Here is a 144,179-nt window from a genome sequence, read left to right on the forward strand (position 1 = left end):
TAAAAATACATCTGGAAAGATACAAAATTTATGCCGTGGAGAGGATGTTTATAGTATTAATGGTTTTAGTGATTTTTTAACGAGTCTCTGATGAACCTATTTTTCTCAAGCTTTTCTTTGGGAGGCAGCTCATTAACATGCAGTGTAATTGCTGCAAGTTTTGTTTTTCTTGCTGTGCTTTAAAAATCCTGAGCGTTTTGGGATAATTTTTGAGCCATTTGTGATATTTGTGTCATCACAGCCCTGTTTCATGACTCAGTATCGCACCAAGGTCCTGGTACAGCTCAGGGCTCACCCAGAGATGGTGACAAGCATGCAGCTCCTCTTCCCACGGACCTCAGGGGACATTTGTTCATCCACTCCATTTAAATGGGTGCTGGTCTCTCTTTGGAGAGCCCCCCAGGAATTGATGTGCTGGGGAGGAGAGGCCAAGGGCTCTGCAGCTTCTCCTGTCACAGGTACCATCTCTATACTCAAGTGCCCACCAGGAGCTCAGCCTGGGTCACACAGACGATGCCAAGTGCCTTTTTTGTCTTTGGTTGATTTTTATTTATCAATAAAACAATACTACAAAACATGGGAAACATCTGCATTAAATACAGACCTGCTGATACTGTGCCAGTTTTTAACCTGCTGTATTTACAGAGCTCTCCCCACAGACACCTCGGCAGCAGTAGCGCGGGGGCGGAGGCAGCACCAGTTCCCGGCTCTCGGCAGCAGCAACGGGAGAGAACAGTCGAGCGAGAAGTGAGTATCCGATGCTCTCTGCCCTCACCTGACACCATCCTGTTGTCCCAGTTCCCTGCAGCAGGTTTCCTCTTTGCCCTGCCTCGGGACAGAGGGGAGAGGCTGGAGGATGCAGGGTTTTGCGTCCCAGGCACTGCTATCCCACCCACATCCTGCCTGACAGTGGAGGGATCTTCTCTCCTGGATACCTCCGAACAAGCTGCTGAGCTCCTTGTTTGCTCTGGTTTTGGGGCACAACAATAATTTAGTCCCATTCCTGTCAAGCCCGGAATGACCTGCAGGGTCTCACCTCTCCTGCCTGAGCATCGTGCCAGGTGGGAATCGCCCAGGTCAGGGAGCAGAAGGGGTGACAGAGGGACTGCCCACAGCCTTCCCCACCCCACACCTCCTCCACAGACACCAGGCGTGGGGACAGCTTGTCATTTTGGGGGGTTGGGGATTACCTCTGGGGAGGGGTGGCCTCTCCCCTGAAAGGGCTGTGGAAAGCAATGAGTTTGCTCTTCCCACCCCGACTCACCCTTGTGGCTTACGCCAGCACTCAGCATGGAGCAAGCCCAGTTCTAGCCTAGTGCTGCCCACTCTGCTCCCAGGCCAGAACAACTGTAACTCCAGCAGCAAGAAAAAGAAATGTACATATATGTGTGTGTGTGTGTATATATATATATATATTTCTATATATAAGCTCCTTTAATTATATAGTTGTAAGGCAGATTAAAATCATTTTCTGGTATCACCTGGTATCAAAGGGAATCTCTCCTGTTTTCCATGCACATCATCCAGTGTTGCGCAGGGGAGGTAATTAAATCCTCAGTAATTATTGTGCAGGTGTTCTAACCCGAACACCCACTACTCTTTCACATCTGCCCTGACATGAAAAGAAGACAAGACAGTGTTCAAAAGTGCTCAGAATAGCAAAATTCAGCTTTCTGCCTCAGAATGAGTGTGGGAAGCAGCAGAGGTGAGCTGCTTCTCAGAACTGAGGAGTGTCCTGCTGGAGAGAAGACCTGCCACCCATACTGGGAGTCTCAGCTGCTCCCCGTGTGTTCTCCTGTATGGAGAGATGGATCGTGAGAGACAAGCCCAGCGAGGGGTAACAGGGCTGCAGACCCCTGGATTTGCTCAGGAACAGCAGCAGAACTGTCTCCTCGGTTCACCCTGCCCTCTCCCCCAGCTCCTTGGCTCCAGGCAAGGGGTGGCTAATCTGGGAGAAGCTCATCTGAGAGCTGTAAGGGTGGTTTAGGGACACTGGCCCTGCTGTAGGTGTGGCCCCGAGGCAGAAGGCAGGTGCCTCCTACAGAGTTCTCTGCCAGGATAGGGATTGTGCCAGGATCACCTGGCTCATGGTGCTGCCAGCACTGGGCTGGTGCTGCAGGTACGCCCGACGAGCAGCCGCCTCACCATCTGAGGAGACACAGCTTCCAACACACTTCGCCTTCCATATGCTTGTGCAGACACTGCAACATCCAAATCCCTGCTACAGGGAAGTACCATATGGGGGAAATGCTGCAAAGATGGATCTTTCACCTTCTCCCAGAAGGGGTCATTGGAAAGGGCTTCCTCTCAACCACAGCCAAGTACCACAGATTAAAAATAATAATAAAACCAATCATCCCTGGATCCTCAGCTCCACAAGTGAGCCATCATCTGGTTTTCTGGCTTTTTCAGCCCCAGCTTGCCTACAGCAATGCTTCCCAATTCCATCCATGCAGGTATGACTGGGAGCGTTGGGAGCTGGGCCACCCACGTGGCAGTGGCAGCAGGACAGAGCCCTGATTGCTCCCAGAGAGCTGTGCTGAAGGGAGGAAGATCATGGAATCACAGCGTGGCCTGGGTGGGAAGGGACCTTAAAGCCCATCTTGTTCTACCCCCTGCCAGGGGAAGGCAGGAACACTTTCCACTAGACCAGGCTGCTCCAATCCCCATCCAACCTGGCCTTGAACACTTCCAGGGATGGGCCAAGATACAGCAATAACCCCAAATTGTGAATCTGCTGCTCCAAGAACAGCCATGCTGGGGCAGAACAGCTCCTTCCCACCACCTTTTCCCCTTTTATCTTTGCAGCAGCTACTGCAGGAAGGTGAAGCCTTCACTGCTGGACACCATTCCCCAGGGACCTGCCTGGGATGGATGACTGGGGGCCAACTCTGGAAAAGGCCACAGCTGGCTACCTCTCCATGTCCCAGAAAGATATCCTGCCTTTCCCCCTGTATCTTTCTCCTCTTGTCATGCCCTGCACCTTCTCCACTTGTAACTCAGCTGCTGGCTGGGATGAAGCCATCCCTTGCCAAGATGTCTTTAAAATGACAAAGGATAAAGTATTTTTGGATACCCTCTGGCAGGTAACCCCTAATGCAGCAATGGCTTATCCAGCTGCTGGGGCCAGGACTTTCAAGTCACAGCATCACAAAATCTCTGTGCGAGACAGGGAGGGAGAAGAACTTTCCCCTGTGACCACTGAACTGCTATTTTCAGACCAACCCAGAAATAAATGAGGAAAAATACCCATCACTTTCACAGGAGAATAATGCCCAGCTGGGAGGGAGGGAAGTGGTCACAAGGCCTGATGCTAAATCCCCATGGGCAAGAAAGCCTGGATGGATCTCTGGATGTATTCCTGCGTGTGTATGTGACAGTTGAAGGATACCAACTTATTTATTCTTGTCTGTGCTCTTACAGTGTATATTCACTGCTTTATTTGAATGGCAAGACACAAATTGGCTGCAGTTTTCAGTCGCCCAGCGTCCTGACACCGGTGCTGTGCTCCCCCCATGCAGGGTCTGACACCCACCCTGCACATGGAGCAGCTCTTCACTCATCATCCCCTGAGCCAAAGGCCAGCTCTGCTTCCAGCAGCAATGCCAGAGCAGAAGGCAGCAGCAACACCTTCACTTCCCACCTCCCAGCCTCTAAAAATGGCATTTTTAGCGCTTGTACCACAGCGACCCAGAAGGTGCCATTGCATGAATGACCCCACACAGGTCACAGCTGTGACTTCATTTTTTCCAAGATCTCTCTTTTTCCTGGTGTTCTTTGCACCAGGGAAATACAGCAGGCTAAAAGCTACAAGATTTTTTTTTTTTTACATACCACAGTAGAAACAGTTACCGAGTTATATTTGTCAGAGTCACAGTAGTTTATGCATATTTGCTATTCACAGACTGCAGAATATTGCCAATAACCTCACTGGTGGGGACTGACAACATGGATACATGCATTCAGGTGAGACCATTAGCAAGGATGTCTATACTGTATTAAGCACATTCATTTTTTTTAAACACCTTCCAGTAAAATCGATTCCTTTAAATTTGTAGTTAAAACTTTTTTTTTTTTTCCACAATTACGCACAAAAGAACCTGTAAACAGTTTGACATTACACTTATGTACAAGTGAACCACGTTGGAAAGTCGAGAGGTAATTCAGTGGGTGCCACTTAATCTACATCAATGTGCAACAGACTGACTCAGCCTCAGCGAAGTCATTAAGTGCTGTATGAGGTCCGAAAATGTAACGTAAGCAAGGCCCCGAGAGATCACAACATCACCAAACCCCCTCTACACCCCGTGTTGGCTGGGACAATATTGCACTGGCAGCACCTGCTCTTTTGTACAACCCCAAATGACTGGGGGGGAACTGGTCCAGCCACCTCCCTGGGGCTGGGGATGGCCAGAGGGGACCACAAAGGGGCCCCAGGGAGGACATCATCCCCCTCAACTCCAACGCCCACCCGTTCAGCCAGCTGGGCCCTGCCACCCTCCTGCTTCACCTCAGTAAGTTTTGTCTGTGTAACTCTGAATTCTGCTTTTTTGTGTTTGCTTTAGCATTGCTATAGTTTAAAATCTGCAATATCCTATTTATAAACGGATTTTTTAGCTAAGTGACATCGATGCCAAGAAAAATAAAGAATGTCTTTTTATAATATAAATAATTTAAAAGTGCTTTTTCTTTTTTTTTTTTTCTGTCCTTTTACTATTAATCTACAAAACCCCGTTGGGGCATAAACTATCCATAAGACTGGACAATTATTTTGTACCATGATACACATGGGGCCTTGTGCATAAAGTACTCTGAAAGTCCATACTCGCCGTGGTAGGAAGGGCTTTGGGAAGGGTAAGGAGCTGGAAAGTTTCCTCCAGCCTTCCTAGGGCTGGGAGAACAGATTGGAACATAGCTGAAGGGCTTGGTTACATGATGGCCATTGCCAATAAACTCCAACCTTGTCTTCTCCTTCAGCCCTCAATTTGAAAATGAAATTAATAAATGGACCACCAAACTAGAATTAAAACACTAAAATGTTCTCCAGAGCACTGTGAAGCCTCTGGACAGTGTGTGCAGATGGTAAAATAATTTGGTCCCCGTGGGTCTGTGTAAACTGACACATTCTCCCTGTGTCTCCCCCTGATGCTCTGAGTCCTGCTCAGGTGTCTCGAGGTGTTTGGGCACATAACAAAACCCTTGGAAACTGGGAATTCTGCCCAGGAGAGGTGGAAGCTGTCATGGGCACCAGTGCAGGTGGGATGTGGGTGGCTGTGACAGGAGCTGTGTCACCCACCCCATGGCCCATAGGGGCAGGGGTTGCTCACCACATTCCCTCCCCAGTGCCCTAAGCTAAGCTTAAGTAAGACCAGGCCATGATATTTACAGACTGGCTGTGCCACACCATCCCCAAATGACTGGACCTGTGCCACACAAGCAATGTACATGGATGTGTATGTTCTTACTCATCCTCACTGGGGCAGGTGCCCATTTTTCTTGAGAAAAGTTGTTTTAGGGGAGTCTCAGTCCCACTGAAGTCAATGTAAGTTTTTCAGTTAGTTTCAACAGAACTTATATTTGGTCTTCATTATGTGTGGAAAGTAGCTCAAAGTCCAGTTTGCCCCCCAGATATTTTAGAAAGAATAAAGTACTCTGTGAACTGAGTTTAATTTTGGATTGCTACCAAAACTGTCCTAGGGAGAGACATGGGTTCTCTCACTGAAACAAAGTAGAATTGAGTAGAATATACTTTAGAGCCCAAAACCCATCTGCCTTTCTGGCAATCTCATTCCAGTTTCCTTTTTTCCTCTGAAATACCTTGTCTCCATTCTTCCCTTCATGGCCCCATTTCCCAGCACAGCCTCAGGGAAAAGCCCTGGTAGGAGGAAGGTTCTGGACACACCGAGCATGGGCCACATTCCTCTCCTCCTATTTGCCATAGGCTTTGAGGTACCACTTTGACACCCACCTATTGCAGGGATTTCCTGTCCCTGGGAACAGTGAGAGGTCCCACCCCTGAGGGGATGGGGAACAACCTTTCCAAGAAGGCATTGGCACCTTTCTTTCATCCCTAGGAGTGTGATTATAACTATCCAACTACATGGAAGTATATATAGTTTTGTGTCTCTATATGTCCATGGCACTATTTTTAGGAACAGGTCTTCCAGAATTACTGTCACCCTCCTGCCACCATCCTGGTGCCTGCAGAAGGTTTGATTGCTCTTTCCTGACCCACTGCCACACACAGCTGAACTATGGGGCCACCATGGAGCAGCATTTTTAATTCCCCTGGTCCCTGTCTCTACCTGCCCATGGTTTTTCCACACCATTGCTGGATGCTCCCATCCCCTGCCCCTGCCCAGTGGTGGCAGAATGAGGTGCCCCAAATGTGGCTTTTTGAGGGGGTGCCATGGAACAGTGGTGGTGCAGAGAGAGCAGTGAGTGAGGATGGAGAAAAGGGGAGCTCTGGGCAGCATCCACACAGCTCTGACTCTGTTGGGGAGGAGTGACAGCCCCCCACCACCACCCAGGCCTCCTGTGTTCCACCTACAGCCCACCAGTCACTATGAGCAGCACAAAACCTGGCAGTACAGCCCCAGCTCTGTACAAGCCACTCATAAAACAACCATACATGTAGTTAGACCAGAACAAGACCCCTTAGTAGCACAGCAGAACACACACAAACATACACACACACACAAGCCCCACGTCTGGGCACTGCCTTCCTCCAGCCCCATCTCAAATTGGGTTTCCCAGCAGGTTTGGCCTGCTTGTGATTACTGAAGTTTAAGACCTTTATTTCTGTAGCACTGGAGAGTAATAACCATTTCATCTCAAACTGGAGACATGAAGGCCACATAAATCAAGCCCACTCAGGCGCATTTCATTTGGTCTAATTTTTCCACAGTTATTAATCACTGAGCAATCCTGTGTCCCCAGAACATCAGCCTGGGAACACACACACACACACACACATCCAATGCCTGTTCTTCCACTCTGGCACACGCAGTTTATAGCCCAAATATTTGTGATATTAAAGAGAGACTTGGAAAGATCTGGATTGAAAGGACAAGATTTTAGCTCCAGTCTGCTGCCGAGGAACAAGGGGACCTGTTCCCAACCCCATTCTCTGCTGGAAATCCAGAGGAGAGCCCTAGCTGTTCTTCATTTTTTCTTGCTTGGTGCCAGAGCAGGAGGGTAAGGTGTGGGAAATGTTTAGCAGGAAAAGAAAAATGTTATAAACTAACCACAACACAACTAAGCAGGGCCAAATGTATGGATCTTGTGTAAAACATTAGTTTCTGCTGGAAAATGTGCCTTTTGAGCCTGTAAGTGGAAGGTAGCACAACAGCCAGGCCTGAACTCCAGCATGAGGGAATGTCCTAAAACCTGAACTCGTTCTAAAGCACAGTTCTGGGAAGCTCTGAGTTTCCTCACTGAGTATTTCCCAGCCCAGAGCCTCTCATTCCCAATCCTTGGTACCAACACGGCATGCCAGCTGTAAGGAATGGCACCTTCTTCATGTACAATCTCCAGAGGTGATGACCAGCTGCTACATCCAAGCCCTGTTCTGCCCCAACCTGGAGATGTATTGCTGGGAGGGTTTCCCCCTCCCCACAGCCGGCTCAGGCTTATGGATCCCTCTGGACAAGTATTGCTTCCTATTGTTGCTGGTAAAATGTGCATCCTCACCAAAACACACCTGTGTGCTTGTGAAGACCTCACAGTTCTCTGTCAAACCCCTCTGTCCCAGCTGGGCATGATGGAACCCCACAGGAACCAAGCTTCCATCTTGCTGGAACTGCATGAGGATCACAGAGAGAACCAGTGCAGATGGGACAGCATCATCTCCCACAGCAACCTCTGGAATTTAGTAGGTGGGAAGCCCTCGAACCTGCAGGATGCTAAATGAGTCAAAATCCAAGTACTCTGTGCTACCAGCACTGTCATTGTCTGTAGTTTTTTCTATATATATAAAATCTTCTTTCTGTGCCTTTAGAAAACGAAAAATTTATCCCAAATCCTCCAGCTGGGTTGTTCCCAGATGTGGCCAACACAGGATAGCTGGAGCAATTAAGTTTTCCATCACTCTCCATGGCTTCCCTCCTTGGCAGCCTGAGCCCCCAGAGCTGAGCCCCCCCGGCGCTCCCCTGCTCCCTGTTTGGTTGATCCCATGCTTTTGCCACCTGCCAACCCCCTGACACTCTCTGATCTGTGCTGCCATGCTCTGGCCTTACCTGGCCTTGGCACTTCTGCACCCCATAGACCCACCTGCACCCTTTCCCTGTGGGTCAGTGCAGGACCAGCCTTTCCCATGGCTCGGGGGGTGACACGGCACACACGGTGCAGTTTGCTGGCTGTCCCACCATGGGATCCGTGGGATGGAACGCAGGTACCTCCTGGGGTTGTACTTTCTCTTGGCACACACCTACTCTCTCCTCCAACAGTGGATCCCCACGCACAAAGCACCATGGGGCTGGTTGGGTGGGTGATTTCTGTGGGTGCTTCTGTGCCAGATGGGATACAGTGCCCTCTGTCCCTGCCAGCTGGGATAGACACCCCTGGCACTCGTGCCTGGCATCCACAAAAACCAGCACAGCCACTCCACACACAGCCGTGGAACCAGCCCTACAGCTTTCCAGCTGGGATCAGCACACCTTTAACCCACTGACACTGGGGAGCCTTGAGGAACACAAGAGGTGTGGGGAGGACACAGAGGGACAAGATCATCCAAAACAAATGGGAGTATTTGCTGATGGTAACAAAGAACCACAGACTGCACCCTGGTCTCCACTGAAACGCATTTACAGTGTCTCAGAGAAGGGGTAAAGACAGGGAGAGGGAGCAGGGGAGAGACAGTGAGATGGACTTCTACTGTTCAGCCCTCAAAGACCTGGAGAAGAAACTGAACATCCACAGACGGCTAAAAAATGCGCTTTTCTGAGAAAGTGCAGTTATGAGGAGAGAGCCAGAAAATCTTTAAGCAATATATATTGATATATATATATAGATATATATATATACATATATATATACACAGAGATATATATACACACATATATATATGCACATATATATATATACACATGCTTAAACTGCCACGGCAGAGCTCGGGGCTTCGCAGTGTGCACCTCCCTCCAAACAGATGTGCTCCGAGGAGGACACAGAGGGCACGGAGCTCACATCCCCCTGACCTGCCTGTTCCCAGGCCACGCTCCCACGGCACTGGCAGCTGCATGCAACCATCCCTTGGCATGGGTCTGGTTGTGCCCTTAAGGTTTTCAGCTTGTGTAAGACTCCGAGTTTACAAACGAAAGCGTTTGTCATTGTGCTTCCAGGACTGCAAAAAATATCGTTACCCTACGACTAGAAATGTTAAGGTGAAAGAGGCAAATTAGGCAGTACTAGAGATGGATTTTGGTTTCGGTGACCTAACAAATAATTATTATTGGGAATTATTTTTGTATCACTTAGGATCTGTCTCTAATGTAACAAGGTCATGTGCTCTCCCCACCCTGAGCCTAAAGGTGGTACTTCCGCAGCAGTTCAGATTGCCAGGGGTGTTTCCTCTCGGGAAACCGGTCTGGGATTTTGATTTTGAGGAAATCCTGGATACATTTTTCCAGCTCCTCCTCAATGGAGAGCTTCTCCTTCACTTGTTTTTTCTTGCTGGAGTTGGACTCCCGGGAGCCAGAGGTGAGAGTCCGGAGCAGGTCGCTCTTCCTGCGGATCTCGGACTGCTGCAGCAGCTGCACAGGGCCCTTCTTGGCCGGCCGGTCCAGAGTCTGTATGTTGGTCTGGCGCGTGACGGGGCCGCAGATGACGGTCTCCTGGGGGGAGCTGGCCTCCGACTGGCTGTCGCAGCTGGACGTCGACAGCTCGTTGCAGGATGTGCCGCTCTCTCCCTCCTTGTCGCCTTTGCCGTTCTTGCAGCAGCAGTCGCAGTGGGATGAGGACCACCGGGAGGGCTCCCCTGCAAGAGGAACAGAGAGTGCCTGGGGTGACCAACAGCTCCAGACCCCCACCCACACTCAGGACAGGCTGCTCAGCCTTGCTGGCACCACGGGGGCCAGGATGGACACAGGCAGCCAGTGCCACAGGAACCCTTGCAGGGAACTTCCCTGAACGTCACCACAAACTGCCAGCAAACCCTCCACCCAGTCTCAATCAGGAGCTGATTCCTATTAACCCTGGAACTCCTCCATCCATTCCACTGGCATGTGCTGCTCAGGTCCCTGCAATATCCAATGGGGGTCCGAAAATTTTCCAAGATCCTCAGTGAGAAATCTCCACTCAAGGATCTATGTTTAACCTGAGTGAGGGACCACAGCTGGAGCACCCAATTTCTCCAGACACCATTTCTTCTCTGAGGCTCAATTGCTGAGCCAGCTGGGGCTGCCAGATGGTGCAGCCAGCATCACCAGCCTCTGTCCTTGTGGGCATCAAACCCCAGCATCCCCTTACCCTCCCCAAACCCGATGCTGTGGGTGTCCCACCTGCCCCTGAGCAGTCTCCCCACGCACGAGGGCCTGGTCACGCACAGACCAGAGGCTTTGAGGAAACACAGTCCTCATTTGCATGACCTCGGTGATGGAACCACAGGACAGTAACTATTTCCTGATTCATGCGGTGGAGGGATGGAATTTTTGTTTTTCAGCTGGAATCCTGCCCAGCCGCAGTAATCCGTGACAAAGGGGAGAGCTGGCACTGCTAACAACTGCTCCCTGACCACACCGCAGTCATCACGGAGATAAATGTCATTTGGAAGCATCCATCTTCCCACTAAAATGGAATTACCATTCCCAGCTCATGCAGAGTAGTAACATCATCCAAACCGAGAGAAAGCATCATTAAGCTTTGCAACATCAGAGCAGCACTGCAGCCCCAGGTCTCATCTGTGACCCAGAGTCCCACTGCAGCTCCTTCCCCAGAGTCACACCCCAGGGTTGAGGGGTCTCTTACAGCTGGACAAGGAGCAGGGGACAGGGTGGTCTGGTCAGAGCCACAACACTGCCCTGGGATTTGCAGCAGTGTGACACACAGTGTGACACACAGTGCCAGGGTCACGGCCCTGCCAGGGCTCCAGTGGAGCAGCAGGAGGTGAGGCCAACGGGGAATCCTCCTCACACCACAGGCTGAGGGGACAGTTTGGTGTCACCATTCCAGACACAGACCCTCACCAGAAAATGGGGGGAAAAAAGAAAAAATAAAACGGCCAATTTGCAGCTCCTGAGCCCAAGGATTAGAGCCTGGAGTAAGGGCCCTGTGAGCTCATGGTGGTTACAAAGCCACTGACAGTCACTGCCCTGTTCTTCTGTGTCTCCATCTTTTCTCAGCTGAGAACACAGAGCACGTAATTTACAGGAACAGGTAGAAAAACAAAGTCACCAAGCCTCCTCATCTCCTCCTTCCTCTTCCTTGTCAATGATGAAGGAGTCTCTCGGTCTGTGAGCTGTGGGGCTACATCTAATTTACAGACTCGCTTCAATTCTGTCCTGTATCTTGTTTTAAAACAGTCAATAATGGCTAAATTGAAGATTTTTATCATTTGCTGGGCTTGGACAAAGGCACCATGTTCTGAGCCCGTGTAAAACCCTGATCACGTGTGCTCTGAGAACACTTCCAGGAGCTGTGTGGATTCCAGCTCCTTATTGCAGCTGACATTCCAGCTCTGTGAGGATTTTTCTGATGGCTGCTCCCTGTGAGGGCTGGCTCCAGAGCTCTGCCCTTCCCAAACACAGAGTGAGTGATTCCAGCGAGCAGCCACTACTGCTTGGAAGGCAAAATCAATCAGGTGGAAGCAGTGAGCGTTTTTGTGGCCAGCCCTGGAGAGCAGGTTGGTGTGGGAAGGGAGAGTCTCCATCCCAGCAGTTCCTGCTCACCCCCTGTGAGCACTTTTGCTCTTCTCACCTGTAAATCAGTGATTTTCCCCGTGTCGCCTCTGTGCATTTAGGGACAACAGTGAATCCTAACAGAGGAAACATATTTGACAAGCAGCAGTGCTGCCACCAGCTCTTTCCAACATATTTTCCCTCTGAGCACTGTCTCCCTCCTTCCCGGTGAACAGCAGGACCAAGCTCATGGCAGCACCGTGGGGAATGCTTGCCTGCCCCAACACCAGAGTGACTTGTTCCTGTTGCCCTCGCTGCTGACCCCTCACACCAAACTGAATGAAGTCTGAGAAACAGTGAAAAATGAGCTGAGAGGGAGAAGGTTATTGCTCAGGTCAGTTCCCATTAGCACCGTGTAACCTCCTCCCACCTCCCACCGCCGGCTCTGAGCGTGGCACTTCTCGTGCCCTCCTAACAGCTTCCAAGCCAATTCATAGGGACATTCAGCCAAACCACATCTACATCCCACAGCAGAGGGACAGTCCATGAAACCCAAAGGGCTGCGCTCACCCAGCCAAGGAACAGAGGTCCAAAACACGCCTTAAGTGCCCAAACTGCCCAAATCAATCATCAACCCCTGAACATCCGCCCCTGCAGCGGCACAGGACACTGCTATGATCATCCAGTGAAAGTCTGTAAGTCTGCCCTCATGTTCAGCACGTGCTCAGATCACAGACATGCTTCTCCCAGCTGTAACTTCATGTCTGTCATACAATCCCAGAATGATTTGGGTTGGAAGGGACCTTAAAGCTCATCTCATTCCAACCCCCTGCTCTGGGCAGGGATACCTTCCACTATACCTGGCCTTGAACACTTCCAGGGAGGGGGCAGCCACAGCTTCCATGGGCTGTGGGGAAGAAGGGACTCAGCCACCTGTGTCCTGGCCAGGGGTTGGTGGCTTGGGCAGAGGGACCCACCAGCTGCCATCAGGCAAAACTACAGTATAAACTTCATTATCACAAAACAAGGCTTTTATAAGTCAATTAAGACCTAATAGATGCTAATTTCAGTTAATGAATATTCACCAACTCTGGGCATACCACAGGTGAGCCCGGAGGCAGAAACTCATCTATTCATGAGGCAGAACTGCAGAACCCAGGCGAGATGTGGTACTGGGAACAGCCACGGGGTTTGGAGATGCTCCCTGGGCAGAGGCCTCCCCTGGCACCAATGCTCAGTGAGTTGGCCTGGGCCAGCTGGTGGGGAAGGGGCTCATGGGACAGAAAGATCTCCAGACCACTGGGAAATGTGAAAGCTCAGCTAAGCTGCTGGTGCCGCAGGGAGAGCTCCAGCCAGGGAGATCTTTCTGCACCCTGAACTGCTCCTCCACTCTGAGAAAACCACGGGGTAGAGGAGAACAGGTTTCTTTTTGTTAACCACCAACTCCCCACACTGGGCCACCCTCTCACACTGCCCAGCAGGAGCCTTTTGATTAGAGGAAAACTGCTGCCAGGGTCACTTTTTTCCTTTGGGCAACATTTTGCCATGAAATAAATGGTTTTGCTGGAGCCCCAGGAATAATCTCAGTGCCACAGGTGGGAGATTTCACTGAGTTTGAGTCTGGGTCAGCAGAAAACATTTGTTCCCTATGGTAAGGCATTAGTGTTCAGTGTGCAGGGGATGTGCATCTCCTGAGCTGGGGGATTTGCACAGCTCCCAACAGTGTATATCTAACCAGCTCTCCTCACCCCAGATTTAAGTGCTTTCAGAGTGACAGACAGAACCAAAAGGAGAAAAAGAACTATTTCTCTGTGTTTAGCAGCAAGAGGGAAGCACCTGCAGCAGCATTCACCCTGCAGGACCCAGGGCTGGGCAACGAGGGGTGCTGAGCCTGAGCTCGGCCATGACTCTGGTGCAAATCAAGCATCGTGCTCATTTAACCATCGAATTCATTAATTAATGTCTAAATGCTATGAGATTCTTAGATAAAAGTGGCTAATTAATTCTGGCCTGGCTTTCCTGCTTTCCTCCCTGATCTCAGCACATTTCTCTCCCAGTGCCCTAATTATAATTATTATTATTAGAAGCTTCTGAAGCAGCAGTAAAGCCTCTGATGTATAATTGACACACAAACCATCAGCCACCCCGTTTTCCCCTTCTCTCCCTCCTTCCCAACAAACACACTGCAAGGAAGGAATGGGAAATCTCCAGTGGTTGGCTGCTGTAAGAAAACAGAGGAGCAGAGAGGAGTGGGATATAAACCAAGATTAGCACAGGACCTTAAAACCAAAGTCAACAAAGAGTTTTATGGTGAGGGATGGCACAGACCCTACCCCAACCGAGTCCAGCTCAGACATGGAGGTGTTTAAATTTGGAAGTGCTGATCCTGGCATGAACAGCCCAATGCAGATGGTCCTGGGGGTCTCAGGGCAGGGGTCCCCCATCCCCACCCCTCTGCCCCCCTGTCCCCCAGTGGTTACCACTGAAGAGCAGAGGGGCTGCAGAAAAACTTGAGGTGTCTGAAAGTGCCCCAAAGCCTAGTTCCACAGCAGGCTGGAACATCTCCCCCCGCCCCCTCCACTCCAAGAGACTTTAAGAAGGAGGTTTTTGAGTTAATTCACCCAGAAAAAGGCTAACAGGGAATTTCTTACTATTCAAATATAAATACCACCTGTAGGTGACTCCCAACCAAGTCCTGTTTGACCAAGTAGCTGCACGCAGGTCTGAGTCTGGCCCCACCCTCAGCCTCTCCCTGTCCCCAACATTGAATACCCCCAGATTTAATACCAAACAAATTATCCAGCTGCTGTACTGGATAGAAATCATCCCCCACAGCTCTCCAGGCCCACCTGGGAGCACAGTGGGAGCACAGCCACACATGTGACACCTCTGACAGGCACAGGAGGAAGGGTTGAATACTTCTTGGGCATTTTTTCACTGGTAAATGCTGCTGTCTTGAAATATTCTAAAGGAGCACAGTGACTGTGATGACATTTGCACTGGGAACGTGCTCAGCCAGATCATGACAACACCTCCTTGCATTTTGACATCCATGTTATAACTTTAATATCACACCATATATAGTTAATTTTCTGTTATAATGCTTCAGACCTATAGAAGTACAATGTTGTGATATTTCAGAACAAGTGTTACAAATTACCATTTTACAGGAAATTTCAAAATTTTTATTTTTTTGCCTACTGAATTTGGACTGGAAGGCCCTTGGTGTGAGATAACATGCCAGGGGATGGGAACTGTGCTCTCACATGACTCTGACCTCACAGGCAGATGGCCTCATTCTCAGAACTATACTTCTTTTATTCAGTTTCTCCAGTTTTCAAAGCCCTTTTTCCTGAAGTCTGTGGCCTGTTCCAGGAACAGTGTCACACCATCCCAGGAGTGTCCAGCAGGAGTCATGGCTGGGAAGGGACAATGTTCCCAGGCAGGGCACAGAGCTAGGTACTGTCTGATGCCTGGCTTTGAGGCAGGCAGAGATATTTTCTGTGTCCAGACACTCACTACCTCCATGTGTGTGGCTGTACCAACCTCCCAGTCTGTGACCATCACTTAAGCATCATTAATCCAATCTGGTCTACTTACGTTGTCCTTTCACCTTTTATTCTTCTTCCAGCTTCTTCTGCTTTAGGGCTTTGATGTTGGTTTTGATTTTTAATTTCTGTTTCATATTCCTTTTCTCCTTCCTTATCCCATGACTTTTACCTCTCCCCTGTCCTGGGGCTTTGCTGTATCCTCCACACTAATCTCTTCTCTTGGGGCTATTGCAACACCTGATTTCCATTTGGGTTGTAATTAACCACACTGCCCAGGCAGGACCTTTGGCAGGTGGGAACAGGGTGATCCCCAACCTGTGGGGACACCTCCTGACCAGCTCTCCATCTCACTGGGGTCCCATCACCTGTGTGTATGAGGGGCTGATGCCCTCGCCTCTGAGCTCACCTTTGTCTTCAACCTTGTGAAGCCAGTGTTCACCTTTCAACACCAAAAAATGAAGTGTGGAAGCTTTTAAAAATGTCACCCGTTGTTCACATGGCAAATCAAAACTGGATTGCCTCTGGGGCCCAGGATAAGGGAACGTTGGTGAGGTGACAATTTGATTTAGATCACGCACTCATGCGAGCCCAACGCCTCCGACAGGTTTGCATCCATGCAGGAATTAAAGGTGTTGTGATTGATGAGAGACCAAGCTCTAATTGCTGTTTTAATAAATACATTCTGACGTGGTAATCGAGCCAGATTTATCAGAAGAAAATGTCCCTGTCTAAATAAAATTACCAAGGTAAAGCTGAGGAACAATGACAAATGCCAGGCAGTAACAGGCTCCAGGATCCACACTGGCAGCAGAGTGGACACACTGTGGGTTTATTTGTATTTAGAATCAAGTATCTTCAGTAAAATTTCAGTGAGAAAAAAACAGGGAAGTACTTGGTAGTAATGTCATTGGTTTGAACCCTCCCATATGTTCAAAGCCAGGACTGGGGGGAGGAAGGGAACCAGGGAAGGAAGGGAATCCACAGGTGTTTCAGCCCCCTTAGAAAGCTCATACAGTTTTTACTCTTCTTGGGGAAGCTGTGGTGCTTGAGCTGCTTCCCGTAGATTCCTGGTTCCTTCCTAGCCCAGTCTACAAATTTCAATTTTCTATTTCAAACCTTTTTCCATTTATATATTCTGAACTTACCAACTCAATATAAACCCCAGAATTGTTCTTGTTCACCCACGATCTCTCTTTTGTATGCAAAGAGGATTTCAGCCAGTCCCCAGCAGCACAGGCACTTCCATCAGGAGCCCAGCACATTGTCATTTTACCAACACTCCTGCAATCTTTCCTAAAAAACTCAGTTCAGGAAATGAACTTCTGTAAGAGTATCAAATTTGTTTGGAAATAAAAATAAGTTCCCCAAATGGTGGAGAAAAATAAGAGACCTGGTGTTAAAATACCAGAAGGCATTTTAAATGAGCCAAAATATTTATATATGGCTCTTTCTCAAAGTAACATGTGATGAAGTTAAAATTTGGAGCGGAAAGAGAAGCCTGAAGTGTGAACAGCAGTGTGGTGAGAAACGGAAAGCACTGGGAGAAACTGGTCAACATGGTCATGGATGTTGTCAGACTTTCTGAAAGCTGTGGTGTACCCCATGTCATACAGATGACTCCTTGCACTTCATAACAGAAGATTTTTAGAGCAGAAAACTCCTTCCATGGTCAATTTATTCTTTTGGGTATCATTTTGCTGCGTAATTTTTGACTCTACTGGCGTCCCCTGTGCTGCCTCACCTGGAGACCCAGCCTGGACCTGGGCTACTCATCGCTTGTCTAAAAGTGTCCTGAGAGGACCCTTCAGCCTCAGGTGTCTCCCACCAGGGCAGGCAGGTGGTGGCAGTGGCTGCAGGAGCAGCCTGGCCTTGCCCGCATCCTTCCCAGAGGATGTGGTGGCTGTCCTGCTCTGCACCCTCCAACCAGCACAACACATGAAGGAGACAGCCTAGAGGGGCTCCAGGCAGTCTCCTCAGCAGGTCTGATGGAGCCTGTGCAGATTTTCGGGTTGGGGGGCAGCAGGAGACCCCATGGCTCAGCACATCTCACCCTTAAGTGACTCACTGCCGTGTTCAGGAAACTGTTCTGCCTCTCACTGTGAAGATGTGCAGTGATACCTCAGCAAGTATCTCCATCATTAATTCAGGTCATCTGTCAACTTTTAATTGTTTCTGATTATGGTCTCTTCAAATCAATCCTTTTTTTAAAGCTCTTTATCAGCCTGGCTGTAGCCGTGTGCTTAACCAAATCCTTCTCTGTGAGCACTGAAACCACTCTGGCCTGCATAGCCCAGACTTATCTGCACAGCCCAGATCTACCTACACAATCCAGACCTATTTGCACAGTCCAGATTCATCTGCACAACCCAGATCTGCCTTCCTGTCTTTTAGTTCTCATCCACTAAGGAAATCTTTGGCCAGGCTGAAGCAGGGGCAGGGCTGAGCAATGCTCTTCCAATTCTCACTGGTATTTTTCATTGATGGTTTAGCAAGGACTTTGACTGAAGAAGAACAGTAAAATGACCAGCTTGGTTTGTAGGAAAGGCTGGAGAGATCTGAGCATTCAGCATTCCAATATAAGTAGTAATTCAAGCAGTAATTCAGTACTGCTTCCTTGCTTTGTGCTCCCCTTTCCCAGTACTCTGACTAGAAACAATATTTGGCCATCAGGACAGAGACATTTAAGTGTATTTTCCTCTGGGAAAATGACATTGATATGAGAACCTGACACCCAAGTTTTCTTCCACTCACAGTGTTTGTGCTTTCTGTCCTGCCATCTCCAGCTCTTGTAAGTTTAGCACACAGAGAATTAATAGCTGCCACTACTGGCACCTTCCTTCTTCAAGTCCAGTCTTGCTCCCTCAAATTTAAGACTCTTCTGAATATTTTTTGATTTATTAATGATGTATTATCTTAATACAGTACCTTATCTTAATACAGCCTTTCCTTTTATCTTTTGTTACTTAAAATTTATGCTCAAGAACTTGAAAGTGAAGTTTGATGGAATTAAACCACTCTGGGCTAAGGAGCAAGGGCTTTCCTTGTCCTCTCTGGACAATTCTCAGGAGTGACCCATGGCATGGGCAAAGAGCTGCACCCAGAGGCATGAAACCCTCAGGTCATACAGCAAACTGACAGCCAGAATCCAGGGAAGTGATGCAGGCTGATCAAGGATTGAAGCCCCACTGCTGTTTTGTACTGACGTATTCATGATATTTATTAAGAAAGAAATTCCAATCATCCTTTAATTAAAGCACAGGTACAACCAAATTAGTCTGAATAATCAGAAAACACGTCTCTTCATAGAGTCCTAATTTTGGCATTACCCACATGAGCATTGCTGAAGGCTCCTTGCCTGCAAGAGCCAAGAAATCCAGCACGAGATGAGATGAGTGTCAGCAAAGCATGAACACCCGAACACAAAGCCATATATATATATATAAATAGATTAATAGAATAATAGAATGACAGAATCACACCTCTGCCACAGGTAGGGACACCTTCCACTAGACCATGTTGCTCCAAGCCCCATCCAACCTGGCCTTGGACACTTCCAGGGATGGGGAGTCCACAAAGTCTCTGGGCAATATATAGGTATTTCCATATCTATAAGTAAATCCCCAATTTACATTAAACTTGAGCCCTGTTTTGGACACCTGTTTTAATTACAAAAGCCAAAGTGTGGATGGTTCCTGCTTCTATAAGATCTGTATTTTAAACTGCTGACAGATGGTTGTGCTAATGTGGGAGCCACAATTTTTGAATTTTTGAAAATTAGAGCTCATGAACTCAAAAATGCTCTGGAGATCCGAAGTCATCATGTCAGCCTATGTTGTTCCAATTAATTGCAATCAATTGCTAATTGAGAGCTATTTTAAGACTTGTCATTACTCTGAACATAATGTAGAATAAATTGCGTGTTCCCCTTTACCCCCACCACAAATGACATCAATGCAAAGAAATCTCAGGAAACGGAGTGAAAAAGAGTAACAGGAACCTGATACCTGATCACCTTCTGCCTCTTTGGCAGGTACAACAAAACCAGGAGCTGTAGATTTAGAAAAGTAAGAAATAAGGGCTGAGACAAGGAATCTCAGGGACTTCCTGGGGCTTCACCTCTAAAACCTGCCAAAACAGCAGCTCTGATATTACTCATATTTTAACAAGCTGGAAGTAGATGATCTTTAAGATCCAACCCAAGCCTTTCTCTGATTCTGTGATTCTCTGATCCTATGATATACCCCTGGTGACAGGAAACACTGTTTGGAATGGGTTTATTGGGGAGAGCAGTTGGTTTGGCTTTAGCTTGACTGGCTTTACAGCAACGGCCCCAAATCCTGACAGAGCTACATTGACATAAAAATCAAATGACCTAAATAACTGTACAGCATTAGGCAACAGGCTGGATGCTTCTTGCAAAGCTGGTGGAGCAGGCAAATCCAACAGGGATAGAACTCTCAGAGGCACAAGGCACTGATGAGACCAGCACTCAAAGACAACGAGTCTGTCACTCAACGTCGACGCTCAGACGCGCACCAGCTTGACAAGCTATTTCATGATGTCAAGTAGAAAAATCCCCAGGCAGAGAGCTAACTAATTCTTAAATGAGGAGTTTCTGCTAACAGCGCCGATTTCAACCAACAGCTAAGATATTTTTTAAATCCATCTACAGTTCTGCTGTCTTTTCATGGCATTTTACTGTGGTTACAGTCAGAGCAAACCCAGCCCTCCTTTTAAAAGACCCAACTTCGACTTTTTTCTCCTGATTATTTAATCATATATTCTCTTCCCGTTTATTTCCCACCTGGTCCTCATACATAAATATATCCTATATATGAATCTATCTCTCCTTGGATCCTGTCAGTGGCCTCTGTGTGCAATTATCCTTGCCATCATCACATGGACAAATTCACCTCTTTCACCTCTCATTTGTTCTGTTCTTGCAGTCGCTCCAGTTTCTTCCCTCTCATCTTTTACTCTCAGTATCAAGTGATTTGCTATTCTTGGAGTATCCTCCCCTTGTCTCTTTGTCTCTGCTCCAGTGCTGTTCCCAAAAGTCACCCTTCCCAGGAGGAGTTCACAGGGGCTCCTCAGTCAACTCTCCTCTGGGCTCTGCAGTCCAGTTCTTTGGGTTTCCAACTTCTTGTCTGTCTGCTTTACCAGTCCTTTCCCTTCACTTCCCACATTCACAGCAGGGGGGGTTGTAATGCTATAAACCAATAATTAAGCTGTGTAACTGGGCTATAAATCAATAATTAAGCTGTCTAAAAGGCAGGAAGTTGTTATAATGCACAACTGAAGTGACGCTACTGAAAAGGGGGGGTGGTGGGAGGAGATTCTTTGAATTTAAACTCAAGATTACTAAAGGTGAGTTAATACAGCCCTGCAGCTCACCCTTACAGCTCATGGCTGAGCAGCCTCCCAGGGAGGAGAGGAGAGGATCAGCTGCCAGCCCCTGCTGTCTCCTGGGAAAGGAACCCCCAAGAAGGGGTCTCCAGCCTCTCCCCATGCTGGCAAAGCTCAATGCTCATGTTGGATGCCATGTGAAGGGTGGGAGCTGGAGGAAACCAGCTCTTCCATGGTGGCTCCTCTAGCTCTTCCAGCAGTACCCAAGGACCTGGAGGGGAGTTGCTCCTATTCAGACCAGCTGAAGCCGCTTGTGAAGCACCACTGAGAACTCCTGCACAGGCAATGGAGACGCTGCAGGAGCAGCCTGGAGTCATCAGCCCACAATGAGTTTATTAGTGGCATTTCTTCTCTGCCTCGTTTAGCCCCGTGTGCTGTGTTGTCCCCCAGGCCTTGCTGGCAGCGGCAGAGCTGAGAGGAACAGCTGCTTTCTGGATGGGGAACAGTGACATGATGAATGTTGTTATTACGGCAGGAGATGGACCATGGCTGGTGCACCTGGACCAGGCACAGTGAGAGGGGTGAGAGCAGCAAAGCAGCCAGAGATGGTTCTGCTGAGAGATCCAGCTGAAAAAGTTTCTTATGAAAACAATTACTTTGGAAAACACTTTCCTTTTTCCTGCTTAAAGCCCTTACTGATCTCCTAATTAGGAGGTTGTAGTGAGGTGGGGGTCAGCCTCTTCCCACAGGCAAAGAGAGATAGGACAAGAGGAAACAGCCTCAAGTTGCACCAGGGAAGGTGGCATTTTACCCTGACAATGAGCACTAACAAACAACTCAGGTTCTTTGTTGCAGCCCTGCATTTGCACTAGTCCTGAACCAGCTGCATCCTTCATAAACACATTCTGAGGAAGAGCTCTGTGTGGCACTGGCAGACCCAGCAATGGATCATGGTGCAGGACAGCAGTGCCAGCCCAGAGCTGTGACACAGAGTGGTGTGTGTGGGGTGGTGGCTCATCATCCACCCAGACTGCTCATCCTCACCAGCTCCTGCTCCCACCAGCATGAGAGAACACTGCAGCTCCATGGAAAACCAGAGAGTGAGGGGCTGTGGGGTAAGGAAGCTGTGAGAAGCTGATGATTTTTAATTATCTGAAGCGTGACCAAGAGAGTTGTTGCCAGCAGAAAGGAGGGATGGTCCGACCCCACAGCAGGAGCATGGATGGTGTTGGCATTTTGCATCAGGGCCATCACATTTGTGGGACTATCAGATATCCCTTTCCATAGGGGCAGATGCTCATTTTTTATGAGCTATTTAAGACACTCTCTCTGGAAGTTTTCTTATTTTTTCCCTGTCTGAACCTCATAAACTGGGCTTCTGCTCTACAGAGATAAATTTGATTTATGTGAGAAACATTTCCAGGCACAGTGGGCTTTGCCTTAAACCCTGTATCTCGTTGTTCAGTGTTGCTGTGGCTTAGCTTGGTTTATTTTCTATCCTCTAAGTGGTGAATTGAACTTTCAGAAATGAATGGTTTGGTTTATCTGATTTAGCATCTAGAGCAAAGCACTTTTGCATCAAATAAATGCAGGCAGTGGGAGACCCTCCAGACACTACTTTATTCCAAACATTTTCAGCACCGGTTTCAAGAGCAATTAAGTTACCCATGCCTGGGCAATCCTAAATGCTCTGAGATCACAAGCTTTTCCCTTCCATGGAGGGTTTTGAAGGGGTGGGGATGGTGCTGAATTGTGGCAGGGACAGCCCCACTGTGGCTGGGCTCATCATCCGTTGCACGCAAGGCTCTGGAGGGCACCAGCTCTGAGTGCTCTCATCTTGTGTAGCATCAATGAAACAAACATCTCGTTCTATTTTTGCAATGTATAAAAAGAATAAAAGTAGAAACCAGCCAAAGTCCAATGTGCCCCATCACTTCCAACTTCAGAAAAGGTGCTGTGGGAAAAGGGACGAGCAATTCCAGAAAATGAATCAGAACATTGATGAAGAGGCTCCACGGGAATAAATCCAAGTGAAGTCTGGGATGAATGACATTTAGAGATGGAAAACACAGCACAGCATCCACGCTCAGTGACAGAGGTGATGTGTGGAACACACCAGACCAGATACAATTCTCTCTGTGAAGTGAGGGGGAGGTGGTCACAGAGAGGCAGGTGGGGCTGTGGGGTCCTGGGCTGCCTTGGGACCACCCGACCAACCCTGCAGCAGTGCCATCCCTCTGTACCAAACAGCAGCAGTTACACACATGTCCTGTGGGAAGGGTTTTCTACAAGGTACTGAAAGACTTTTCCCTAATGAGTCCAAAGGATAACTTGACTTTTTCAAGGTGGGCAGACTGTGTTGCCCCTCTGGGGCCTGTCTGGTCCTATCCAGCACTGGGTTGGAGAGGTTTGGGGAAAATAAACTAAACTGGTTTGAGTTAACTAACCTCCAGCTCTGCCTTGCAGTTACAGAAGAAAAAAATAATTTTTTTCCCTGCTAAATCTGACAGATTATTTGATTTTTTTTTCCCATATTTTTCTAAAGGAGAATGCAAAACTCTGTAGGGATATTAGAGGTTCCTATTTAACTTCTCTGGAGGACTGCAGTAAATCTCAATGATTATGAGCTCAGCACAACTGTGGTATTCACAGGCAGTCTCAGAGCATTACAGATGTATTCAAAATCATAATAATGGAAGGAGTTTTCTACATGCTGTAATGTGGGAATGCATCAAACATGGAAAAATTGGACTAACTGTCCTTTGACCTAGAAGAAATGCTGAAAATTTAAGTAAGCTCTCAGCTATGTACAGACGTGATCCTAATCCCTCTGGAAATAATGTGAGCATTTCTGCTGACTGGAAAAGACTTCAAAAGAGCCCACCAGCTGCAGCTGCAGCCTCGTGCTCCTCACCTCACACACACTTCATTGCTTCAGAAATCACCACGTCTCACAGCTACCCCAGAGCTAATGAGGCAGATTGTGAAGGCTGGCTGAATCTAAAGAAAACTTCAGAGGGAAAAAAAATATATATACAGGGTTAATTTGAGGGTTGGTGTGTCAGGCTTCCCCAGCTGGAGTAGCAATTCCTCTTCAGTACAGCACAGAGTACTGATGGAGCAGGAACAGGTCATGGGGACCACTGACCTGGCTCTGGCCACTTGGGCAACCCCTCTATTGGCACAATGTGACCTGTGAGTGTTGCAGAGGAAGCCTCCATCTGCAGGAGACAGGACATGGGCAGGAATACATGACACCAACAGGAATAAACAACGGTCAGTTCATCCCCATGGCGCTGAAGCCATGGGATGGAGGTTCCAGAGCAGCTCTGGAAGAGCAGCCAGGGTTGCCTCCATCTGCCTGAAGTGGTGGAGCTGAGAAGTAACTGAACATCTCATTTGTGTTTTCCTGATTTCTGTTCCTCTTTTTCTGTTTCATCAGAAGGACTTGTAATGCATTTCTGGAGTGACTGAACGCAGAGGTTCCATCACTTTCTAGACAGATGAGGCACACAGCCAAGGGTGGCAGACATGGGAGCCCTTGCCCTGGCAGTCTGCACACTCTGGCTCCAGCCCCACCAACCCCATGAGATGCCACCTGCAAAGTCATTCAGGAAGAATTTCGGAAAGAATTTCTTCCCAGAAAGGGTTGTCAGGCATTGGAAGGGGCTGCCCAGGGAGGTGGTGGAGTCCCCATCCCTGGAGGTGTTCAAGGAATGACTGGACACAGCACTCAGTGCTCTGGTCTGGTTGAAGAGGCAGTGATGGGTCACAGGTTGGATTTGATGATCCTGGAGGTCTTTTCCAACCTGAATGATTCTGTGATTCACACACATAAAATTAAAAGTAATTACAAAATTTGTGGCCGACATCTAATAACATCCAAGGAATAAGCTGACCTCCCAAAGGCCTTTCCCTGCTACTCACAGTGAAGACGTCACACGGGGGCCAGGCCATGTCCCAGCCTAGCTTCTCCAGGAAGGACTCTCAGCTCCCTGCCCATATACCTCTGTGCTGCTGCAGCCCTTACACAACAAAAGCCTCCCGAGGAACCAGTGCAGTTTTAGGGAAGCTGAGTGTTCAGCTGCTGTAATCACTCTAATTACTTGAGACGTTTCCTTTCTCCCTTCCCTCCTGCACCCTCCTGGGCCCTTTTGCCTTCAAATCAGCTACAGAAACAAAGTAATTTGATCAAGGAAGAGGCTTATTAACGCATCAGGGAGCTCAGCAGCCCAAGAAAACAGAACCCAACAAGGTCCTTCCTCCCCACGTCCTGACAGACTGAGTGCCCTCAGCATGGCACAGGGGTTTCTCTGGTGGGGAGGGGGAGGAAACCTCAGCAGCCCGTAATTTAAAAGACCCCCCTCAGTCCTTTCCATTTCAACTCAATTCCCAGCCATAAGGAAATGGTCTAGAACTCGTTTTTGGTAGTTATTTTCTTTTGCATCCAGCACTGATGCTGACACAGGCACCAGGCTGCTCAGGTCTCACCTGTTGCTTTATTTCAGCTTTATCTGATGAAAATGAAATGCTGCAGCCCAGTTCTGTTGCTCAGGAAAGATAAACTGCAGTCTAAATGCATGCGTGACCTGCTGGTCAAGATGTTTGTTTTAGTGTTTTATGGTCATTATTTATTGACCAGCTGTGAGATCCAAATCTAGTCCTCCGAGCTCTCTAAGCTGGGCTGGAGCTCACAGGAGCTCAGACACGGACACGGTGCAGTCGTGGGGGTGCAGGGTCTGCCCCCCTCTCTGTGAACTGCAGCAGCCTCATTTCAGCATCACTGCTCAGGTGAGAGAGTCTAAATGTTTCAGGTTCAGCTCAATACCTGATTGTGTGAGAAGAGCTTCTGCTTACATCACTCTCAGCTTCCTGAGAGCTGCTCAGGGCTGAGTCACCACGGGGCTCCCTCCTGACCTGTCCCTGGTGGCTCTGCATCTTTATAAAGCTGCTTTCAGGCAGCCTGAATCCAGCCAAAAGTACATCCTGCTTCCTCGGGGAGCTGATATTCCTAACATCTTTGCTGCCCAGCCACAAGAAGAAGCTGCAGATCCAGTGAGTAGTTCCTAATGGGAGCTGTTGGACCTGAATTAATGTGGAATATACTGCACACACATCACAGTGCCACACTCAAGGCTCATCCCAGCTGACAGCCAGACAGGGCTTGTGCTCAGGAGGGGCAGGAGGGTCCCAGTGCAGCAGGAGTGGTGCAGAGTGGTCCTAGGACTGGGGGAACAGGAATAGCAGCAGACCCCTGTGGGAAGCCAGGACTGATCCATCGGGGTGCAGTAGGTACAGCCGAAAGGAAAAAGGAGGGAGCAGTTCAGCAGCTTTGTGCCAGGAGGAAGCCCCTTTTCCACCTGAGAAGGCTCTGGCTCCCAGGGTCTGGGATTCTCATGGCTGAGTGCTCAGCTTAGCAGGATTTATCCACTCTCTGGGGCTTAATATTATACAACACTCTCAAAGTTCAACCTACTGCCTTCAAAAAATAAAACAAACTCTTATTCAACGTGGGAGATTAATCTGTAACACAAAATATTTAATTAATCCAGTGAAATTTCATTTCATGGGTACTTGCATTTGTGCTGTGATAAGCAGTAGCTGAAGATCAGTGATTCACCAAGTACTGCCGACGACAAAGGAGTCGTTCGTCTACATCGCAGTCAAGCATAGCAAATATCCAAGTAGTATTTTGGCATGGTCTGTAATGTTTGCTGTATTAGTCCTGTACATGAATAATTTACAGCTAAAGGTCTGTCTCGTTGCCATCACCAAATCAAAAGCCATTTGCTCTAGTTATGATATCACAGTGACAGCTTGGCTCAGACTGTTTCCACAGTGCCAGCCTATGGATTTCACTGAGTTTAATGGATTTCTCTTACGTATTAAGCAAAAATAAAATTAAAGGAAGCATTACCAGTATCTGGAACAGAAGCTCATGTTTGGTTACAGTTCAATCATGGTTCAACGACCAAAGGATGAGCTGAACTGAGACACCTCATCACTGTGAGAGCAGCCCTGGGCTATCCCATCGTCCCAGCAGAGCTGCTGGGACTGGGGTCACCCTGTGGTGGGCAGTGGGTGCTTGGGAGGGCTCGGGCAAGGGCACAGAGAGGAGCAGTGTCGGGGAGAAACCCGGGACCCTGCCAGCCCACTGGACAGAGCAGGGAGCTGTTCCACCAAGGCACATGCTGCCTCTGGCCATGCTCCCACTTATTGCAGGGAGTTTGTCATTGGGAAAGTATCACAAATCCCAAACCAGTGGAGTCAGATCCTCATTTACACATTAAGCCTTTTTATATCTCTCTTGCTGCATACGAGTGCCATAAAACAAGCAGCAATGTGATTTACTTGCGTTTCAAGGCCCCTTTACAGAGCCAAAATGATTTATGGGGCCCCCGTGCACATGACCAAGAGGCCCTTAATATTTAACAGCTGTAAAAATCCTGCACGAATGCTGCACATTCCCAAGGCAGCTCTGGCCCACAAACAGATTAAGGTAACTCTGCATACACTGCGCCTGGTCAAATATTAATCATTGAATAATTTATCCTGTGAATTTATTTTGTTTTAAAAAAATCATTCAACAGATAAATTTGCCCGCTCCAGTGCAAATACATATTTATGATATGGTTATTGGTCTAATGTATGTTTTCTGGTATCCTCATTTCAGGATATATATATAATAGGAATCAAATCCATCCCTAGGAAAAGGAAGGGCGGAGAGCCCAGCAGAAGTTTTCTATGCAGGGCTACGCTTGGCTGAACGGCACTGCCTGCACCAGGGAGCTCTGGAAATGAGCACTTGCAGTCTCTTTAAATATTGATGGCTTGGCTGGAACTGTTACAAAAGCACTGGGGAGAGCACTGGGGCTGATGGAAAAGCCCCAACACGTGGAGCAGAGCACGCAGGAATCCCGGCAGGGCTGGCTGGTACGTGCTGTCCTCAGCACTCGCCAGCCCCCCCCTAAATGAGCCCCTGCACATCTGAGCCCCAGAAGATCTGAGCCCCTGTCTTCCAGCACACCCCAGCTCCACTCCAGAGTGCACAAAACAGTGATGTGGAAGTTAGAATAGGGAACAGGTACCCACAGAGGTAGCTAAAGGTATTTGTTTCCCAGCATCTTCCAGGCTCTCAGGAGGGTAGGGATCTGATGGCACAAGGCACAGCCAGCCCTGGCCCTGGGGAGCCCCTCAGGGGAACCCCTCAGCCTGGCCAGGGTTCATAGCTCCACGGGGGCCAGGCCAGGTCTCATTCAAAGACATCCAGCCAACATGTTCCCATCACACAGCCTGATGACTCCCAGGATTTTAGGGGAGCAGTGCTCACACCAGAATTGCACTGCTGCCTTCCCAAGCCCTCACTTGGGACCCCCCCCTTAAAACATTTTGATGGTGAACTGAAGGAAAAGCTGTGAGGTTTTGGCACTCATTAACATCCTGGGAAGAGCAGAGTCAGCTTGGAGTCTGTGCTGGAGAGTGAGTCTACAAGATCCTGTAGCACATCTGAAATGTCACGTAGATGAGCCCAAAGGGACCAGTGCTTAGGCTTTTGCTGGAAACAGCTTGTGCAGGCAGCTAAAAGCAGATAATGCCTGCACTGTGAGACACACACTGCCATGGGAGTCTGAAAGCACAAATCCAGGGGCCTTTTAGGGACAGAAAATTCATAGGGGAAGCAAGTCCTGAGCTCAGGCTGGGCTTCCAGCTCCCTGAATCCCAGCACTGCCCCACTGCCTTACAATCATTACCTGTGGAGTCCTGCTCTACAATTGTAAAGTGTACACAAAAGGGAATTAAAGAAGGCAACACGACGGACACTGCTTGATTAACCTCAGCCAGGTGTTGAATTCAGATCATCAGAAGTTCCACACTAACAAGTGAGAGCTGGGCTGGGGCATTTCTGAGCCCTCCTGCAGCCCATCGCTCGAAGGCTTTCACCAGAGACTCCAGCTTGGGCACTAGGGGCATGCACCGTGGGGCAGGTCAGCTCACCCAGCAAAAGAATGGCTAAGGAGCTTGGCCAGCAGGATGGGCAGGTCAGTTATTCCACCTGTTCCCCACCATGGAGAGGCACCGGCATCATCAGAAATACCCTGATTCATGTGTTGGGTGTAGAGCAGTCACTTAATGACCCTAAAATGGCACATCCACCATGTGCACTGTGAATACACCACTAGAACAGCTGAGGGGAGGTATTTCTAGCACCTCCCTTGTCAGCTCACTGCGTCACAGCTGCAGCTCCTGCCCAGCTACGGGTTGTGTGGGATACAAAAACTCTGTCAAATACATCAAACTGGAAAAGCAGGACCGAGGCCTTAACCAGGACTGACACCTCAGCCAGGACTGACACCTTAACCAGCACTGCCACAGTGATTCTTGCATCCCCTGCATCCAATTCAGCCCCTACATCCCCTTCAGTCCCTGTTTTCATCCCAGAAGCCAAGGACAAATCCAGCAACCATCTGAATGCATCAGCATATCTGAGTTCCCCGCCTGCTCTGAGCCAGCCAGCGCTGCCACTCCGGATCGATTGCCTGAAAACCCCTGTCTGAATCCTGACAACTCCTCTGTGTGCCTCCAGACAGGATCGGATCCATAGCCAAGGGCAACCTGGCTTTGTTTTAAAAGTTTTAAAAGTTGCCTCTGATTTTTAAATCAGAGCAATTGATTATTGAATCAAAGCCCCCAGACCCTGTTGGCTCAGCTGTCCTGCTCTCCCCATGACAGGCTGCAGCAGGATGTTCCCTGTTCTTTGGGGCCTGATCCCTCATTCCCCTTACCTCCACACTGCTTCTGGGCACTGCCCCTCACACCTGCAGGTCACCTCAGGTCCTCCCTCAGCCCCTGTCCCCCAGCACATCCTGTTTTGCAGCCCTCAGTAGCACTGCCCAGCATGAGCACTTCATCCATGCTCAAACTGAACAAAACCCAGCACAAACAGCTTACCCTTGCTCCCATGGCACAAAAACTCCCACAGTAATAGTTAGGATTTTCATTTCTTCATTATGAGGTAGTTGTTGGTTGGCAACATTGAGATTTTCACTTGGAACAAGATTTTTCTCTCTCAGGTTCACCCTACACTCATCAGACCTTCTCTAAAATCCCCCAGTGACCCTTCACACAGGAGCCGAATCACCAGGCAGTGGTGTCATTCTGCAGGAATGGGAGATTTCAGCCACGCTCCAGAGGGATCAGAGAGGTCCCTCATCAGAGCAAAACATACCCTGGAAGTGGGTCCCAACTCCTCACTAGCAGCCTGAGCTGCTTTGGAATTTAGATCAGTTGAGATTTGAGCTGTGAGCATTGGACTCCTCCTCGTGCTTCCTCATGTGCCACACACAGCTCAGGTGAGACTCTGCTCAACCCCTCTCTAAAAAGCCCAGATAGCAGGAGCTGGACTTCCAGCTACAAAGAAAGAAGTTTAAATTTCTGGTAAACTGAGAGTGATCCTCCATCACAGCAACGAGCCTGACATTCTTTTAGGAGAATATAAACTTAATTTTAAAACATCTGGGAAATTCCATTAAGCGATTTATCCTGTAACTGATGAAACTGCAATTTACTTCAAAGCCCCAACCAGCATTAGAGCCAGTCTCGTGAGCTCAACAGTACAATATTTGACACTGAAAATTACTGTAATAGCAAATAGTGTCGGTCTCCAATTAGCCTGATGTGGTAGATCTCGGTACTGGCGAGCAGCGACCAACACTCTGGGACGGGCATGCTCAGCTCACCACAAAGTGCCTTTAAGTGCAGTGAGAGGAGTGACACAAGCCCAGTCAGGGGGTCCCAGGTGAACCAGCACCATCCTGCTCCATCCCAGCCAGCTCTCACCCCTCCACAACCTTCTCCTCAGAGCAAAGAACTAAATATAGCGACCCGTCACCTGCAGCCTCTCCCCTCTGCACTCTCCTCTGCAGCATCACAGGCAGCCAGAGGATTGTGCTGGGATTAAGGTTGGGTAAAGAACCCACTGTGCTGCAGGAGCTGCTCTGTGCTGCCAGCCCAGCTACAGCCCCAGGCAAGTCCTGGGCTCCAGGGAATCCAGGGCAGGAGAAACCTCCATGTCCAGCCAGCACGTGCCTAATTACTGTCCAACTGCCTCTTGCAGTAACTGGTGACTAAGATCCTTACTGATCTAATTAGCAGCAAGAGAAGAAAATTCTGCTTTTTTTGTTGGGGATTTTTGTTTCTGTTTTTAAAGGGCTGTTGGCTGGTTCCAGGTCCCAGCTGGAGCTCTGATAGCTCCATGCTGGCATTTGGGCAGCTGGTCCCAGAGCCCAACATCCAGATCCATCACAGGCAGGTGCCCTGGGCAGAGCTCAGCACCACACACAGCACAGGGCTGGGCAGAGCACACAGGATGTGCCCAAACAGGACAGTCCTGAGTTAGGACTGTGAGAGCCAGTTCCTCCCCCAGAAACTGCCTTAGTGAACAGCCTTGGTCCCAGTTTCAGGTTATAACTGAGCTGGATGGAACTAGAGGAGACCCAAGGATTTACACCCACCCTATGTTTCCTCCCGTTATCCTCAAACAATGCTGGGGCTGCTCCAATATACACACTCCCTGCCCCGGTTACACCACCCCCCCAGCAATCCTGGTGTGCACAGAGCAGGAAGGAAGCAGCAAGGGGATCTGCTCCCGCCCTGTGCTCTGCCATAGGGATTCACGTCCAGCAAGGAATGCTAAATGGGCAAAACATACCACTGCCTGGAAATGTTTAGTTTGAAAAAAAAAAGGATGAATGGAGGAGGGAAGGAAGAAGAAATATGTTGGTATATGGTGTTTGTTTATCTTCTGAAAGGAAACAAAGACTTCCCGGGACTGAATAGCTCAATTAAGCGCTTGCTGGAGTGACAGATTTACTGCTTGCTCAACAAATACATCTCAGACCAGAAGCAGAAACAGAATGAGAGAATTAACAGAGAGATCAGGAGAGCCTCAGATAACCCAGGACAGGATCCACCACCCTGCACAGGCTCTGGGAGCTCCTACAGAGTCGAGTCAGATGATTTGTTCTGCAGCTCTGCATCCCTGGGAAGGAAGAATAGCCCTGAGGAGAGAGACAGCTCCGCAGCCCCTGCTCACCTGGCAATTCCCAATGAACCCTCACAGCCCTGCATAGGGGATCCACCACAGCGGGATTTCAGCCAAGGCTTGTTCTATCAGGTTAAAGGTTCACCTCCAGCTGCTCTCCTGGAGACATTTTCCTAAAAACAATGACAAAGCAATTACTTCCTGGTTTCTTTTTCATTGATTACTCCTTACTCATGGGCTGGGGATGGGGCTGTCATCAAGCACACAGTGCTGAGCACCTGCCAAAACGCTGGGAGAGATGATGAGTCCTTGTCTCTCTAGTCACACGTGGGGCAGAGCCCAGCCCTGCAGTTACACCTTCATGAATACTCAGGTAGTAATTTAAACGTCAAAAATCAGATGCAATCCTTCAGTTCAATAGGAAGCACTGGACTGTGTGTCCCTCCAGGAGCAGCAAGGAGTGCATTTTTTATTATGGGGACTCTGCTGAACAATGATCCGCTCCATTGAGGTGGGTTTTGATGAAACCAGACAGAGGATCACCTGCGTGAGTTAAGGTGAAGCTGTTCCCAGCCAGGCTCTCTGGCAGGCAGGTTTTGTTTCCAATCAGTAGCAGTGGCAGGAATTCAAGATTTGCAGGTGCCCAGATAGAAGCTCAAACCCTCCTGTTACCAAACCTCCCTGCAATTATGGCAGACAAATCCCTATCCCTCCCTCAGCACCCAGACTGAGAGGATTCGTGGGTTTTCCATTTCAGGCAGATTTTGAAAGGCACAAAAGCCCGTTGTGTGTGAAACTCCCGGTGATAATCAATGACAGTTGGGTCCTCATCAATCATTATGTACTCAGAAATCTTCACTTTTGTGATTAACATATTGTTTCTTTGGCTCTCCTCTTGATTAACAGGAATCACAGAGAAACACTCACACATCCTATCATTACTGGCTCAGGGAGCTCTGCAATTACAGATTTTAATTAATATCCTGGTTCATTTCAGGGAAACTCGGTTTAAGTCTACTTTTTTGAAGACCAAATAGCAGCCATGGCATGGATTGAGAGCTTTCCTCCCACAGCCTGGGGAAAGGGCAAATGAGAAAGAACATCACTCGGGAAAACTTTTTTTTCTTTTTTTCTAAAACCTCTTTTCTTTTCCAAACAAAATTTCTGATTTTAACCCAAGCCAAGTAGTGATCTATTTCTCTCACCCACATTGCAAAAGGCTCTTTTTGTGCAGCAGAGCAAACCTCTATTTGCAGTTTTTGGAGAGGTCACTATGACAACTCCCCAAGGTCATTCTTCCAAGACATCTTGAGTAAACCACAGCCTGACCATCACACCATGTTTTAATCTGGTTTTCAGTTATATGGCACATGGGTCACATAATCACCGAATTGCTGAAGTTGGAAAAGACCTCCAAGATCATCGACTCCAACCTGTGACCAATCCCCACCTTGTCAACCAGACCAGAGCACGGAGTGCCACGTCCAGTCATTCCTGGAACACCTCCAGGGATGGTGACTCCACCAAAAAGTGTATCTGCATGGATTCAGGACCTGGTCTGGGCCTTGACCAAATGTGGTGTGGCATTAACCTGGCTGCAGGTGAGTGTCTCTTATGTGGGTTTTAAAGCTGAGCCTGGCCAGGACTGGGTGATGCCACAGCTCCCATACCTGAAAGGACCTCCGTCTTGCACCATTCCCTTTTTTTCTTATACTTTCTCTTCACTCTTGACAGTTGACTTTTCAGCCTGTTCCTTTGCTGATGGCAGAGGGGTGCTGTGGCCAGGAGCTCTGCCCACAGCTGTCCCCCCACCTGGGTTGCTCCCAGGGCTCTCAAGGGGTGCCTGCAGCCATCACCCAGCACAGAATCCTCCTCTGAGCCACATGATACAGCTCAGCTGTTCTTCAACCTCCTCAATATTCTGATTGCACCCGGATGCCATGAAAGGAACAATCACACAGTTCGCACCGAAGTGCGAATCACAAATAGGAATTTTTCTGCAATAAAAAATCAAATGGTGCTGGAATGTGCTTTGGAAGAGGGTCACACAGGCAGAAGTAAGACAAGATGGGAACTATTTTATTTTTAAAATAGGAGAACATTTCTGTGGGGAAATACATCATGCTTTCAGTCTTGAAATGTCTTTTTTTTTTTTTTTTTTTTGCCACATCTTCCTAATGAAAAATGATGAACAGCCTCATCTCTGCGCAGCCTCCTGGCTGTACAGGTGACAATGACCTGGCACCCATTGCCAAGTTCCAAACTGAGGGTTGTCAGTGCTTTGGATCTCATTTGTCCTGCTGGAAAGTATGAATCATGGAAGTCACACTTTAGGCATTCCTGAGATTTGGAGAAAGAATTTTATCCTAAACGAGAAATAAGTCAAGCAGCCACTGAAGTGAAGTGACTTGATATGAGGATCCACTTTACCATATCCTGCAGGCATTTCCCCTAACTATATGCCTTTGCCTTGGAAAACAGTCAGGAGCTGAGGGCAGGACCCCCCACCTCTCTGGGGGCAGCTGCTGCTCTTCTTCCCCTCAGTATTCCAGGGTGGCCAGGGCAGAGGTGCCTCTTCCCCCCCTGAACCCTCCCTAGGTGCCAGGCCTGCTCCCCTCAGTGCCAGCTACAGCCGGTGGCATCCCTATAAACACTGGATGTGCCACCCAAAACCATAGTGAAAAAGCCAAGAGCAATTACTTAACTGCTTTGATCTGTGCTCTGGTGAGATCCATGGAGCATAATTACATTCTTGCTTTAAAAAGAGTGAAGAAGAAAAAAGGCTTTATTTTGATGTTTTAGTGTTTGCTTCACAGCAATATGTGCTTAAAGGGAACTATGGTAATTTATCTTTCCAATGCCTGTTTTCTACAACTGAAAAAACAGGAATAGCTTCTGTACATTTGCATCTCATTTTTAGCTCAAGCTTCTCAACAAGGATTCAGCCAAATGAATCGGCGCAGTTTGCACCGACAGCAGCTCAAGGAAGTAAAACCTCTAGGGATGCAGACAAAAACAGGCATTAAAATCGGGATCTGCTCTTCCGTGGGGAAAGGAATTCAGCACTTGTAGCAGGATCTGAAGTTCACTGAACTCCTTCCATCAGCTCCTCAGGCTCTGGATGGCTCCCAAAGATCCAGTGATCGACTGTGGCTGAACCTGCTGGGGCCAAATTCATCTCGAGACTCGAGACCATTCTCTCCGTGGCAGAGGAGGTGAGCACAAGCCCTTTGATGGCCCTGTGGCATCCCCACTCCCACCAGGGCTCCAGGGAGAGCGGAGGGCAGGCACCACTGAGGGGGTCTGGGAGCAGCCAAGCTCCCCCAAGCCCCCGGGTTTATTCAGAGTGGCTCCTTCAAAGTTCCTCCTGAGAGCATGCAAAAGCTTCAATTCACTCCGGAAAAAGTGAGGAATATTGGCCAGCTGCACTTTTTACGGGGAAGTTATGAACGCTGATCTTGGAGAGCTGGAAAACACGTACTAGTTTTGCATAACAATTAACTTTTATGTTTTTCAAGAGCGCTGTTCCCTTTGCTGTCTCGGCACTCCGCGCCAAACGCCCTCCCCGTCTCAACCACCGAAGCTCCGCTGCCTCCAGCCACGGTGATTTCCCCAAACTGAGGTTTTACTCTCTGTTTTAACCCTGCCTTTGTCTGAAGGTCACCCAGGCTCCGAGGGAGAGGTTTCAGGCGTGGGGAGGACTCGGCTGGCTCTAATCCCTGGCTCCCAGGGAAGCAGAGGCCGTTAATGCAGCGCTTTCAAACCCTTCCCGGAGCCCACTTTATCTGAAAGTGCAGCAGTCGGAGAGGCTGAAAGCAGATGTGGGGCTGATCCAGGCACTGTGGGAGCCCAACAGACCAGTTTAATTAGTAAGACTGAACCGAGATAGAAGCTTTCATCTTTTGATACAGCAAAGAGGACAGAGGAGCAGGGAACGATCTAAAAGGTGCCCATTGCCCCGGGCTGGCTTTCACTGGGCACTGCTCCCTTTGTTGCTCAGTCCTTTTGGTCTGGTGAATTCAGTCAGTCACAATGGATTGCTTATTGCATTTGAAAGAGTGGGAGGAAAAACTACTCCCAGAAACACGCCTGCAGTCAGAGTAGAGAAGTTGGAGCAGCTCCCGGCTCTCTACTGCTTTTTTCAATCAAAGGTGTTCAAAACTGTCACCTGGGACAGCCTGGCCAGTGAGGCTGTGAGTGACAGCCACAGTCAGGCGAAAAGTCATCCCCACGGGTTTTATTCCAGGACAAAACAGCAACAGGCATCATGCTAAGAGTCTCCATTCGCCACCTGGATATCTGGGGCACAGATGGTTTTCCTCCAGCATGGAGCCTCTCTGTAACCCACTGCAGCAACACTCGGGTCCCAGCTGGTACTGACAGGGTCAGGCTCTTATTGTCATTTTACAAAGCACATGTAAAGTCAGCAGTTTCTGAGCTCTTGACAGCAAAGCCTGAGTACTTTGCAGGGCATCATCACCACAGCATCTCCAAAAACCCACATGGAAACAACAAGTTCACCACTGGGATCTGGACTGGCCCCAGTGCCTGGCTGGGAGCACCAGGCTGGTCTGGCTCATTGGGCTGCTGGCCCTGGTCACCTGGGAATACAGGGAGGTGTCACAGCAGGATTCCCCCTCCAGACCATTGCAGATCATAGAATCATAGAATGGTTTGGGTTGGAAGGGACCTTACAGCTCACCTTGTTTCAACCCTGTGCCATAGGTAGGGACACCTTCCATTAGACCAGGCTGCTCCAAGCCCTGTCCAATCTGGACTTGAAAAGATGCATGTAAAGCTTTCCTTGCTTTCCTTGCAGACCCCTCACACTCAGAACAACTTCATCAATTTTACATTGTTGTACAACATCAAATCTAGGGCACATTCCAGGAGATGATTGGGAATGCTCATGACATTTCCAGTGAATCCAGGACATGCAGAAACTGTGTGTTGGCATCACCCCCAGCTCACCCTCCTGCAGGTGGAATTTTGCCATTTAGTTGAACAGAAAGGTAAAACAACACAAGCATTTAGTTTTACTAAGAAAAACTTCAGACAGGAAAAGAATAAATCTGTTTTCTTTGGGATCGTCTTGTTTTTTTCTCCAGACAAGATGAGGCAAGTGACACAAGCAGCTATAAATGATTCTTTTCCAACAGCACCTGTATGGCCATTTTTATCTGAGACAGAGGAAGAAGAAGCCTCAGACACACAGTATTTTCAGTGGAATATCTCAGGAGCACTTTGAGCTAGAAATGACTACACCAGCTCCCCTCTAGCAACAGACTGCTTTCTGATTCACAGAATGCAAATGCAGATGCTGTTCTTGGCACTTAACCAAATTATTGCACAACACATTTGTTTCTAGAGGAGCAGCGTTTAATACAGCAGCAATAAAAGGGAAAATAATACCTGCCATCACCTGCATTTGCCTGGGTTTGTTATTTCTGCATATGACACAGTGAAGATCCTAAACTGACAGCAACCATCAGCCCTGGAGACATCTCGGGCTGCCTGTCCTGGTAATAATGAACAGGGAGGAAAAGTAACAAGAATTTCTATGATGTCCAAGCCTTCAGCACCAGGGTCATCCTAGGGGTCACTTTGTAGGGTGGGGTCACACAACACAAGCCCTGCCTGGCTCCTGCAGTTCAGCCGGGAGGTAGAATGGTTAAATTAAAAGAAATGTTATCAGAGCCACGGATTCAGAGTCTCTCCCACTTCAAAATATTTGGCTCAGGATCAAGAGAAAGACAATTAATCTGCATTAACAACACAAGAGCGGTTCTCTGGGATTCAGTTCTGACATATATTACAAATATGGGTTTTGAATCAAGGTTGGCTGCACCAGTTGAGTCACAACCCCGTGCCCAGAGCTACCCAGAGGGACCCAGGATGGTGGCAGGGAGCCCTCCCATGTGGCTTTCTGCAGACCAGGAACATCTACTGCTGCCAAATAAAGAGAATTAGGAGAAAAAAAAAATTCCACATTTTCTCTCTGCCAGAATGACTCCAAAAAGAACCAGAACACACTTGAAAACATGGAACTGTAAGTGAGGGTCAATATCTTGCCCCTCAATAACAAGGAAGGAGAGATGCTGTCTTTTTTCCTGACATTTTCTCTCTCTGTTCCCACTTGGTTCTGCTGATGTGGTTCTCTGTGCCCCCAAAAAGGTGGGGAGCACCCAGAAACCTGCCTGAGGTAGCCCAGACCCTACTGCACCCCTTGCAGTGACCCAGCAGGCTCAGGAGGGTGAAAACATCTTCACAAAGCTGAAACTCCTGCCTCCAGAAAGCCTAGGGCAAATGCTCCTACATCCCTTTACACTTCCAACCAGTTGAGTGGATCAGGTTTTAAATGCAAGGGTCACCCTAATTAAGCTGTAACATTTCCCTGCTTGAAACGAGCCCATTTCTCCCTCCAGGTTTCATCAACAGCCTCCATCTGCAACCACGTTCCCTGTAAAATGCCATTGGAACACCAGGGATTACTGACATGCCAACTCCTCACACAAATTGCATCTTATCAAAGAGGCATTGAAGTACATAATACAATTAATCAAAGAACAGTTTTCTGGTGGCAGAGCCAGTGTTTTACATCCACCACTGAATTTACAGTCGAAGACTGAACACCGTCAGTGAGCACTGATCTGATACATGTCCCTCCTTGGGGCCTTTTTTTCCTCCCTCCTTGGGGCCTTTTCTTCCTCCCTCCTTCTTCTTTCAGCTCAAGCCACAGATTAATGTCATGGCTAGGCTTTGCAAATGAAGATTTGGGAACAGACTAACGTATGGTTGGAGTTAACAACAGGTTAATGACTCCTACAGAGATGGGCAGGATCCCTGTCAGCAACCACAGCCACACTAGCACATCAAAACCAGCTCCTGCTTCCCAGTACAGGCAGGAGACAGAGCAGTGTGGTCCATACACTGGATTTCATCATCTCTCTCATAAATCACAGAATCATTTAGGTTGGAAAAGACCCCCAAGATCATCAAGTCCAGACTTTGGCTGATCACCACCTAGTCAGCTAGACCAAAGCACTGAGTGCCACGTCCAGTTGCTTCTTGAACACCCTAAACACCCTAAACATCCTGAACATCTTAAACACATCAGGGTGAGAGAGAACAGAGCAGTGCACAGGACACATCCTCAAATGGCACCAGCAGATGAGGTTCTTCAAAACCACTTACATGATATAACATGCATTTTATGCCTATTATATATAGACACATGAATATGTATCTGCAGAACATGCAGATATTTTGCATTGCTGAAGACTGAAGACCATTTGGTGCTTGTGTTCACTAAATCAACCTGACCTGTTGAATCACTGAATCAATTCATCTTTTGAATCCTGTTTCACAACCAGGACCTTGGGAACTGGATGCACCTCATTTCAGGTGACAATGACAGCAGCTCCCTGGCCTGAGGACTTGCTGGCACCTCAGTGTAATCACAGCTCTACTCATACAACTCAGGATGGGCAGCCTCACCTTCCACATTTTACTGTTGGTTAATTATAAACATAACATCTAGATTTTTATCTGTTTATCCAGATTTCTGTACATACAACAACCTTATTTACCCAGGCAGGGTGGTGTGGGCACCAGTAAGCAAATATTTGATGAGCATTATCTGAATCTTAAATGTTATTCCTAATAAAAATGTCAGCTTGAAAAATCAATTAAGTCCCATGGAACCAGATTCACAGCAGAGATGAATCGGTTTATTTCTGGGAAAGTCAATGAAGTTAAACTAATTTACACAGCTGCTAACGCCACCCTTACTCCTGAACAACAATAAATAGTCTGTGCTTCCCTCTATTTAAGCAAAAACACATTACTTGTTTAAAAAGAAAAAGCTTTGCTGAAATAGATAATGAGCTTTTGGCCTAGAAGAGATTCTGCCTTATTTTTCACCCCAACAAGCCAAAACTGCTTTTTGCATTCTTTGCCTTATCTAATATCAGCTGCACCCACAGAGTCATTATGGCTGGAAAAGACCTTTAAGATTGCCAAGCCCAACTGTCAATACAGCCTCAGCATATTCACCACTAAACCATGTCCTCAAGTGCCACCCCCACATGTTTTTTGAACACTTCCAGGGATGATGACTCTGCCACTGCCCTGGGAAGACTGTGCCAGGGATAGACAATCCTTTCCATGAAGAAATCTTTCCTAATATCCAATCTAAACCTCCCCTGGCACAACTTGAGGCCCTTTCCTCTCATCCTGTCACTTTATCAAGATGTCTCCTTTTTTAAACCAATTTGTGGGGTCTGAGATAGGAGCCTGAGCCAGGCCTGTGGTGGGTTTGCCACTCAGGGTTCTGCCAGGAAAGAGTCTGACAAAACTACTTGTCACTAATTAAATCTAACTAAACCTCCCAAATTTTATGGCCCCATGAGAACTCCCACACGAGTATTTCGTGCCAATTTTATGAGCCCGAATTACAGACACTGACAACGTGATTTAGGAGGACGTGGTAAATACTCCCTGCTCCTGAGGAGTGGTGCAGAGCCTGGCAGAAGGCATTTATTGAAGAGAAATCACAGGGCCCAGGCTCACTCTGGGTCAGTCCCCTGTTTGTCAATAGATGTTGGATGGAACAGAAACAAATGCTGACAAACACCCTTGTGGGGCACAAGCCCACTGCTACACCCACCCCAACTGCCATATCAACCCAATTCACCATCTCCTGAGATGTATTTTCTTACTGCTGTCAATATTGTACAGAAATGGGGATGTACTGTACCATAAATATTTAATTACAGGTAGCTAATGAAAACACTGAAGTTAATCAAAACCTCAATGTAACGTGCACAAATACAGCAAGGGACCTTTTTACATGTAAATGAAAAAATAAGATAGCAAATACTCTGGGTAAAACTTTTAATGCTGCTTAACTAAATTCATTCAGGTTAATTAAATCCTTTACAAATCATTATTTGTTTAGTGTTTGTTATAGAACACATCACAAAGCACGTCCCCCACTGCTCTGTATCCAGCAATTACACAGCCTTTTCCATGACTGTTTTGTCTCTTATATTGGATTTGGTTGAGCCTTCCTAAGCAAAATAGAGTTTAAGTGTTTCCACGTCTCCCCCAGAAGCTGAGATACTGACCTTGGCCTAAAAGAGAAAGAGCAAAAGTCAAAAAGGAAAAGTACAGAAGTACAAAAATTTAAGTTCAGTGAGAAACTGAAGTGGTTTTCCAGGGAATCTGCTCTTCCCATGGGGCTGCCACAGCCAGGCATCACTGTGGCCAAGAGTGGCTGTGACATGTAACATTCCTGCATTTGGAAAACCTGATAAACAAGGGATTTAGAGGTATAAAATGAGCAGAGAAAATTCCATGTTTCAGCACATGGAAAAGTCTCTAACAGACACTCTTCCCTGTGAATAGCCAATAAAATTACTTGCATCTGCCTCGGAGCCATCAGTATTTTTGCCCCAGAAGTATTTCCCTTGCACTTTCCCCACCATTAACAAAACTGGTTTTCTTCCTCCAAAATGTTTTTCTCCCAACGGCATTTTCTTTAAAATTTAAATTTATCTCAACAGCTGTGGAAATTCACAATATTTGCTAACTAGAAGATCCCAGAATAAATTAAATATAAACCACAATGACACTGATTTATCCAGTTCTAGCAATGCAGTATCAGGGCCAGGAGGGAGCCTTGGGTGTCCCCTGTTGCGTCTGTCCTGCATCCATGAAAGGTTCATCACCATAATTTTAAGAGACATAAGAAACTGGATTATTTTATTTCACAGTTGGGAAGTTCAGCATGGGTCTAATTGTGAGAAAGAGTAATTAGGCATTTGCAGAGAAGTCTAGAGGGGGATGGAGATGAGGAATTTATCATACTCCTCACACCTAGACATCACCTCTGCTAGGGAAACAGGAACTTATAAACTGAGTTTCAATTCTTCAGTGGGCTACAGTACAGGTTAATGACGACTCATGACATGAGGTGCTACATATTATTTGTGATCTTTAAACTACTTAAAATCATTTCTTGAACTCTGTTTTTATTGCATGTGCCACTATGGTTTAGTTGACAAGGTGGTGTTTGGTCAAAGGTTGGATCTTGGAGGTCTTTTCCAGCCTCAGAGATTCTGTGATTCTATTCTATCACAATATTGAAGTGATTATAAACGCACAGAACCAGAATAATTAGCACATCATTATTAATAAAATGGGGTCATCAAATAAAAGATACAAGATAATTGTATTACATAACCCCACAGCTGGAAAGGCACAGAAAATACATGGGAAATCAGTTAAGCCCAAGGAGTGATTAGGCTGACTGGGACTGCGATGATGTAATTGCAGTAAAACAAAGCAAACATCCCTGTCCTTCCTTGGTGGCAGCGGGAAAGTCGCTGTCTGTAATTGGACTCTGCCAGGGAAGGAGCAGCCCCTAATCCCTGCTGTCCTGTGTCTGGCATAACCCACTGCTCTCCCAGCCCATCGTGCACCAAATGCACCTGGAAAATGAATTGATGAGGACATTAATAATTACCAGCTTCTCAGCAAATTCCCTGAATACGCAATTATTTCACCCCGAAACGCTCCTGAGCAATCAAAGACAAGATGGAGAACAAAGCATTTAGCAAAAAATTGTGTAATCGAATAATTATTTATACTGTAATTGGCACTGAAAAAAATGTGCGTGGAGGGCGAGACAGGCAGCGCGATAACTCCAGCGCTGCAGAGACCAGCAGCCACACGAGCCTGACTGCAGCCACCCCCCAGGGTCGCTCAGCCCCCTCCCACACCATCCCGCCTCCTCACAGCCTGTGCCCACATCCCATTTGTTTTGCTCATTAGTGAGCAGCCAAGCGGAGCCAGCGGGAGCCGGGCTGGGATCAGCAGCGCCAGGCAGAAAGGATTGCTGCTATCTTAGGATATGCTTCACTGGAGCCTCTTCAGAAAGGGAACTTCACCAAACAAGAAGATAAATCACTCTAGAATGCAGGAGTGACGGGTGGATGGATATTCCCTGCATCCCTCGCAGGGCAGTGCCCACCTGAGAGCAGCCCCCGGGGAGCGGGCGGGCACTGCCCGCTGCCCATGGACACGAGGCTGATTTGAGTCAATGGAGAATTCAGCCCCTAAACTGCACTAAATGACTTGGAGCATCCAAAAGCATTATATTTCTGGTGTGCATTGAAACAGAAGCACTAAACCTGAAGCCCCAATGTTGCAGCTCTCCTGGGAGAGCAGGAGTACAGCCCTGCCATGACGGCTCGCCTTGGATCAGGGAGAAAAAGAAGAAAAGGAGGGAAGAGTTTTTTAGCAATCAGGTTTGCATCTGCGTTTCCTCCATCTCACACAGGTTGTTGCACTGTCATCTCCTGTCGCCTCACCAAGCCAGGGTTTCCAGAGAACTCACAGGCTCATGGCCACATCACTCTCACACAGCCTCCCTCTCCCAGTTCCTCAGCTCCTGGTTCTTGGTGCTCAAATGTTTGTAAATGGACTGTCTTGGTTTTATTCCAAAAAGAACTTGGAGTCAAAGCAAACCAGGACTTCAGAGGCCTTGGGCAATGCTGATGGGAAGTGACTCAGAGCCCTGGCAGCAGAGAGCACAGTGCTGGTGGGGGGGTCTGACCACCCAAATCCAGCTTGATGCAGCTTTTAAAGTACTTGTGATTTTACCTGCACAAGTGTAAATCCATATCAACACTTCTGTGGATACGAGCAAACCCCTCTCTGCAACAGAACAGGTGGGTGTGGATGAAAGCAATGAATGGCTGCAGGCCACAAACACAATAACAGCTCTTCCTAAAAGGCAGCTTTTATCGGGTTTTGGTGGCCCGTAGAGCCACTTGTGCAACTCCTCCTTTCCCCCAGCTTCCTGATCCAGCCACTCCCCTGCTCACAACATGGTCCCAGCAGCACATGCAGCCTTGGGTGCTGCTTGTCGTTCCCTGTCACTCCAGCCCGTCTCACATGTTCTTTTTTTGTGGTGAAAAGAGAAATGAAGTGGAGCCAGTAGGTGCAGACCAACCCTCAATCTTCTCTTCTTTCCCTAAAAAGAGCTTTTTTTTCCCCCCATAAGCGGGAAGGTATCAGCTCCCATAAAATGGAAACACTAAAAGGCTGGTGGAAATTGGGAGATATACGACTGCAGACACGCTGGAAATGTCTTCATGTGCAGAACTGCAGCGTCTTAAGCACCTGGTCCAGGAGTCAGATAAATCACAGGCTGAAAGATGAGCTCAGGGAAGTGACTTTATGGAGGCAAGGCAGGCAGAGGAGATGGCCCATGTCAGGCAGAGGAGATGGCACACCAAGGGCAGAAGAGATGGTCCATAAGGCTTAGGGCACAGGGGATGTAAGGAGTGTGGGAAGAGCAGCATAATAACACATCCCTCATCCTGCAGCAAAGACTGCCGAGCAGAGCCCAGAATCCCATTATGTGCACATACCTGCATTATGCTGGGATGGATTACACTTGACGAAGTGCATTTCTACATCTCTTCAGCTCCTTTCAGCCTTGACACACAACTCCCAGCATTACCATCATCCACGATGCTTCCCATGGGCAACATATTGCTCTTATCATTCATGCTTTGCACTGATGCCACAAGCAGGAACAAGAAGGAAATCACCCCATTTAAACAGAAAATAAGTTTAAGAAAATCTATTCTCATTTTAGGGCTAGATCATCACTGCTCTGTGAACCAAGTTCGTGTGTGTAATTATGGCAGCTATAAACATCAGTGCAGTAACCACACATGGTAACAAGCTCTTCTGCCCAGAGGGGCAGCTCTGGGCATGGTAGTGGGACAGTCAGGGATTGAGGACTCAGTCATGGGCTCAGAACCCACAGGGACCTTGTGAACGTGCCAGGCACACGTGTGTGAGCATCACACTGTGCCTGTGTAACCCTCCATTCGGGTCAGATCTGTCTCTCAGTGGCCCAGATCTGAATCTGAAATCATTCCCCTTGAAAGTTTTAGTGTAATTTATCCAGAATCTGGTCCTAGATCTGGAAAGGCCATTCCTACCACCAGCCAGCTCAGCCCCACTGACAGCCAAGGGCCTTCCCCAGGATCCAGCACTACGTACAAACACAAGCATTGGTGCAAAGGTGGATGCAGGCTCAGGGCTCAGAAACATTTCACTCCCCTGTTCCTCAGATCATCTGTTCCACTCTTTTCCCCATGCTATACCTGTGCTTGCACACGTCTCCTCACTTGTGACATCAGTTACCCTGGACCATTTGTTTTGAACCATATGTATGAGTGCGTGCTAAAATAGCTTATTTTTCACTATCATTACTGTCCTGTTTCAGAGGAATGTATTCATATAGATATAATAGTTATTAAAATTATTATTCCATTTTAAATCTTATTCATAATCCAGGTCTAGAAGAGGATTGGTGTCAGGGAGGCGAATGGAGGGCAGCACACCCTTCCATCTGCTGGCACCAGGGCAAGATGCTCCACTGGAAACTGCTGAAGCAACTGATTCGTGGGACTGAGGGAAAAGGCAGCCCCCATATGGTGGAACTGGAGCTGGTTGCAAACACCAATTGCTATTTCTGGGTGTGACTCTGCAACACCACCGTGGTACCAGTCTCTGCTCTATGAGCTCGACTGTCAGTGCTTGCCTGGCACCACATTCCCAGGGCCAGTGTCAGATCAGGGCACAGGGATGGCAGGACTCACAGCACACCTGGCCCCTGTCGGGGTCATGCTTAAAGGTACCAAAAAGCATGAGGAGGGGGCTGAGGAGCTTCATGCAAAAAGCAAGCCTCAAATTTAAGGGGCATTATTTCGAACCTATTGATGTCCTCAAGGCCTTTTTAAGCATAAGAGCTACTGTGCTGCTTGTGGCCTTTCCAGAACACCAGCTAACAGGCATTGATTTTTGGGTTTAGATCCATTTGCCCTGAACACTTGCTTGGGTTAGAAATGCAAATAAAAACAAAAGTGAAAGGGAAGACAGTTCCGTGGCTGCTAAATAGGGGACGTGTTCACCTTCCTTGTATTGAGCTGGGCTCGTCTGAGATGTTGTGTCTGAACCGAGTTGTAACACAACACCCACAGTCACTCCTTGGGGACACCAGGCCAGGGACCACATCCCAGGGCTGCCCCAGCCCAGGTGAGGCAAGGTACATGCACTGCTGTTCCCACCACAGTGCCCAATCCCTGGGGAACCCAGGGACCCCGAGTCCATGAAATGCACATTAACCCGTCACAGCCGGGACTTGCTGTCCTGTCCCACACTGTCTCTCAGGAAGCAAAGGGACTGAAAAAAAACTCAGAATCGTCCAGGTTGGGAAAAACCTCTAAGATTACTGAGTCCAACCTGTGACCCATTCCCACCTTGTCAACCAGACCAAAGCACTGAGTGCCATGTCCAGTCGTTCCTTGAACACCTCTAGGGATGGGGACTCCACCACCTCCCTGGGCTGCTCCTTCCAGTGTCTGACAACTCTTTCCATGAAGAAATTTTTCCTGATGTCCAACCTATCCAATAGCTCCATAAAGCCCAGAAGCAGAGAAAACACACTTGCACCAGCTCAGCATCATCCCTTAACATGTTCACTGTTTACAGTCAGAGGTAACAGTGCTACAACAGGAGATTTCTTCATATCAGACATCCCCCACTGCCACACTTCCTCCCCCAACAGCCAAGAGGGAATGGTGGGAAATCAAGATCTGGTGACTGATACTGCAGGTCCTGTCCAGGCACGAAGCTGTGGGAGCTGAGGCAAAGGGAAGACACAAATACCGTAATTGGAAGGTGCCAGGGAGCTGTCAGCACTATCAGCAGAAAGGCAATTACTATTTGAAAATTAATCTTTTTTTTTTTTTTGTTACCCTATTGTTATTCCCTTTTTAATGTCAGAATGAGCAAAACAGGAGATTACTTTGTGATGTTTTCCCTTAAGGGGAAACACAGTTTTAATGGAAATAAGCACTGAGCTGGCAGCACCCACCCTGACCAAGGGAAAGGCATCCCATACCAACTCGGTGATCAGGCTGAAGCCCTCCACTCAAATTCCTGTGCCACCTCTTATGGTTTTATCATTTCCCAATACAAATCCACTTCTCCATTGCTCCCAGACTGGCCACCCACAAGCCCACTGTCCAGGGAACAATATCCCCATCACCCCACACACCTCTCATCTGTTTCTCCACTGTCCCTGCTTTCCCCAAGGTCATTAAAAGCTCAGCTTACAGATGGTGTCTCAAGTGTGAGATGTTCTTTCTTTCACTTCCACCCAAATCCAGTCTGAGTCCTGGCTCCCACACACTGCTGGAGCCTCTCTCCACCCCCCAGGTGCCCACAGGAGAGGATGCACATCTGTCAGCCCTTCCAACACAGGGATTCAGACTGCTTCTCTCCTCCAAACAAAATCCCTTCTGCAGCCCCAGCCCATCCTTTAGAGAATGCTCTCCAACAGCTTTGTTAGCTTTCTGTGCAGTTCTCAAACTGTCTTGTTTGTCTTTGCTTCTCATTTGTTTTTGCGTAATTTCATCCCCCAAAACATCTTTAATTAACAGTTGTGTGTTGATGACTCATAGGTGCACCTTTCAGCTTCAGGCACATCCCCTTCAGTTCAAATCTCAAATTCCACCCTCCCAGCCCTGTGGAGGTCTGGGGACACCAAAGAGATCCCTCTCTCTTTCCAGGTTCACCACACACTTCTTTCCATCACTGGGGTCAACACCTTGATCATACAAATAACTCAGCCTCATAGCTGGGATCATCCTCAGCTTGGATGTCCTGACTACATCCACACCTTGCAAGTTCTTTAGCCCAAGGATTGAAGATACTGTCTCTCTCCTATTTCCATGTCAACAAAATCCCAGGTCCATAATTGTGAAATTCTTCTCTCTGGCTGTTTCACCTTCCTGCCGTTCACGTGATGCCAGAAGATTCTGGGAAACGTCACACCCCCAGGTATCACCTCAGTGTCTGCTTGCAAACCCTTTCTCTACCCTCCTCTTCCTCACAACCATAAGCTGGTGCCTTACCTCCCTCCCCTCTTCTGAAACAAGGTTTGTGGTTATCACAGAATCCGAGACTGGCTTGGGTTGGAAGGAACCTTAAAGCTTGTCTCATTCCACCCCCCTGCTATGGGCAGGGATGCCTTCCACTGCACCAGGTTGCTCCAAGCCCTGTCCAATCTGGCTTTGGACAGTGTCAGGGATGGATATGGTTGTCTCCCTGGAGACCCTTGAAGGAAGGAAGAGTGACCTCTCCAAGGCTTCTGGGGAACAGCCTCTTATCTTGGCACCTAAAGCAGTGACCCAAGCCCACATTCACCCCTGTGAGTACCAGCCTGCCAGCCTTCAGGAGTCTGGCTCTGGGGATCATCAGCCAAGTTATCTGATAATTCTTGCTGTCACTATTCATAGGGAGCAATGGAGAGAAGTTACAGGCTCCAAGGCAACTCACGACTCAAAAAATTTTGTGTGGAGGTGGTGGGGGTGGTTTGAATTCACATTTATCGCATGCAAGTAAAAGGAAAACTAAGCTTTGGCTTCTTTAGCAAATCATACACTCAAGGACCAGCATCCAAAACCAAATAGAATAAAATATGTTCTTGATGCAGCAGAGAAGGCTGTTACAGAGGGAAAAGATGCCAGAAAACACAGGAGATGATAAGCTGCACTGGCTGGCTGAGGAGACCAAAAAGGAGAAGGAAGGAAAACTGAGAATGGCAAAAGAGATTAATGAATGATGCCTATTTCTTGTAAAAATAAATAAATTTTAAAAAAAAAATCATCACTTTCAACACTTGGTGCTGTAAACAGGCTCAGGAACACACCAGATGCCTTTTCCTGCACTGCCCCCCCCTCAGCAGGAGCCTGCAGCCCCCCGGGACCAGCAATGCCATGAACAAACGGTGGGAGAACAGATTGCCTGGTGCCAGTCTTCACCTCTCTCCAAGACGGAAACAATCAGGGACATTTGATTATTAGGGTGAGAAAACCATTAATGATGTGTTGATGAACACAAAGTTAATTTTCTGATACATTTCCTACAAACTGTTTCTTTAGGAATTCTCCTCGGAGCCCAGAAAGCAGCTTGAAAGAGATACTGTTAAATATTGACTGCTGCTCTGGGATCATTATGGAAAATGTGTTTGGGTAGTGTTTTTCAGGGCACACCAAGGGGGCTGGGCAATTTCTATCAGGAGAAACGCATTTTCTACCCCAGGAGGGAGGAGGGGGAAGTGCGACACACTAAACTGGTCACTGTTTGTTTGTTGTTGGGTTTTTCCTCCCTCAGAGCTCTCCAATAAAGCCCAAGGGCAGCAGTTTCCTAAGCTGGGCCAAGCTGAGAGTGGAAATTCAATGGCAAAATGGAAATATCTTTCACTGCACCACAGGGAAAAGCAAGAGTAAAGCAATTGGGAGGGGGAATGGACACGGGAGGGGTGGCCTTGGAACCAAAAAGGTCACAGGAAGAGGGGAGGAAGGAACAAAAAGAACCCAGCAGGGTATGCAGGAGTAGTATCCAGGTGAGCAGCCACTGCCTGGATTTCCAGGATCCTGCATGGCACTAGGAAAGCCCTCGGCTGCCACAGCCCCGTGTGGAGGCACCGGGGCACTGGTTCGCGCTCACTGCATCACTCCACAGCAAACGAGCATGACTGAGCACATGGAATGGCTAATGCTTCAGCAGCACTTAAAAAAGAGCATTAGAAACGTAGTCTGAGAGGATAAGAAATTGAATTTTAAGCCCATAAAGCGGCACCCGGCCGTATCCGTGACGGAGCCTCCGCAGCACGCGGAGCTGTGCCCATTCCCAGCTGCTCTGTGTGGGTGGGTGCAGGTGGCTGGTGATGCTCAAGAGAGGGTGCTGGGCTATTTCAGTGCCAGCACCCCAAAAGGTGACTGTTTCTAGGAATTTCTACACATTCCCAGTATCAAAAAACATTTCCAGTGTTGATACAGAATTCGGGGGTCTGAGCAGGGAGAGCAGAGCTAAGCCAGGCACTTGCAGTGGGAAGCAGATGTTCTCCACATGGATCCAAGCACCCACAGAAGAGGGTACTTTGCATTTTTGTTTCCTTCTGAATGAGAAAGCACCAACTTAGCAACAAAATGCATGGACAAATAGCTCAAGCATAACGTGGTTTTCCACTATAATTTGTACTGTACACTGCAGCTAACGTGCATTATGCTGAGGGATTGCCGATTCACTGATTTTCCAGGCTTCTTAAGCCCATAATAAAGAGCACATGTCAGGGATTTCATTGCCCGCAGGCAGTGGCAGAAGCTATTCTTCCTGGCTGGCTAATACAGTAAAAGCCACAGTTCTGCACTTGTGCAGTACATGTCACTGGGAAATACAGATCTGCGCAGTAAACGACGGCCCGCGGGGTTGAGTTCATCAGCTCAAACCCAGCAGCACGGAGAGAATGGCTCAATCCATCAGGTTATGGGAGATTGGTGCTGTCAGGCTCCTTGGTCCAGCTGTGGAGGAAGGGAGGGACCTGTCTCCATCACTCCCAAATCTCCTGCCCGAGGAGAGGCACCATCTACCCATGAGGGTGAGAAGCGGCAGAAGTTGATACCTGGCTCCTTTCCCACAGCTCTGCTGCCCCTCCTTGTCCAGCTACCCTGGGGTCAACCCACCTCCACACCAACCAGATGAAGTCACTTTGGTTTCACACATGAGAAACTCTGGACTGCTCTGCACACACTATAACGTCTTTCAGGCATTGGAAGGGGCTGTCCCACAGGTGGTGGAGTCCCCATCCCTGGAGGTGTTCAAGGAACGACTGGACGTGGCACTCAGTGCTCTGGTCTGGTTGACAAGGTGGGGATCAGTCACAGGTTGGACTCGATAATCTTGGAGGTCTTTTCCAACCTTAACGGCTCTGTGATTGCCTTTTCCCTGCCCACTCACACACAAAATTAATTTTCTGTCATTTACAGTTCATGATTTGATTTTCAGTTTTCTCCAAGACAGAAACGTTTACAATCAGGGTGGGGCAGAGAAGAGTAACACATGAACATCACCAGATGAAATGCTTCCCATTCTTTCCATTTTTCAAACACTGGTGGATACCAGCTAAAGGACAGCTTGTCCTTGTGCGTCATTCACATTTACTAGAGTGTGGCATTTATTTTCATGTAACAAACACTATAAGGAGAAGGGGTAATGACTAAATTAATTTTGTACTTTGGATTCAGTTTTACTTACAAGAGCATCTAACAACATGATATTTTGTTTTTTTAAATAATCATACTTTAAAAATGGAAAAAACCTCACTTTTTGCTTTAAAAATTAAAATTCACTGATGATACATTCTCAGCAGTAAAACAGCTTAATTTTGCTCATCATCATCAAGAAGCATGTGAGTGACAGAGTCAAGTTAAAAAGCCCTGATTAGCACATGAAATGACATAAAAGATCCAAACAAAAGCAGAGCTTCAGATCCCTCAAATACCCCAAACAAATGAAATGTTGGTGTTGGCAAAGTTTGTTTATGGGATCTCCAACTCATGAGAAAAAAGAATCCCCCTTTCTCTTGGAGATGCCTCAGATGTGGATATCAGCCAGCAATTAAAACCTGATATAACAAATTGAGAAAGGAGTGATCCTGCACTGTCCCCTCTCCCTTCAGCCTGTCTAGAGCTGATAATGCAAATAATTCTGTTTGTTTGTGAATAAACAGCTCAGGAGTCAACATGGATCTGTTCCTAGTGAAGACAGTTTGTGTGCCATGACCGCTGCTCCTGAAAGCATCTGTGAAACTTCCATGTTTAGTAAATCCATGCTGAAAGGTGGCTCATGTCAGGCATGTGTCAGCCTGTGCAATACCCACAGCATACAGCCCAGTAAGGGACAGTGCCCTCTACTCCATGGTCAGGCTGGCCCTGTCCCATGGCAGCCCCCAGCCCACACACTCAGAGCTCTAAGCCCACACTACAGGCAGTGTTTTCCCCAGGTACATTGCTCCTATATTCCTGGTACACCTCAATGTCATCAGTGTCTTCCAAACAACACTGTCTTATTTTTAAGATGCAATATTTTCAGATGACACAACCATATTCCAAATTGACAGTCTAAGGACTGAGAGAAACCATGAAAAAAAAATCCCCAATAAACACAAAAATCCTTCCCCTGCCTTGGTGAACAGCACTTTGCAGTCACTCCACCTGTGTCACACTGAGTGCTCCAAGTCCCTGATTTCTGAAAGCCAAGCCTAAGAGGAAGCAGCCAAATAAATTCAGAGAGAGGGAAAAAAAGAGAAAGAGTGGTAGAAAAGCACCTTTTGCTCCTCTTGAGTCTTTCTGCAGGAACTTCACAAGCACAGCAGAGCAAAAGCAAAAGAGTTTCATTCAGATTTAAAGAAAGTTAGAGCCTGTTGTTCCTAATGGATTATCATACTTTAAAATAAACCAGATCAGATGTGTTCAGCTGAGCTGCCTCCCCTGACATCCTGAGCTTTTAGAGCTGGCCTCAGCACACATCCAGTAAAACTCCATGAAATAACTACCAGCAATTTGGCTGGGGGTATAACTTTAACCTCAGACTGCATAATCTGAGGAAAAATTCGAAATCTAGCTATGGCTTCTTACTTATTAAAGGAATTTTAACAGTCTGTGCTGCTGCTTCACATGCTCCAACTTGCATCTCCTGGATATTGATGAGTCCAAACCTGCATTGGCAGAGCTCCAGTGCTCTGCCTTGGCTCCTCACGGATTTTCACATTGGTGACATCCAAACTGGACAAAGAGAGGACGTGGTGGCATCAGAGATGCTTTACAATAAATGCCAGCTGGGCTTAGTCATTCCACCAGTCCAGATCCACGTCAGGAGCTTTGTCTCACAAAGACACGTCTGACCCCGTGGCATTCCCATGGTGGGACAGGAGAGCTCACTGACCCTGGAACCCCTTCTTGCCACTCCTGCTCCCCAAAAAGTCAAAGCAGCCCCATGCAGAGCTGCCTCCAGTGTGCTGCTAAAAAGACCACTACATTTATGGAGACATAGAATGTGGTCCCATTTTAATTTCAGCATGTGGATCAAGTAATTGTTTGGATTTTAATATTGAGTCTACTTTTCACTGATTTGCATTTAAATGTGTTGTCAAAGAACTTCCAGAAGTCTTTAATAAGAAGGCCAATTTGCATTTTAATGTGCACTTAAAGAATTTGAAGAAGTCTTTTCATGTGAGCAGTGTTATCTGAGTAACATTTGCATTGGAGGGGGAACGAGAGCTGCAAGTACAAGTCTAACAAAACTACTTTTTTGAGATAGCCCAGCCTTGTTGGACTTTGTTTAGAGAAAAAAGAAAAAGTCTTACTGAAGATGTGGTTTAAAGGCAGAGCTGGGAAGGCAGTGGAAATTCTCGGGAAGGAGTGGGGATGGCTGAGGAGGAGATCACAGGGTGGGGCAGGGGAGCCCTCACTGGGACCAAGTGCACAAAGGGGAAGCCTGAGCCTGGGGGCAGAGACCTGCAGAGGGACCATTAGCTCTGCAGGACTGTTTGCTGGAGCTTTATAAATAATTCAGCTGGATAATGATGTCTCACTTGCACTGCCCTGCAAGGTAAGGAACCAGCAACTTGTTTTCTACAACAAAAGTGAAGCCAGAGGAAGCATGATTTCCTCCCTGTTCTCCTCGATAAAATGGATGTTTCAACCTCCTCATGACTCTCCCTGTCTCTTTAGAGCATGTTGCAGTACCTGAGCTGTACCACTCATTTATGCTTTCAGGTCACAGGGTAACCCTTCTCTCCTCAATCCAGTGCCACTTACATCCACCAGATTGATAGGACATCGAGAGATTGGGTAGTTTCTGAGAAACAGAAATAGAACAAGTCTGCTCAAAAGCTAAAACCAAAGATGAGCTAAAATGAAAAAAGGAAGAGAAGAACCCTCCCAAACCCCAACCCTGCCCAGTCGAACAGGAACACCCCCTGGAGGAACAGCCCAAAAGTGTCCCCTCACCATCGCTGTCCCTCCTCTGTGAAGGGACAGGGACAGCACAGGCCAGGTCCTGCAGCCTTTGACAGAGAACTGCAGCTGCCCACCAGGTCTGAAGGCCCAGCTGGTGGCTGCACAGTTGTCCTGACATCCATCAGTACAACACCAGCACGGGTCTTCATTAAGTTAATCATTACCAGCAGCCTGGGTTTAAGCACTAGAGAAAGAATCCATGTTTCTGATTATGAGCTCTATCCCACAGTCATTCCTAAGTGGAGCAAAACTCTGAGCTGATATGAAAACAAGCTCTTTCTTCCACCTGTAATAGCAACAAAGAAATGGCTCCTTTAGCTTGGGCTTTCTCATGGAGCATTTGTAAGTGCCTGCAGGTTATCTTAACAGAAAATTAAATTTCTACACTGCTCAAGTTTTTTATGTTCTCATCTAAGCATCAAATGCATTCAATCTTCAGAATAACACAGCTGATCATATAGTTAAATAATAAAGTAATAAAACTTAAACTCAGTAGAATCACAGAATATTCTGAGTTGGAAGGGCCTCGCAAGGATCATCCAAGTCCAACTCCTGGCTCTGCACAGGACAACCACAAAAATGGATGTTATGCGTTTCCAGATTGTGAAAACAGACACCTGATCTAGTCTCTGCAAAAAATTCTCAAGTTAGGTTTATCTTTAAAACAAACCATGTCAAAAATCCATGCATTAATACCCACAGCAGCTGAGAAGCATACATTCCCACTAAGAGTAGAGTTCCAGTCTTACCTTTACCCCAGCACAACCTCACCAGTGCTCTGTCCCTTTCCCAGCTCTCCCCCCACAGATAGAGGGCCTTGACTCCAACCCACAGCTAAAATAAATAAATAGTGATAAATAGAAAGAGTTGGGCTACAGAGGTAGTAAGACCTGTTTCCAACAAATAGATGAAGACAGGCTCATCACTAGCAACAAGTGGAGGAACTTAGAGACAATCAGAAGGTTAAAATCAGCTCCTTTAGGCCCCAGAAGCTCCTTGCAGCTCTGACAGCACCAGTGGGACACAGGAGCTTTGTCCTGCTGCTAAACAAATGCATGGCTGAGCCATTCATCAAAAATAAATGACTTGGGGAAAGATATTTATTTTTAGAAGATGAATCCTTCCCTGACGAGGCTCTGTTCAGTTCACATAACTTCACTATACCCAGTGACTTGGGTTGTTTCCCTGTCTCCTCGGTGGCTGCTGGCACTGAGAGGCACTGCTGCCACCCCCTGCCCCTGTCACCACCAGTGCTGTGAGGGAGAACTTCTGAGCTGGGAGAGGAACTGCAGAGCTCGGGTTCAACCTCTGCACCCTCTCTCCCAGCCCAAGCTGGGACAACAGTCCTATCCTGTGCTCAACAGAGATAGCTCTAATTAAAAAAAGGTTGGCAAAGACCTCCAAGATCATCAAGCCCAATGTTTGATAAATGTCTATATATATGTATATAAATGTATACTCACATCTATACACTGCTCTCAACCACGGCCACCCTCCCTGCAGAGCTCTCCCCAGGCAGCTTTGCAGACTGGCCGATATTCCACAGTGCAATCCAAAGTTTAAAAACTGCAATTAACCAAGTGGAGACATATGCAAGGAGGCAGCACAATAATTAGTGAAAAGCAAACCGGGTACTTCAGAGTTTCCATTCCATAACACATAATTGGTACATAAGTGAGGGTGTTTGTTTACATGGTGCGGGGTCACCTACTGCTGTCACTGAACAAAGCTGTCACTGGTTTAGATGGAATAGGTTCCTGCTCCATAAGCCAATTATTTTCTCACCAGAGACCAGAGCATCAATAAAAATGAACAAATAAGCCCGTTCTGATCAGCTGAAATATTGGTTATGTGGGACTTTAATCATATTCTTTATTGCAATAAACATAAACAGAGTTATCACGTCCGCATGGGCACTGACAGCTCCTGGGGTGTTCCTGAGCCTGCCCTGAGCTGAGGTTTGTCCCCATCCAGCAGCCTGGGGGGCTGAGGGGGGGTGATGTCAGTACCAGGGGTTGCAGGAAACACCTGTAAGTTACACCTGGGCACCAGGTTACCAGCGAGAGCTTTTCCATCATGTCAAAGACAACACAGCTGCTTCCCAAGGCCCCAGCGTTTCAAGCCCAGGTTCCTGCTCTTCTCGGATTTGTCCTGGTCAACCAGCCAGGAGGGAAGGGCTGTCACCCCTGTGATGGGGCATATGGCTCACTACTGACAAGAAAAACACACACAGCTATCAGGCAGGAGTGGGCCTGTGTTGTTCTAAAGATCTGCTAATCCTGTTTCAGAGCCAGCGAAGCATTCTTAGGGGAGTACACTGGATGGTCTTTAACATCCATTAATGAGTTGTGGAGGAGAAAACACAGTGACAAGACAGGTTTTGCATCATCCTGTATTTAACCAGCAGGCCCAAGCACAAGGAGACCTTCCCTTGTTGTAGAGCTGGTTCTGTTTCTGGTGGATTTGGGAGGATCACAATAATACACATGTTATTTGGGATATTGTTGTCAGGGTGTGCAATACACACCAAATGAACCTTCAGCTATGAACGTTGAAAACAAGGTAAAGGTCTCACTGAAATAATTTTAATCATGCTGGTGGATGGACTCAGCAATCCTGATCCTGCCATCACAGACAGGTTCATCCATTTTTACTCAGGACCTTGTGGTTAATACACGTCAGCTCCAAGGGCCGATGAGCAAGGACTCATCACATGGATTCAGCCTCCTTTGGGGACATATGGGACGTGTCCCTGTCCTGCAGAAGGGGCCTGTTTTGTATGAGCTTATATCCAGGTGGACGTGTTCAGAACAGTTCAGTAAAGATGTGACTCCTGTACAACCAAACAGCTTTTGGCAAACTGTGTCATTATGGATTTATCAAACCTGACGTGTCTCTCCGGAGTGGCCGTGTCACAGCACTGGGTGAGCACAGGGGAGGATGGACCAGACTGTGACAGGCAGAAACACAGACAAGCACTTCAGCGCACACACAGACATCCCTGGTTTGCATTTTCAGCTGGGAGTAGAAGATTTAGATTAAAAATGCAGCGTCTCCTGCCTCCTGCAAGCCCTGGCTCTCACATGACCCTGCCAGGGAAAGGGGGAATGAGCACAGGAATGTGTAGGTCAGGGAACCCCCTTCCAGCACTAACCTCCCACCCTGGTCCCATCGAGGGGACAGGGTGGGAACAGCCTTTCTTGAAAGGCTTTTGGAATATCCCTGACTTGGGTCTTATTTCTGCATTTGGGCCAAGAGCATGGCAGAAAAGGGATCACCAAGCTCTGGCCATGCCCACTGCGCACATCAGCAGGAACAAATACAGACCAATGCCTCATAACCTTACACAAAGCCTTTTTGAAGGAAATATAATTTTCCCCACAAAATATTCTTTAAGGTTTAACTTAATCTGTTCTCTTCAGTCACTGCATCCCTTGGGAATAAGCACATTAAACCAGTGATGATCTGTACAAGCAAAGAAAGGCATTACAGTGCCATTATCAATACAAACCAATTTAAAATCCTTCCAATATTTGGAGAAGAGCTACAGCACAGTTGCAAACAAAATCTCTGATCACTTTTTCAAACAATATTTAATCTGTCCTACAGCCATCGCCTGTAGAAGTTGTGTCTGCATAGAAAAAATAGTGTGGAACTGAGGTCGTCAGCAAATGCTTTCTAGCTAATATTTTACTTATTATTCCATTTACCCAGGTGATGGTTCATGTCACCAAACAGCACGGTGGACACTTGGAACATGACATTGGAACTCAGGCTTGAGTTTTTTGGCAGACGTACTGACACTGATTTCAGGCCTGGTTTGATTTCAAGCCATCGAGATGTAGATGCAGCGACATGTGGGAAGAGCTGCGTGGGTTGATAATCCCATGGACATGACTGGCAGGGAGCGGGCAGGAGGGTGGTGGGTGTGTGGAGGGGATGTGGGACATGGTTAGAGAGGATGGAGCAGCCTATGCCAGGTTGTACTAGGCTGTGCCAGCTCTAGAACAGTTTACCCATGGAGAGAAAAGCAGGGAGCAACAGCCCCACATGGCAGAGCGGTCACCCACGCTCAATCCTACAGGGATGTGTCATGTGGGGACCATCCCCAGCACTCCCAGAAGGGAAAAGGAACAGTGTAAAGCTGTAACCTGCTCCCTGCAGCCAGGATCCAGTCAGCAGCACACAGACCAAGGCCCCATCAGCTTGGGGATCTCCACTGGGGATGGAGAAACAGGATCATCACTGCAGTGAACTCTGGGGGCGGAGAGTGACCCCTTTCTATCCCACAGATCGGGGGGCTGTGGGTTTCAAACACAGTGTAAAGTGCAAGAAGTTAATATTTCAGAGCTCTATAATCCCCTCCTTCAGAAGCAGCAAGACAAACTTTTAAATATTTATACTTGTGAGGGAGAAGGTGGCAGCGGGGATGGGAGCACCGTGTGTTCCTGTCATTGCCGCACTCCACCAGGTAAACAGAGTCAAAACACACTGCCAAAAGCGAGGAGGCAGCTGCCAGGATGTGATGGAGTCAGTTGCTCTCCTATACGGTGTTGTAATGTTTTCCCATGAAATATTCATTGCTCATCCCCACTCACCCCGTCCCCATTAGTACTTCAGCAGAGCAGCGGCGCTGCCTCCCCTCGGCAGCACGGTGCCTGCCCTTCCTGGGTACTCTGAGGGAAACCAAATTAGCTCAAACACCTCTGGCTATGGCACAGGCATCTCGGTCAATGTCATCTTATCTGGGATAATTACGGAAAATACTAATTATCGGAAATAGGTGGCAGTGTGATTTTTTGCGCTCCAAGGGATCCCAGAAGCCCTTTCTGCATCAGCATGGCTGCCCCAACAAGAGGGGACGTGCCAGCCTTGTGGGGATGGGACATCTCACAGCCTTTGGAGATGCGGTCCAGCATCCCTGAGCCTCCCTGCAGCTCTCAGTCAGCCCCACTGCACCCTCCAGAACCTTTGCATCCTCCACCACTTTCCGAAAAAGCAGAAAAAATTGCAAGCAAGGGACCCGGGTGGGGGTCTGGGGCTCAGGAGTCCCTGGGTGCCAGGTCCCTGCCTCTCTCCCCTCAATGCTGCACTTCCAGACCCACTACATTTGAAGGATGGGAACAGTCTTCTAAACCACCGTGGGCTTCAGCAGGGAGATTTGTGATTTGTACATTTGCATGCGAGAGGAATGAGTAATGGCAGCAGGCACGAGGGAGGAATAAATGAACCTGATTATACCCACACCTGCACTGCTGCCTTTGCCCTTGTGCCATATGTTTGCATCGTCTTTCGTGGAACCCTCCCCTGCAGCTGGTACTCCAGGACATACATGTGAAATGCATCAAGGACAGGAACAGACTAAGATTAATTTTTGCTGGCCCGGCCACTTGATCACAGTCAGACCTCAGCAATACATTCCCTTGTTAGGAGTAAGCTGGGCAGACACTTACTCAATGGTTTAACCCTTGGGAAATGTTGTTTTCCCCAAATCTACAGATCTCAAACACCTACAACTTGTTTCAAATGCAGGAAGCTCTGGGACTCTCCTGCTTTTTGGATCAGGCTCTAAATTCAACACCAACACTAGCTGGCACAAGGTTCCCCCTGACCAGCTGCACACAGCAAACATCCCTGCAGGAGGCAGCTCCATGTGCCACATCAAACCTCACCCCTCTGAGAAGGTACCACCAACTGCAGCCCTGGCAGAGACAGAGCCAAAGCAGAACCAGGGTTGGCACACGGGGGATGCTCACAGGTCCCTCCCCTGAGCGTGTGATGTGGGGCAGGAGGAACAGAAGGAACACGTGCACAGGTGCTTTGTGTGAAACACTGGTGTCTCTGCAGGAAAATTAGTGCTTTGTAGTGGGTGTAAAATATTCAGGTGGACATTAATAATTTGTAGCAGTAAATGTATTTTCTTTCTATAAAAGATTAATTAAGATTATGAATTATGACAAAAATATTACCCCATGTTTCACAACAGGATTAGATAATCAGATCCTTATGGTATAAAACTGGGGTCAACCTGGATTTATTCCAACGCAACCAAGACCAGAATCCTGCCTGGCCATCATTATTCCCATCAGGTGTACAAGTCCTGTGACAGGATTCAGAGTCACAGGAGGTTTGGGAACAAGTGGCTGCCTCCCCATGAGCCTGGTGCAGGACTTGCTCACCCTGGGCACAGGGACAGTTTTCCCAGAGGAGGTTGGACTGAGCACATGGGACAATTTTCCCAGAGGAGGCTGGACTGAGCTGATGGCACCAGCTCTTCTGCAAAGCTCAGGTCTGCAACCCCACACCTCTCAAGGAGAACAGCAACAGGCCTGAGGGGAAATAAAAGGATCGCTGGGAAGGAAATTAAATATACACAGAGAGGAGTTTTAGGCAGAAATAGGGCTGTTTCAATCTAGCAGTCCATGAAAAAGAGATTCTGAGAAGACTTGCACATGTGCACAGACACACAGAAACACACACATGCACAGGGAAAGAAGAAATGACAAGCAGAGCAGTAACAATAGTCAAAGTGTAATTCGTTCTTAACCTGTTCAAAATAAAAATAACTGGTGTACAAGTTCACTTCTTGGACCATCTGCATCTCATAAGCATAAGTTAAAATCCTGACACCATCTGTTCCATTGAAATTTTAATACTGCACCAATATGCCAAATCACAATCCTGCAGCAAGGACAGCAGCCCCCTCACTTCTCAACCAACCTGCTGGGCTCTAATGAGAGGGGAAGAAACTGGAGTGAGCTTATTGCCAAATGAACCAGGGGCTTCTGCTCCTGGGGTTGGAGAAGCAGGCCCAGGCCATCAGCATCACCCCAGGAGCCCTCACAGCCCCAACAGGAATTTGGGTGGGACATCCGAAGACTAAAATATAAACAGAAAAAAAATCCTTTGGGTTCTCAACAAGAGCACCCTTTTCCATCCTCCAGAGCCAACAGCCCCATGAAGCCCTTCCAGAGGAGAGATCCATCACTGCTGCAATGAGAGTCAAGTGCCCTGTGTTGGCCACAGAGATGGCTGTGACTGTCTGGTCCTTCTGCACCTCTGCCAGGCACCAGCTATGGGCACCTCCTGACTTCTGTTTGTGACAATAAACAGACACTCAGACCCCAGCTAAACCCACAATGGTTGATAGAGTGAATTCAGGGATAAGCTTGGATTCAATGGTAAAAAAAAATGTCTTGTGAAGTGTCTAAAAAAACCTACCTTGCTAAATTAGCCTAGAAAGATTTATCCCATCTTTTAATTAATCATTACTAGAGAGGCTGTTGAAAATCTTTGCATATTTTTTATTGGTCCTAGTGGGAAAAAATCCATTTTAAAATGGAAATTAATATAATATCTGCACAGCCTTCTTCAGTGATTTCTTTTTGCTTAGCAATATTGTAGAGTTACAAACCATACATCATGTCCTGTGCTGCTCAGAATCAATTTCTCCGAGGAAGAAAACCAGAAATGTGTTCCCTTACCACTGCAGGATATGAAGTGAATGAAGCCGAGGGAGGGGAGGAAGGCAAAACACAGTCAAGCAAGTAAATCTTACAGACGTAGCACATATCCATTTTTTCCTGATCAATGGAACTATGTAGGCATGTTCACAAAATTTAATTAAGTTCTGTTCCCCAAGAAATCTATGTGCAATGTTTCCCTGCAATTATTTATTTACTATCTGTCATGTAGCTTTTAGCTTTCCTCCAGAGAATGATGGGTTTCCACTGCATTTCCATCAGCAGGAGCACAGCAGAGACTGCTTCCAAACGGTTTGGGGGAAGGTTTGCTCTTCCCTCGCTGTCTGTAGGTTGACTGTCTCCTCCTCCAAAAAAAAAATCTATTAATGTCTTAACCATGCTTAAGTATCACAGAATCATAGAACCATAGAATGGTTGGTGTTGGAAGGGACCTTAAAGCTCCTCTTGTTCCACCATCCTGCCATGGGCAGGGACACCTTCCACTAGCCCAGGTTGCTCCAAGACCCATCCAACTTGGCCTTGGACACTTCCAGGAACGGGGCAGCCACAGCTTCTCTGGGCAACCTGTGCCAGGGCCTCACCACCCTCACAGCCAAGAATTTTTTTTCTAATATCTAATCTAAACCTACTCTCTTGTCCTGTCCCCCCAGACTCTTGTAAATAGTCTCTATCTTTCTTGTAGGCTCCCTTCAGGTACTGGAAGGCCACAATTAGGTGACCCCAAAGCCTTCTTTTCTCCAGGCTGGAATTATGATGGTGTTTGAACCAAAGCCATGAGCAAAAGCTGGAAAAACAATTTTCAAGCGAACCAAAAGCTGTTCTGCTGCCAGCAGCCATGGATGCTGGGAGAGCTGGGGCTTTTGCCTGCTCACATCCAGACTTGGTTTGATCCCAAGTCTGTTGTTGTTGGATTGTGACTACACAAACTCAAACCCTGTGCTATTTGGGCACAGCACTACATGCAACAGCCAGTCACAGGGATGGGAACCGTCCCATGGAAGGGAACAGCCCAGTCCGAGCCAGGTCTGAATCCCTCGGTTTATCTGTTGGAACAGGGAGAGGTGGGCAAATCTGTCATCCTGCCCACGTGAGCAGCGCCTGGCTGCCAACATGCCACCTGCCTTGTTCCAGCCTGATTGGGGACATGTGGGCTGCTGGTAGAGAGGAAGGGATGCAATTATTGAGAGTTTCAAATGGATCATCTCCAGTCCTTTGAATTTCAGCACAGGAAAGGTTTTCAAACTTTTTAAACCCAGAAAACTTGTATAAAGTGAACACTGGTGCTTCCTAGCTACAAGTCAAATATTTTGAAGATTTTGAAATGGAAGTAAATTAGAGCAGGGTTTGATCCTCCCCATCAGTGACCTCCACTAGGTCTGGGATGTGGGGTTCTCCTCAGCACTGGAGATGTCACTGAGTTGTGGAAGTTCTTCCCACAGACCAAACTTCAACGAACTTTTTAATTCCTCTGCAAGAAATGGTGCCTCTTGACTTCTGCCCTCTCTTACAGGACTTTAAAACAGCAGATTCTTTAATGATGTCTTTACCAGTGAAAGCATTTTTATCAACGTCCTTATTTAAATATTCTTTCTCTATGCAAGGTAAGGCATAGCAGCTTTCTATCTGCAGACTCTGCACGGAGGGAAGGGAATGATTTAATCCTCATGTAATATAAGTGCATTGACTTGAGAGAATAGAGGGTTTATTCTCTTGAATGCTCACAAATGAATGAAATCAAGAATACCTAGAAACTGCTCTTCTCCCAGCTAGAAAACAGAAGGTTTATGTCTTGGTAATTGTGGCTTCATGAGGGAAAGTGAAGGTACCCTTGGGCTGCACGTGGTTTGGGTTATAAACAGTGACCAAGGGAATGAGAGAATTTATACAAGCCACGGGTACAAAACCTCTCTAACTACAAGTCTGTGGTTCAAGACATGATGGTAGGGTTAGAGAAAGTCATTCCATTCAGTCCTGGCAGGAATGGCAGAGAGATAACTCGGTCAGGGAAGAGCAGGCTATAAAATGTCACAGTCAAACTCACAAAACAAAATGAGTCCAACTTCCAAAAGTCAGCAACATGTTTCCAACAGTGACCTCTCAAGGAAGCACAGCTGTACTTAAATAAAATACATTAAATATATTCTCTGTGTCACGCAATGGGATATCTTCTATGGTAACCCTTCCTAATTAGCCAGTCCCCACAGGAGTACACACTGCCAGGGTAAGCAGCAGCACAGCTGCAGAAATGCTTGGCCAGATCTGCAGCTTCTGAAGCTGGTGCAGCTCTGCTGGGCTCAGCTTCTGTCCTTAGCCTGAGCTCTTCCTAGCTACTCTTCTGCCTATAAATATAACATTAACAATAAAGGTAATAAATAATGTAATAAATAGCATTATTTATGCATAAAAATTATGTTATCACTGACCACGATTGGGCCATTAATTCAGAAACAGAATTCCCTCTGTAATTCTGCAGGAGGACAGTGGTAATTTTTTTTCTCCCACAATTATGCTGCAACATCAAACCAAAGCAAAAAGCACCAGGCAATCTCTTGAGGACCAGCTCCCTGCACTGACTGATGATCATCTATCTACCAGGAGAGTAAACCAAAGAAAATCAAAGCCAACATACTTTTAAAACAATCAGCAACTCCACAAATTCCTCCCTATTGATTTTGGCATGTTAGAACAGGGAGATTTGAGATCTTTGGTGAAGCATCTCAATGTTTTCAGAGGCCCCAGGTTTCTGGTCTGGTGCCTAAGCTCACTTTCCATATGACAACACACCAAGGCAAAGGCACTGTGAGGGAAAATTCTGTTCCAATTGAACGTTATGGACCCAGGTGGTATATTTAGTGTAACTGGTGGTCAAAAATCACAGTTTTGTAGGAGCATGCAAAGAGTAAATTTGCAAGAAGCCATGTTCACCTCCCTGTCTCAGGATCCCCTTCTGCGATCCCTCTGGGGATCCTTCATGGAACCAGTGTTGGACTTGCCCACACTACCAGTGAAAACTCTGAGCTGAGAAAAACCCGGTGAAATTCCCTTCATAGGAGCACAAACACTTTTCCAAGCTCTTCTCTGTTTTTTGCTCACTCAAGCTTTGCTCAGAGTTTTTGGCTTTGAGAATATTTAAAGTGCAAAATTCAGTCAAAATCAGCATGTTCCACTGGGTTCTATTTCAGCCTGATTTAATTCCGCTGTAAAAATACACTCTGATTCAGTTTGATGGAAATTCAATCTGAAGTCTTGAAATAAGTCTCCTCGAAAATATGCAGAGAGAGAGAGTTTTTTTTTTAAATTTAGTTCTCAGGCCCTGTCCAAAGCCTAAAGCTCGGAGAGCAGCACCCAGCAGTTGCCAGCTGCAGTCCCAGCTCAGAGCGAGGATAAGAATGTCTCTTGGGCTGCTGCTCCCTCCAAACCAGTTTTACTCTTCTAGGAACACAAATTAAAGTTCAGGTTCATTTTCCTGCTTGGAATTAAATGTTTGGGGATGTTGTAGTCACTTTCCAACATACTCCAGAGCCCTGTGATGAAGCACAGCTGAGGAGATTTTCACAGGTAGAGTTAAAGGTTCTTTTAGAATCACAGAATATCCTGAGTTGGAAGGGATCCACCAAGATCATCAAAATCCAACTTCTGGCCATGCAGAGGACAATCTCAAGAATCTCACCATGTCCCAGAAATGAAGGAATTGTAAGCAAAAAAAAGAAAGGAAACATCTCCAAAAAACCCCCCACAAAATCAGGCAAGTCCCTTTTACAGAACTGCTCGGAACATCCACAATGAAACAATTTCCATTAAATACGGTGCATTATCAAAGCCTACGAGTTTTGCTGACACACAGGATAACCTAAAAAATTTGTGGCAGGACTTATGTGTGTCAGATCATCTCAGAGAAAGAAAACTGAGAGACATGAGTGATTTAAAGGAGAAATCTAAAGCTGCTGGATCCAACCTGCTGCTGCTGTGACGCAGCCCCGGTGCCGAGTGGCATCACAGCAGCAGGATTTTCAGGATGGTTTGCAAACCAGGATGGCCACAGTTCTCACTGTATTTTTTGGTAGAGGAATTATTTAGCTACCTTAGCAGCTAATCAATGAACTCCTAGAAATCATTAATCACTTTGTTAGTAGATCCAGAGGCAGTGCTGGAAAACCCGTAACGCTAGTGATGTATGAACTAGCTCGTGGACTGAAAGGACATGAATGAGAGTCGATACAGAGGGGTCACCAGGAGCACACTCCAATTGACCAGTTTATATTTATGGGTATTTCAACAAAGCTTGTTCCAGTTATTGAAATACAAAAACTATTCTCACAATTCCAGACTTTTCCTTTAACCATTATTAGACAACTAATTTAACAAGCTAATGTAGGACAACTAAGGAAAACAGCCCACACAGTTCTCTGATGTTCATTCCCTATTTTGTTTACTCATATCCTACTACCAAAGATAAAGCCAAGGGACTTTCATTCCAGAGGAAAAGTTATAGAGTCAGAGAGTCACAGAATAGTTTGAGTTGGAAGAGACCATAAAGCTCATCCCATTCCACCTCTCTTTCACTAGAGCAGGATGCTCCAAGCCCTGAACAACGTGGCCTTGAACACTTCCAGAGATGGGGCAGCCACAACTTCGGTGGACAATCTGTGCCAGGGCCTCATCACCCTCACAGGGAAGAATTTTTTCCTAATATCTAATCTAAATCTACTCTCTGTCAGCATGAAGCAGTTCTCGCTTGTCCTGTCACTACAGTACTACACTTCTACGAAATGTCCTTCTCCATAAATCCAGGGGTCCTGGGAAGGCCTTACTAAGGGCCATTAGCCCAGGAATAACAACCAGGTTCCTGCACTGAGCCAGGGAACAGTCACATCACCTTAGCTTTTATATGGCACATTAGTCGATCAGACCCAACCCTTTATGAACCTGAGAGGCATTCCAGGTGTTCAGCACTTCCCAAACCATCCAAATACCACACTTCCTTGCACTATCAGATTTGGAGCTTGAGCTCCACTGTTCCTTAACTACTTAGGTTAATGTTAGGAGGCCTAGTAATGGCAGCAGTGTTTGACTGTGTTCCAGAACTGACTTGAGCATGTCTGAAAGTAGCAGGGAAATCATTCCCGCAGGATTCTCTGACCTGGCCAGCTCAGTCAGCATTACACCTGAGTAACCTTAAAGCAGTTCCACCAAGTATAACTCACTACAGTCTATTTTCTTCCTTTACAAAATATACAATTTTGAGCAAGTTTCAAGAAAAAAAAGAGTTACTCTTTCTGTTTGCAAAGAAGTAATTTAGATTTTGCTTCATGTCTCCATATTTGCTGTATGTTAGCCTTGAACTTGAAAAGCTGAAAAAAAAAAAAAGGAGAAGAAACTGAGAAAATATTGTGGTTAGGAAATTAAACAAATCCAGGATGGCTGGACAGAAAAAACCCAACCTGCTGCAAGGAAGTGTTTGTCTGTGTGCACAATATGTTGCTGGTATTCACTGAATAGCAAATATCTGAGTTGTGTTTTCTTGTTTACACTCTTTTGCTCTTTCTGATTCTGTTTTCCTAAGAAACACACCAACATTTCAGTAAATTTTGGAAAAGGCCAGACCTGACCAGGCTGAAGGAAGCTGCAGAAAGTGGCTAGTGGGAGCCACTCCTTGCCGCTCCGCAGACATAGTCCAGGGACACTGGGCCACTTCCACCCGGCATTCTGCTGTCCCAGGGCAGCAAACCAGGCATTCCCTATTTCCACACCTCCCTCTCTCTGGCACACATCTACTTTTATTACAGTAAACCCCTCCTCTGATCAGCCTCCCGAAATGGTGCTGTGGGACCTCACTCACGCTGTTCCTGGCCAAGAGCCAGCTCAAGACTGCAGTTTAAAATACATTGATTTTTTTTTTCCCTCCCCTAAATGCCAGCCCTCCTTGGCTAATCCTTTAGTCATTATAGTCTTTTTCTGGATCACAGAGCAGCAGCAGCAGTGAAGTGCCACAGGGGAGGCTCTGTCCCCAGTCCCACCCAGCGGTCCTGCAGAGCTGTGGTGGTGCCCGAGGGTGGCCAGGACATGCCCACGGCCTGTCCCTGTGGCCAGGCCCTCACTCCACCCAACCCTAGGGGATTATTTCCACCAATTCCTGGCACACAGCCCTCCTGAGACCTTGGAAACAGGGGGAAGACACAAACATCAGATCATAGCCCACTCAACAGCTCTTTGGGCCATGCTGATTTACCTTTCACAAAGCCCCTTCCACCACAGAGACCTCCACAGACAGGGGACAGAGGGATAAGGATTGTCCTTGGCAAGGAACCTGCCTGGCTGCTGCGCAGGTGTTAGGACAGAGGAAGGATTCCTATCACCAAGAGTTGCTTTGGAGCAGGAGGGAACAGGTCTGTACAATATTGCTAATGTCTATCTCAAACATTCCAGTCAATGAAGATCATATCCAAAGGGTCAGGAAATAACGAGCTGTGCCATGAATGCTGGGTAGAGACAAAGGACAGGACCCAAAAGCCATTCTTGCTGGTTCCTCAACATCACTTTTCATACCCTGTTAGAATGAACTCCAAGCCCTACATCCAATCAACCATTTTACCAAGTTTTGCTTCGGTTTCCCATTAAGCTGGAGATTCTTGGTCTAATCTGACAATCAGATTTTACACTACTGGTTTCCAAAAGTAACAGAATTTTTCATCTATGGAATAACTCTAATCAGTAACTATGCAGGCTTTTCAGTCTGCCATGACAAATTGGGAAAAAATCAGCACAAGTCTGACCAAAAAAGCTCAGAGCAAGGTCCTTCTGACATGGATGTACTAACAGACTTGGCTGGCTACAGCCCCACCACCTGCAGATGATCATCCTGTAAGAGTTTGGTTTGGCAAGAGGGACCAGAGGCATCGATGATGACAGTAATTACCTGGAAACAGAAACATCTCCTGTTAGCAGGGCAGAAGCTTGTATTATTCATTGGATTTGACTTCATTTTGCTTGCTTTTGGGTCATTTTGATCTTCACTGATTTAAAACCAGACAGAAGCAACTACTAGATCATATGACAGTATCAGTTTAAAGAGAGGGGAAATGGGTGATGTTCCTCTCCCACATCTAGCCCATTTGACAGCACAGCTGTGGGTGTCACTGTGCAAGAGTGTTCCGTTTTGTTAGTCAAATTTCTGCCACGCAATGAATTTATGAGTCAGTGGTAGGCACATCAGTATGGGATCCTTTAGTTCTATTCACACATGCACAGTGACGGGTCCCAGCTGGCTGCAATAATCCCAAATGGATCATCTTGTCTAACAGACACCAGGATTATCCCAGAGATATGTGTCCAACAGATGGGCGCCAGGGCATTCGCAGAGGGTATCGCTTGGCACTTCTCCTTCCTCCTGCACATCCCAACCCAAGAGGATTCACCTGTTTATCCCAGGATAATCTGAAACCTACTTCACACACATCTCTGCACACCAGCCTCCTACCAGCAGCTGCAAACCACAACCAGCCACCACTTTCTCCATGGAGCAAGGTGAGGCACCAACATTTACAGCTGTCCCTGGAACAAGTGGAGCCAGTACTCATCCTTCAGGAGCAAGAGCATTATTAATTCAACTTTGGCTTTCAGAGCTACAGTGCCAGAAAATCTCATGGTTTCCTTTGTACATCTGCAGGTGCTTGAGCTGCTCCCCATGTGTAGGTGTGAAGTGACCAGTGCAAGGCAAGGCTTCCCCAATCAGACTCACTGTCCTGATTTTCTTGTGCCTGCTCAGACTTTGAAGCACAGCCCTAGGAGGGGCAGGAGCAGTTGTCTGTCTACATCTCTGTATTCCTTTTTGTTTCATCTCATTGCGAAGGCTTAAAACAGGTAAAAATGAAGATCCAAGAACAGGCTACTCACCTCCTTCAAAAATTAGAGGGTTGGAGATAAGGTTTTACTTTAAGACCATCAAAACAACAGTGGGAGGGGAGCAAAATAGCTCAGATCAGAAATCCAACCTTAACCAGTATAAAATGTAAGGAAACATCTTTGCTATAAGAGAAACTGGAGGGAAAAAATCTGCATGAGCAAACTCTCAGCTCCTTTCCTCCCCTCAGTCACCCTGCGAGCCTGAGCCCGGCTGTGCCTCCTGCCTACCCACCCCGCAGGAGCTGTGTGCCACAGAACCGTTCACTGACAGCTCTAGTGGACCATCCCAGCCTGTCTCCAAACCCTCCTGTGCCTCGGCCTATTTGGAGCTGGAGTGGAGCCCAGCTGTGCCCCAAGGACTGCACTGTCATCCCCAGCACCGCTCCGAGCCCATCCTGCCACGACTCAGCAAACAGCTGTGGGTCGGCTGTGCTGGACACGTTCTGCATTTCGGGAAAGCCTCCTCCACGGGGAACAGGCATCTCCCATTAGCCTTAATAGAACCTAAATTTGAACGCAAGGAGAAAACCTCATGCAATATTGATGGTACAGTACTTTAACAGCACAGACTGTACCCGTGTGAGAGGCTGCTCAGCTCACATCCTCTCTGGCCCATCTGAGCTACTTTCAGATGAATTTGCACATGAAGAATGTTCTTTATCTTCACACCAGCCTTTACCTTCCGAGTGGTATTTGGAGCATACAATGTATTTGGTGTATCAAAAAAATATTCCTCCCTCTATTCTTACATCTTTGGAACTAGTTCCCAGTTGGGAAGAGTCCCTCCAATGGGCCTTTCACAGAAGCTACTAAGTGGCTCTGCAAGGACCACCTCTGCCTTCGCCTCACCAGTGGTGTAAGACACCTCCCAGGTTTAGGCCCATTAACCTGATCAAAACATCTTGATGAATTAATGCTCAATATAGACACATTTGGCAGCTTCTAAATAAATAAATATGGCTAAGCAGCTGCAAAGGAGACGTCATGTTCCACTGGAAAGCCAGATGTCAATTTTATTGGTCCTCAAAGTTTTAAATGAAATGGTTTTGGGAAATTTTGAATGAAATTATTTTGGGAAATTTGGAAAGGGAGTTCTTTTGCTCCGGGTGAATTCTCTGCCTGCCCTCAGGGGGACCAGCTGCAGCCAGACCTGAGCATGTGGCTGGAGAACCCCTGCAGCCCACCCGTGGCTCCATGGCAGCAGCAAATGGTTCGGAGCGTAACAGAACCATTCGGATCGAGATAAGAGAGACTCATTTGGCATCACAGCCATGGCTTCAGATTTTACCTAGGAAAGGACCCTTTGAAAAATCCATCTCTGAAATTGTATCAGTGTCAAAAATCCACAAAACTTATAGGAACCAAATGCAAAGCCTATTGAACTGGGTAAGAGTCTTTCCAGGAACTTTAATTGGATTGGGCTTTCCTTGCACTGGTGATGCCTGCTATAGACTTTCACTCTCCAAAATTTCTAAGGTCCCTAACCGTGGCTGTAGTGCTCTGGAAGCAGAGAGAGCAACCCCTGAAGATAAAAATTTGAATAACATGAAAATCAGGAGTCTGTGTTTGCTAATTCAGGCAAACCCCATGTTCATTCTCTCTTCAATTAGTAAAAAACATTGTGTCTATATGGCATTCATATTTTTTCTCTGATTTGAAATATAAATGCAAACACAATTTATTTTAATCCATTCCTTTAACTACATTAGTTCTCCTCCTAGAACTTGTATGAATTTCAAGCAGAAGCTGCCTAATAACATAAATCATCCATCCCTGTCGGAATATAAGCGGATCCATAACCTTAGAACAATTTTGCTAAGAAATCCAGCTAGAAAACTAATTTTAAGTAAATCTATGGATGTCAAAAACCCAGATGGCTTTTCAGGATGCTAACTTAAGCTTCATTACATAAGCAGATTAGGGCTGCCTGTTGAGCCCCGCACAAGAGTAGATGTGTGCTGAATCCACGGAATTACATCCAAACTGTTCACTTCCTGATACATCTTACATCTAAAACTTTTGTCAGCTCCCCACGCCTAGAGCCTGTTAACTGTGAGCACCACACACACCCAGAACGGCAGCTCTGCCAACCAAATGTTATCCCTCTATCCCTCTCCCAAGGCCACTATCCAAAGCAGCAGCTGGATAAAGCCCATTTCTACAGGCAGACTGGGGAATTGTTCCATCCTTCACCCTCCGCAAATGAAAATGGAGGGAAAAAGCCTCATGAGCCTCTCAAATATTTAAGCACAGCAGTTGTGGAATGATTTTTTGATAATACAGACTTATAGAATCAAAATTACCCTCATGTTACCAATGGTAACCAGCCTCTACCTGAGTATCAGCTTAGGAAGTTAATGAGCCCAGCAGCGCTACCGGCTCAAATCAGCACAGCAGAGTGAGATCTGATGTGACTGCAGGAAGCAGGGCACACACTCCTCATGGATGAGGACAGTTGGTTTTCCACAGGCATGTTGCATAACAAGGCACAGCACCCTGCCCCTCTCTGCACGGAGCCCCCATTTCAGAGCACGGCAGCCGGCTCCAAGGAGGCCCCGCTGAAACGCAGCCAGAGGGACAGGATTGTGTTTTCCCTTCCCTATGTGCAAGTGTGTCAGGTCTGCTGACAGATGGCTTGGCTGACTGTGCTTGACAATTATCAAGCTGCTATTACCTTTGTAAAGTGACTCCCATTTGAAGATTTTCTGTAATTAATTCCGCAGCGCGTTTGCAAGGCTCATTTTATGTCCCACACATCCCGGGAAGTGTGCAAGGCACTCAGCTGGCTGATTTACACAGCTAGAGGCACCACATCCTCCAGGCAGGCGGACGGGGTGCTTTCAGCAGTCTGTGCTGCCACCTAGCCAAGGCCAACCCGCTGAGCTCAGCCTCAGTTTGCATTTCCAAAGCTTAAACTGAAATGTATCCCCCCGGATCTAAATAAAGCCTTAGTCTGCAGCAGACACAAGGAAATCGGCACTCTTTGTGCCTTGGGAACTGTACGGTCAAGGGAAGGGAGCAGCTTAAAGCAGGGAGTTACATTTCCCTCTGAAACGTCCTGTACTTACGGTAGAAGACATATTCGGTGTAGCTGGACCAGACCTTGTCGTCTGTGTACTGGTTGACGAAGGAAGCTGTCACCGAGGAGTTACAGGCCACCATGTGGAATCCACACTCGGACAACATGTCGAAAGCCCTCTCCAGGTGCTTGAACTTGAGATAAAACCTGGAGGTGTACCTTTCTGGAGCCCTGTCCGGGTCTCTGCTTTCATTCAAACTTTCTCCAAAGACCTCTTTGACCAGAGCAATCCTTCCACAAACCAAAATCCTTGGGACCCTCCTGAATTTGGCATCTGCTTGGCTCTCCCTGCCAATAGTGCACGACCCCCGGTACCCGATGGTAATGAATCCCCACTTCCGATCTGACGGTAAGAGCGATGAGGGTGGGCATATTCTCGTGTCACTGCCTTGGGAGACCTCTTCGTAGTCACTGTGGCAATAATCATCAGGGCTTTGCTTGTTGTCATCAGGAGTCAGGAGTTTGACTAAGTCTGGGAGCTGGAAGTACTCAGCCTCCCTCTTGAGCCTTCCCTTCTCTGGGAAGTGGTCAGGCAAAACCACTTGCTTGTCCCTGAGATAGTCCAGAATATAGCGGAAAAGGAAACCATCTCTGTCAATGAAGAATCTTCCCTTGGAGTCCTTGGCCAGATCGTTGGCTGTGTCTCTCTTTGGGGTGAACATTTTCCACAGCAGGGAGTGAGGGGTGCCAACCAAGGTGGAGTGGCGAGTGAAGTAAACCTGGCCACCCACGTTGAGCTCCACTACCTCTGGGAAGGAGTGTAGTCCAGTCCCCTGCTCCCGAGGAGGCAGGTAAGTCCTGCAGTTGCCACTTAGAGCCATTGTATTTTAAACCAGAAATCGGCAGCGCAAAGCAGCAGGACTATCAATCACATCAGAGGGTAGAATAAGGCTCCCAGCATTAAGGATAAACAGCAGGGAAAGGAGGAGTGAGAAAATAATGATAGCCAAAAGGTTTGTTTAAAAAAAAATCTGAATTGTCCATGAGTGACAGTGTGGCAGAAGTGGTTTATACCCTGAGCCACAGAGGCTGGAGAGCAATCACCTCATGAAATGCAATCACATCATTAGATCTTCCAACAAAGCCATCAAAATCAAGGTCAAGCCAAGCCTATGGTCACTCACAGGTCTGTCAAAAGGGAAAACAAAATAAGGCACAAATTACTCTTCTAAGCATCACAGCAGCTGTAACAGAGCAAAGCAGAGCAGTTTGTAGAGCCAAGCTAGATCTCCTGCTAAATAGGTCTCTTTTTTTGCAAGTTCTATGCTTCTTTTTCACAAGTATTCATCAATGGAAGGGCTACATATGACTCCACTGTTTAAAAGAATATGCATACTTCATCTTTAAAGAAACGTTTAAATTTGACATGCACATGAGGGAACAAAAACAGGGAGTCTTACCTTGGTTACAATTAATGCATAGCTCTTGTAAAGGAATCAAAATGTCAAGACACTCAGAACACACATACAGGCACACAGGGTCCGGGTAGTGTGAATCCGATCCCAGCAAGGGACAGCAAAGGCAAGAGAAGTGCTCTTAGCAACATCCACGTAGATCTCAAGAGTTAAACCGAGTCACAGGGAAGTTAACCGTGGCGGGTGACGAGGAAAACCAGTACATACAGCACGGGGGAGGAAAATAAAATAAAATAAAATAAAAAAAAACAACAAACCCAAAAATTCCCGAGTGGATGCGCTGGGCTGGGGGAGCGGTAGGGCAGTGCGGGGTGCGTCCGCCGGCCCCGATGACTTGCAGAAAGCCCGCAGCCTGCGCTAGGGACTGCCGGGCTCCGGCGGCTCCCGCGGCGGCAGCGAGGCGGGCAGCGCGGCCGGCGGCACCGCCATGGCCCGCCGGGACCGCCGGGGCCGCCCCGCGCCGTCCGCTCCGCCCCGCTGCGCGGCTCCGCGCCGCTCCGCTCAGCCGCGCGGGGCCGGGAGCGCGGGGGGCGATGCCGATTGCATCATCTTAAAGGAGTCGGGCCGGGATGGGCTCCCGCGTCCCGCGCCGGGAGCGGGCAGAGCCGGGCAGAGCCGGGCAGCGCCGGGCAGAGCTGGGGCAGAGCTGGGCAGAACCGTGCACGGACGGGCAGAGCCGGGGCAGAGCCGGGTCAGAGCCGGGCACGGCGGGACACCGCGGGCAGCAGCAGCACCGCGGACAGCGCCAGTCGCCGCCGCGCCGGGTCCGCCACCGCCCGCTCCGCTCGAGTTGGGCTGAAGTCCCCGCCCCGCTCCGTCCCCTCGGCCGGCAGCGCCCATCCCTGCCCCTCCACAACGTGCCTTTCCTGGCTCCGCGCAGCCCCGCGGGGGTCTCAGCCGGCGATGCGGGCGGGCAGGGCTGGAGCGCCCGGCGCGGGGGGGCTCCCGGCGCCCGCCGCTGTCGGGCAGGACCGGGCTTTTATCCCCATCGCCCCAGCGGCGACTGGCGCAGGCAGGAGCCAGCAGGGACGGGAGGAGGAGGAGGGACCGGGGGTGGCTCGGGCGTACCCGCTCTAGTTGTGGGTCTGTAACAGGGCGAGCCGCGGCCGCGGCTCCGCACCCGCCCCGCGCTGCCCGCGGGCGCGCCGGCACCGCCACCTCGTGTCTGCCCGCGGTGCTCGGCCCCGGCGCTGCGGGCAGGGAGAGAGAGCTGAGCGCTCCGGGAGCTCCGGCGGGACACCGGGAGCCCCCGCTCACAGAGCTCGGGGGAAGGAGCCCGGCACGATGCCGAAACGTAGCGGCGGAGTTGCGGAAGCGGCTTTCGAAGCGCGGCCACAGCTCCGGGGGGACGGGGGGCACAACCCTGTGCCAACACGCACCGGTCCAGGGAAAAAATACGCTAGTCAGAATGATAACCGTATGAGAAAATAAAGCCTTTTACTCAAACGTGGACCAAAAGCTCTAGAGTGAAATCTCTGTGCAGATACATTTCGCTGAGATACTTCAATGAGATTCTTCTGAAAACATGGCCGTAATTTAAAACAAAATAGTCAAAAAGTACTATTTTCAAGGCTAAGGCAGGAAATCATTATTTGTGTACTTACAGACTATTCAAATTAAATCTGAGAGCTGAACAGTTAATCAAATTCTTGATTTTTACCTTAATTCATTAATTCTGAAACAACTGCTATGCTCCTGAAACAAGGGTCTGTCTCTCGCTTCAGGATCTGATTCCTGATTTTCAAACCAGCAGAGTCTGGTGCTGCTACAGAGAGTCCTCGCTGTGGCTCAGAGAAAAGCCCACGTCCTGTGCCCCTGCCCTCTGCAGAGTAGCTGAGGCAGTACAGGTCAAGTGCTCCATAACCCTTGCACAGAGGATTTAAAGGTGGGATGTGAGATCATGTTCACTTAAATGTCTTCATTACTTTTTTAAGAGCCTTGATGCAGCCAGTGCAGCCAGGATTTAACATCTGCATGACCAGCCAGAGACAACGGCAGCTCCCTTCGGGAATGGAGTCCACCAGTGCTGCCCCTGTTCAAAGCAGGGAGTATTGCATCACCTTTCCCAAGTATTTTGGTTGTCCATGCTAATTAATATGCTGTAATCATATTAAAATCCATTTTCATAAAGGCAGTGGTGCCATATTGGCAGGGCTTGAAGAATCAATTCCCTCTCCCCAGTAAAAACTGATGGTGTTCAAACTAGCACAGAAACGTTTGTGATCTCACTGTGATTAAGATCCAAACCTCCAAGGCTGGGGTTAAAGATCACCTGTGTGGATGCTTTGAGGGCCAAGACTCACATCAGTGAGTCTGATGTGCAGGTGCTCAGTGAACAGTGGGTGACAAGAGTCTTATAAAAACCTGTGATTCCTGACAAGCTCCGTGAAGCATTCCGGCAAGGATTCCATGTGATTAGCCAATACAGAGAGCTCTAAGCTCTATGTCTTTTTGAAACATTATCATCAGAATTGCCCTTTGAAAAGAACAAAAACATTAGAATTTTAATCACAACAGCTTTAGAAATGCATCTGCACTTTTCAAATAATAATGAAAGCAATTCAGCATCTGCTTTTATTTCTTTACACGGGATGTTCCAATCATTTCACTGTAACACAATTTCCTTTGATGAAATGACTTCAGTCATAAAAGCATCACGTAAGGCTCCCCAGCCAAATACAAGCCATTGGCCAAATCCATCAAAATGCAGCCCGAGAGAGTGAAACTTTAAAATCTGGGCCAAATACATGGTGATGACCTAAATGTAAAATATGTGTCAGGACCATGCCAAGGAGCAGCTCAGTTCTGATGGAAAGAAAAACAGCATCCATCAAAGCGGGGAGGATAGAGCACGTCTCACTTCTAACAGATGTCTTTATAACCTTCAGCACAGCCAGGGGAAAATTTAGCCTGAGCTTAAAGTGTATGTTCCAAAAGTCCCAGCAGAGCTATGCTTAAACCTGATCTATGAGTGATGTGACATCATTCACAGGTTTGAGGTCATTCCTTATGGCAAAGTGCTAAATTAGCATTTCAGGAAAACATGGGACAACCGACTTCATTGAATTTGGTGGGTGCTAAAAAAAGGTGTCTGAAAAGAAGCAGCAATGAGTGCTAGAAAGAAGGCAGTGTTCAGCTGGGCTGTAGTGGCAGTGGAGTGTGTACGTATCACCTCCACACATCTCCAGTGTGAACACACAAGCTGGAAATTCAAATCAAGTCACCCACATGTAATGAGAAACATCAGAGTTGTTTATCAGCAACAAACACTATGCAGTGCTTTGAGGTGCTCAGTGAAGAAGCAACTGAAAGTAGCAGAAACTGAATGAGTAATTCTGGGGAAAAAAAAAAATCTAAGTTGGATTTTGGACAGCAGATTTCAGCTAAAAAGCCATGTGAGAATTTTCATCACTCTGGGTGGTTTTTACACACAATAGTTAAAATAAAAAAGGAAGAAAGAAGAACAGTACTTCCAGTTCTAGACCTGTGCTTTGATTCAGGGACAACTTCAAGATGCCAGCTAAGGATCCTTCAGCCCTGTTCCTTGTAATGTTCTGTGCTCCTCAGTAGGCTTGTGTCTAAGTACTGAGCCAAGGCGACATTTCCAAGGGCAGAACTCCAGGCAGCCAGAGGGAAGATGGGAGTTTCTGAGAAGGATGGCATGGCAAAGGACAAGGAAATGTCTGGATTTGGCTTATTGTGAGGGCCAGTGGTTTTCCCGAGAGGTAGAAACCACTTCCTGCGCTAGTGCTCCCAGACAAGACTGCCAATCCGACCTCAATCCATGGCAAAGGACAGAGCCTGGTAGGAATCAATTCCAGGCTCCTGCAAAGTTGCAGACACCTCTCTAAAAGGTGTGTATACTTTCCATCACTCAGGCAGCTCCACAGATTGAGCTCCCAAGAAAAGAGCCAGGTAAAAACAAGTACGGTACAAGCTAAAATAAGAGATTATCCCCTGCTCCAGCAGTGTGAATTACACACAGTGAAAGTCTCATCTGCTGAAATCCAGCAGTATGTGGGAATGGGAAGCCCTCACAAATCTTTCACTTTGAAGAAAAAGCATAAAGTAACACTAAATGGCAGAGTCTCCCTGAGAAAGGATCTTCCAGCAAAGAGCATGAGTGCCTTGAAGCCGGGTTTATTCACAAATGCAGAGTAAGGCATTACAGAGTTTTGCCCTTGATCTTTTATTCATAACTCATGTGTATAATGTATTTTCATCAAAAACAGGCAAAGGGGAAGAGCAGCTTTCCCAGATGCTCTGGACGTGAGCACAGGCACGGTGCAAGCCAGATGATTCAAACACAGACATGAGACAACATTTCTTCCCACCATGTAACACACAGGGGGGTCACAGCTTCTGCAGATGAAACAATTTGATTCTTCTGGCAAACACCAAACCCACAGCACAAGCACAACATAAGGTTCGAGGTTTACAAAAACTGACATTAAGGGGCTATCATGTTCCACTGATTTTGATATCAATCATTGTACATCAGACAACATTTTGGAAAAGAATTGATACACCCAGTGTTGATAACTTCTTTGGAATTCCACGGCCACTGTTCAACAAAGCAACTTGCTACACAAACAACTCTAACACTGCAAGAGATTCAGCATGTACAGGCAGTCCTTATGGACTCACATCAACAACCAAGGACTAAAATCAAATAAAAATCGCTCTTTTCAGTCCCCCCTCTGCAAGGAACTTTCTTTCTCCCTTACAAGTTCTGCCATAGCAAGGCCTACTTCAGCAGACTTCTTCCTCCTACTTCAGCAGACTTCTTCCTCCTCTCCCTTTTTCCATCCCCCCATACTTCCGAAGTTCTTTGAATAATCCTTTTATTCTCAGTCTGGTTCAAATTATCCTGTCATTAATACCGGTGTATTTAAAGTGTATTTTTTAATGTTACAGCTAAAACAAAGTTTGGTCTTCACTGGGTAGCATGATGATGATAATAATAATGATAACAATTATGATGTTGATAATAATGATGATGACAATGATAATGATGATCATAATAATACTAGCAATGATGTGTAACCCATGCACTAAGTTTATGAATATCTTCACTTTTCTCATCCTGGAGTCATTTCAAGGCCTCTTGCAAAACCAGACTCTCTGTTCAGACAGTGTTCCAAGCCAGGTTGGACAGAGCTTGGAGCAATCTGGTCTAGTGGAAGGTGTCCCTGCCCATGGTAGGGGGCAAAACTCTGTGAGGCTTAAGGTCCCTTCCAACCCAAACCTTTCTGGGATTCTGTGATTCTACAGCCACCAGTGCAGCTGGTGCTGGTGCCTCAGGGAAGGGACAGTGTTTGGTGTTTGGTGCTGCACCAGGCTGTAGCTCCAGGTTGTAGCTCCAGGCTCAATGATCCAGGCAATCCATGTACTGCCCTTCCCAAGTCAGGCAGGAAGGAGCAGCTGTGCAGCTGCAGTGTCTGCCCTCCCCTTGAACCCTCTGGAGCCTGTATGAGAGCACACACTGCTCCAGAGGGTGTGAATCCATGCTGCACAGCTGAAGCAGATGATGCCCTACAGCAATGGTGAGGTGCCTGGTGCACAGAGAACTAATTAATGAAAGTTCGACCTAAGCTGTCAGTAAATTCTAATAATCTAAGCAATCCCAAACAGATTTCTAGCCAGAAAGCGTTTCCCCAGCAGATCACAATTACACAGCCCAGTGCCTGGGATTTGGGTCTCATTTCACTGCCCAGTGAACTGCAACAAGTCACAGAGCTCAGCGAAGTGGCACTAAGGCACCACCATCAGATGCAGCCCACACACTGTACGGTCTTCCATGAAAGCTGGGCTCTTCTCAGCCTTCAAACACTAATTTTCCTAAAGCATAGATTTGCAAGAAGCAGCTTATACCACAGTTACTGATCTCTGTTATCCATGGTTGCAATTCCCCCACCGTTATTCCATTCAGCTCTACAAACTGACATATTTCCCGGGAGCCTGTTTTTGGGAGATATCGTGGACGCTGCACCGCAAGATACGCTTTGCGGGAGAGGCTTGTAACAGGGCTCTAATTTAAATACAGTAATCTCACTAGCAGAAGATTACATACAGGAGTTTGTAACACAGTAACTGTAATCATTTCCTGAGTCAAAATGAATTTTTAAAAAAAGAAAAATGTAGACACACTTCAAACCAGGGTCTCGGCTTGTGGAAGCTCATGTGCCCAGTAGGCAAGTGAGAGGTCAGGGGACATCAAGCATGGGACTAAACTGTTTATGTGTGCACAGCTGGCGTGTTTCTGAACCTCACCACCACCTACGTGTTCAGTGACAATGATAAAGTAGCGATCAAAACTCATTTCATTTTGAAGTTTCAGCTAAACTTCCTCAGCTGGGGTTTTCCCTGAGTGTTCACCTCAAAGCCCACCCAAGCCAGCAAAGCATGGTCAGTCCTTCCTGCATTCAGCACTGGGACCTGAGAGAGTTAATAAAAACAACAGTCCCAGTACAGCCTTTTTCCCTGGCCCTGCATGAAAAAAGGGAACAAAAGGATGAGACTAGAGGGATAAACAATGAGTGACACTGGGTTGTGAAGCAAAGGAGCTTCTGCACATGAAAGCGTCTGCACAGTCCCAGTTATGTTTTTCTCAATTCTCCAGTAATCCCAGCTCCTGCAGCTCATTTGTGAGGAATGGGCTAACAGCTAATCTTTAATAAAGACAAGAAGGTTCACAGCTCTAGAAAAGTTTTTGTGTGACCTCAGGAAAATATTTCTTGTGGACATATAAAAGGGTATGAAAGTCTAGTACTAAATAACAACAATTACTGACTTTTTGCTCAGCAGTGCCATCAGCTCCTCCATTTCCCCAGCACCTTCAAGGCCACATAAACCCTCCCATCCATGCAGGGAGCAGGGCACAGATTGTTCTCTTTGGGAGATGAGACAGATCACAGGGAAAAGGCTAAATCTGCAGGCAAACTCATTTCATGTCACTAAGCTGTGGCCTTGAGGAGAAAAACACACCTCAAATGAACATTATGCATAACAGTATCTCTAGGGCCAAGTCTACTCTTACTGATGCCCACAGTAATTCTGTCTGAATCATGGAAATGGCACTTCATCTCTACTCTGCTCCATATTTATACAAGTGTTCACAACACCATTTTATTTAATGAATATTAGGGAAAAAAAATCCTTGAAAGAGATTTTTGACAAAAAATCACGTTTTTTACTCCATCCCATCTGCTCTGTGTGACCACAGCAAGACCTGCCAGCTGGGTTTCCCTACACAGGGCAATACTGATGGAAGGATTTACAATGACAATTAATTTTTTTTTACATGTCCTTGGATCAATAAAAATGAAGAGCAATGAGCGGTAACACAGTGGCTCCTGGACTCGCCTCAGGTAAATCAGTATTTGGTGTTCACTTCACACCTGGGAGATGTAGGGATGGACTCTTCTCCCAGCTAACAAGTGACAGGACAAGAGGACATAGTCTTTAACTGGACCAGGAGAGGTTCAGGTTGGCCCTCAGAAGGAATTTCTTCAGGGAAAGGGTTGTCAGGCTTTGGAAGGGGCTGCCCAGGGAGGTGATGGAGTCACAATCCCCGGAGGTGTTCAGGGAGTCACAATCCACGTGGCAGTGAGCGCTCCGGTCTGGTTGACAAGGCAGGGATCGGTCACAGCTTGGACTCTTGGTGGTCAGGGAGGTCATTTCCAACCTCAGCGATTCCGGGATTCTGGGATCCCACTCCGTGCCCAGCATCAGGCACTTCATTAAAGGGAGGTTCTAACTGCTGATGCTTTAGCGCCCAGTGAAACGCAGACACAACTTTATTCCTCGAGTGTATTTAAAGGGGAATGGTCCTCCTTTCTTTCGATTTGAGGCAAAACAACGGCGAGAAGCGACTGCGTTTCGCAGCCTCGGCTCTAACGATGCAGGCAGGGAATGCCTCCAGCTCCTCCTACGCGGGGGCTCCGCCACCGCCCGCCTGCCACATCCCACAGCCCGGCGGGAGGAGCCGAGGCGTCCCACGGACCGGGCCGGAGGACACCGACCCCCGTCCGTATCCCGGCCGCTCCCACCGCGGCCACCGCACGACCTCCCGCCGCCATTGCACCTCCGCCCCGCGGGGCGGTGGGCGGGGCCAGTCAGTGGGCGGGGCCAGCGCCCGTGGACGGGCCCCATGGTGCGCATGCGCGGAGCGGCCCGCCCTGTCCCGGAAGCGGTGTCGCGGCCGTGACACGTCGCAGGGGCCGCGGCGGGAGCGGGGCCGGGCCGGGGCCGCGGGTGCGTCCGGGGCTCGACCGGACCGGGCTGGGCCGGGCCGGGGGCACCACGGGGAGGAGACGGCACGGGACCACCGCGGGGATGGGGCGGAGCGGCGGCCGAGGCTCTGGGGCAGCGCGCGGCCCGAGGAAGGGAGGGAGGGCTGGGGGCCGCGGCGGGGGCCGAGCGGCGGAGGAGGCAGCGGGCAGAGCGGGCCCGGCCCCGGCCTGGGGAGGGTTCTGGACCCGCCTCGTTGTTCCCTTGCAGAGGTGGCGATGTCCGGGTTCGACGGCTTCAACACCGAGTTCTTCCAGACCAGCTACAGCATCGAGGACCAGTCGCAGCCCTACGACTACAGCGCGCAGCAGTACAGCAAGTAAGTCCTGCGTGTGCTGTGTGTCTGTGCACCCCCGGCGCCCCTCGGCCTCGTGGGGTCATGGATGGGGTTGGTTGGAAGGGACATTAAAGTCACCCCTTTCCACACCCTGCCATGGGCAGAGACACCTTCCACTATCCCAGGTTGCTCCAAGCCCCATCCAGCCTGCCCTTGGACACTTTCAGGAATGGGACAGACACAGCTTTTCTGGGAATTCCATCGCATCCCCTCACCAACCTTCAGAGGGAAGAACTTCTTCCCAGTGTCCCATCTAACTCTGCTCTCTGTCAGTGGGAAGCCATTCCCCCTTGTCGTGTCACTCTGGGCCCTTGTCCAAAGTCCCTTTCCACCTCTCCTGCAGGCCCCCTTAGGATGCTTCTGGGACAGTCTGTGTATTTGGGAAAGGATTGGCATTTCAGCCAACTACTGTTTCCTGTAAATGAATCCCTGTTGCTCTGTTTGATGAAGAGCTTAACTCACAGTGTGTAAAACGAGATATAAGTTTTGTGTTTAATTCTCTGCCTGCTACATTTTAGAGCAAGTACTAGAAGACTGAAAGAAAGGCTATATGAGTAATCTTAATTATCTGAGTAACCTGCATCTCCTTGGGAAAAGAAATGGTGTTCTTCTGCAAAGTCCTTCTGCACTTGGGGACTAAAAATTAGTGTCACGCAAATGAGCCAGCAATGTCATGGTGATTCCCAGGCTGCAGGAGGGAAGTGTGGTGGATGTTCCTGGGTCAGGGGAGATCCTGGGAGCCCTGTGTGAATATCCAGCCTTGGGCTGAGCGGTTTGGCCACTTCCCTATGGTGGATGGAGCAGGTCAGTGCCTGTTTGTGACCTGAACAGGGTTACAGTGCTGAGACTGAACTCTGCTAACACAAGGAAAGAAATGACAAGGAGTTCTAAATTTTTTTCTTTGTATTTCCAGAGTTAAATATTTTGGAGATGTTTACTGAAACCTCTGTGGTCAGACTTGGGAATGATCAGTGGCCAGAATAACTTGGGAGTTTGTTTAGGGCAGAGGATGTATTTGATTGGGCTTTTTCATAAAGGATCTGAGTACAGGACCATCTAATGGGGCTTTTAAGAAAGAACGAGGGATTTGCTGTGGTTTATTTGCTGAAATAAGCTTTGCCTTAGCAGGAGGTGTCTCAAATGCAGCTCTGTGTGTGTCCTAACGAGGTGTTGTGCTTTGCAGGCACTATGGAGGCTACGAGTACTCTCAGCAGGGCGGGTTTGTCCCTCCCGACATGATGCAGCAGCAGCAGCCCTACATGGGGCAGATCTACCAGCCAACACAGACCTACACTCCTACTTCAGCACAGTCTTTTTATGGAAGTAATTTTGAGGATGAGCCGCCACTGTTAGAAGGTATAACTTTATGTTATGGCCCAAATCCAAAACTATTCCTAGTTTGGGGATAAGTTGGTAGCATTGTGTGGATCCCCTGCTGCTGAAAGTGCTCAGTGGATTTGAAATTCTCATTGATTTTTTTTTTACCCTGTATTTTGGTGTATGAAATACCTGTTTTTGTGTGAACTTTTGCAGTTTTCAATTTGTGCTTTATTGCTTCACACCAGCTGCTCTGTGGCAGATTTAATCAATTAACTGGAAAACCTGACTGCATGAAAAAACCCTTTATAGTTCTGTAGTTGCAAATAATACTTGTAACTGCCCAGTTTTGCTAAAATAAATGGCTGCAGGAACTTACAGTTTATTCTTGGTTAGAACTGGAATGTTTCATTGCCAGCAAGGAATGCTAAACACTGCAGAAATGCCTGTGTAGAATACAGCCTGTGCAGAGTGCCAGAGCGGATGTTCATTTACTGACTGGATTGATGAAATCAGTTTCCAGCTTATATCCATTATTTTTCAGTTCCAAACAACTGAATAAACCCTTATTGTTGCTGGGTAGAGAGGCAGGTGTCTGTCACACCTGCCACCTGTACCCAGTCACGATACCTTCCACCCTCTGGGCTTATTTTAAGGTTTTTTTTTATTATTTTAATTTATTTTTTATTAATATTCAAATTAGTATTTGACTTACATAGATGCTTCCCAGAGCAGTGGACAAGATGTAACTGCTTCTTAACTCGGGTTTGAGGCACAGCTCTGGGTAGACTGGAGGGAGGGAGACTGGAAATCAAACCCAGCTGGAGGGAGCTGGGAAACTCCCTGTCGCTAGACACTGCTCCAAGGGGTGAGGGGTTTTTAGTGGGCTCACTGGCTGGTGTGTGAAAGGGAAATCCCTCAGGGATAATTAACTGTAGAGAAGCTCCTTTGAATTAGAAATCCTTGAGGCAGCAGTTGTTGGACACCTGGGGAAGCTGCATGGTCTGTGCTGATACCTTTGGTGCACCTGCTTTTGGTGCACAACAGGGAACTAGGTTGAAGGATCCTCTAGGCTACCCCAAAACACTGTTTATGCTCTTACCTGGTCCTTCAGAAACCACCTGGGCACTTCCCAGCGTTTGAGACCAGGAATGTGTGAAGCAACACAAGGAAAGATGGGATCAGTCAATTCTCTGCTCCCCATCGGGTGGCTCTGGACACGTAAAAGAGGAGAGGCAGGGAAAACTTAAGAGTCATGCAAATGGGGGTGACAGGAAGGGGAGGAGTGAAATCAGTGTGCATCATTCTTTTCATTTGTAGAACTGGGGATCAATTTTGACCACATCTGGCAGAAGACACTGACGGTGCTGCACCCCCTGAAAGTGGCCGACGGGAGCATCATGAACGAGACGGATTTGGCCGGACCCATGGTCTTCTGCCTGGCTTTTGGAGCCACATTACTGCTGGTGAGACACTGCCTGCAAAACGTGGCTGTTTGTGCATTAATGTTGTTGGAAACACTGGGAAAAGAGCCACGTTACCTGTGGGTTTATTGGAAGTGACTTCTTGGCATGGAGGACAAAAAAGCACGTCCTGGCCAAGGATTTCTTAGAGCATCCTGAGTTGGAAAGGACCCCCAAAGGTCATCAAAGTCTGACTCCTGGCCCTGCACAGGACAATAATTTGTAGCTATATGGAAGAGGCACTGGGGCTTCACACGCCAATGGAATCAATAAGTCCTGGCATGTGAGGTGTGACTTTCAGTGTCAAGTCACTTCTGAAACAAACCTGCTTTCACATTCATTTATTCTGCTTAATAGGTCAGTCAGTGGTGAGGCCTGGTGGGTTTTTTTAATTGAGCTTAATTGGAATAAGATTGTGCTTTAATGCCTCACAAGTGTCAATGATGAGATGACAGAGTAGCAGCAAACAGTGTTCCTTGGCATTGAAAGCTTCAGGGTTTTTAATCAGTTATCTTTGAATGCCTCAGGCACTGCTTTTCATTTCTGCCTAAAATTTCACGTTGCTGTGACAGTTAAAACACGTTTTGGTACCGAGGGGACTTCAAACCTACTTCAATAAGTAACCTTTATTTATGGAAACTAGGCCAGTCAAATTAATGAACGTGTTTATAATAGATATGTTTGAAATTTCTTTTCCTAAGAAATTGTTGATTTCTCCTGTGTGCTTTCTTAAAAAAATCCATGAAATGAAGTGAAAGGAAGTGAGCTGAGCATGGCACAGGTCACAGAAAGTGTGATTGTTTCCTGCAGTGCTTGAGGAAGAGGAGAGGGGGATTTTAAGTACCTTCAGGGGGGACACCCTGGAAGCTGCACCCTGGGAGCTACCTGGCCCCATGTCCTGTTGGGTGTACCTTGGGGCAGGGAACCATCAATTTTGGCCTAGGAAAACCAGGTGATGAAATAAGATACACTGAAATAATCCGGATGTGCTTTCTGCATGCTTGTTATCAAGCAAAGTTTGATTTTTGATTTTTGACTTTTTAAGATCTATCTGAGTTAATCCTGAGTTCATACCCAGTCTTTGCAGCTCAGCTTCAGCTGTTCCTGGGAATTATAATTTACCTTGTGCCATAGCTTTGTGCAGTCTGTCACAAATTAAAGGACTTCAGCTCTGGATTTGTTAAAAAGTTCCTCAATTACAGTTTGTCGGTCTTTATGTATTTGTTCTGTAAAGATTATTATTGCAAGTAATCAGTCTGCACGAGCAGTTATTGATTAAACCTGAAGAGTTCATAGGCTGAGATCAGAGAATAACAGTCTGATAAAAATCTGTTCATTAAGATCCGCAGAGTCAGGAGAAATTCCAGCCTCCTGGGTGGCTGGAGCGTGCAGGTGCCCTGGGGCTCAGGTGGGGGAGCAACTGCCTGTGGGATGTGAGGGTGGGGGTAAAGGGGAATGAAGATACCTGTAACCATCCCTTCCTTATCCCTGTGGAGGTGGATAGATTTTTATCCCTCCCATAACTAGCACACATCCCTCTGCTTGGCTTCCAGGCTGGGAAAATCCAGTTCGGTTATGTGTACGGGATCAGTGCAATCGGCTGTGTGGGGATGTTTTGCCTCCTGAACCTGATGAGCATGACTGGGGTCTCCTTTGGCTGCGTGGCCAGTGTCCTGGGATACTGCCTGCTTCCCATGATCCTGCTCTCCTCTTTTGCAATTGTATTTTCACTACAGTAAGTACTTATACTCTATAATTTGATAAAAGATTCCTCTCCCGAGATGATGAAGGAAGTTATTGAAAGGAATTTTCATATGCAGTGATAAAGCTTTGTATAATTTGAATATGACAGGGTTTTTTAGTAAATGTAAAAACATAATTATTAACAGTTTTCAGGTATGTACTGGGGGAAAGGTGAGTGAATACTGGTTTTATCTCAAAGTCAATTGACAGCTTTTAAATAAATAGACTCCAAGAAAAATCTCAGGTTTGTTTTCAACCAGCTCTGAATCTGCCAGATCTCAGTACCTGTAAAGTCTAAAAGTAAATATTATTTAAGATGCAAATTAGAATTTTACAAACAGAAGAAAATGAGTGTGGTTCCTCATAACTGTGAAATTAGGGACTGAAAAGAAACAGCTTGCCAAAATTAGTTCACTCACTGGTTTTATGTTTCATATGCACAGAGTTAATTTTGAGGGGGTTTTATGCTGTTGTAGTTGACTATTACTGTTCTGGAGTTTCAGAATCACAGACTGGTTTGGGTTGGAAGGGACCTTAAAGCTCATCCAGTTCCACCCCCTGCCATGGGCGGGGACACCTTCCACTATCCCAGGTTGCTCCAAGCCCTGTCCAGCCTGGCTTTGGACACTTCCAGGGATGGACAGTCCACAACCTCTCAGGGCAACCTCTACCAGTGCTTTTAATGGGTCTATTTCATTTAATGTCAAACATAAAAGCTAAAATTCATCATAGAATCTGTACAAGGTGTCGGATGAGTCCAGGTGTGACTCCTGTTAGGTGTGTATACACATGGCTTACATGAATTCTTTTTTCACCTTTCCAGGGGGATGATGGGGATTATTCTCACGGCTGGAATTATTGGCTGGTGCAGCTTCTCTGCTTCCAAGATCTTTATCTCTGCCTTAGCCATGGAAGGACAGCAGCTCCTCGTAGCCTATCCCTGCGCTTTGCTGTACGGAGTCTTCGCCCTCATTTCGGTGTTTTGAACAGACTGTCCAAACTGGGGGACTCTGGTGGGCCAAAACGAAAATCCCAACTTGGAACTTGGAATTGGACCAGAAACAGCTGCAAACAACTGTCTTGTGTTGCTATCATGAAACTTAGACCAGTTTGAATCACCTGGAACAATGGAAAAATGTCTCGTGTTCACTTTTTTAGGACTTTGAATACTGTTTTCAATGACCTGGGGTGCCCAGAGCTTTAATACGTGTTCATGCTTATCAAGTTCCTGTGATTTCTTTCCCATTCCTAGATCTTTAGAAAAAGTAACTTTTGGTCGTTTATTTGAGGGTTGTGATTTTTGTTTGTTTGTTTTGTTTTGTTTTTTAGGGGAGGGAGAAGGGTTACAAAGGTTATAAATTGGTAGATTTTTATCCAAAACTGTTAATGGAGCTGCCATGGATTTGGGGTACTCTGTATAAATCTGCAGTAATGAGGAACCTGTTTCCTGACCCCTCTTACCAAAAGCAAAATGCACAAATGAACAAAAGGAATTAGACTATTTCCTATATCTTAACCAATATACTCTTAAGCTCTTTGGTCTCAATTATTTGTTCATTTGCTGTGAGAGTATTTCAGGATTTAAGATACTTAAATTATGAGTTAGAAAACAGATGCTTAAAAGTGAAAGGGATCTGTAATTCTGTCACACTTGAAACATGACCACATTTGGGTGTCTGAGTAGCTTTATGTTAACATGGATTTCTGAAGAGGACTTCGACAGAGGTTCTTTCCTTCATGGTGCACATACTGGTAGATGAAGAGGAATCTCTTTTGCAGTACTTCCAAGGAAAACACCATTTTGAAAACGTTAATGCTTGTCAGTATTGTAGTTACTGTAAAATAATTTAAGGCATATTGATTAAATTTTCCTTAAATTTTGAAAAAGGTCTTTGATCTTCCTAATCTTTCTTTTTTTAATGTTCAGTTACTAAAATAGAAACTTCCATATCGAAGCAAAATCACAATTAAAATTGAATTCCATGAGTGGATTTGGTATTTGCTTCAGTCACAAATAGTTAATGAGACATATAACCTGGTTTACAGTGTTAATCACAAGAATTCTTACAAATGTGAGAAGTGGGAAAGTAGAAGTGGTTGTTCTTCACAAAAGCACTTGGTAATTTGTAAAATAAGCAGGAGCAGGCTACAGACACGTTTTATTTTTATACAGGGGAGGTTACTTACATATGTAATAATTCCATGCCCCCAACCTGGAAATGAAAAAGCTCTGGCAAAGTGCTGGATTACAACTCCCATTATTTCAGCAATTTAACCTGAGGGATTTAATGTCACTGCAATGATTCAGGTGTCACTCTGGTGTCCCTTTGTCCTACCCATGGAATGAGCTATTCCAGAGTTGAATCAGCTCAGCTGTGTTCTGTTATCACTTTCTGGTAAGACTCCGCTTGGAATCCATCTTCAGGGGAAGCTTTCATCCCAGTGACAAAGGAATGAATCATTCCAAAGGCTCAGCACGCACTTTTGTTTGTTTTCCCTTAGTTCTGTACATTCTCCTTGAAATATCTTCCTAGTGCCACTGGAAGTTACTTCCCAGGTCCTTTGCTGGCCAGAGGCAGCTTCTGCTCGTGTCTCTGGAAGCTGTGGGAAATGTCTCTTGAGTGTTAAGCCTTCAAGGACCCCACACTGATGCACAAACCATTTTGACTTCACTGTGTGCTGAAACAGGCTGGGACAGTGAATTTTGAAGCTCACAGGCACACAAACCCCTGCAATTGCCTTCCAGAAATGAATTCAAGAGCCCAGATGATTTTCTCCTTTGATATGCTATTACGAATTACCATCCTAAATAAATGTGGTGAGTGGATTTTATTGAGCAAAATGTTTTACTCTGTAGTTCTGATGACTCTGGGACAGATCTCCCCTGCCCCAGGGCACCAAGTTCTTTTAGTCAAGAACACGATGGAGCACCATGTCCTGTGTCTGTGCAAATAAACTGCAGTGATTACTAATGAGAACTAATTAAACACACAGTGACTCTAGTACATAGAAAAGCTCCCATACTTTGAGCACATCAGGTTCAAATATTCCAGTACTGTGTTTTGAGAAGCAGCTAATTCAGCTTACCCTGCATATTCCAGTGGGTCTTGAAGCTTGCAGTGATTACATTGATACCTTCCAGGGTGATCACCTGATTGTTGAACTGTTAGAAATAATATCTTCTTTCACCACAGAACAAGCGAGATTCAGTGCACAGGAAAAAAATAAAATTATCTTGTCTCAGTGTAGCCCTGGCAATGCAGCTGCTGGGTTTGGAGAGACCACAGGAGAAGGGCTTTATTTAGATTTAGATGCTCACAAAGTGAGCAGTGGAGGATACTGCATGTTCTACTCCAGCAGTGGGAGTTTTCAGGAGTGTTTTGTGTTCCTCAGCACAGAATTTAGCAGTGGGTTTCTAAGTGGTCTCTTGGGGGCAGAGAGGCACATAGGAACAGAAGGTCCAACACTTGAATTCATGGAGGACTTGAAAAAAGCACAGTGTTATGTCTAGACTGGTTGTATTAAATACCCCACATTTCTGGTACATTAATTAATGTGATTGCATTGACTGCTTATTGCCTTTCCAAAATCAATCCCGTTGATTCTCTGTAATGAAGTTTTGTCCTAGTTCTTGCTTCAATTTTAGTTACATTTCAGATGATTAAATCTTCCCATCCTGTAGAATGTGAGGATTGGATACTGTAGCTCTGTGCTCCCACATCTGCCTTTCATACTAGGACTTTTTTTTTTTTTTTATTTTCCAAATCTGAACTCCCCCACAACTGTTCTTGTCAGGATTCTCACCTGGTTTTCAGGTGAAATGCCAGCATCACTTCTTCCACTCTATTGTCTCTTGACGTTTTCATTGTTACTCACCTTAAACCGTTCACACATAAATGCTGGAGTTGTTTTTTTAAACCCACTTTTATTACCCCACCCAATCTTGAACTCACTTCCTATCCTACAAAGTTGAGAATTACCTTTCCCAGTTTGTCCATTTCTCATCCCAGTTTGTTGGTGCTGTGACACTGACTCTGTTTTTCAGGTCACTTGTGCTGTGAGGCAGCTGCTGCTGGAGTTCAGTTTGGTTCAGTTTCTGTGAGTATCAGCAAATTGTGGGGCACATCCTGTACAAAAAGCATGTTTTTAATGTGGTCTTGTGCCTGTCATCCCTGCACTGGTGCTGGGATCTGTCCCAGAGGGGCTGGTGCTGGGTCAGTGGTGGGTGGAGGCCTGAGCGGGGGCTGATGTGGGTTGTTGTGTGGGCCAGATGTTCCTCCATCCCTGAGGTGGGAGTGGAGCATCCTGGAGGTGTGTGGGAGCACCAGCAATTCCTCGTGCTTTGCACTGCCTTCTCTCCAAAATTACCTTATTTCCATGGGGTTGAGTGATCCACTGGGATACTGGAAAGGCCATAAGAAGCTGGAATACCCTCAGGCTTGGCTCCAGTATCAGCACTGGGAAATTTTCACTAGATTATCTGTGCATGAAGGAACTGGGACTCTGACTGTGATGCTGCAGTTGGGAACAAGCTTTGTGGTGTGAGGCTGGGCTGGGGCACAGCCCGAGGCACTCGGTGGGAGGGGGATCACCGGCCGATGCACGGGGGGTGCCTTAGGTCCTGCCTACACCATCATTCAAAAGCTAGTTACTGTTTTTTAGGAATTGTGTTTGCTAAAAGAGCAGCTGGAGCTTTGGGCACAACACACGAGTACACCACAGACCCGGGCTTTGCAGAGAGAGCAGCCCTCGCTGTTCCTGTCCAGCTACCTGGTTGTGGCTTCACCGGGATGCTCTGGAGTGTCTGCGCTCCGTGTCATGCGGCGTCCTAACAAAAACCGCAGGAATGGAGGAACCGGGGCTTGCTGTTTCCTGCTTCTCCACTGGGTGGGCCTGCAGGACTCCTGATGTGCTACAGTGAACCTGATCACAGAGTCACAGAATCATTTAGGCTGGAGAGGACCTCCAAGATCACAAAGTCCACCTATGACCTATTCCCACCTTGTCAACCAGAGCAGAGCACTGAGTGCCAGGTCCAGTCGTTCCTTGAACACCTCCAGGGATGGGGACTCCACCATCTCCTTGGGCAGCCCCTTCCAATGCCTGACAACCCTTTCCATGAAGAAATTCTTCCTCATGTCCAGCCTGAACCTCTCCTGGCACAGCTTGAGGCCATTTCCTCTCCACCTGTCACTTGTTGCCTGGGAGAAGGTACTTTTAGTTTTTGTTCAAATATCTTCATAGAAACTCTTGTTAGTCTTGTTTGCAGTGTTGTTTCCTGATCACTTACTGCTCTTCCTTTTACCTCAGCACAGGCCTTATATTCCTTCACCATCTTTACTAGAAGAAGATGCATTAAAATTTTCGTTGATGGCCTCACGTACTGTCATCACCATTGAGAGGTTATTCAGAGAGGAGCTGCAGTAATCAGACTGGAGTATTATAAAAATAGCCCTTTGCATTTTAACCTTCTCAATGCATTTCAGACATACAATTTCACCACTGGATATTTTGGGTATACTTCAGTCTTTAAGTACATGCAAAATGGTGGCTTTGGGAGCTTTTGGATTAGGCAATTCATGAGAAATTAATAAATCATTTGATTACATTTCACTTGAATAAAGCTGCAGCTGTTGTATTGTCCTGAAAAGCCAAACGAGGAAAAGGGATCTGCAAATATAATCTTATGTGGTAAAAGAATACCCTGGGTACAGGTGATTAATTGAACTTTGCTTTAATGATTTCTCTGGACATTTTATATTCTCCTGGAATTCTTATAATCTAAATCCTTCTCTCTGAACTAGATGTACTTGACGATGATGTCATAGTGGGTTTGATCTGGAGGTTGGGAATTCACAGGTTTATATGTCAGTAACAGCTTGGAAAGCCACAGATGTTTCACATGAACTTGATTTCAGTGTCTTCGATCTGAACGCACTGATGTATTCACATGTTTACACAGTCAGGATGACAATTCTGACACCATGGGTACTTTATTTCTGTTCATTTATTTAATGTTTAAATAACATTATCTGCTTTAAATTGCAAGGTTTGTGTGTGGGGTTTTGTTGTTTTTTAGTTGTACAGGCCTCTCCTCCTCATTTCAGTCCTCCATCCCTGGCAATTTCCCTGTCATTGCTGGATACAGCCTCAGAATTAAATTTCCAGTGTGAATATTGACAGAAGAGAATATCATAATTACAAATGATTGATCGGTCCAAGCCCACATCATTGGATTAATTCTTCCCTCCTTCCCACCACCGTTAATTCGGAATAAATTTGAAGCAATCAAGAGATTTTCACTCGTGTGCTGATGATCGTTATGTTCTGCCTGAGCTGTAATTGAGCTTAAAAGGATTCATTCTGCCTCAAATCTATTCTTAGTTTGGTTTCAGACCTGAAAGTAGAGCCTAATTTTGAAAATGATCCTCCTGTCTACATATTAGCTTGGGACAGTTTTTCCCACCCAGTCAGTGCTTCCATTAAAGGCTCTGACTCCCTGGCGGGGTGGGAGGATGTGGGGAGCTGTGCCAGGCTATTGCAGACCACTCCAACGCCTGCAGGGAAGGAATGGGATTGTATCCCACCCCTCACTTCTCCTAAGTTTTATTGAAAATACACAGTGATGTGTTTAGAGGATGCCAGGAGGAAATAAAGCCACAAAAGGTCTTGGAGCCTCAGCATGAGGTCAGCATGAGGTGGTGGTAAATTTAACAGCTGATCCTGGAAAACACAGGAAGAGAGAGAGGAAATATCTGTCCATACCTCTGAAGTTGTTTCGGAGTCAGGAGCACTGTTCAGTCAGGAGGATCTTCTTGGCTTTTCTCTATGTAAATAAATCATCCCAGTGTACACAGTGAATGTAGTCATGGGTAATGAGTGAATTCTAATCTGAAAGCTCCTTGCCCTGCACTGCCCTCCCTGTCAGGATCCCAAACCCTGCATGATGTCAGGCCGGAATGGTGTGTGGGATGCAATCCTGGCCATGGTGCATGGGATGCAGCCCTGGGATGCTCCCAGGTGTGTCTGGATGTTGGCAGGGCCAGGGCTGGTGCAGGGGATCTGGTGGAGCCCTCAACAACCCCAGGACCCAGGGGAGCTGTGCAGGTCACCCACAGTGCAGAGCAAGTCTCCTGTTGGGAAGCAGCAAGAGTTTTTTCTCAGCACATTTGTTTCGCTGTTTTCGCACTGGATTGTTGAGCAGGTGATTGAATAACCACAGAGGCCCTTTCTTGTTCCTTCGTTATTTTCAAGCAAGTACAAGCACAATTCTGGACCCTGGAGAAAAGACAGCAAAGTTAAATTTTGGACTTGTAAAGCACTGGCAGCAGCCAGATAACGCTCATCAAAAACATCAAGCTGAAGCTCTGAAACCTCTCCTCAGTTCACAGAGTAATTTGTCTGGAAGGCTGTTCTATGGGAGCTTTTTCCATGGAAACCTGCAGTGTGATCCCCCAAACAACTCGCTCTGCTCTGATGTATATGGGCTCGGTGTTTAGATCCCACCCAGCTCTGTTAGTCTGGTTGCCATGGTCCTGTTTTGTTCTTCATACACCCTCTGATGGATACGGGAGCCATCTCAGGGAGCCGTAGGGCCGTGCTCTGACTGTGGGGAGTGCGCTGGTCAGGGATGTGCTGTGAGGGGCAGGAACGCTGCAGGTTCCTCCCAAGGATCTCTGGCAGCACAAACAGCCCTGGCCTGTGCTTATCCAGCATCTCCAACCCCTTTGTGCACAGACATTTCCCACTGCAGACTTTTTCAGCCATCACTCCCACCTCGTCACTGGATCCTGGAGCTGGATGCCAGCCGGGGGGGCTGCCCGTGACCCACCACCTGGCCAACTCCCCCAGGTCCCAGCCCCAGCCCCTCACCAGCTGAAGCTGATGTTCCTCACAACTTTTTACAAGAGCATGTACTGACAGGACAAGGGGGAACGGTTTTAAACTGAAAGAGAGTAAATTTAGGTTAGATATTACTGTGAGAGTGGTGAGGCCCTGCAGAGGTTGAAACTGTGGCTGCCCCATCCCTGGAAGGATCCAAGGCCAGGTTGAATGGGGCTTGGAGCAAGCTGGTTGAGTGGAAGATGTCCCTGCCCATGGCAGGGGGGTTGGAACTAGATGACTTTAAGTTTTTTCCAACCCAAATCATTCTGTGATTCTGTAATTAACTTGCTGCAGTGGCTTGTGCAACACACAGCAGGCTTAGACTGGGCACATCCAACCCAAACCTCTGATGTTTTTACCCAGCTTGGCCCTTGCAGCTCTTTTCTCATCAAGTCTCTGTTGTTCACAGGCTGCAGCTGACACATCTTGGCCTTGGAGCACAAGGGTCACCCATGATCCTTGACACTTGAAGAGGCTTAGAAAGCCAGGAAAGCTTCATGGAGTGCAGTTCTACTCCACTTTTCTCCTACTATAAAATGCCTTTTCCCTTTTTGCCAGTTTCAGCCAATCCAGTTTACAAAGGTGTTGGTTAATTATCATCATATCTATATCACAGAGGGAGAAATTGAGACACAGAGAAGTGGAATGTTCATTGGGAGGTCACTAAGCAAAACCCCACCCTGGGCCCCCAGTTCTCCTGGGAAAACAAAACCAGAACCAAAGTGTATCTTTACTTTTTACTCATTAATCCCACTTTCAGCAGCTTATCTGCATCATTCTCTGAACCAAGAAGCTATTTTTGACTGCTGTATTTATATTACTGTGGTTCTTGATACTGCTCACTGTTTTCAGCCTTTATTTCAACACATCTACCGTGGGATTCTCCTGATTAGGCACAGATCTGTCGTGCAGATGTAGATAGATGAGTAACTCGTCCTAGGCTTTACAGGCAGTGGAAATAAATTGGCTCCAGAAGGCCCTTTCCTTATCTTATGGAGCCATAATGTCAGATGAGTCACCCCCTCCCACAGAAAAGGGGTAGCCTGGGTGACTCAGAGACACCCATGAGACCTTGGTCACTTCTGAGATGGATCCCTCTGGGGGCAGGAGGGGGGACACGGGGAGCTGGTGGGTGAGGCTGGCTCAGGTGGAGCACATGGACAGACCTGGGCATGGTGGCACCTTCAGTGGCACCTGACAGGTGGGAATGAGCAGGACCCTCGTGCTCCTCACCAAACTGAAGGGGGACAGCAGGGCCTGAACCCAGTGGCACTGCTGAGTCCAAGCTGGCTGCCTGAGCATTCCATGTCCTGCAGATCCCTGCACGCTGGGAACATGTGTGAGGGTTTGGACAAAGCCACTGGGGTTTCCCTAAACTTTCTGGTGCAAAATGTGGGCACGGGCAGAGCATCCCTGACCTTGAATCTGTCTGTCACCCAGGAGAAGTATCACCAACAATGTGCCTTCTTCCCAGAGTCACTCTTTGGCCATATTTCTAGCAAAAATATTCTGAAAATTTAAAATACGGAATTAATAAATGAAGAAAGAAGAGCAAATATAACTTCATCCCCAAACTGCTGATTGCAGTGGGGGTGCACTGCTACAAGTGGGGGGAGAACGATGGGACCAGCTCAGAGCAGCTTTGCAGGAACACTGAGACTCAGCATCCCCTGTCACCAAAACTGGAGTGACAGAAGTTCTGAACGACCATTTTTAGATGCCACTAGATGGCAATCCGTGTATTCCAATCGGCCTATTCCAACCGTTCCTGTAATGTGTGCTCCGAGGTGGGATCTGCTCGGAGGCTGCTGGGTCCCTTCTTCTGGGCAGTGCCAGCACCACAGGTGGGTGCCAGAGCAGGGGCTCAGGGAGTTGGACAGAGGAACTGGACCAGGGAGTTGCTCCTGCTAATGACTGGGTCTGGTTTAACTTCATCAGGTTAATTTTCAGCTGAAATCAGTTCCCTGGTGTCAGACTTGTGGCAGGGCCATGAATGCTGCAGGAGGGGACAAGAAGGTGTGTGAGCAACAAGCTAGAGCCTCCTCCACAGCAGTGCTGGGTGACAGCACAGCCCAGCAAACAGAGCCAAAGCTGTGATTCTATTTTAAGAATATTCACTAGTGACATATTTCAGATGTATTTAACAAAATGTCAGAGCATAAGGAAAGAAATCTCCCTTTGATCCGTGAATTACCCATAGTTTCTACCTGAGGCAGGGCTTGCATTTTTAAGGAAAACTCAAAGGAGATGGTCAGCATTTACTGTTTCCATGCTCTTTTCCCTGTTGACTAAAGTTCAGTGACGTCTCCAGATCCTACAAGAACCCAGTGTGTCACTGGGGTCTGATCTTGCCACAAACCCTGTCTGCTGCACAAACACTGGAGTGCAGCCCTAGGGCACATGTGGGGTGTGTGCACTTGGCTCCTCATCCTCCCCGACAGAAGCTCCAAATCCTGTGCAACAATACTAAAAAAACCAAAAAGGGGTGGAGAGGACAATGATTTTTGGCCAACTGCCACTTCCCCGAGCAGGGAAAAGTTACTGGCTGTTCTAGTGACCTCCACAGTAATTTAACCAGTTACACTTAATTATGCTGAGTAATATAAAAATTTCTTGTGTTTTGTGAGCGAATTCCTCCTTGGTCGATGGAAAACAGAAATACAGTGGAGCAGGAAAATGCCTGTGCCTGACAGCACTGCCTTATAATCTATTTTTAACTGAATTTCTCCATCTTCTTTGTAAAGAAATAACACTTCTTCATTGCCTCTGGCCATAATTATTGTGCCATAACTCAAGTCCAAGAGACATATAAAACCAGACTAAAAGCAGAGCGTTAGCTTTCAAGCAGAGCAAATAATTTTGGAGAAGATCAGTATTTTCTGTACTTAAAACTCTTTTCCCTGGTTTCCATTAAAGCCCTTCAGCTGCTCAAATACAGAACGTGCTTTCCCCAGCTCTGCACTGGTTTGAGCATGTCCGTCTCCACAGGACCAGGTGAGGAGCTGCTGTTGGTAGAGCTTTTCCACACAGATCCAAAACAGAAGGAGCATCCAGGAGGGTTCACCCGCTGGCACTGCCTCTGGTTTATTTTGTTTGAAAATAATACTGTCATTTTGTTGGAAAAAAAAAAAAAAGAAAAAAAAGGAATACAGAGGAGAATAAATATTTGAAAATGTTTAAAACCTGTGTTTAGTAATCATTGGGCTGAGTTGGGTCCAACAGCCACATCTCCCTTCTTACAGTGACCTGGTGACCAGGCAGCTCCTGGGAAACAAAGTCCTGTTTAAGCAGAAGAAATGCATTTCAGATAAAACATGTTTTGAAGCAATAAAGAGCTTCTATACAGGACTAACCCTGAAGAGGCTCTGCCCACTGCCAGGGGCCCTGGGGCTGCCCAAGCCTGACAGCAGCAGCCCCAATCCAACCCTCCTGCTGTCACTGGATGAGGAGCAAAGCATAGTGAGCAGGATACCACTCTGTTCACCCCTCTCCTCTGTGCTCCCTCCTCCTCTGTACCCCTGGAGCTCTCTGGGGCAAATTTTAATGAGCCCCTCAATCCCCAGCCGCGCGCAATCGGCACCGCAGGGAGGACTCTTGTCTCTCCTCCTCCCTTAGTCTTGGGTCATTGTGGCCACAGCAACAACACTATTTACTAGCAAAAATATATATTCTAAAGGTCACATGCAATCATAGCAGGGAAAAAGGGAGGGTGAGGCTCTGGGATCCGAGGCAGGACGGCAGCAAGGAAACCCATCACTGCCTGCTCCAGTCACGCCTGCTCAGCACCTGAGCTACTGCCACGAGCCTCCAGCCAACACAGGCACTGCTCTACCTGTCACAGAGCTCTGCCCTGGGGCAGCATGGAGCATCCTGATCCCTGCCAGCTGCAGGTGTGGGCAGTGTCTGTGTAAATAGGGTAGAAGGGCTACAGGTGTGTCCATCCTCATGGAGGAATGAAATGGCATGGCATGGCATGGAATAGAATAGAATATTGCAGTTAGAAGTGACCTACAACAACCATCTGCTTGACCTGACAAGTCAGGTGTGCCCCATGAGCAACCTGGGCTAGTGGAAGGTGTCCCTGCCTGTGGCAGGGGGTGGAACCAAGACGATCTTTAAGGCCTCTTCCAACCCAAACCATTCTGTAATTCTGTCTACACAGGTGTTCCCCATTTACTCAAGTCCCATCCACACGGGTGTTCCCCATCCACCCCGGTGTGCCCCACCCACCCAGCCCAGCTTATCAATGCAGCTAGGGGGGTGGTTCTGGCTTTTCCCCAAGGGTCACTCTGCTCGTAGGGAGGGTGCTGGATGCAGGTAAGGTCTTCTCTGGGGAGCTGGAGCTGCCTGGGGGGTGTTGGGGTGTGTGAGAGGGGCTCCTTGGGCGCTATGCAGAAGTTACTGAGCCCAGAAAACAGGTGGTTGGTGCTGTTGGGCTGCTGGATCTGTTTCTCTGGCTGTTTTTTCCCATGTGCCTGGGACAGTGCAGCTGTAGCTGGGCTCCTGAGTTTGCTCTCACTGGCCACATGCAGCTCACAAGTACTCTGTGCTGGGGGTGCCCTGGGGCAGGGGAGCTTTCTCCCCCTTGGGGCATGGTGGGTGGTCGGTGCTCTGCTGTGCACAGGCTCATTTCAGTAAATGCTATATGGTAAAATATGTTGTTATGGCAACTAAAGCTCTAAAAATAAGAAGAAAGAGTTGATGTACGTAAAAATGACCACATTTTATTTTAATTATGAGAGGTTTTCAATGATTTCTATGTGAAAAATTCTGAAGTTTATTTGTAAGTTTTGCTTGTCTTTGTAACTCAGAGCCTGGAAGGAGTTGGGCACTGCAGGGATGTTTCTAGAACTGCTGAGTTACAGCTCTGGTGAGCCTTGGGCTGAGCAGTTGGGCTGTGGTGCAGCTGCTGTGCTGGGATATAACAGAGAGAAACTCAGTCTTTGGGAGATCCTGCTCAGAAACTGAATGTGTAGTCAGTGTGATCTGCAAGTGCTGGGGCAGGACACAGTTCTGGGCTACTGGTTGTAGACAAAGAGTAACTGCTAATCATATTTTGGCATTATGAACCAGTGGCTTTACAGGGAATCTTCATCCAGTTGCATTGTTCTGTTTGTCCAGACGTGGCTGCCCTCCCTGTCCCTTGTCACCCAGGTCAGGAGCTTTGACTTCTTTGCTTTTCCCACTAGTTCTGTGTTGTGAAAGCCAATTCTTGAAACTGAGTCTATTGTTTTCTCTTAATAATAATAACAAACAGTCTTGCTTTGGTGGGCTCGCTAAATATAGTTGGTTTCATTGCAAAACTTTCAGGCTCTGCTGTATCCAAAGGAGAGCGGCTGCTCTGCCTGCTGAGGCTGCCTGGGAGCAGCGTTTGAATTACAGAGAACAGTGAACTTCAGTCATTCTTGGAACGACTGGAGAAATTAGGGGTTTATGTCAAAATCCAAATTGTGGCTGCAATCCTTTTATTGATTATAACTGGGCTTTTCTGGAGTTGCCCATGGCTGGGCTGGGGGGTCAGGAGAGCCCTCGCAGGGAGGGCACGTGGTTATGGCAGTGCCAGAGCAGCAAATTCACTGGTCAGGAGGGTTTTCCACCCGTATCCCAGCAGACTGCAGTGCCCCCGATGGGAATCCTGGGGCGGGTGCCATTCCCGACGGCTCCCCGCTGCCAGACACGGGTCAGCCGCTTCCCAAGCTCGTGCCCGTGCCAGGGTTAACCCCCAGTGTTTTCACTGTGTTGGAAGAGGACCATTCCACGTGCTTTGCCTGCCTTACCTGGGGGTCCCTGTTCAGTTCAGATCCCTTGGACCGGAGGCAGCACCTTCCCCGAACAGCAGCGCCTCTCCCGGGCTCCCCAGGTAGATTTCCCTGGGCTCACATGTGCCCTCTTTGGGGGATTCAGCACCAAAAGGAGAGCAGGGTGATCAGCTACTGAGGTTTCTTGACCTGCAATGCTGTCATTAGACACCCCCACAGCCTCATAGGTGTGGTGAGAGGCAGCGACCCCTTCTTGGAGGTGTGGGGCGTCCCCTCCAGACCTGGGGTCACACAACAGGCTGTGAAGCTCCCACATGGAAGTCATGAAAACCTGTCCCCTTTCTGCTGATAGCTGAGTGTACAGAGGGAAAAGGGGGGAGGTCGGACTCCCGTTCTGGGAGTGGAGCTCCGTGGGAGGTTTTTGGGGTGCAGGGAGCTGCCTCGCACCCCTCTGCTTGGTGCTGTGTGTGCAGTGGGAGCCGGCCGGAGGGGCCCTGCCCCTCTGCTGCCCTCATCCCCACCAAGCCTCGGGGCAGGAACACACGCTCCTGGTGTGGGATGATTCTGGGTACAGTGGGGTGAGGTAGGAGCGTTTCTCCCACAGCTGGATGAGTCCTGCATCCTTTAAAAGGCAAACATCTGGAGAAGGGGCCACAGAGAGGAAACTTTCCTTGATACAGAAGGAGAGCTGTGAGTGTCAGCTGCATAGTATGTGTGTATGAAAAGCAGCATTTAATTAAATAAAGATAATGTAAATAGAAATCTGCATCAGCTTGCTGTGTGCCACAGAGCAAAGGCGCTTCCAAGGAGCAGGGAGGGGAGAGGCAGGAATTCCCTCCCTGGATCCTGCCTGCCAGCAGGAACAAATTAACTGCCAAGGCTGTGCTGTTTCTCTTTATATGTATAGACACATAAATAGGGTGCATGTGTGTTTACTATGTGCTGTAATTTTTTAGGTGCTATAAATTTCATGCCTCTTCCAAATATTTGACCACTACTCTGACCTTCTAACCAAAACACACAAAGTAAACTGTATGAGATCTATATGTACAGTGGCTGTCGGTGAGCACTAACATTTACCCAGAGTTGGGGCTGTTTATATTGCAGCAGCATGAAAAATGGCAAATGTGGAGCAGAGAGGCTGCTCCCGATGGGAAGTGCTTTGAATCCCAGGAAAGGGATGGCCTGGGGGTGGTGCTGTGCTGGTGGGAATTGGGCTTTTCCACCATCTCTGAGCATTCCCTTTGCACGCCCTGTCCCACCAAGGAGACCCTCCTGGGTTGGGACTCTGATTTGTGTTCTGTTAGTGCGTGTTTGAGCCATTACTGGTGCTATGTTGGTTCAGTCATTCTTTTGAGACTGCAGCAAATGGCTGCTGGTTTTCATGGCTGTGTCCCCCCTCATTGTGAGTCATTGGCATTCTAGGCCAATAGATGGTAAAAGTGGTGATTTCTGTGTGAGGTTTTGAAATCTCCTGTTAATGATGTCTCTGCAGCTTATATATTGCTCTCCTTGTCTTCATCCTTCATCTCTTTTCTACTGCTGTTTTGGGATGAAAGGGCCCCAAAGAGCTGATGGCTGCACCCCTGTCCTTATCCTTTGTGACACACAGAACTGTTTTCAGAAGCTCTGTCAAGTTCTGTAGGTGTGGTACAGGTTTCTCAACCCAGGCCACTGCAACCCAAGGTGCTCTGGGAAGCTTGGCCATGGGTGTGGGTACAGACACTCCAACCCAGGTCGCTGGAGCCTGAGTTCAGGGCTGTGGTGGGATAAGAGCAGCCCCTGAACTCCCAGGACTGCTGCAAACTGGGAAACCCAAACCCACTGAGGACTTGGAGTGTCCCAGCCTGATGCCACCAAACCCGTCTGTGCTCCCAGTGCTGGTGTCTGAGGACAACTTGGGGAAAAACTAGTCTGATTCCCCAGTGTAAAAAAACCAGGGGATTATCCTTTCTCACGCTTAAATTAAAAAGGAAAAGGTTGAAACAAATTTTACATTTTAAAATGTTGGTTATGAGGCATTTTGAATTCCCCTCTTACCCACTGGCAGAGGTGGCTGTGTAGGGAACTGGTCCTCTGTTATTACCCCTCTGCTCTTTCTGTGGTGTGGCCAAACTATGTTTGATATGGCTCTTTAGCCCTGTGAAAATGAAAGAAATTGTATCTGATCGAGAACACTTAATAGGCATTAAATTAGATGTTAGACATATAAAAAAGGGACAGGACATGTGTATCGACAGCTGTGGGAGGAAAAAGGATCAGCTTTCCTACCAATGGAGGGGAGATTCCCGTCAGTCCAGTATTATCCATATACTATACTGAAACCAGTGCTTGGAACACTGCAGGCCTTCCTACCCCTACCTTGTTTTCCTTGGCCATTTTGTTGGCTAAATCTCTACTAACTTCTGGATAAAATCCTGTGTTGTTTTTTTTTTTTTTTTTAAGTTAATGGAAGTTTGCATGTGCTTAGATATTGGGCTTGCCTTTTCTTATTGCAAGTTTGTTTTTTAACCATTTTCCTGGATTGTTACACTGCTGCAGGCTGGTATTCCTAATTGTGTATTTCTGTGCCCTGCAGACCTGTCACAGCTCGGGATTGGTAATGAATAGTGACATTTTGGAAACTTACTACTTAATTTTTTTTTCAACTTCCCTCCTTTCTTCTTTTTATTCCTGCATCTCCTTTGTTCCTTGTTTCTCTGTGCCTGTTTAAATCAGATGCACATGTTGAGTGAGGTGAGAAGAGCTTGTGGATGGTAAAGAAAATGTTCACTGAGTGGTACCACCCATGTTACTCAGAGATTAGAGGTAACACAGCTGTTATTCTGGAGTCAATAACAGATATTCTGCACCCCCAACTCACAGATAATGAGAGAGGGATGGATTATTTTTAAGGACATTGCAGAACTTAATTTTCTTTCTCCCTTTCATAATACCGGGGATGAAATATCCATGCATCAGGAGGAACGTAGTTAATCTGTAATGAGCTGCCAATATGCAAATGAAGTTGCTCTTTAGCAGTAATTGAAACCATCTCTGGATGTCTGACTGTTGGCTCAAAGGGTCCTGTGGTGCTGGGGCTGTGACAGCAGTGAGCTGTGTGTATATCCTGGCACTGAGCAGGGAGTCACAGCCCTGGGAAACCTCAGCCAGGAAGGAGGTGACCCACCCTGGCACAGACATTGCTTTTTAAGGTCCTGAGCATCTTGTTCCATTTGAGAGAGAGAAAAAATAAAGGGGTTGTCTTGCTTTGAAACAAGGTTTTTTTTTTTTGTTCTGCAAAAATCTACCAGTGCTGTGGACCCCAGTAGATGGTTCTCAGGGGGTGTTGAGCGTTTTTGGAGCTTTGGAGAGAGGAGCTTTGAGACAGAGGAGCATCACAGCTGCTTGTGTAAGCAGGACATCGTACCTTGGGGCTACCAAGGTGAAGTCCATAACAAAGTTGAATGTCCCTACAACAATTGTGTGGAATGGTGTCTCTCCAGGACCTCACAGCCAAGCCAAGCAGCAGAATTCCATCACAAAGAGACCATCTAGCTCCTGCTGTCTTCTCTGGGCAGTGCTGCATTCCCTGTTTCCTTGTGCCAGCTGCAACCCTTGCAGGGATGATTTTCATCTGGGATAGCCCAAGTGAGCAGGGCTGGCAGAGGAACAGCCACCACAGCATCAGGGCAGGAGGAGGAAGGTGCTGCTGTGAGCTGCAGCTGGTTTGTCAGTGTTTGTCCTAGCTCAGTGCTGTTTACTGGGACCACTGCAAGGGATCAAGACTATCGTGGACTTTAGTGATGGAAACCCTTATAAAACAGGAGTCTTTACAGTGGTGTTTGTAGCTGGATGCCAGACTCAACCTGAGGATGGTTTGTAGTGTTTTCCAGCTGGTGATCCTGCTGCAGCCTGCTCAGGGTGTGAGGGCACAGGGCTAGCTGGGGACACCAGGGATGCTCATGAATGGCAGGAGAATACCAAGTCAAGGAGCAAGTCAATGCCCCAGCAAAACCAGTCTGAGTTGTTATATTCTTTTCAGATGCCAAAGGAAGCTTTAAAGCAATCCCACTGTGCACCTCCCAATCCAGACCTGTTGGCAAAATGCATTGCCCTCCATCTTCTTCCACAAAACAGGGAACACCTGCTGCATGTAAGACAAGTTCTGGGTTAAAAGATGACAGCAGATAAATAATTTTGCTTCTGCTGGTGGTAATTTTCCAGTGAGTTACTCTGGAAATGCAGAGCAGGTGTTTTTAACCTGCCCTTGGAAAAGCAGGAGTGAATAGTTTGGGTTACATAGTGCTGGAGATGTTCTCTCAGAGCAGTGCAGGCTTTGTATGGTGGGTGAGGTTTTCTTGTAGGGATCTATGCACAGAGTGACCCAAGGCCATGTTCAGCCTTAGAGAACCAGAGTCACACAGCAACATCTGAACAAAAGCAGAAATTTCATGCAAGAGAAATGAGATATTTGGGAGGAAAAGTTAAACTATAGCCAAACTATAGAAATAGATCACAGGCAGTCTGAGGTCTACACTAGCTAGGAGGGAAAGCTTTGGTCCTGGTCCATGAGCACTTTGAAATCTGGGATGGCAGGGTTTGCTGACACAAACACAAACCACTTGTTGATGTTGGCAAAGGCTGGGTCCTTCGGATCCACGGGTTTCTCCAGCATGGATGCACAGTTTCCAAACTGAGCATGGAACAAGGAGATGCGGTAGCTGCAGACCCTTCTAGAAGAATAGGCAGACTTTAAACAGGGAAAAGGAGAATGCCCCTTTCCTGAGCCAGCCCTGGGTGTGTGGGGAGGGGAGGGGATGGAGATGCTTCCTGACAGGGGCCTGCTGAGCTTCAGCCTCCAGCTGTAGCCAGACTCAGAAGGGAGAATGTGACTGCAAAAGGAAATGGATTAAACACTTTCCCTTCAACAGCTCTACCTCCTGCTTTACTTGTTTGACTTCCTAGTGCTGTTCCAGAGTTACACTGGTCTCTGCTCAGGGCAGGCTGTGAAAGTGCAAATGGAGCCTCTTCTCCAAACCAGGCAGGGACCAGTGGGGACCTGGGGGCCAACACTGGAGCTGCCAGGATGGTGTTTTTCTCCCAAAGCTGCTGCCACTGTCAGCTGATGTCTGTTGAGAGAGGGCAGCAGGGATAATGTGTGGGATGGAGCATGTTCCCATTGCAGTGTGACTGAGCCTTTTGGCAGCTGTGTCCTGTGGGACCATCAGCAGTGGCTTGTGCAGGAGCTACCCCTGGTCCTTCTTGCCAGGAATGATTTATTTTAAAAACAAGTAAATAAAAACTGCATCACTCATCTCTCACCTGCACAGGCTGCTGTAGGTCCCAAAGTTCAGGAGAGTTCAGTGACCTTTAGTCACCACCTTTCCAGCCTGAGCATTGGTCTGTGGTTTGTTGCACTGAGTTTGTCAGAGGGATCAGGCAACGTATTGCTCAGAATATATTAGGACAATGATGTGTAAAAATGCTGCCTTGGAACAGTGAGTGTGAAGCCCATTGCAAACAGTTTAGTGAGAAACACGAGACATCTCCTCTTGCCAGTTCACGGCACATATCTCGGCTGGTCCTTGTTTGGAGTGGGCTGAGTTGCCAACTGGCTCTCAATGGGCTGTGCAAGGGCTCCAGCTTTCCTTCTGGGCTCCTTTTGAGTACGTTGCAATCACACTCAGCAACTATGTACCTTTCTTTCAGGCTTCTTCCTTGCCTGGGTACTTCTCTAATTTTGCCTGGTTTTCCCTGTCATTGTCTCTATTCTGTTGCTGTTGTGTAGAACTTCACCCAAGCCAGTTCAGCTCTCCCCATTTCTCAGCTGCTAAAAACATTACTTGAAAAGGCTGCTCTTTGTCCCCCAGCAGCCATTCCCCTTCTGCAGGGTTTTCTCTCCAGTTCCCGCTCCTCAAGCATTGCCTATTTCTGTTTAGATTTTGTTCTGCCCAGTTCCCGCTGCTCCTCCCATTGCGTGAGGTGTGAGGCTGTGCTTCTGCCTCCCTCACTCCTCACCTGCTATTCCTGGGCTTCCAAACATCACACACAGCAGGTAGGATTCTTCAGTCAGGCTGCTGTCCTTGCTGTCTGTGAATCCTTTAAGCTTGTCATTCAAGGAGTACTGTTTATATATATATATGATGATAATAATTATTTGTAAGGAAAAACATGCCATCCAGCTCTTTCTTCCTTTCCCCCCTTGGGCTTCAACCACCCCTTTTGAGTGGTAAACCTGTATAGACACACAGATTTAGCTGCTGTATGCAAAGCTGTTACCTTGTGTGTTCTGTGATGTGGCAGAGGAAAACAAACCTACCTGAGCAATGCTGCAGCTGTGGCATGACAACCTGTCAGGAGTGTTGGCCAGTACTGTGGGTTAAATTAATGACAAATAGGCAGGAGTACATTTTGTGCATGTAGTGTCTGCTGATGACTCAATATTTTCATCTAAACATATTTACCTGAATATTCATAGTCACTTAAAAGGTGGCTGCATCTTCTGAGCTCAGCTAATCATTTAAATTCTATTAACTGCACCACTTTGCTCCAGCCCACAGCATTGCTGTTTGCAACCTATTTAATATGTACTCTTTCGCTTCCAAAAAAACAAACCAACAAAAAAAACCCCCTCTGAAACAAAACAAAACCCTGCTTGAGGCACCTGAGCTCACTGTGGTGGGAGAGGGGGTGACTGTAGGAGCAGCTGATCCACCCCGGTCCCCTCAGGGGACAAGGTCCCTTGTGATCAAGAGAAAACTGCTTCAAGTTGTGCTAGGGGAGGTTTAGGTTGGATATTAGGAAAAATTCCTTCATGGAAAGGTCTGTCCAGGCCTGGCAGAGGCTGCCCAGGGCAGTGGTGGATCACCATCCCTGGAGGAATTTAAAAGCTGTGTAAATGTGGCACTTGGGGCCATGGATTAGTGGTGACCTTGGCAGTGTTGGGGGAATGGTTGAACTCAATGCTCTTAAAGGGCTTTTCCAACCCCAATTATTCCATGATCCTTTGCAGGGACTCATGGTCCAGGGTGCCCACAGTGTGCTGCTAGGGGACTCGAGCCAAATCAGGTGATAGATGTGCATGGGTTGGTTTATGTCCTTTTAAAGAGATTCCATCCACCTTCCAGGTCAGTGGGAGGTGTGGGGAGAACTGCTGGACAGGGAGGGGTTCTGAGGGGGCCAAGCCATGGCAGTGCCAGCTGCAAGGCCAGAGGAAACAAACTGGGATTATTTTTAAAACTTGAGAGAACAGTCACTGCTGAGCATTTCCCTCAAGGGCAAAGAAAAATAATTGAGGGTGTGTTCAGGTGAAGGTGTTTGTCACAGTCCAGCCTCTGAAAGAGCCTGTGGTCACAATCTCAGAGGCTGCAGCTCTTCCTGGGGTATTGGAATGGCAAAACCCCATTCAGCTGATCCAAATGCTGCCTGGAAAACCCAGGGGAGATGCAGGGTTCTGCTGAGGCTGCAAACGCACCTGACAAAGACCCAGCAGCCTGGGTGAGATGCCGCTTTCCCAGTGGAGACAACAAATCCCATTTGATGCCTGAAGGTCTCTGCAGGGGTTCCTGCTTGGCAGCAGGAGCTTGGCATAAAGCACTGAGGCCACAGAGCTGGTTACTGCATTTTCCCCTCTGGGAGGTTTCTACCAGGGAACAGATGGTGCTGAGATGCTGTTGAATCTCAATGTCACCTTAGCTAATCCTCTGTGAAGTTTTGAGGTTTCTCAGAAAACCATGGCTGCCAGCTCAGCCCTGCTCTGGCAGAAGGACCTGGGATCAGAGAGCCAGGAGTCATTGTGGGGGCTTTACAATAACAGACATCAGCCCTGAGGGCTGGTTGGAATGTTTTGAATTTGAAAGGGAATTGAAGTTCTTCAGAAAGCATGAGTTAAAGTTAGAAATGAAAAACAAACAAAAAGGAAAAAATAAAACCCCCAAACTGAGCCTTTTCTTTTGCTGGATTAAGGAACTTATAAAATGAGGAGGTTGCAGCCAGGTAGGGATTGACCTTTTCTCACAGGTAACAAGTGATAGGACAAGGAGGAATGGCCTCAAGATGTGCTAAGGGAGGTTCAGGTTGGACATCAGGAGGAATTTCTTCACTGAAAGGGTGTCAGACATTGGAAGGGGCTGCCCAGGGAGGTGGTGGAGTCCCCATCCCTGGAGGTGTTCAAGGAATGACTGGATGTGGCACTCAGTGCTCTGGTCTGGTTGACAAGGTGGGGATTGGTCACAGGTTGGACTCGATGATTTTGGAGGCCTTTTCCAACTTCAGTGATTCTGTGACAAAAGGATCAGAGACACCTTGCTAACGGGTGTGCTGGGGGTGATGGTGCCATCCCCAGAGGTGGGCAGCCAGCTGTGCACAGGGCTGGGGGCTCTGGGCTGGCACAGGTGAGGGTCTGGCACGGGCACAGCCGGTTGCTGGGAAAGGCTGACCTGATGCTCTGGCATCTGAGTGACTTCAGCGTTACATGCACTGACTGTGAAACAGCTTCCATAAATTCCTGTGGATTGTGTACCCGCCTGCAGTTAATCAATTTTATGAAAGCAGCTAATTAGGAAACAGAGCGTTTGGTGCTGTGGGTGCAGGGCTGGGCCAGTGGCTGCCCAGACCTTGGGCAGGGCACTGCTGAGAGCACTGGCAGAGTGGCCATGTCAGTGGGGGCTTAATTAAATAGCAAATGGGGTGTTTGGGGCTTTCTATCCCTGGCTGAGTGTTATTGCCTGGTGTTAAGCTTTTTCCATCAGCTGAGTGATGCTGAGGCCATCCAAGACCTCTGCAGAGAGCCCGTCCTGGAGAGCTTGGCCACCAGTGATGGATGAGTATGGCCACTGGCCAGGGACTGAGGGTAGTGACAAAAAGTTGTGCTCCAGAGGCTAATGATGCTCTGATAAAGCTGGATCACTCACTGGACCACTCACTGCTGCTCTGTCCTGTTTGATGAAGTGCATTTGACCCAGGATGTCACTTGTTCCTGTGTAGCCTTTACTTTCCCTGTGGTCAGTGCCAGGTAAGGGACGTGTTAATGTGGGATGTTGATTTGGAAATGTAAATGTGGTCAGTAAGGGAAGTCTTTAACAGGAAAAATAATAGCATATTCTTAATGAATCATGGGAATGTTTAACATGTTCAGCTGGAGTAGGTGAGCTTCTCTGTTAGAACACCTTTCTGTCCACTGACCAACCATAGGAAGGCTTCAGGGTATTTTCTGGGGGAAAATAGAAGGGTACTAAATATTGCCTCTGTTTTGAGGACATAGCCTCATTGCAGTGGGCATTTACCACCACACTTGAGGAGTACTTCAAAAGCTGGCGATTCCTGTGCCTGCCACCCCACAAAACTGAAGCCTACAGGTCAAGGAATGAACTGTACTAAGTTTCATTGAGGGCCACGAGCAAAGGTTTTCACTCTTTTCTGTGAAATGTTCACAAACACTCAAATTCTACGAAGTTTTGAATTTTACAAAGTCTTTGTACCACTGTGCCTTACTGCTCAGGACCTGTGAGTGTGTTCCTGAGCAACCTGTGTGTGACTGCACAGTAAAGCCATTGTTAATGGGAAGGTTTCAGGTGCAACCTTTGTTCACTACTGTTTATCATTTATATTGTACAGCCCACTATTTTAGTGGTTGGGCTTTCTCTTGTAACAGCAGAATGGATATAATTGAAGGTGCTGTATGTGGGAAGAGGCAGGGGAAAGGGGGAATAATTTGATCAGGGGGAAGGGGGGAATAACTTAATCTCCAGGCCATCCATTTGCATTAATCACTTGTGTACCAGGTATCAGATTCTTCCTGCCTAGACTGTCCTGCAGAGTCAGATTTCCTTGAATCAGGAACAGGTCCTTCTGTATGTGTGCTGAGACTTTCCTAGAATTTTTAAAACAAAACCTAGGAGCTGTCAAACAATGTTGGTGCTTTAAAACCACATTCCGTGCTTGAATAGGGGCTGATTTGCACTAGTGCTGCCTACTCCAATCATCCCAGCTGGACTTCAGGCCCTCTCAAACCTCAGTTTTAGAGATAAGATTTTTGTATCTTCCATCTATACTTAAAAAGCTGTGAAAATCTTTGTGGTTTATGTCACTAAAGATACTTTAACTATTTGATTTTTACTTTTTTAATAGTTGAGGAGTTTATTTTTAAATCCTTGACTTTTCAATAGCTTCATCCCAGTAATTGCTGAGGAAAATCATGTTGTAGTCGATACAAAACTGCTTTTATAGCAGTGCAGAATTGGAACAAAGTGTGCCCTGCCTGCCTTTGTGGGGGTGCTGCTTATGGATCCCCATGACATGATGTTCACAGCACATTGTACAGCTGGTGGAGGAGCCTCTGGGAGGAGGAATTCAAGTAGCTCATCTACGTGGATGTTTCAGGTCTGTCTTTGCTTTTTGGTTGGTACCAATGTCCTTGACAGCCCTGTCCCTGCTCTCTTTCTCTAAACTAGCTAGACTGAGCTCGGTGCAATGCAGACAGAACCCAACACACTTCTGGAGATATTTCTGCTGTTATGGGAGGCAAAATCTTCTTTGATTCCAAATCCAAGTCATGTGCACTGTGATCATCTCTTTCTGCCATGAAGTGAATGACTCTGTTCTGCTCCTCAGTTCTATCCAGCTGTCTGAAGTGGAGCTGCTCCTATTGAGTCACTTTTAGCACTGAGGATGCTTAAAGCCTCTCAGGTCTAACAAGATGTGTTGTTAAACATAGAAACATTCACTAAATATCACATTGATGCAATGGCTGGGGTTCTTGTCAGGATAAGGGGGACATGTGCACCCTCTGGGGTAGTGATGGCTGTAGGTGAACTCAACAGGTGGAAGAAGCTTCACTCTGCACTAACATGAAATAATAACATCAAAGGAAAGCTTGGTGGACTTGCATGTGTGAATTTATTGGCAGTAATTTGCATTTTTCCTCATTAAGGGCTGATTATTCTGATAATAAAGAATGAACTTTGCCTTGGAGCATCTCAAGGCTTAACAGTCCTTAATTAAACATCATAATTGCCTTTGAAGCAGGTAAATGTTATTGCATATCACAGGTGGGCAGACTGGAGCTGAGGAGCAAATGAAGCTTGTTGTGTTCAAGAGCAAAGCTTTACTGAAAATGAATATTTTAAGATCTGTATGTTGTCATCAGAGGATAGACCTTAAACAAGGGGACTTAATTTTCCAACTTTCTTGTGTTATTTGTGATTTCTCACTGGAAAGGGGGAATATTATACAGTTCGTCTGCTTGATCTCAGCATTTGTCTCAATCTTCACATTTTATGTGAAATTTGCACGAGAATAAATGTCCTTATGGCAAAACCATCAGAAGGCCTTAAATGTGTGACTGAAACTAATTGTGCACCAGTGGGAGGTACAGCAGGGAGTACCTCAGGCAATCTTGCCTTATGAAGGACCACAGCTTGACACAGGCAGTGCTGGGTGCCCAAGAAAGAAGATCTCTCTCAGTTCCTCTGTACAAGTGTCTGTTTCCAAGAGGTGGGTTCCACCTGCTGTGGAGAAATTCTTGCCTTGGAAGGAAGAGACAAGACCTAAGGAAAATGATACTGAATCTTTACCACTGGTATAGCCATTAAGTGTGATAAAATCTCATTTATAGTTGGGGATAGAAGAATTGCAAGGGCTTTGAGCGAAGTTTTAACCCTTGAGTGAAGATTTAATCCTTACAGCAATACAGGTGTGCACTTCTTACCCCTGCAGAGGAGCACAGCCTTTACCACAGGCATGAATTTGGCATCCCCTCTCTGGTGCTGTTCCAGCAATGGCGTTGGATTTAAACATTTGGTGTTCTGGTCAGCTAAAAGGAAATGCTACAACAGGCTACTGACACTGGATTTCGTTCTGCTGTTGTAATTAACCTGTATCACCAGAGGAAAGAAAACAAAGAAAAATGAGCCTTTGTGGAAGGGCAGGAGGCTTCTGCTGGGGCCGTTGGGAACAGAGGGATGCTCCTAGAATTAATGTTCAAGAGTCACTGTATCTTTCTAAGGTGCAAAACTCTCTTGTAGTTAGAAATTCTGGAAAATAAAGTTACTTGTGTTGTCCATACTGCAGGAAGGCTGGATTAAGCCCTCTGGACTCTGGAGCCAAAGTAGATTTACCCACTGGTGGCATTTTTTCTGTCCTATTACCTGGCAAAAGCTGGTGCAAGCCAAAGTGAGGGTTTGATCAGCACCCAAGGCAGCCTCAGACATGTTGCTGTGCTACAAATGCACTCAGCTTTATTCCATGAGGAGGCTGAGAGGTGTTAATGTACCTGATATGGATAATTTTAAATACTAAACTGGAGATGGGCTTCAAAAAGTGTTAGCCAGGAGTCATTTCCTCCTGCCTCATTAAGGCAAATAAATCTGCTCAGCTGCTGAAAGGGTGTTCTGTGGTTGGAGCAATTCCCTCTGCTCATGTGTCCTGACTCCCAGCCTCTGGATCCCTTCTGGAATATCCCTGGGGTCCTGTCTGGAGGGGCAGCAGGCAGCTGTTCATGCCCCTGGGCTGTGGAAGGTGTGATTGCAGATGTGGGACCTACTTCTCCTCCCACCCACCTGGCCCAGCCCTGTTGTACCCCCACTGCACTCTGATTTATACCAGTTTTAGCAAGATGAGGATTGCCTCCCTCTGCCCGTGTGCATCAATTACCTTCCAGGGTCACTGATAACAGATTCTGAATAATAAACTGAGCCAATTAATTAGAGTGCTGGTGCTCCCCTGCGCTGCGGAAAGGTCACAGCCATATTTACCTCTTTCTACTATTAGAGTGGGCAGGGAAAATCAGCTTCATGGTGCATCCATGTGTTTATTTATCAATGGCTTGGAGGCGTGTGTGTGCTGAACCGTTAAACCACAGCGATGGGTATCTGGGTGACTGTTGTTGCTGTGGTTATTTGCAAACATGTCATGGCAGCATCATTTGGGAGCTGGGGTTTCATATATGGGGTGGTTTCTTTTTCTTAAAAATCTGTCTTGCAAAGCAGTGATGCTGGCACAGAGCAAACACATCCTGGTGCTGCTTAGGTCCTCGAACCCGCTTGGGCACAGTTCCTGTTTGGAGCAGCCCTGCACAAACTAGGGCTGGGGAGGGGAGGGGGTGTCATAGGATCATAGAATCCCAGACTGGTTCGGGTTGGAAGGGACCTTAAAGCTCATTTTGTTTCACCCTACCTGGGCAGGGACACCTTCCATTAGACCAGGTTGCTCCAAGCCCCATCCAGCCTGGTCTTGAACACATTAGGGATGGGGCAATCACCACTGCCAAAGTTTGTGTATTGTGTCAGCAACCTGTGGCTAGAGACATATACAGTAAACATTTCTGATGGAAAGTGTGGTGGTTAAAAGGTTCAGATAGACAAATATTTTCCTTCCATGCACACTGAGCAGTTGTGATGAGCTCATGTGTTAAGCTATGATTGTTCTGGAGAGGCCCCTGCCTTTATTTCCATGTGATACTGTGCAACCTATTCCCCAATTCTGTTCTGAATTAGCTTTAACATTTGGTAAGGTCTTCAACTGCAAATACCTAATTTCTTATTCAATATTGAGAATTCCAAATGACATAAATGATCTGTTTACATGCATCAGTCAGACCATCTGGTTCCATAGGAGAATTCAACAAAGAATATATTAATTGTCATGCATGTTTATTCATCATTCTTAATTCATAATTCTTATAAATAATTAAATCAGAGGCTCTTTTGCAAATAAATGAGCCAAATGATTATTTTGGAGCTCCAGTTTCCATACCTAAAAGAAAACAAAATTAATAGCTCATGTAAATATCCAAGAAAAGGAAAACATTCAATTGTGTGAATACATAAAGAGCTATAATTTTCTGCAACTAGCTCAATTTCTTTCATCTTGCATTTAAAACCGTAATTACTATCACCAGCAGAACATGGAGAAGACAGCAGAAAGAGAAAACAATGTATAAAAGGAAAGCATGAAGGTAAATTATGTGAAAGTACCGAGAAAAGACAATTTGTCTGTGCTACTCTTCCCGGTTTCTATCGTTATCTCCCTTCAGTCGGCAGTGCTAGTGTTACATCCAGGTATTATAACCCTGTGCTGGGCATAATGTTCAAAGAATGAGCACAAATGTCCTTTGCTAAAGTCTCTGGAAGATTAGAAATAGAGGGATGATCGTGGTCTTTGGGGGAAATTTAGAGGTACATCTAAATAGCGTCCCTACAGCCATTGCAACCTGATTTTTTTTTCTCCCAACCACTCCAAGCTTTATTTCTGGAAATCAAGAGTCCTTGAGCACATAGTGCTTTCACTGTGAGTGACTTCAAGCTGGAAAATGTGATTCATTGGAGCTAAAATGTAATTTCCAGAATAGTCATCTCTCTCAGCTTATCTTCTGGGGAAAAAAAGACATTTCAGCGTGTCAGCAGGTGAAAGGGTTTGAGACCTGCTGCACCTTATGGATAGTGTTTTATTACTTTCACATTTCTTATTTTAACTTCATTGTCTGACACAGCCATTACCTTTTCAAGGATAGAGTTTTTAAAAGTATTGGGAGTCTTGCACCCAGAGTATAGTGAAACTCCTGTAATGTAAGATATAAATGTACCTAATGCATCTCTGGCTTTCCTGCCGAGCCTTGGAAATGACATGGCCGTGTTCATTATAGCCTAATGGTTTGGCTCAAGTTCTGCTGCCAGGTTGCTGTAATTTTAAAAAATTGGTGTCTTTATTCCCACAGCAAAGAAAGGTACAAAATCAGTAAGGATTTATGGGTGTGCCCCTCTGCTTTAATAATCCAAATTAGCACAGCTCCATAGTGCCAGAGATTGTTCCCGCCTGACAACTTGGGGGGGGGTCTGTGTGGGTATACTGGAGTTGGAAATTTTGAAGTCCCATTAAACATTAGACCAGTCTAATCTAACAGGACTGACAGATGTCAGGTCCAAGTCAGAACTCAAAGCCAGGCACTGGAAACTAAACTGCCTTTCCTGAAATCTTGGTTCGTGACATCCATCCCTCCCTTCCTCCCTCCTGCTGATATTTCATCTCTTCATTCCAAGAGTGAAAAACAGGCTTTCTGTCACCCAAAGCTGACAGTTTAACAGCTTCCTGTTATGATGCCTAAAACCTGTGTGTGATGTGCTTTAGTCACAGGGTTTCCTTTCCTTGCAGTCATGTTGGGCAGTGGCAATGGGATGTGATGGACACTGCATTCCTGCCCTGCATTGCCTGAGAGAGAAACTCATACTTGATAATATCTCGTAGAGGCTGTGTGAGCCACAGGTTGCTGTTACCAGGTACATAAACAGGAATCTTTATGAGCAAATCACAAACCATGAGGGCTGGCTGAGCCCTTGGCAGCAGGAGGGGAGGTTCTTTCTTTTGGATACAGATGAGGTGACAATTGTAATGTGAATTGTTCTTCCATGTGATTTCTTCTTCTATGACTTCTCTGGCTGTTGGTGTAATACTGGAGCAGTGTGTGGATGACCCTAAAATAGAAAAAAGAATTCCAGGTGTTCTGAATCTGTAACCTTTCAGGCTCAGTTTTGGTTGCAGAAGGAAAATATTTGTAGAACAGACAGAAGTGAAGGACTGACCTGCTTATCTGTGCTTTTTGCTTTTGTTGAAAATCATGACATCCCAGACTGGTTTGGGTTGGAAGGGACCTTAAAGCTCATCCAGTTCCATGCCCTGCTATTGCTTCCACTATCCCAGGTTGCTCCAAGCCCTGTCTAACCTGGCCTTGGAAGCTTCTAGGAATGGGGCAGCTACAGCTTCTCTGGGCAGCCTGTGCCAGTACCTCACCACCCTCACAGTGACATACTCTTCCATTCTCTCCACTGCTTACTCTGGGAGCAGAGCAGGCAGCACTCACTGCTGTGTTCTCACACAGTGGCTCATGAGAGAAAGTCAGGAAAACTTGTTCTGGAGCACTGTCAGGTGAACGGGTTTGGCGAAGGCATCTCATGTTTCTTCTTGCAGCCAAGAGAAACTGTTCCAGTGTTTCAGGCATTAAGGTTAGAGAAAACCTGGAACAGGTTTTATAGGAAGATTTATGCAGCTTCCGAAGACAAGCGTGCACATGCTCCTAATTATCGCTCGCCCGTGAGGGAGCTGGAGTCTGACTCGGCTCTGGAGTGACAGGGATAAACTACTGTGCAACTGCGTCTCCCTTTCTAATGAACTCACAGCCTCGTTTGTGAGTGGAACGAGGAATCAATGCAATCAGACCACAAGAAGTAGATATTCTGTATAGATCAGGGCGCAAGGTATTGCATCTAAACCTTATGCCGCATTCCGTCACCATTTATCCAGGTAATGGAAAATATTGATTCCAAATACTGTTGCCAAAATGGGAGAGCGTGTTTCAAAACTTACTTCCTCTTGGAATTTCATCTCCCTTGTTAAAAACTTTATGAGGTTGCCTGAAAAACTACTCTGATGTTAATATTTTCTAAACTGGGTAACAAAGAAGTGTCCAAAATGTCTCTAATAAAATATTCTCATACTTTGTATCCTAAAAAATAGAAGAACTATTATTTAATGTTTTTGTGATTTGGGCATCTTTATGATGCTTCTTTTGTCATCATGTGTGGGGAAACATGCTTATGGACTCCCCAGGTGGCCAGAACTTTTCACAAAAGCTTGACATGGAAGTGGTAATAGTTTTAATAAGAACTAATATAAATATATTGTTCAACAGAATTTAAATGTGCATTGTTTTGGAGGTGTGAGTGTCCTCTTTGTCTGGGCAAATGTTCTCACTGGTATATAAAATATACTGTGAAAAGCATGAAGTAGTGCTTATGTAACCTGAAACCCCTGAAACATGAGATTATTTATACAACTGTCTGCTGGTGAAGTTGTGGTAACAGTCACAGTTTAATAGAAAGTCAGTAGGAGAGGAGAAAGAAAACATTAGTCTGTAGCAATTACAGTAACTCTGTTGCTGAGGAATTTATCTTAAGGCAGTTTAATGAGTGTAATATCATAGAATATTCTGGTCTGGAAGGGAACTTAAAGATCATCCAGTTACAACCCCATGCTGTGGGCTGCAGCAACCTTCCACTATCCCAGGTTGCTCCAAGCTTTGTCCAGCCTGGCCTTGAACACTTCCAGGGATGGGGCAGCCACAGCTTCTCTGACAACCTGTGCTAGGGCCTCACCACCCTCACAGCCAAAAATTTCTTTCTAATATCTATTCTAAACCTGCCCCCTCTGTCCATTTAAAATCATAAATTCTTGCATAGGTGAGGGAAAAACTGTAGGTCTGAAAGGAGAAGTGGTGTCAGGTGAGAACATTTTCTCAGTGTAATTGGACAAAAACTCACAAATGTGTGGCTTAGAATTATTCCAGTGTCTCACACAGATGTCCATTAGCATCTCCTGCTGGACTGGCTCCGGGCTGCTCCCAACATCCTTATCCCTTGGGTTTTGGCCTGTTGGGTCTAACATGTTTTAATTTCTTGCTGCTGACTTGATGCCTTGGGTCAGGGCTGCCCAACTTCTTTTGTCAGGGTGTGGGCTCTGCTGCAGCACGGAACATGGTGGAGCTGAGGAGCTGAGTGTGCTCACGGGGTGACAACATTAGGGTAAGGTCTGTTCTGGACATGTCCCAGTGTGGCTGCTGAGCCAGGCAGAGCTCACACCCAACTCACAGATGTTATTCCGGCTGCAACGTGCAAGGAGATTATGTGGTGTCCCTCTTGCAGACCCAATTTTATCGTCTGCCTGGTGGGTTTTGCTAAATTGACTCGTTCTTCAGCATTGAGCAGACTGGCATGAAAGAGCAAGTGCAACTTTGTGACTCTCAGTGTCACAGTCCAAGCTGAAAGTATGCTTCAGATCACTGTTGAGCTGCAGACAGGGCAGAGCTTTTCCCCCTCTCTCTTCTTTTTCTTTTTAATTTTTTTTTTTCCTGTACCATTCCCAGAGAGGGAGCTTGTCCCCGCATCCCACCCTGTGTGGGTTCTCCATGCACTTCCTGGCTGGGAGAGTTTGATCCTTGAAAGTGGCTCCTGCCGGATCATAAATTAAGGTGTGACCCAACCACTCCTGGCCTTTCTGTGTGTTCCCAGGGACCAGGACTGGTCTCGTGGCAGGAAAATCCCTGAGCCAGAGCTCACACGGCATTTGGGCCCGGGGGCTGTCCCTGCTGTGTGATAGCCATCAGTGACCGGTGATGTCTCAGTGCCAAGCATCCTCCTCTTCCTCCTCCTCCTCCTCCTCTCACGCCAGCTCAGGCAGACGGGGCAGAGACTGCGGTCTAACTACTGAGCACTTTGGTTCCTGTGTTATCATCTGCTGCAGGCAGGGTGACTCATTCCAGGATTATGTAGGCATTTTATTCACTGTGTTATTACTGGAAAGTTCTTTCTGCAGAGGCTTGGAATATAAAACTGAAAATCTTCTGATTGTAAACTGTCTCAGATAACACACAGCCTGTTGTCAAAGTAGGGCCTGTCTGTGCAACACTAATTCCACAACTGCAGAAGCCAGAGTTAGTGTTGAACTTGTTCCTTCTCCCATGTAAGTGTTCTTGGTACTGCCAAAATTGAGATTCCCATCACAAAACAGTCAGTAGTCTGCCTTCTCCTCGCATTTAATTCTTTTCTAGTTGAAAAACAAAGCCTGTTTAATGCGCTACTGCTGGGAGGCTTGGGTATTTTCTTCAAGATTATGACAATCTGAGAATTTCGAAGATGTGGGTGGTTATAAACTCACCCTTGAAATGTGCCATAAAGCAGCAAAAGGAGCCAGAATTCACATTATTTCCTTGCTTTACCTCCCAGGAGCTGTCATCTAAGGGGCATGTGGCTGTTGAATCAAAATTAAGCTGGAGAGAGTTCAGCAGTACTGTGGGGTTCTTTTTGTGGCTTTTACCGTAATTTATCTCTTCTACTCAGGTACCTGTATTGGATTTCTGAGTTTTCCATCATTATATGCTTGTACCCTCCTCTATAGTGATCCAGCTCAAAATAGGATGTTTTTCCTTTAAGAAGGATTTCCCTGAAGAGCAGGTTTCTCTCTCAGGATTTCTAGTCTGTAGTTTTAAAGTCTAGAGTGTTTTCCTTCTCCCTTTGAGCTCCTGGCAATGCGAGGAGCTTTAAAACACAAATATTTATGGACGGGTCAGTGTTTGGATTAGGGAATGAAGAGTCTGGATGAGCTGCGTTGCTTATCTTGTTCAGAGAAAGACTCTGAGGAGCCCCGGGTGTGCTCCTTAGATCACGGCTTTGATTCCACAGAACAGACTTGATTAAAGAGCAGCCCATAGAAAGAAGAGTCTCATTTTTCAGGAAGAATTCCTGCATGGAAAGGGTTGTCAGGCATTGGAAGGGGCTGACCAGGGAGGTGGTGGAGTCCCCATCCCTGGAGGTGTTCAAGGAATGATTGGACGTGGCACTCAGTGCTCTGGTCTGGGTGACAAGGTGGTGATGGGTCACAGGTTGGACCCGCTGGCCCTGGAGGTCTTTTCCAACCTCAGCGATTCTGTGAATCTGTGATTTTACATCTTCCTGCAAAGATACAGGATTTGGCACCATTTCTCAGCTCCTTGGCAACATGGCTCTGCCTGGGAAAAAAAGGTTATTAATATATGTGTGTGTGTGTGTGTATATATATATATATATATATATATATATATATATATATATATATATATATACACATTCTTATAGAATAGTGATGATTATAGGAGCACCTGGATGCCAGGAGCTGTGCTGGGCTCAGCAGGTGATAGCAGACCCAGGGCAGAGCAAGGCACTGGGAAGGGAAATGATTCTTGGTCCTATATCCCATCAAAATCCAGCAAAAAGGCATCTGTGCTTTAAGAAGTGATTTATATTTGTTCCTTGGGTAAACAGTGAACCCAACCAGGCTCTGCCAGTCCAACACCTTTCAGGCACAGTTAAATTAACTTTTAGAAAAATAATAAAAATAATGGCCTGACTAATGAATGCCTGAGGAATTCTATAAAAGGCCTTGTGACACCTGCATTAATACCAAATGAGTTCATTATGATTAATGTTATTAAAATAAATGTCATGGGGATGAATAACAGCTCGGCCATTATTTTAAAGTGTTGCCACTGGATCTATAAAAGCTCACGAGTCAACCCTGAGGAAGGAATTCTGCACGTTTATTTCTAAAACCTGTGGAGAATTCAAAATTCTCTGCAAAAAATAGCCCCAAAAATAACATGGGAAGTTGTGTGTGTTCCCTGAAAGACAGAGCATGCCCTGGCTCAGGAAGGCCTGGTTTTCTTATGGCTGAGAAGTGGGATGAGAAGCTGTCTGACCCGGAAATTTCTTGATGCTTGAGGATGATACCAAAATTGTTTGGGCTTTTATCAGGCCAGATTTTTTTTTATTGACATTTTTAAAGGAGGATTTAACTTCTTGACTTTCCTACCACAGCACAGTAGCCTTACAAACGTGACAAACTTGTCCTTACAAAAGAGAAAAGGCTGAGTGAAAATATTTGCTGTAGTGACATGTAAAATCCAACTCTTTTCAGTGGGTTTTGCCTATGCAAATGTTTTTAGTAACTTGTGAAGCCTTAGGAGAGATGTTCTTTAGAATCTTGATTGAAGTCTCAGTTGGAACAAAATATTTAGCACAAATATGTTTCCCTACTTTTCAGTTACTCCTTAATGAATCATCTTTGTTAACTGACTAGGAGATGTCCTGTTTCATTCAAGGTCTGCTGCTAATTTTTCCTTTTTGACTTAATATACTATATTTAATATATTTAAATTAATTTCTGGTTGTGTAATCCTGTCAAAAAAAAAAAGAACTTTGCTGCCACAGATAGTGTGGTGGTGTGTTGCCAGCAGGATAAAGAAAATGAAAAGCTGCTGGTCACGATGTCGTGAGGGGATGATGACAAGCAACGTGCTGGCACCGAGCCAGGAGAGAGGGACCATAACGTGTCCAATAAAACCCATATAAACATGAATAAAAAGATCAGTATCTGATTCCATGTGTTGCCAAAACAGCACAGTAAAGTTTCAGAGGTCTGTCTTACTGGGGAGTTAAAACCACCAGGGGTGTAAGAAATGTAATAAGGGGGAAAATTTATGTAACATATATAATTATTTTTAAAGCAATGCATTTGCCCGGTCACAAAACTATTTTAACTGTGGTGACGTAAGGTCCAATTAGCGGAATGACATTGGGAGAAGAGGGATAAATCTGCAGAGTGTACGTTTTATTGCTGCTGCTGTAATTGTGCTGCAGCGACAGAGTCGCGCGCGTTAACCCCGACACAGCTGGTGTTTGCTAAATAAACCCAGCGAGGCAGGAGAGGGCTGTGCTGTGCCATGCCAGGCTGTGCCATGCCAGGTGCGTGTGCTCTGGGGATGGTGACAGAGCTGGGTGACATTGCTGAGCTGACCAACTCAGTGAGGACAGAGCTGACTGCACATAAACACAGAAGATGCTCCCCATGCCGAGTGATAAGGTGATGGAAGGGTAGGTGGAATTTGGTGTAAATAAATGTAAAGCCAATGGAAAAGGGGAGGGGAAAGCAATCTGGCTTGCAGGAAGTGCAGTGTTGGGATTTAGGCTGACTTGTCCCACTGAAGGATCAGAGCTCCAAGGTGAACGTGGGGGTGGTGCTGCGTTGACAGTTGGACTTGATGATCTTAAAGGTCTTTTCCAGCCTTAATGATTCTGTGATTCTATCTCAGAGCTACAGGAGATCATCTTACAAAAATGCAAACTCAGAGCTCAGGGTGCCCACAAAGCCTGCAGAGGATTGGGAGTAGGAAAATTAGGAAAGGATGGGGATGGAGCCCAATATGGTTTTAAAATCAAAACACGCACTATGCACTTTGTTGTTGCTAGGACCTCAAACCTCCTTCTGAGGAGGTGTTTAATTTATTTTCTTTTTAATTTAAAGCTTTGATAGGAATGAATCATTCAGTTCCATTTACCAGAAGACCTTTGCTCCTGGGCTTTGTTTCTGTGGATGTTTGCAGCTCTTAGCAATGCTGAGGGTGGATGCTGTTACTGCAGTGTTAGGGGCAAGATACTGGTAAGGGAGACTGAGAAAACTGATTAATTTAAGGTTTATAAACCACAGAAAGAAGTCCCACAGACTGATGAGAATGATAGTGTGTGTACCAGCAGAATGAGAACAAGAGGCTTAAGAAATTAGGTTTGAGATGGAATGATATGCTGCAGATGGGTGCAGCAGAGCTGGTGGTTGCCAGAACTGAGTTGCAATTTTTTTTCTCGTGATTTCTTGACTGTGCGGAAATACTAAACATAACTAAAGGATGTGGAAACCCCCCTTATCTTCCTGTTCTAAATGTCTTTATGCTTCACCAGGGAGGGTTTATGTCTGTACAGATGTAGACAGCTGTGTGCATGCCATGCCCCCAACTTGGCACTGGGAACCAGGGGGAGAGAAAGGATAAGGAACAAATATTCACGTTTCTGGTATATTGCCAAAACTAGAGGTTGATAATTTAATTTGCTGCCTAACAGCTTGATAGTCTGCAAAAACATCCCCCTTTTTTTTCCAAACCTTAGAACCATGGGTGCTGGGAAAGCCCAGGAAACAAATAGGCTCCCTGCAGTTCCTAAATGTGATGGTTGGCATTCAAACCCAGGTCAAATATCTCATTTCTCAGCTTCAGCATTGTAATATATCCAGTTATTTCTGATTTATGCAGCTGTCATAAACACTTTCATCCATGGAAACCTACAGAAGTCACACTAAGGCCTTTGAGTAAAGCCAGAGATATTTCTTCAAGCTGGAGGTTTTTGATGGAACACCAGATCCCTTTATGTGCCTCTTATGGAAGTATTTTGTCATCTCACACCAAAACTACCACCATAATGTTGCCACCTGTGCACGTCTCCTAGTTGGAGCCGGTTGGGTTATTTTTGGGGATGTCATGGCATTGACCCCCCGGTGTCACCTGCCTGTTGGTGCCACACGTGCCTGATGGCCGGTCCCTAAGCAACAGATGTCACAGAGTTCAGGTGGAAATGGCTCTTTTCACAGCAAATGGAGCAGCATGAGAGCTGTAGCTTCAAACAGCAGCGTGAGGCAGTGCAGGGTACCTGTGGGGCTGTGCCTGGGACTGAGCTCTGTCCCTGCTCCCTCTGCTCGAATCAGAGCTTTGGATCAGCAAACAAAGTTTTCTCAGGCACAGGCTCTTTTTTGCCTTAACCCAGGATATAAAATCTGTTGCTGCTTTTGTGCGTTCAGTGCTGCCTGCCTGCCCTTACATGGGTTTTTTTTACAATTTCTGGTCACGCAAAGAGCTGCATCATTTACAGGCAGGATTCGCAGGAATGCGACTCTGCTGCTGCAGAGCAGCTGGAGGACACCCTTAAATAAAACAGGAATCTTCCTCACAAGCTGTTTCATGTTACTGTGACGGCTTGTAGATAGAGATAAATCCTTTCTGACCTATGTGACCTGGCTGGCAAGCAATGACAGGTTCCTGCTGAGCCTGGACCCAGGTTCTTTTAATATTTGTGAAACTTCTGGAGCATCCCTCCCTCCTTGTGCACATGACTAAGTACAAAGGGAATTTAATCTCCTTCTCTCACAATCCTGATCTCTGGGGTCTGCCTTTCATAGACTGTTCATGGAGCATCCCTGCAAAAAGCAGAGTTCTCTGCACTCCGAAACTGCTCCCGAATTCACCCCAAAACGCATCACCCAAACCTGACTGAGGCTGGAAAGTCTCTGTAGCTGTGTCATACCATGACACAAATTCCTGGCTGTGCATACAAGAGCAGGATTTCTCTTTAGGAGGGATTTAACAGGAGTGTTTAACAGGGTCATTCTGTGCTGCAGCTTCCAGGTGTTGTTAACAGAGAAATGGTATTTTCAACAGGTCAGTGGAATGACCTAGACAAACCTTGTCCCAAGCCTGTTATTAGACAGCTCTGGGTTGTTTGTGAGCACCAAGACCACCTCAGATTCCTTCAGTCCCAGCCCCATGTCAAACCAGAGGGGGATGCTGAAAGACTGCACTGGGAATAACACCCGAGGAAGTTTTTGGTTGCCCCAGTCCCGAAGTGACCTCCTCATTCCTTACTGTTTGCTTTAATGCTGTGCTTGTAGGAAACAAAGGTCATTTTGTCTGCAGCCTGTTCTGTGAGGCCTGTGCAGAACTCAGAGCAGAATCCCTGGGATCTCTTATTTGCTTAAAGTACCTTAAGATGATTTTTTTTAAAGAGGTAGTTTTGTGATTCCCCCCACCCCCCCTTTTCAGGGCCCCCAAACTGCATGTGCCTGACCTCATATTCCTGTTGCTGAACATTTAATGGATGCATAAAGACATTTTAGCCTGGACAGAATGAGATGTTAACACATCTGTTGCTTAACATTTTCCAAGATGTGTTAAACTATGGAGGGCAGCTCTGCATAGGTTCAGCTCTTAGTTCTGCTACTGAAAGGAAACAATAATGAAGAAATCGTTGCACTCTGGATGGAGAACAAGGCATGGGATGTTCTGGTGCAGGAGTTAGGAATTGAAGGTGATCAAAACAAACTTTGAAATTAAGATATCCAGCAGAAATAAGGCAAAAACAGGGTGAAAAAGGCTCCTACTCCAACAGCATGGGCAGTTTTTTAGAGTGATTTGAATAAACTGAGTTGAACAGGCTCTTGCGGACTCAGTAATTCAACACAGGCTGCTGCTGGTGCTTGGTAAAAATCCTGCTCAGAGCTTGATAGGATAAGAAAGCAGGGAAGGGTGTGGAATAAATCACTCTATTTTGGATACATATAAGCGAAAAGAGCTGGATGGAGAGTAGCTTGACTGGGAGAACACGGGTTAAGGAGCCCATGCTTATTCCACTGCTCCTCTCTGTGCCAGAGCCAATTCCTGGGCAGGAGCCACTCCAGCTTCCCCCTTTGCAGACAGGTTGGGAATACAGAGACCAGGATGGTGCTTGTCCAGTGCTGGAGGCTCAGAGTGCTTTGAGCACTGGGCATCTTCTCCAGCCTTCCTTTCCAAAACATTTATGCTCCAAAAGAATGCAATAACTTTGCTCGTGCCTAATTTTTACCCAACTGCAGTCAAGGATGGATGTCGAGTATTTTTCTGCTTGCAAACACTTTCACACACCTCTCCCTTTAGGTTTGCAGGGCTCTTAATGGAGCGTAATAATGGAAGTTTAAGCTTTTCTGGGAAGTTTTTGTGGACCTGCTGCCAGCCCTGCTGAGGTGTTGGCAGTGTGTGAGCTCAGTGATGCTGTGATCGCATTTCACAGAAACTGCCCCAACGGGCTGTGGCAAAACACAGCTCCTCACACGCTGTGTCAGTGCTGTTCTCCCCCTCGGTACAATGGCTGAACAACATGGAGCTGTGTCAGGGGAGGTTTAGGTTGGATATCAGGAAAAAGTTCTTTCCCCAGAGGGTGGTTGGGCACTGAACAGGCTCCCCAGAGCGGTGGTCACAGCCCCAAGGCTACCAGAGCTCAAGGAGCATTTGGACAATGCTCTCAGGTGGGATTGTTGGAGTGTCCTGTACGTGCAAGGTCAGGAATTGGACTTGATGATCCCTGTGAGTCCCTTCCAGCTCAGGATATTCTGTGATTCCATGAACCCCAGGTGCCCAGGCTGTGCTCGGTGACAGATGAGGAGCCGCTGTGACATCGCTGCAGCTGCCACAGCCTGCGCTGTGGTTTGGCTGCTCATGGACTGTCTAGACAAGCCTTCGAGAGAGCCATGTTCTTCTGGTTCCCATTTGATTATGAGACAGGCTTTTTCAACTCTAATGTAAACATGCCTGAATAAAATAACTCTGCTATGGCATTTCTTGTACAAAGCCCCTTTTCTGGAAGGAGTGATTTCATTCATACGTTTCCATTCCCCACCACGGATATAATTTCATCTTTCCCATTTGGGCATTAGGTTTCCTGAAAAAAAAAGGGTGAGGTGAAAATGCTGAGCCCCAAAGAAAGTGCTTGTATTTAGTGAAGAGCTGCAGCTGTGCAAATACAAGGCTTTGCCTGGAACAAGTGAACTGAAATCCACCTGGTTTCATTGCTTCCACTTAACACATCCAGCCCCAGGCTCTCCCTGCCTGGCAGGAGCGAGGTTGGTGCCTGTGCTGGGGCACAGCAGGGCTGGGACAGCTCTGCCATCGCCAGAACTTCTGTAAGATGGAAGGTTGAGATGGGTCTGAGGGGACCATTGTGGTGGCAGTTCCTCTGAGCAGTGTGAAAACACACATTAATTTCCTTGTAAATCAAGTGGCGTATCTCAGTGGCGAGGAGAGAGGGCCTTGGATCAAGAGCCAGGGCTTTTGCTGGCTCCTTGTTGGTTGCTGCTGGTTCATCCCTTTGCTTTGTGTTCATATTCTCCTCACCCACCTCCTACTGTGGGCACTGGGTGCCTCTCCAGGGGCTGCCAGGGCACAGGTGCTGCTGGGTGTTTGCTGTGGATAAGGGTACCAACTGTGTGTAAAGAGGGATCGAAAAGGTCACTTGGGAAGTCTTGGGAACTTCAGAGGGAGTTGGAGACAACTCCTGCTGTTTGATCATTGCGTTCCCCTAACGTTGCTCTTGTGTATCTAAAGTAGAACTGAACCAAGGCTGGGTTGGAGCTACCTCTGAGGTTTTGCATTGTCCTGGAAAAATGGATATGAAAGCCAAGCCTTCCCTTTGCACTTCATGCCGAGCTCCTGCGAATGGCCCAAGTTACTGAACCTCCAGAAACTATTTACAAGGGCCTGGAGTGACAGACAAGGGCAAGTGGCTTCACACTGCCAGAGGGCAGGGTTAGATGAGATATTAGGAAAAAATTCTTTCTTATGAGGGTGGGGAGGCCCTGGCACAGGTTGCCCAGAGAATCTGTGGCTGCCCCATCCCCGAAAGTGTTCAAGGCCAGGTTGGATGGGGCTTGGAGCAACTTGGTCTAGTGAAAAGTGTCCCTGGCCACAGCAGGAGTTAGAAGTAGAGGATCTTTAAGGTTACTTCAATCCAAACCATTCTGGGATTCTCTGAAGAAAGGCAAGTGAGCACAAAGCCAGCACAGAGCCCTGCTCCCACTGCTCATGCTCAGCACGGGCATCGTGTGCTCCTGGGATGGCAGCCAGTTCAGGGGGAATGTTTCTGCTCACTGAAAGGGGATCAGACCCCTGGATAAACTCAACAGCTTCTCTCCATAAAGGGTTTGAAATTGGGTGAGTGGCTGCATCATCTGGAGCTAAATAAATGAGAGATTTTCATTTTGAAATGGGCTCTCTTCCAAGCATGTCTTAGTTTGGGGGAAATCTGCTCTCTGCAGCTTGTCTGAAGACTTTCTCTGCTCTTCTGTTGATTATTCTGCTTTTGTTTATGAAATTAGACTGGTGGTGAATTTCATATGTTATTGAATAGTTCTGAGCATGCTTTGGCCCTAAGCAAATATATGGTAATAGCGTAAGATCAGTCAAGGAAAACACAGAAATTCTCAGTTTGTCACCACACACCTCACTGTGTTTGCAGGAGATAAGGAGATCAGTCTTTCCCAGCATGATCCTGTCCCTAGATTGGATCAGCAGTACAACATATCTAGCACTTCAGTGAGAATCCCTTTTTTTATCCAGTCAAGAATATAAAAAGAATTCTGTGGAATAGCTATAAATTCAGACATAGAGACTTTTGTTGAGCAAGAAAAAGAAATTAAGATTATAAAAGATCAGAATGAAAAATTAAAAAAAGTCTGTCGTATCACTAAAGGACAAGGAGTTATTTGTCAGCTTCCTTACTTACAACTCAGAAATTGGTTTGAGGATTGAAATGCAGTACAACAACAAAACTGCTGCAGGTGCTTTTCATAAAAGCAACATTCAGTTATTGTATTATTGGATCTTATCTGAAAGGGCTTTTAAAATATTTGTTATCCGATCCTACATGTAACATAGTGTTGTCATTATGTGTCTAAATATTTTTTCCATTAGACCACCCGTGTTCATGTCAACAAACCCCAGAAATTAAATTTATTCACTTCATGGAATCATGGAATCCCAGAATGGTTAGGGTTGGAAGGGACTTCAAAGCTCATCAAGTTCCATCCCCTTGCTGTGGGCAGGGACACCTTCCACTAGACCAGGTTGCTCCAAGCCCCATCCAACCTGGTCTTGGACACTTCCAGGGATGGAGCAGGCACAGCTTCTCTGGGCAACCTGTGCCAGGGCCTCACCACCCTCACGGGAAAGAATTTCTTCTGTATATCTCACCCAAATTTTCCTTCTTTCAGTTTGAACCCACTACTCTTTGTCCTGTTGCTACAGTTGCTGCTGAACTTCTTGAACACCAGTTCCTGATGAATTTCTTGCCTGTTTGATGGCTCTTGCTCCTTGTGATGGGGTGTTGGATAGATTTTGGATGACTAGTGAGTGAGAGGGGTCTTACAGAGCTTAGTGGAAAACCCTGAGTTTGGATCAGTCATTTTCATTTATTTTAGTGGAAACGTGGACCTCTCTGTTATGAATTTAGGAGCACTGAATATAGTTTTGCTATCTTTAGTTACCTTTCATGGTCCCCTGCAGAGCAGTTCCTGAGCCAAAAAGGTCCACAGGTGACAGCTTCAAAGCCATAGGTGTTCCCAGTGATTCTGCAGAACACAGTAGAAATTCTGTGCCTTTGATAAAATAGTGAACTCTATTAAATTTGTATGGCTTTTAAATAAACTTCTGTGGAAACCTATTAGTTAGGTGTGTTAAATTTTACAAGACTTCCTTGCAAGCTGTGCTAGTTTTGGTCAACCACCAGCTCAGATGAGTTCAATCTATCTACTCCTGGCTATTTACAAGAAAGGATTTAACCCCCAAAATAATAGAAAATCAAACCATTTAGCATCAGGAAGGCAAGGAAATGGAGCATGCCATGTTCTGTCAACAACAGCTATGCTCTGTGTAAAGAAATTAACTCCCCAAGTGTACTTGCCCTTTGGGTCTGAGTTTAATCCCATGTATTTCTATCACTTTTAATAAGTAGATTTATATTGGACACCAAATGTTAAAATTAGCTAAACTTGAAAGACCTGCCTTTGAAATGAGTCAGAATAGATTCTCCGTCGAAGTTACTGCAGTGCCAATAAGGATTAATTAAAACTCAAATGTTCTTCATTGTGTGTTAATTGAAGAATTGTTATTCAGTCAACCTTCTTGATTTTTCTCTGTGTTAAATAATCATGGAAGTATTTCACCTAGTCTCACTGTTTATTTAACCAATTAATTAAGGGAGGGGATATTCTGCATTTATTAGTATTTTAATTGGAGAATTTTATTCCCGGTGGCCTAAACATCTACATATGTTCAGGTTTTGTGTTTAGCTTTTTTGTCTTTTAAATGACCAGTGTTCCTGATTGTACACACTACACTGGGGGGGAAAAAAAGCTTTCAAGTACTCTGCACAATTGAACTTCATTAGGGATTGAAGACCAGGGGCCAGGTTTCCATCTCAGCTGTGCTCATGTAAAACAAAGTAATTCCCCACTGTAATAATGGACTTGCTCTGAGCTGGTTCTGGCATCGAGATGAGAATTTGGCCTTTGTGACTTAAATAATTAGAGCGCACATTGTATAATGGTATTTAACGGCTCAAAACATTCTATTTAATGGCCACTGATTTATAAAAGGTTACTTTATAATGTATTCACAGTTCAGTGGGTGCCACAAAATTTAAAGCTCCATGAAGAGCCCTCTTGCAGGCAAAGCATGAGAAAATCTTCACTTTAAAGGGAGAAGATTCACATGTGTATGTGGCTTTTTTTCCTGTGTGACCACACTCTACATGACGTTATCATTTGCCCCATCCCTGGAAGTGTTCAAGGCCAGATTGGATGGGGCTTGGAGCAACCTGGTCTAGTGGAAGGTGTCTCTGCCCATGGCAGGGGATGGAACAGGATGAGCTTTAAAAGTCCCTTACAACCCAAACTATTCTGTGATTCTATGATGTTATTAAAAAAATTCCCAACTTGTGGGGTCCTGCAAATCTGTAGATATTTGCAACTCTGAAACAAATCAAGGTGCTTCAATATTTTTCTCTGCTTCCCTTCCCTACACTCTGCTGTGAACCAGAAGGCAGCAAACACCAACACAGGTTTCATGCTGACAGTCCATATTCTTTTTGTTCTTTATTTAATTTCTATCTTCAGTAACCCTAGAAATACATTTTTTCCTTCTGACTTCACCCAGCTTTTCTATTTCATTGGTGAGATCAAGACAGAGATTACTCCAAATAAAGTAAGACCTTATCTTGCACAGAAAAATATGAAAAACATATAAGCATGTCCAGTATCTCTTTGTTTCTCTGTACTGATGCTGAGTGATTTATAGTCACAATTCTTATTTCCCTGATAAGAAAAGTGTCTTTAGATTAAAAATTTGGCAAAACAAATATTTTTTTTTCCATGTAAAATCAAAGATGAATGTGAATTACTTTTTAAGTCCAGATTCCAAGCATAGTTTCTGACTTCGCAATGCAGTTAGGATACAGTTACATTAGAAAATATGAACAAGCTCCTCAGTCAGGGAAGCCCTTGGGTAGGTATTTAACTCCCACTGGGTTTACTAGGAATATGAATATTTGGTTGAAGCCAGGTCACTGTGATAAATATAGAATGTTAGATTAGGAAGCACTGCCTTGGTGATATACTCAGGTGAGTTGATGTCACCAACATTGGAATTTTACATTCACCTTATCTGAGTTGTCAGGGCATCCTTCTCAACTTGTGCCTTAGCTGAATCTCTGTAGGTAGTTTGTCTTTATTACTCTGAATTGATGATTTTCTCAGTGACTGCCCATTGATTTGCTTTTAAAAGGTATTAAATGTTTTGCAAATAAATGTTTTGCCGGTAAGGATGCATTGAACACTCAGCAAAGGAGGAGGGTTCACACCAGGCATGAAAAGCCAAAGGTGGTCAGAAAAAGCCTGGGTGACAGAAGATTAAGAAAGTGAAGAGCAGAGAACAAATCATGACAAAATTTGGGAGGACTTCTCTCTACTCTGCTGTTCATGACAATGCAGGGAGTCATAAAGCCTTGAGCTAATACTGGTTGTCACTGAATCCTGGCAAATAACCAGAACTGAAAATTAGGGTGAATCACGATTTGTGCTTTTAAAAGAAAAGAAATGAAGAATCCTATTATATCCATCCACCAGTGCCCATCCATCCAAATCTGCTCGTTGGAGTCCACTATTAACCACTCTTACTGTCTGGGGTAATGGCTTTTCCTAAGAGAGCCTTTTCCATGGAAGCACTGTCAAAACAAGGACAAGTTTTGGGCCCATCAACCTTGAGAATGTCCTCTGACATTATTAGCTGAATTCATCAGCTATTAATGACTGCAAGATATATAGGATAGACTCTGGTTAGCACTGGGGAAGACTTTCAATTCACTCCACTCCAAGCTCTATTTATTCATTTAGACTAAATGGAGTTATTAAAGGTCATGACTTCATTTCCAAAGTATCAGGTGAAAATACTTTCCAATTTGACAAATAGAGGACACCAATTGCAATAAAATTAAATCTTCAACAATTTGATTTTAAAGGATATTTCCTCTAAGTTTTACTTTCATTAACTCAATCCAGGTGGGACCTGGAGAAGTGAATGATGGTTCTCAGTGCTCAGAAGAGAGTTGTGGATGCCAATAATGAATTTGGGGACTTTGGGTTTTCAGAGAACAGCAGTGAGATTTTTTTTGTCCTACTCAGCACTGAGTGACATGGAAAACCTGAAATATAATAACCACCATGTGCAGAGGGAATTCACAATAAAGCTTGTGATTTTATTTTGTAATCTGAGATTTACCTGTGATATGTGAGTGAATCAGTTGTGACTAAAGAAAAAATCCTCTCTGCCCTTAAGTTCCCTAAGGAGTGCCTACACTCCTTATCCTTTTACCTGTAGATGTTACTGCCCAAGTGCTTTTGATAAGGGCATTGCAATACAAACTACAGATACAGTAATATTAAAGTTTTATTGAACTTTTTTTTCCCCCAGCAGGAAATCTGGAAAGCCATCTGCATCACTGACTTCTGCCAGAGCAGGGTTCACCTTTCTATGTCCTGTGACTGTTTGAGCTCTCAGCAACCTGTGCTGTGGTTGTGATACAAATCCCTAAACCCAGCCAATGTGGCGAGATTGGCCCTGTTGAAGATTCCCACCGTGCCTTCCATGGGACATGTGTTTTCTGGATGGATTTGGCTGGAGGGTGGGTGGCTGGCCTTCTCCAGGAGCTTCCAAAAAAGATGGAGGAAGAGCAGAGGGGTTGATTTGTTGACCTTTGCAGGAGACACTCAACCCAGGCGAGGACAATCTTCACAGGTGGAAACAGAGGCACCCGTGCCTAAGAGGTGATGGAAAGGGCTGCAGAAGAATCCTGGGAGGACTGACCTTATGGCATCTGGGATTTTGCAGGGTCGTTGAAGGATGACAGATTAAGTGTCTCCAGGCATAATCAGACATGTCAGGTAGGATTGATATTAGTCCTACTTTCTGTGCCCAAAAGCATATGATAAGAATAGAAAATGTTCTGGAGTCACAGCTGGGTGACGGGTCTCTCCTCTCATGTGCCTTGTAGGGCTGGGTGAGCTGCCCATGTTGTGAGAAAAAGCCTCCCAGAATCACTGCATGCTTGCATTGCCCTCAGATTCCTAACAGGATAGCTCAGATAAGGATCTTTACTAATTTGAAATAACACAGCCTGCAGGATTCCCCCCTTTGCTGGCTGTGAAAGTTGAAAATGTTCCATGAATAATTTTGCTCAAGTTGTACGAGGAAACTTCAGGTCCCCCAAAGGGAATGTGGAAGAACTCTGATTTAACTCCAGTTCCTCCTCTGCTCAGGAAGGGGTAGAATGCAGTGAAGTTTAGATTGCACGATCCACCCCCCCACAGGAAGGTTCCTCCTGTAAGCACAGGAACTCACCTGCTTCACTTGAGAACTGCAAAGCAAATGTTTCTGTGGAAACTTTGAGACAATGTCCAGGCATGTGAGCATGGCCAGATGTGTGTGCTGCATCAGATTGGAATAAAATGGTGCTTTAGACAGAAAAATAGGTCAGCACAAGATGAGTATGATGCCAAAATAACATAAAAGCCCCTTTACAAGCTTTTATCCAACAGTCTGGGGCTTTGTGCCACCTTCATTTTGTCAGCGCTGTATATTTAGTTCTCCAAAGACTGTATTAAGAAATCAAGGTGTAATCAATCAGATCTTCTTTCTGTAGTTGCTATTCCCCCCGAGGAATTCTTTCAGTTGTAGGGGCAGGAGATTAATTTGTGAAGGTGACTGTGGTCTTGGAATGTGTTTCGGCATTATGGGAGTAACAGTAGCAAACAAAAACTATTTCCTAGGAGGTCCGGCCTAAAGATGTTATAAACACCATAAGATGGTGTAAATAAGAATTAATTAAAAGTCCTGGTCAGAGCTTGTTCCATGACTTAAAGCAGGACCAGCACAACTACAGAGATTTGAGCCATGTCAAAATATTTGCTTTACACTGTTTGTTTGCAATGGCTTGGCCAAAGTGTATTTCTCTGGACACTTAGGCTGGGTCACAGAGGCAGAAATTACAAATGTCTTCCCTACTGCTGTGGCTGGTGGACAGGAATGGTCTGGTGGGTCCCAATTTACCCTGGCAATTTGGAATGGAAATTGCAGCTTCCAGCTGAATCCTGGATAATAGTGAGATAACAAGAAACAGAATAGACAGGAAGAAGCAGAGCCTGTGTGTCCTCCCCATGGTGTTGCAGCAGGAAGGCTGCTCCCAAAGTCATCATTCATGGTGGTTTAGAGTGGATAATGGCTGAATTTTGTAGTGTTTTCTGTTTTTCTTAGGAGGTGACAAAATGACTGATACTCATAGGGATCATGGTTTTGATGGGAGCAGCTGGGGCACAGTGAGGTGAAATGTTGTGCCTGATGTTGCTCTGCAAATCCATCAGAGCCCAGAATCCAATCCATAGAGCTGGCAGTGTGGCAATAATCATTCCTCTGCAGAGATCCACGAGGGATCTTTATAGATCTGATCCAGGTGGCTGGATCTGCCTGTGCCATAGTGCTGCAGGCACAGGAGAGCAGCCAGAGCTGCTGGCAAACAGCCTGTGAGCAGAAGGTGCTCCTGTGCCTTTGGCTGGCCAAGAGTTACAGTTGTGAGTTTTGCTCAAATATGATAACTTTTCACTTGGAATAAGAGAATGATGGGGAAACAAAACAATGGGATCATCTGCAGCTTGGGGCTCACCATCCTCCACAGCTTCTCCCCGAAGGGAGGGGCCTGCCATGGGCTGCCAGGAGAAGGTACACTCTCCCTTTGGGATCTAGCCTCTCTCTTCAGGATGTATTTTCTCCTTTTGGGATGTAGTCTCTCCCTTGTGGATATGTAGCCTTTGGGCCATTTTAAGAAGAGGAATATAAATCAACTATATTTTTTTAATTACAGCCTTTAGTTTCTCTAAGCTACACCAAAACCATCTGAAGATAATATTACTGGATTTTTCTCCTGACACTGTCTGTCCAGTGGGATGGTACAAAAACTTTGTATTTCCTATCAGTATCCAAATCAATAACATTTTCATCTGGCAAAGCTGGTGAAAACTGAAAGCCTTGTGAAGGTGTCCTGTTAACAATGTCTTAACCACTCCCCCTATTAAGAATGATGATTTAAAATCCAGTAATATCTAGATATTTATCAGGAGATAAAAATGTTGGCTTCTTGCTGTAACTGAAAAGAAAGGAGTCATGAATATGTGGGGCTTTTTAGTAACTTCTAATGAAGATTTTGAAACAATGTCCTTATATTTTTGCATTTCAGTCTATCCAGGAGCTGGCAGAGCAGGCAGTAACATGTAATGTAAAATGAGTTGAAAAGAAAATCTGGGATAATCATTTGTTACCACAGAAAAAAAAAGTAGGGGCTGGTTTTTTTTAGAGAAAAACCCAAAAGTTCAGGGTAAACTTGCCGTTTTTAGGTTTTATTACTCTCTGTGAGACTTTGAGGAGTAATTATTGGCAGTCACAGCACTAATCCACCCAATGCTCAGAGGTCAAAATATTTCATCAGTTTAAGACTTTGAGAAGACTGGTTAAGGTCATATCAAAGTTTTAGTGATTAGATTTTATTTTAACAATTGCTAAAGTGAAGCAAACAGGTGCTTGTGCTTCTGCAGCTGGATGGCACAGAACTGGACAAAAGCTACATTGAAGTGTTTCCTCTGTCCTGCAAAGCAAGCAGTTCCTCAGGGCTTGGGAAGTAGAGAGCCTGTTATACCTGGAGAAAATGTGGAAATTGGTGTTGGTGATGACACAGAGGGCAGTGTGTGCTGTAAGGGCTGGGTGGGAGGAGTCACAGCTGGATCGGCACAACCGCGCTCGGTCCCAGCTCCACGTGGTGCTTCCCCCCCCAGAAGGCCCTGTGAGCAAGGCAGGATCACATAAACCCACGTGCAGAGTGGCGTGAGAGGTGGAGAACCCTCAGGTGTCGGAATAACTGACTTCTCTTTATTTAGGGATTACGTTTTAATTCCTACTTTCAGATACGGCCAGGAATACACGTAGCCACTAATTAAAGTAAATAGGTGCATGAAAGATGTGTTGAAAACTCTCTGTCTGTCTGCCAAGGGGATGTGTGAGATTCTGGCGAGTGTGTGAATGTGCTTTGCTGGGAGTTTCCCAGTCAGTTGTGATTTTTCTTATGCTTCCCCTTCAACCAACTGGTTTGTGCAGTTCAGAAAGGAAATATCCAGAGATATTTCCCATATGGGAAAATGCCAGCAGCAGTGCCACACACTGTGCTCACCGTGTTCCTACTGAGCAGGGTGTTTTCAAGCACCAAACTTTTATTTTTTTTCAGTTAAAAAATAAACTTTAAAATATTTAGATGGTTTAGGAATGATAATAGGAATAACCACCCCTGCTGTGAGAGATGCCTTTGCCAGAGGAGGGGACACTGTGTCACACAGCCTCATCTCCCAGCAATATGGCACTGGTTAATAGGGCACAGGTCACTAGGATGAAGAGTTGAGCTCACTCCTGGAAGAAGCCCAGAGGGACCTGGCTCAGAAATCACCAGGAGCAAGACACCCCAACACTGAGGGCACTGGGATAACCAAGGGCAGGACCAGTGCGTCCCCCAGCAGTGAGTGGGGAATTTTCCTTGCTTTTCACCTTTGCAAATCTCTCACAACCTCTCTCCAGGAACTTCACAAATTGGTTGGCTTTGCCTGAACAAGTGAATAAAGTCCCTGGAGCAGGAGAGCAAACCTCAGGAGCAGGAGAGGGTGTCTGCTGCAGGGAGCTGAGCCCCATCAAACCATCTCTGCAGAGTTTGCCCCACAGTCACCTGGACAGTGACTTATTACCGGTGGTAGCTCTGTCCCACCAAACACCCTAAAAACAGAGCACAAAATCCTGATTAACATCTCTAACTCTTCACAAACCCCAAGGACAGTGAGGGGGTAACAGACTAAGCAGCCCCAGAGGACATCCCACATTTACTCCAGTGTCAGGGCTTCTTCACATCCTACATGTGACCTGATTCAATGATCAGTTTATTCTTTAGTGATTTTCATTGATCAAACACAGTATTGAGAGTAGAGGCAGCTATCAAACTGCAAATACTTTTTGCATTATGCCGATGGTAGGGAATAACTAATTTTCTGCACAGCAAACCATGCTCAGGGAGAAAAGTGATCCATAAGCACGAGAAAACAGGCAAAGTTTTAGCTCAAAATCTTGGGAAACTCAGCATTAGCCTGCCTTAAACTGTGTCGGAGTGGGAGTCTGCATTTCTAACATCCTTGTAAGCACTACTTAGCATTTAAATTTAGGATTTTCTCTGTGGGCGACACTAAAGTCGACAAATGTTTGCCAAACCAGTGGCATCACACTGCATATGACCTTCTGGCAAGCCCTGCAGTAACAGCCTGCTGGCAAGTTCCTCTTGCTTCAACCCTGATGTAAATAGAGCAGTTGGTGGTGTTCTGGAGGCGTGACGGATGGCACCCACTGCAGGGAGCCCTGTGTGGTACCTCGGGGAGCTCAGCCTCAAACAGCAGCCCCTGGGAAACATCTGGAGCGTACAAAACATCATTGCTGAGCTTTAAGGTCCCTTCCACCCCAAGCGGTTCCATGTCTTCACAACACCAGGTTTCACCTGGCAGAGGAGGCTGCGTGGAAATGTCCTGACGCCCAGACTGGGGAAGCCTTTGTGCCTGTTTTACATCTGCCACCAGAAAATTTGACCTTTTTAATCTTTTCAGGTGAATGTCAGTAACTTTGGAGGACCTCAGCCTGGGAGGATGTGACTTGCTGGTCTGACGAGACTGACGTGCTCTTACAGCAGCACCACGTACCTTTAAAGTGTAACTTCTGCCCTTGTCGTGACCTTGTGTCTTTCATAGCTTTGCTGTCATTGATTTTCAGTCTCCCTATTGGTTTATTTTTGTACCACATGTGCTCAATGGAAACAGAGAGCCCAGGAGCATGGCTTGGTCAGTCCTTTATCTGCTGACACTACTGAAGGGTCCATCATGATTCTTAAGAACCAACAGAAGGAAGAGAAGCACAGAAAGAAATTCAGCAGTGAAGGGAATTATTCTAATTTGTCATGTAGCATAAGGCAGAGCCAGGGGAAAGGTGGCTGCAGGATGTGGTGTTGCTGTGTCTCTACTTTCATAGCAGTTTTCCTCTGTTATTCTCTGCTGGGGGTTTAGGAGAGGAGACCTCAAAATAAAATTAAAAAAAAAAAAGAAAAAAAGCACTGTCAGGAAATGTTATGCTTTGCTAAAATGGAATCAGAGATTTTTGAAAAGATTTGGGGAGCTGCTTTTTCAGAAACAAAGGTGGGAGTGAAATCCAGGTATTGGTGCTGGCTTTGCTCGTGCTGTGCCAGTTACAGCATTTGCATAAATGGGGCTACTGGAGAAAGTGTCTGCTCCGTGTAACTTTCTTAACAGGACTGTGCCAACACCAGAACTTAGTGAGAGAAAGGATAGGGTGTCACCTACAGCAGCGAAGAAACTGTAGAGTGTGTGTTCAAACCAGTGTTCGTGACTGTCTCCTCCTCAGCAGTTTTCATCCAGAGCCAACGTCAACGGCAGGGAACTGCACCGGCTTCCCCTGTCAGTAATTGCTGCTGTGGAATATGAATATTGTGGAATATTGACTTTGCAAGTCAGTAGATCTGAATAATTGATTTGAACAGTGTTTGCACACTCTTCCCCCCTCCCCTCAATATGACAATGAAGAGCTGCCGACCTCCCGGATAATTTGCTCCGCAAATTTTTGCAGGGCAAGTCAACTAAATAGCTGTTTGTTTCACTGCTGATGCAGGAGTTCACAGGAGTCAGAGAGGTTTTAAATCCACTGGGAGGTGCAGACAAAGTTGCCAGGACAAAAGGTTTCCTTGTGTTCCTCCTTGCCATTTCACCTTCCTTTTCAGTTCAGTTTGATTTTATTGAGATATATATGTGTGTGTGCATGTGTGTGAGAGTGTGTATATATATGTTTATACACGTATATATGGGGGTGTCAAGAGGGGACTGAGCTAATAACATGGTTCCAGGTGTGAAAGAAATGTGGGGTCCCCTGAGTTCTTCTATTTATGATATGTAACTGTTGGAAGTAAAATTGGCAAAGACCTCGAGCCTTAAAATAGAAGAAAAATGAGAAAGCAGTAGTTTCATGAAAGGTAGATAGGAAAGGGAGACAGCTGTGAGTTGGATAAGGTGAGGTAATCAAGAGTGTGAATAGGCTGTGGAAGATGGACTCATATTAGGTGCTAACACACATTAATTTACGAGTTTTGGACAAAACCCAGAGAGGAAGAAAATTGCACTTGGGATTGAAATGACAAAGCAATAGGAAGGAGTTTATGTCTGAAGTCTGAAAGCCTTCATGAATGATATGCAAAGAAATGAGCACTGACCCATCTAAATAAATCATCAGTGGCATGGAAGGGAACTGAGCTCGTCATCAGTCCCTGCAGGAAGAAACTCCAGCTCTGAACAAAAGCACCAGGATATGGGAAGGATCTGGGCATTGCTCTGGCTTTGCTGTTCCACTCAGGTAAAGAACCTGGAGCAAAATCCTGTTGGCTCTCCTCAGAGCCTGTGACACAATGCCAATGACACCACAGCAAGAGCTCGTGTCTCCTACAGCCTCAGAGACAAGGACAAATGCCCTGGGAGCACTTTTCCAAAAATTTCTCAACCCCATCATGGCTGTGAAACAACATGGCTTCATCTCTTGCTGCTTCTGAGCACCAGAAACAGCCTTGAACAGAATTACTTTACTTTACATCTCATTAGTATGATTACATAACTAAAAAATATTGTCTGGTGAAGTATTTCAGGACTGGAGCGAGGCCGGGGAGAACAAAGGCTGCATTCTGGGCGGGCTGGGCTACAGTTTGACATTAAACACAAACAGCTCTTTGCCATCTTTGTGTAAAGGCTGAAAATATTGTGGGGACTTCCAGTGCTGGCCTCTCCACTTCTGTTGTCTGACTGTTGTCTGACTTGTTATAGCAAAAGGGGTTTTTCCTCCTCACCTCTGTTTTTAAACACTAAGGGTCCCACTTCTCTTACAGGCTTCTGCTTAAATTGGATTCTGTTGCTCTTTTAGCACGTGGTTCATTTCTCTTCACTGCTGGGACATGTAAAGTAGCGAATCTGCATGGGGTTAATGCCTCAGTGCACTAAAAAAAGCAGAGGCTGGCAGGGAGGAGTGGGAGAAAGTAGATCAAGAGAGAGAGCTTTGTTCCAGTTCGAGTGCTTGAAGGATGAGGGAGCGACTCACACTGTTACTGCAGGCTGAAGGAATGTTGTTAAAGGGATGGGATCTGGTCTTGCTTCAGTTTGAAATTTCATATCTCTGATGACCAACACAATAAGTGAGGAAGACCCTTTCCACAAACATTCCCATGTGTAGGAGTCCATCCCTGGTCTCACACACCATTTCATGGTGTGTGGTCATGGTAACAAATTTGGCTTAGCAAAATTAAAACTTTCTTGGATTCCTGAGGTTTATTCAGCACTAGGAAATTGCTAAAAACAGAACCCTCATTGCCGTGGGCATCACTAACAGCCAATCGATTCTGTGTTTTGCAGATGGATACATTGAACTTTGTCAGCTGAAATATTAATTAAATTCCCTCCTGCTCTCAGGAATAAAACGCTGCTGGAGGTACATGGGAACAGATGAATTATTTCCTGCTTCTCTCACTCTTGCAACCTACATTCCAGATCTCTCCCATTTAATACATTCTATTTTGTTTCCTTGTGGGGAGACATGAGGAAGAGGTCAGGAGAATGAAGGGGGGGGAAGGCTTTTGCTTTCTAAGGCATGAAGAGAATTTAGGGACTCTCAAATATAACAAGAGCTTTAGAGGAAGGAAATTCCTTTGCAGCAGCAGATTTTACCCAAGCAGGCTGAGAATTTGAGTGTGCAAACTCTGAGAGTGTGCATGTGTGTGTGCCTGTGAAACATGCTCTTTAACAGTGCTGGGGGTGCTGGCACTTCCCAGGCTGTGATCACTGGGGTGTGACTCTGTGAGAGCATTCCTGAGACACCCAGAAATGAGGGAATTCCCAGGGGTTGCAGCCCTGTCCTGTGCTCCTGGATTGTGGCATCCCCCAAGCCACAGAGGGGATGCAGTGTGCAAAGGCAGCTCAGGTGGCTGAATGTGGTGCAGCAAATGCTAAAGCAAAGGGGATTAGCAGAAATAATGAGGCAGAGCTCATCTCCCCCAGGAAAGAAGAAACATGACATGGAGAGAGGGATGAGGGATCTGCATCTGTAGTGTGAAAATTACCAAACTTTCTCAAGAGTCATTTTTGCTCTGCTCATTCCTTACTGGGGATGGGGAGCAGTTCAGGCTTGGCAGATCAGAAGAGTTGTCATCTTCTCATTTTCATGTACTTCAGTACTTTGTAATCTTGGCAATAGGAAGGTGCTGAAGGGGGTCTATTCTTGAGTTTCCAATTCTTCCTTTCCAATGTTGATTAAACAAGAAAATCTCCTACAAGCCTCTTCTTGTTAGATTCTTCAGTCCTATTTCAAGATCAAATAGGCTTTAAAACAGGTCTGGATAAGCTCACAGACTTAATCTGCTTGAAAGGTATAGGTTGGGCAACAGGCTCGACATGACAATACCTCACTCTGCGTATCACAGGTGCCCTCTGTCCTTGGCAGATAAATCTTAGACGTTTTCAGGGGTTGCCTGGGATATCAATGTTCTGCCACTGGCTCAGCACAGTTGTACCTGAAGACACTTGTTTAATGGAAACAGTTTGCATTTTTTGCCACTAATACTTGAGCAGGATCAACATTATTGAGCTAATTAGAATTCAACAAGAACTGATTGTTCATCAGAGAGGGGAAAAAATGTTCCGTGGAGCCCTGGGTTTGGTAGAACTATTTCACATAATTAAGCAATTCCACATCTTGGCATTTTATTCCACTTGTTATCGTTGCACTTTGTTAATAAGTTTTTAATTGCAAATCATCTCTATGACACAAATTACACTGTGTTTACTGATCAGCAAAAATGCCATGAAAACCAGCTTGGGTGCCAAGGCCTTCCAAAATACCGGCTGCCAACACCTCTCTCTTACATGGTGTGGCATTAAAATATCTTCAGGTTACCTAAAATATATTGATTTCCAGTTTAAAGTGTTATGAACCGCACAGATCCTTGGCTAAGGCTCCAGGAACAGGGAAAGAATGGCTTTCGTGGCCAAAAGAAGTTTATTTATGTGTTATAGACCACTAAATTTACCTCTGTCTCCCAGATGTTATGGTTTTTATCCTTCACTGCTGCCATATATGCTGTGTGTTCCTCAGATTTGGGAAAGGTGGTTGTTAATACCATTATTTAAGAGTTAAATTCAGAATTACCTGTACAAAATTTTGTGCCAGGTTGAGCAATAATAATTTATCCCCAAATTTATATTATTTATTTGTTTTAATGAAATGTCCAGGCTGAGCTCCTGTAAAACATCTGCTTTATCTTTACAAAGAAAAGACTTGAAAAGCTGAAGTGAGAAAGCTCCTTCCTTACTCTTAAAATCTTTAATTATCACCTTCCAGTACAAATGGAAAAGCCGGAATTAATTTTTGCAACCGGTTCATTCTGTAACATGTGAAGGGAATATGTGAATATCTGTTCAAGTTTGTGTGTGAAGTTTCTGTTCAAGTGACTAAAATCTGTTTGAGACTTTAGCTAGCAAATATTTTCATTTAAAAAAAAGGGATGAAACTTTCAGGGAACCTCAGTGAGACTTGTATTTGCTTTAGGAAGGGGGTTAGCTTTAGAGATTTTTAAAAAATATGCAAAAACTGTTTGAAATTTTACATCAACAGTTTATATGGATTTAGATATCAATCAGCAACTGAAATTTTAAAAAAAAATGTTGTAAGTTTGAGGTCAAATGAAGTATTTAATTCAAAATTAAATGAAATATGTTACAGTAGTGGTGAGAATTCAAAAAATAGTAAAGCACAGATGTCCTTAGGTTGGGCTGTCACAGGCAAAGGCTGGGGGTCTGTGACCCCAGACCCCTGAAATAAATGCAACACATTCTGGGGGCTAATTGAGATCAGCTCACTAGCTGTGAGCACCAGCCCCTGGCACTGGTCCACGGGCGCTTGCGTGGAGCTGAGGTTGGGATTTCTTTGATCTGGGAGGTTGACGACAGTGCAGTTGGGAAGACCTGGATTTTTGTCCTGATCTGTTGACTTTTTCGTGAGATCTGGAGCAAACATTTATGCCTCCCTGGTTAAGTGACTGCAGCTGCAAAATATTTAAACACAGCTCCTTGGAGCGCTGAAAGAGCCATAGACAAGAGTTTTGCAGCTCTTTTCCGGGCTCATCCTCCTCTTCTGCCCCTGATCAGGCCTGGTTAGATGGGGCACCTTCCAATACTTTACCTTATTTTTAAAGTGTTTGGAAGCAAATGCGGTCATTCCAATTTTTGTTAATCTTAGTGTGTCTGTTTCTTTCTCAGGTTATAAAAACATGTGCCTTGTGCATTTTTTTAACTGTGGAAAGTGTGCTCCAAGTACACCTTCAGCCTCTGAGGGGTGAATTACAGTCCCCTGAAATCATTTCCAATTATGCTGAACTTGGAAAATGCACCACTCTTTCCTTTCCTTTGTCTGAAGTCACCTTATCAGAAAGCAATCTCTCAGCTCAGACAAACAGAGATAACAGATATACAAAACTCTGCTGGGTCTGACTTTTTCACCACTTCTTTTCCGTACTGTACATTCTCACTGGTGCCTTGGGGGCTGGGCACACCAAGCTGTAACTCAGTTTTATTGAGAGTTTGTTTCAAATGCTCAGCCTTGTTCAATACCCAACCACCCAAAATCCAACCCCCGCTCCCCAGAAATCCACCTGTGCTGGGTACAGAACACACAGGTTATTGCAGCTCTTTTCCTGCACTTCCAATTTCACTCTTTCTCACCCTTCAGAAGCTTTGCTGTTCCTCAGCTCTGATTGAGAGGAAACTGCTGTTTCCATTTGGGCTTCACCATGTGCTTCGCTGCATTTTTCCAACTCATGGATGCTAAATTACATGTAAAAATAAATGTTAGAGTTACCTGAGCCGCTGCGGAGGCTGGAGTGTGCTTTGGCCTCAAGAACCAGGCACCAGGGAGAGCTCCACAAGGCTCCATTGTCTCCATGTCATACTGAATTACCCTCAGGTCACTGCAGGAATGGGTTCCCCTGGTCAAGGATGAAAACATCCCTTTAGGAAATATCATTTCCAAAAGCTGTGTGCGTGTAAACTTAGCCCAGTTTGTTCTAAAATATAATTATAAAATATTGAATACTAAGGGCG

At 46.5% G+C, this 144,179-nt stretch overlaps 2 protein-coding genes and 1 long non-coding RNA gene across 4 annotated transcripts; 2 read left to right on the forward strand and 1 right to left on the reverse strand.

Moving 5' to 3' along the window:
* Positions 1-3,380: 3,380 nt before the first annotated feature.
* KCTD16 (potassium channel tetramerization domain containing 16) lies at positions 3,381-74,035 on the reverse strand. 2 transcript variants are annotated; one of them, XM_051794227.1, is made up of 3 exons: positions 73,860-74,035; positions 72,177-73,315; positions 3,381-9,973 (listed from the first exon to the last, which is right to left on the reverse strand). In XM_051794227.1, the coding sequence occupies exons 2-3, from the start codon at positions 73,006-73,008 to the stop codon at positions 9,522-9,524; spliced, it is 1,284 nt and encodes a 427-aa protein (XP_051650187.1). In that variant the 5' UTR covers positions 73,009-73,315; positions 73,860-74,035; the 3' UTR covers positions 3,381-9,521. The 2 variants fall into 2 exon arrangements, with proteins under 2 accessions (XP_051650187.1, XP_051650186.1); XM_051794226.1 differs by lacking the exon at positions 73,860-74,035 and adding an exon at positions 73,588-73,844.
* Positions 74,036-81,739: 7,704 nt separating this feature from the next.
* On the forward strand, positions 81,740-88,641 carry YIPF5 (Yip1 domain family member 5). Its single transcript, XM_051794231.1, has 6 exons — positions 81,740-81,858; positions 82,105-82,213; positions 83,415-83,587; positions 84,869-85,014; positions 86,565-86,746; positions 87,578-88,641. The coding sequence occupies exons 2-6, from the start codon at positions 82,113-82,115 to the stop codon at positions 87,738-87,740; spliced, it is 765 nt and encodes a 254-aa protein (XP_051650191.1). The 5' UTR covers positions 81,740-81,858; positions 82,105-82,112; the 3' UTR covers positions 87,741-88,641.
* A 31,124-nt stretch (positions 88,642-119,765) lies between these two features.
* On the forward strand, positions 119,766-126,082 carry LOC127473964 (uncharacterized). The gene is made up of 3 exons (XR_007905640.1): positions 119,766-119,944; positions 121,002-121,059; positions 125,911-126,082. It is a non-coding gene; the product is annotated as an uncharacterized LOC127473964 (long non-coding RNA).
* Positions 126,083-144,179: the final 18,097 nt, after the last annotated feature.

This window comes from Manacus candei, unplaced genomic scaffold, assembly GCF_025592945.1.
Source record: "Manacus candei isolate 608988 ecotype Guabito, Panama unplaced genomic scaffold, ASM2559294v1 h1tg000037l, whole genome shotgun sequence".
NCBI lineage: Eukaryota > Metazoa > Chordata > Aves > Passeriformes > Pipridae > Manacus > Manacus candei.

Excerpts from the sequence above, each read along its gene's own strand:
- YIPF5 (XM_051794231.1), top strand. The coding sequence starts at position 82,113 with ATGTCCGGGTTCGACGGCTTCAACACCGAGTTCTTCCAGACCAGCTAC. Across the intron at positions 82,214-83,414 it reads AGCGCGCAGCAGTACAGCAA|GCACTATGGAGGCTACGAGT; the intron begins GTAAGTCCTGCG and ends TGTGCTTTGCAG. Across the intron at positions 83,588-84,868 it reads TGAGCCGCCACTGTTAGAAG|AACTGGGGATCAATTTTGAC; the intron begins GTATAACTTTAT and ends TTTCATTTGTAG.
- KCTD16 (XM_051794227.1), bottom strand. The coding sequence starts at position 73,008 with ATGGCTCTAAGTGGCAACTGCAGGACTTACCTGCCTCCTCGGGAGCAG. Across the intron at positions 9,974-72,176 it reads CACCGAATATGTCTTCTACC|GGGAGCCCTCCCGGTGGTCC; the intron begins GTAAGTACAGGA and ends TTCCTCTTGCAG.